General features: G+C 36.4%; 3 protein-coding genes across 3 annotated transcripts; all 3 read right to left on the bottom strand.

Moving 5' to 3' along the window:
- Positions 1 to 17255: 17255 nt before the first annotated feature.
- On the bottom strand, positions 17256 to 58388 carry LOC127225062 (selection and upkeep of intraepithelial T-cells protein 8-like). Its single transcript, XM_051188327.1, has 6 exons — positions 58291 to 58388; positions 57122 to 57202; positions 51706 to 52053; positions 51088 to 51366; positions 49044 to 49151; positions 17256 to 17395 (listed from the first exon to the last, which is right to left on the bottom strand). The coding sequence occupies exons 2-6, from the start codon at positions 57198 to 57200 to the stop codon at positions 17256 to 17258; spliced, it is 954 nt and encodes a 317-aa protein (XP_051044284.1). The 5' UTR covers positions 57201 to 57202; positions 58291 to 58388.
- Positions 58389 to 76081: 17693 nt separating this feature from the next.
- LOC127225061 (selection and upkeep of intraepithelial T-cells protein 1) lies at positions 76082 to 106259 on the bottom strand. The gene is made up of 7 exons (XM_051188326.1): positions 106184 to 106259; positions 90033 to 90380; positions 87649 to 87930; positions 83759 to 83869; positions 81365 to 81472; positions 79111 to 79233; positions 76082 to 76179 (listed from the first exon to the last, which is right to left on the bottom strand). The coding sequence occupies exons 1-7, from the start codon at positions 106257 to 106259 to the stop codon at positions 76082 to 76084; spliced, it is 1146 nt and encodes a 381-aa protein (XP_051044283.1).
- Positions 106260 to 119141: 12882 nt separating this feature from the next.
- Positions 119142 to 130102, bottom strand: LOC127225167 (selection and upkeep of intraepithelial T-cells protein 7). Its single transcript, XM_051188470.1, has 6 exons — positions 129988 to 130102; positions 128359 to 128706; positions 125091 to 125369; positions 123334 to 123441; positions 122639 to 122761; positions 119142 to 119435 (listed from the first exon to the last, which is right to left on the bottom strand). Exons 1-6 carry the CDS (start codon positions 130088 to 130090, stop codon positions 119260 to 119262), a joined length of 1137 nt encoding a protein of 378 aa, XP_051044427.1. The 5' UTR covers positions 130091 to 130102; the 3' UTR covers positions 119142 to 119259.
- Positions 130103 to 130844: the final 742 nt, after the last annotated feature.

The raw sequence follows: 130844 nt of genomic DNA, 5'->3' as shown, positions 1-130844 counted from the left end.
TTATTTTGTACATGAAATAGAATTATATTACTTTCCCTTTCCCCTTACTAATACAGTTTTTTTCACATCACTGCTCTCAAGCCATAGTCTTTATTTCTTTATTATTGTTATCCACACACAAATGTGTACATATGAATATACATATTTACACAAATGTATATATGTATCAACACTATTACATTGAAATATACTGTAACAACTTATAACAAATTAATAAAGAAAATGTATATGTGTATGCACATATATATGTATGTGTGTAGATGTATGCATGTAAAAAAAAAAGACACATTGTAAAAACTCAACAGGAATGTATCACGTGTCCTATCCCTTTCTGACTTGGTTTATTATTTCTAGATATAATAAAGAATTTATTCTTGTTGAGAAGAACATGGGATGGGTACAAGTCTCATTTTATGAGGCTGAAAAATAATGGACATGGGAATATATTTTCTTTAGCTCTAATCAAACCACACTGATATCACTATCCACTAAGATTCAATGTTACAGAGTCATTTTCAATGGATCCATTAGAAAACTTGGGAATTTGGTTCCCTCAGTAGACATTAACTCTCCATCTTCTGAAATCCAAGATCCTTAAATATACTTCTTTGTAAGTCTTTGCCACTTGTTTTAGGAGGACAGTATTCCTCCTAGCAGGCATAAGGAAGAAGAAAAAGTAGAGAAGTTATCTGTAAAGATAAAGCCATAGCCTAAAAACTTACCAAATCCCCCTACATACCTGAATACGAGGATCACAAGTCAGTTCTATTGTCCTTATGAAAGCATAAGTTGAGTCGTCTGAGTTCCTGGTAATGCTCTCGCCATTTTATTGAAGCCATCAAGTATGCCAGAGTTAGATGGAGATCAGGTAAAATAATTATCAACGCCCCCCTCTTCTAACCTGAAAGTCTGGCGCCACGATTCTGCAAGCCTGATACTTAGGTCTCTTTCCCAGGGAAGTTCCTATGGGGCTGGTTTATCAATCCACAAGTGAAATCTTTGTTTAGCTCAGTGACTGCATCTGGTATTACTTAAGTACTAGCAGGACTTGCCTCACCTAGGAAAGCAAAGGAAAACCTGATCCATACCTGTCATATACTGAGTGCCAAGTGGCAAGCTATGATGAATGAACTTTGCATGTTGGATGTATATATAGAAAGGAGAGGGAGCTGTAGAATCACAAATAACTGGCTTTAAGTTCAGATGAAGCATTTCAAGAAACCTCATTCAGTTTACCATAAATGATAATAACCTTGAAGCAAAACAACCAGTTAGTCCAGTTAAGTAAAAGAGGTCAGTAATTTTCCAGGCTGACAGAGTAACTCTATCTCGAAGACATAAGACTAATTCAAAATACTCCTGGAAATTTACAGGGAAATTTACATGGGAAATTTTCATGGGAAAAGGATTATGAACTTCAGAAAGAAATAGGGGAGTTTTTAAAAATTTAGAAATCACATATGACTGATATGTGTTTATATACATGCAGTCATCTTTTAATATATACATGTATGTATTAATATTTAACATACATGCCATAAATAAGTATAGACTAGCTATGAATATGAATGCATATAGAAACTTATGTACATACATACTTATAAAATATTGTAGATAGTCATACCTGTATGTGCTCATACATTTGAAAATAAATTTCGCCAAATATGTTATTATATATCCATAAAATGTCATATAACTCTTGGTAAACTTATTATGCTTGTGTAACTATGTAAGTGATTATAAATATACACAAATAAATATTTAAAATCTATTTTATTAGTGGTTGGAGATTTTTTTTTATTTAATTTTATATAACAAAGTCCAATTAAATGAAATCAAATATTTATACACAATATTTGGGAATTTGGGCGTCGTTCTTTCCAAACTACTTCCTGCTGGTAAGGGGCGCTGTCTGGAGATTATTTTTTTTGTGCAAAGTAGTTTGATCATATTCACCTCTAGTTCTTCCCCTTTATTGCTGGGAAACCAGCATAGGACAAACCCAGACCTCCTAAACATGGGTTTCAATTAAGAGGCCTGGGAAATCTATGAGGCCTCTGGTAGTGGATCAGTATTTATCCCTAGTGTACAAATGGACTTTGGGAACTCATTCCATATAGAGGGATGCTCTCTCATCCTAAACACATCAGGGAGGGCTTAGGCCCTGCTCCAAATAATGTGACAGTCTTTGAAGATCCTCCATGGAAAGTCTCCCCTCCCTGGGGAGCAAAAATGGAGTGGGATAGGGGATTGGTAGGGGGCAAGGGAGGAGGGGATGGAGAGGGAACTGGAATTGACATGTAAAAAAAAAAAAGCTTGTTTCTAATTTAAATAAATAAATAAAAATCTCCCAGTTAATAAAGAAATATCAGGCCCAGACAAATTCAGCATAGAATCCCATCAGGCTTCCAAAGAAGAACTAATATGTGACTATCTCTCAAGCTGTTTTAGAAACAAGGAAATGCCAGCTGGGTGGTGGTGGTCCATGCCTTTAATCCCAGCACTAGAAAGGCAGAGGCAGATGAACCTCTGTGGGTTCAAGGCCAGTCTGGTCTACATTGCTAGTTTCAGGACAGGCTCCAAAGCAATACAAACCCTGTCTCAGAAAAACTAAAAGTAAAACAAACAAACAAACAAAAAGAAACTAGGAAAGGAAGAAACATTTTCAAATTTCCTTTTTGAAAACTTTGTTAGTGTTAACCATACCAGACAAAGATACAGCAAAGAAAAAGATTGGAGTGATAGGGAACTGGGATTGATATAAAAGTAAGATTGTTTCTAAGTTAAATAAAATTTATACAAAAAGAAAATATTTTGTCAATATTTTTTATGAACAGAGTAGGAAAATTATACTTGCAAACTGAATTCATGAACATATTGCGCAGATTATCCATTATAATTGAATACCTTATAATAATTTCCTTCCAACTTCACATATTCTCTCTCTCCTCTTTCTTTCATTGTCTCTCAGTATATTTAGTAATGGCTCTATGTGTAGGGATGCCAGATTATCTCTGAAGCATACAATGCTCCGTTGGGGCCACATTAATAGAGAAATAGCTCTCACCAGCCACTCCTCACACAGTTGCCAACAGCTATTTAATTAAAAGTTGGACTTAAGGAACCCCTAACTCATTCACGGTGAGATTTTGGTTTGTCTATTCTTGTACAGTCTTGTAATACAGTCCCAGAGGGTGTGGTTCTGTGTGTGCAGTGTACTCTATGTATATAAAGTAATTAATTTCTTTGCTAATCTAATCTCTCTGACTCTTGTAGTCTTTTTATATCCTCTTGCATCTTGATCACTGAATGAGTAGTGGGGACAGGAAGTGTGATATAAGTAATTATCCCAAGTGCATGAATGGACTTTGGGTGTCCATTCCCTATGGAGGGATATTCTCTCAGCCTAGATACACACCCAGGGAGGGCCTAGGATCTGCTCCCAATGATGTGACACACTTTGATGCTACCCCATGGGAGGCCTTAACCTCCCTTTAGAGTGAATGGGGGGTGGAACCAGGAGGAGGCTGGTGGGGGGAAAGGGAGGATGTGAGGAAGAAGGAACAGAGATTTGTATGTTAAGTAAGATTGTTTTAAATTTAAATAAAAAATTGTATAAAAACAGTTCAATTTAGTCAATACCTCCTTGGATTATATAAACCTCAACCCTTTTAAATAAAATTCTATTGCAAAATAAGATAAAAAAAATAAATGTCCCATTTAGATCTGAGCACTTTACCATCAGTTATTTTCTTCACCTTGCATGATTTTGGGTATTTGTATTAATCGCCATCTATTGAAAAAAGAAGCTTCTTTGATAAGTGTTGAGCCATGCATACATTTTTATTCCACTAAAATAAAATTATAAAACAGATACATGAATTTCTAAATGCAATAATATACCAAAGATTAATAGAAATGATGTAAATAATTTAAACAGATGCATAAAACCCATGAGATAGAAGCACTGAATTAACATCTATCACTTACAAAAGAGAAAAGAAATTAATTAGTTTCTGGATACATGGGATCTATCAATGTTTAAAAAGGGAAGTAAATAGTTTAAACTTATTTATAACCACCACCAAGATAGAAACAGCAATCCAAGAAAAATTATACCCAGGACCAGAAGGACTTAGCACAGAATTCTACCAGACCTTCATTGAACTAACACCAATACTTCTCCAATTATTATGTAAAACAGGAGAAAGAAAATCAAAATTCTAGAATTACAAAAAATAGGAGAATTATATGTCAATCTCTTTCATTAACACAGATGAAAGTTCTTAGTGAAATATCTGCAATCTGAAGTCAAGAACACATAAGAAACCAATCCATCATAAACAGGTCTGATTTATTTCAGAAATTCAGGAAGATTCAACATGTGTAAATCAATAGATGTAACCCAACATATAAACAGATTGAATGGATAGAAACTAAATGATCATCTCATTAAATGCAGAAAAAACCTTGAACATAATGAAACATCCATTCATGATAAAGGGCCTGGGGAACCAAGAATATAGGGATATAGCATAACATAATAAAGACAATATAGAGCAAGCCAACAGCCAACATCATACTGAAGGTGAAAACACTGATACATTTCACCTAAAACCAGAAAGAAGACAAGGATGCCTATTCTCATAAATAAAAAGGGAGAAAAAAAGACAAAAATTGTAAAAGGAGAAGTCAGATATTACTCAATAATTGACTGTTATAATTAATGAATATAGTAAGAGTAAAAGAACCAGGATACCTACTGTGTGAGAGTGTTTATTATACATGACTGGGAAGCTGCACCCATAAAATAACAAAATGACTGCCTAAATAAGACTGATATAACATGGCAATGAGGATATGGAAAATTTCAAAGGTGCTCATGTTAGATTAATTGCTACAGGCAATCAATGACTAAGATTTACAAAACAAATGCTACTAAAACATTAGTGTGGATGTGATAAAATGGAAACTATTATTCACTGCTAGTGGGAGGACAAACTGGTATGTTCATTGTGGTGATCAGTGTGGATGTTACTCAGGAAGCTAGAAATACATTTGCCAGAAGTTCCAACTGTAGGACTTTTTGGCTTACACCCAAAGAACTTGATATCCTACTAAACAGATACTTTCTCATTAATGTTCTTTGTTGTTCTATCCATGATAGCAAGGAAATAGATGTATACTAGGAGGTGTCCATCAACTGACAAAAGGATAATGAAAATAGAATATTGTTCAGCTGTAATGAAAAGTGATTTTTTTTACTTTGGAGCATTAACCTAAATATTCTTTATCAATAAAAATTCAAGAGTCAGATATTAGGGCGATAATATTATGGATCAGAGAAGCAGAGAAGCTACCAATCCTCTCCTACCTGATCTGTTTCTTCCTCCAAAAGGGCCAATATCCTTCTCTGTCCTGCCTTACTACTTCCTGTCCTATCTGTCTAGAGTCCTCCAAAACCTCTGTGGTTAACTTTGGTTTATTTGTCAGGACACAATTAAAATATCATACATTTCCCATTTGTCTTAAAAGAAAGGAAGATTTTAACCAACAAGTAAAAACCCAGAATCAAATATAGAGGAAAATGCTTAGAAATCAAAGAGAAAGAGCAAGCCATCTCCACATCTTGCCTCCTGAGCATCTCAGCAGACAAGAGAGTGAGTTCCTGTTTCTCCCTGCAAATAAAGTAACTTCTATGTGTTTCATATGGACTTTCTTCAATGTCCATCATTTCTGAAGTAGATTGGTGCTGCCAGGAGCAGACATATCTCACTGTCATCAAAATCTTTTGTTATTAAACCATCTTAAATACCATATTCTGTAGATCTCTGAAGTATTTTAATAACACCTGTATATCTAAAATGTATCTCTATTTGACCTTTAAAACATACATAACATGACTACAAGTTTGATTGTATTAAGTTACTAATAATCTGTATTTCTTTATTATCCTAAATAGTTTTTAATAATAACTTACAAGGCCTCAAAATTTAGATTGCATTTGAAAAAGCTAGATAACAAGAGTAGAAATGTAGGTATGCATGTTTTAACAAAAATAAAGTTGTGTCAATACAAAAAGTATTTTAAACAAGAGTAGATACATATATAATATAATAAAAATATCCTCAAATTTGTATCAATATATAAAAATCCATACCAATGTAAAATATTTCAAATTAATAATTGCTTTTTGGCTTAAATATAGATTCAGGATTCTACCCTTTTATCCTGTCATTCATATACCTCCTTTTTCTTTTTAAAATGAGATTCCTCAATCTAATCTCCTTTTTTTTTTAGCTTTTTCATGACCATCACAAATAACAACTTGTAACCAACCACCATTAATGTTGACAAATATCCATAACATACTGAATTACAAAGATCTCTCCTGATTTGTACTTTCTGTGGTTGAATTTTTTTTGTAAACCTATATTATATCCTAGGTAACTAATAGAACCTCATCTCTGTGTTTTTTCAGAAGCAATGTATAATCCCCAAGAAGGCAATTTTTTCTTTACTTCTTGAAACATTTTGTCCAAGGTATCTGCTTTTGAATCAGCTAGTAAGATATCATTCATAATATGATAAGGTATAGATTGAGGAAACTGATTACAAATTATTTCCAATGACTATTGTGCAAAATATTGACACAAAGTAGGGCTGTTTAACTTTTCTTGTGGAAGGACTTTCTATTGGTATTTTTTTTAACATGCTGAGTACTATTGCAAGTAGTCATTGTACAGGCAAATTTTTCTTTATCCCAGTCTTGCAAATGTATAGTAACAATGTAGTCTTTTTAATCAATCATTGTAAGAGGCCATCATTTAGTTAATAGAGAAGTCAAGACAATTCCAATTTCTAAAGAGCCAAGTAGCTGAATCATCTTAATAATAGCTCTTATATGTCTTACCATTATCATTTTTTTTTTCAGATTCCTTTTTAAGAACATATATAGAAGTATTCCAATGATTGGTCAGTTTTCAATATGTTGGATATTTAGCTACTCCTGTACCACTATTCTAAGCCTATAATTTTTTTCTGATGTCAAAGGCCATTGTTCCACCCAGACAGGGTTGTCAGTTAACCATTTTAAAGGTAGGGCTGTTGGTACCTTTGAAAGATCAGTAGCCATTATACCATATTTATGTACAACCTGAATGCTTGGTGACTGTTCATAATACATTTTAATATTTTCCCAGAAACATACATTGGCTTATGGCTTGTTTCTAAGATTGGAGGGATGATAATCTGAGTATTCAATTGTTGTGGAGTCACAGCCCCATAAATTCTTTGCTATGTTAGCCACATATGGCTTTAATTTTCCTTTCTGTCCTCCTGGCTCATCTTGCATTTTGTTGTACTTGAGATGATGTTGCAATTTTTAAAAACTGAGCATTTAACTCCTTAAGCGTCCAATTTGGATGCCAAGAGCTTGGTGCAATTATTGTTACATCTGTCCCTGTTTCTATGAAACTCCCAATTACAATGCCATTAATTCATATTTATAACTTTGGCCTTGATCATTTGTAGAATTTTGCCAAAATATTTGCTCTATGGTTTCTCATGAAAATTTTGTTTATCTTCTAAAACTGTTCTGTCACTTAGAATGGTGTGGTGTTCCATAAGAAGCATTAAGTCTTTTAATTTCCCTGTGGAGGATTTCCCATATTCTGGCAGAGAATGACTGAACCAAAGTTGATTAGGAGTCCTGTGAGAGGCCCCTATGATGTTTCCTGATGGCAAAGGGTTACATTGCCTGTCCTGTGTCGAGTAGAGCTACATTCATTAGTCCATTGTCAGCATATGGCACACTTTCTACATATTCCAGAAGTCACTTGAGGTCACAAGAGGCGGCTTTCAACCCCCGCCGCAAAGCCAGGGTCAGCAGCTATGCCATGGTTTCATGCCTCCAAAGTTTGGCACCAGCTGAAGTGTAATAGAAATGTTCTTTATCAATAAAAATGTAGGAATCATATATCTGGGTAAGAACATGAAGGATCAGAGAAGCAGAGGAGTCACCAGTCCACTCCTACCTTCTCTGTTCCTTGCTTCAAAAGGGTTGAGATCCCTCTCTTCCCTCCCCACCTTACTACTTCCTGTCTTGTCTGTACATGCTCCTCCAAAACTTCTGTGGTTAATTTGTGCTGGCTGGTGGCTAGCTTCACCCTCTGACTCCAAGGAGGCTTTATTTGTCAGAACACGATCAATCCATCACACGCAGTATTTATTGTAGCTGTTTCTCCTAGCATCCTATCCTACATCCTGTTCTCTCTTTCCACCCCACTTAGCCATAAGGAAGCATACTACTCTAGAAGTGCTGGGGACCAGCTCAAGCAGAGGTCAGGACTTGAGAAGAGTGAATGTAGCAGGCGATGTAAAGAAGTTGACCCAGAGAGCAGTTTGAATCTTTTCCCCAGACTCTAGGAATGTATTATCTGTTACTTTACTTGGGAGACATAGAAGAGAATTAGCTTCTCCAGGGCCACAGGGTTTATTTTTATATCTTACAATAGCAATTACATCAACCTATATTTGCATTTCATAAATATACATGTGACTGTTTACAAATATGAATCAAAACATTCTTGAAAAGTCATAATCATAAAATTCAATTATTATGGATTCTGGGGCAAGTAGACAAAATTTAACCAAGGTGGGGAGGAGAGGCTTTTGATTTTATTTTCATGGTCACCATTCTCAGGCCATTTAGAATCTAAAAAGCTAATTTTTGACTTATAATAAACAAAGCAAAATTTCTTTTTTTGTGGTTGTTTTTTGAGACAGGGTTTCTTGTGGCTTTAGAGCCTGTCCTGAAATTTGCTCTTGTAGATCAGGCTGGTCTCAAACTCATAGAGCTCTGCCTGCCTCTGCCTCCCAAGTGCTGGGATTAAAGGCATGACCTACCACTGTAGAGTTGCAAAGCAAAAATTCTGGTTTTTTTTCTAACAAATCTTTTTTTTTAGTTATTTAAAGTTGAAACAAGCTTGTTTTACATGTCAATCACAGTTCCTGCACCCTCCTGTCCTTAACAAATTATACTATAATCTATTTGAAACCTGTATATCATTTATATATCAAATTTCTGCAATATTTCTATCTTTTTTAGTTTTATATTTTTCTAGTGATTAACTTAAAATAAAATCATATCCTTTTTCTTGATTCTTAATTCTCAAATATGCATTCCATATTTATGAAAGCATTAATACTTCACTACAAAGAAAAAAGAAAATGTTCCCAAACTCATTTGTGGAATTTTTTGTACTTTTACAGTCTTGGCCTTCATCCCAATCTCCAGGGACTAAGTTAGAACATCCTATCCAGCCAATTTGTCATTATGAATACTTACAAGTGTATAGGTTTTATACTACTTTTTTCAATAAGATTATTCATCTCATTTCCTTTCCTAAACTATCTCAGACCATCAATGTTTTGAGGGCAAAAGGAAATAAGTCAGTTAATCCAAAAACCATTATGCAAACAATTTTACCCTTTAAGTAATGAAACTAAAGGAGGAACTTGGGCTGTAACTAGAAACTGGAGCTTTGTCATGCAGTCTCTTTAGCTAAATGGTGAAAGACACCAACATAGAAGCTCCCTAAAATATATACACACACACATATACAAAATGAGTTAAATGGATTGACCATATAAAAGAGCAACAACACCCCTACCCATTCTAGACACCCACAGACTAACAAACAAAAAGCCCAGTACGAGGGATGGATCATTCCTTTTGGAATATTTGGCCGGTGAGTTCCTACACAAACATTTAAATATACTTATTACCCTACAGAATTTAAAACGTAAGGCCTTAAAGCTGAAAATATAATATATTTGGGTTACAGAACACATAAGAAATCAAGAAGTCAAGAAATCAAGGTTCTATGGAATAGAAAGTAATAGAAAATCTTATCCAGCTATAAACCCTCTGAGCACAACTGTGACCAGCTAGGCAATACAATTGTGACATGAATGTCATGTGTTAATACTGGGACAAATAATCATCTATGACAAGACAAGATATAGACCCTAGAAAGATAGTTCTAGTTACTTTGTTAATAAGACATGTTTTTAAACCAACTCCTAATGATTCATCATTATATGCATAAATTTATACATCTCTCTAAGTCATTGGAAAAGCATCTTTTTCCCCATACTTTTAATTTTGTAATTATCATTTAATTACATTTCCCCTCCATTTCCTTTATCCAAAATGTCCCATATACTGTGTCTTCATTCTCCTTCAAATTATTGACCTATTTTTTACAATTTTTTTGATGCATATATGCAAATAGTTGTATGTTCCTATATGTATTACACACACATACATATATATGTGTGTGTGTATATATATGTATATATATATATATACATATATATATATATATATATTCCTAAACATAACCTGTTAAATCTGTATAATACCACCTGTGTGTATGTTATCAGGGTTGACAATTTGGTACTAGCCAATTACCATGCCATTCCCTGGGGAAAGCTACCTTTCCCCTTCCCAGCCTTCTTCAGTTGTTTATAGTCATTTGTGAATGATTGAGGACTCATGGACTTCTCTAAATTCTGGTTTTGTATGTTTGTTGATATCATTTTTATTCTGCTCACATCTTTGAACAACTCACATGGTCAACATGTGCAGTGATGGTGGTGAGATTCTATGGGTGTAGCTTCTGAAATTATTACAATCTCACAGCAAACTCGATGTTCTGGATCTTAACACTCTTTCTGCGCTCTACTTCAAAATGTTGCTTGAGTCTTAGCTGTGGGAGTGTTTTTTTGGTTGTATCCATTCGGTCTGGGTTCCACATACGCATTTTGATTTTTTTTTCCCTGTAATGGTCTCAATCTGTGGAAAAGAGAAATTTCCTTCATTGTGGATGAAGACTACATTTACCTCTTGATAAGAGAACAAGTGTTTGGAGACTGTTTTTAGGGGTTATGCTTCTTTTTTAAATTAGTGGTTGTAGATTTTTCTCTAATAACTGTGACTTCACTAGCACAAAGTAGATAACTCAGTTGCTAGTACCAGGAATAGTCTACGTCTTGTTGTGTGTGCTTTATGTTCAGCTGGAGAGTGACTGACTACCACCAAGGTATGTGTGCTCTACTGTACCATTAGGGTTATGGTGTCATGCTAGTTATTGATGTGGTTCAAAGGTATAATTATGTAGTGTTTTTAGTTGCCTCCCTCCTTTGGAAGTTCGTAAGGGGCCTCACCATACCATGACAGCTTGTCCTCAATGAGGAGACTTTTAGGTTATTTCAAGATCTGGACTCTCAGCCCTGGTCTTGAAGTTCATGACATCTTCATCAATAGAGACTTAATTTCCACTTCTGAGGTAAGTATCTATGGGTGAAAGTATTAAGCTGTTTTGGGATTTTCTTGGATTGCCAAAGCAATATTGAAAGAAGAACTAGAGGAGCTTATTTTACAGTACATAGTGATTATCAGAGACCTAACTTGTCAAAGTATAGAGAATAATAGACTGTTGAATATTCTTCCACAAATGGAACTTTCATATCACACCCACCTTCCAAATGCTTAGTGGTCATTATGAATGAATAAGCAGAAAGATTGTGCCAGTGGTGGTATATCAGTACAAGGATGACTGTTTTCCAGACAAAGTAGGACACTTACAATAATTCATCCCAGTTGAGATAGTATGTGTAAGATCTGTACAAGCTCAAAACTGAAGACATACTAGGATGGAGAGAGGATCTGGGGCACAATATTCTACCCCTAGCCAAGGAGTTAATTGATCACTGCTAAGAGAGGGAGATTTGTTTTTATTAAAGGTTACAGCCCCTGCCCCTAGTAGATGACCATGGTCTAGTGAATGATCTGGCCTCTGTGAGTATATGGGCAGTATCAAGTGTACTTCATAACTGAAAAAAAACCCCACAAAATAGAGGACAAAATGTGTGTGAAGGAACAGAGGATATTGCTAGAAGGAGTAGGGGGGAAGGTATTAATATGATCCAAATATAGTATTAAACATTCTCATTGGGTGGTGAATACTTTTAAACCCAGCACCTGAGAGGCAGAGGCAGAGGCAGGCAGAACTCTATGACACATGGCCTGCCTAATATTCAGAGTGAGTCCAGGACAGCCAGAGATACACAGAGAAACTCTGTCTTGAAAAAACAATAATGAATTCTTGAAGAGCTATAAAAATGAGAAAAATATTGTCATGAGATTTCAAGCAAATGGATGAAATTGTGAAGAATTGTCTTGAGTGAGGTAATCCAGACATAGAAACAGAAGCATTTCATGTTTTCTCTCTTCTGCTGATGTGAGTTTTGACTCCTCAGATATGTATATTTGTTTTGGAAAGTTAGAAAATTTGTAAAGAACCATGGGAAAGTGGAGATCTTTCAAAGGAGAGGGACTGGAACAGTCATATAAAGGGGAATAATGAGCAAACAGGGAGGATTCCACGAATTGGATGGGAGGATTATGTAGAAGAGGGAATGGGGTTAGAGATAACTCACACTAAACAGCTTTAAAAAAGATAGTTGGCTAAATATTCCCCTCTATGGGGAATGGGCTCCTGAAGTTCTTTCATGCCCCATGAATACATCCTGGTTCCACTGTCAGAGGTTCCATAGACTGCCCAGGCCTTCTAACTGAGACCCATGCACAGGGGGTCTGGCTCAGTCCTATGCTGCTTTCCCATCTATCAATCTGGGGGTTCATGAGCTCCATTTTGTTCAGAATATCTGTCTATGTGGGTTTCTGCAGCCTGGTACTGACCCCTTTGTTCATCACTTTTCCCTCTCTGCAATTAGATTCCTGGAGTTTGGATTAATGTTTAGCTGTGGGTATTTGCTTCTGTTTCTATCAGCTACTGGATGAAGGCTCTAGGATGGCATATAAGGTAGGTATCAATCTCATTATCAGGAAAGGGCATTTAAGTTAGCCTCTCTACTATTGCTCAGATTGTTAGTTGGGGTCATCCTTGTAAGTCTATGGATGTTTTCCTATTGCCAGATTTCTCTTAAAACCTAAAGATGGTTCCCTCTATTATGGTATCTCTTTTCTTGCTCTCCTACATTACTCCCCTGACTCAATTATCATGACCACTCATGTACTTCTCTCCACTCCTCTTCTATCCTTCTCTTTCTCCTAACTCCCTTTCCACTCACTGCCCTGTACCAGGCTCCCAATATGCTCAAGAGAACTTGTCCATTTTCTCTGATTTAGGGGACCTTGTGTATGTCTCTTAGGGTTTTCCTCAATCTCTAGCTTCTCTGGTGGTGTGAATCCTTTGCCCCCATCTAAAATCCATATATGAGTGAGTACATAACCTGTTGCTCTTTATGTGACTGGATTACCTCACTCAGGATGGTTTCTAAAAGTTCCATCCATTTGCCTGTGAATTTCAAGATTCCATTTTTTTTTTATTTTCCACTGAGTAGTACTCCATTGTCTAAATGTACCACATCTTCTTAATCAATTCTTCAGTTGAGGGGCATCTAGATTGTTTCCAGGGTTTGCTATTATAAATAAAGCTGCTATGAACATAGTTGAACAGTAGTCTTTGTTGCATGTATGTGGATCATTTGGGTATATGCCTAAGAGTGGAATTGTTGGGTCCTGTGGTAGACTTGATTCCCATTTTCCTGAGGAACTGCCATACTGATTTCCAAAATGGCTGTACAAGTTTGCACTCCCACCAGCAGTGGAGAAGTGTTCCCTCTCTCCACATCCTCTCCAGCATAACCTGTCATTGGTGTTTTTGATTTTAGCCATTCTGACTGGAGTAAGATGGTATCTCAGAGTTGCCTTGATTTACATTTCCCTGATGGCTAAGGATGTTGAGCACTTTCTTAAGTGTCTTTCAGTTATTTTAGATTCTTCTATTGAGAATTCTCTATTAAGTTCTGTCCCTAAATTTAATTTGATTATTTGGTACTTTGGCGGCTAGCTTCTGTTACGAGTATGTTTTCTTGCCTGTCTGGTCCCACTGCTGCGCCAGCCCCAAATAACACACAGGGATGCTGTATTTGGTATAAACATGTTAGCCTGTTACTAGAATTTCATATTGGTTAGCTCTGTCTTAAATATTAACCCATTTCTATTAATCTAAGTATTTCCACATGGTCTTATCTTACCGGAGAGAGGGCCTAAAATTCTACTCTATTGTTCCTACATCTTGAAACTCCTCCTACTTCTTCCCTCCTCCTTGTCTCCTAGTCCAGCCTATCTTGCTTTCCTATTGGCCAACAGTACTTTATTCATTAACCATTAATAGAAACACATTTACAGAATGGCATTTCACATCATCTCCTCTTTTCTGTCTAAAATAAAAAGAAGGGTTTTAACCTTAACATAGCAAAATATATAACAAAACAGTTATCAAATAAGAACCACAGTTAACAATATTTAGTCTGCTACATTTAGCAAGATTTAAAGAAAATATTCTATCATCTATCCTATCTTTGTGAGTTCAAAGTCCTACATGTAACTTTAATCCTAACTAAGAAAAACTATAACGAATTATCTGTCTTCAACTCCTTCAAAGACCACAGAGGGATAATATATGAACTCTAGAAATGACAGAGACATTTTGCCTGATTAGTTACCCAAAGTTCTTCTGTAATTGTCAGTCTATAGACAATAGTGCATGAGACAGACTCTTCAGCAAAGAAGGAAACTTTAAACTGTCCATCTGTATTGGAAGTTTGTCAGTCACTTCTTGTATGTGTGTGTCCTGTAGACTGTCTGGCAGACTCTTCCATGAACCAGGAACCCTATAGCAATGTCCATATTGAATCAGCAGTCACTTTTCTGTGGGTCCTGCATGTTCAGTGTATACAGCATAAAGTCAAACAGTCCAGACAAGAGAAGTATCTTGCCTAAATGGCTAGTCTTACCATATTGAAAGCAAACTCCATTATGAGTTTCTTCTATGTCTATCTTCCTTTTTGATGCAGGTGGTGTTGCCAGGAGCAGTTGTGCCTCACTGTTAAGAAAAATCCTAAACCATTTTAAATGCCATATTCTGTAGGTCTTTGAAAGATTTGAAAAATCCCTACCATCTCAAATATATCTCAAATAAATTTTGAAAACCTAACTAAACTCTAAGTTTTGACTACTGTAGGTAATTATCTGTACTAAATTGTATATCATGAGGACAGTGTATGGAGAGGGAGTTAGGAGAAAGAGAAGGGTTGAAGAGGAGAACATGTTGGACCAGGAAGATTGAGTCAGAGGATGAATAGGCAAGAGCAAGAAAAGAAATACCATAATAGAGGGAGCCATTATAGGTTTGAAGAGAAAACTGACTCTAGAGAAATGTCCAGAGACCTAAAAAATTGACCCCCAACTAACAATCTGAGCTACAGTGGAGAGTCTAACTTAAATGCCCTTCCCCAATAATGAGTTTAATACCAACCTTATATTGATAACTAACTTATATGTCATCCTAGAACCTTCATCTAGTAGCGTTTGGAAACAGAATCAACTACACCCTGAACTGACTCCTAGAATCCAGTTTCAGAGAGGGAGGAATGATAAGCAAAGGGGTCAAGACAAGGCTACAGAAACCCACAGAGACAGCTGACCTGAACAAGGGGGAACTCATGGGCCCCCAGAGTGATAGCTGGCAAACCAGCATTGGACTGATCCAGACCCCCTGAACATGGGTCTCAATTAGAAGGCATGGACAGTCTATGGGATCTCTGACAGTGGAACCAGGATGTATCCCTGGTGAATGAAGGACTTTGGGAGCACATTCCCCTTGGAGGGATACTCCCTTAACCTAGAGATAGGTTGGAGAGCCTAGACCCTCCTCCAAATGACTTGACAGATTTTGATGATCCATCCTGAAAGGCCTCACCTTCCCTTTGGAGTAGGTGGGGAATGAAATGGGAGGGAGATTCGGGGAGCATGGGATGGTGGGAAGGAGAGGGAACTGGGATCAATATGTAAAATAAGGAATACTAATTATAATAATAAAAAGGAAAACAAGAAATGTTCAATTTCCTTGCCATCAGGGAAATTCAAATCAAAACTACTTTCCGATTTCATCTCACACCCTTCAATTACACTTGCCAATAAAAATAAAAATGACATTGCTGGTTAGGATTTGTAGGAGGAGGCACAAACATCCACTGCTAGTGGGAGTTCAAAATTATACAGTTATGGAAGAAATTACTGTAGTAGTTACTTGGAAATGTGAGAATAGTTCTACCTGAATTTCTAGCTCTTCTACTCTTGAGCATATACCCAAAGGATAGAGACACTTGCTCAATCATGTTAATTGCAGTTCTGTTTATAATATTCAGAAATTATAAACAGCATAGATGTTTTTCAATGGGTGAATGAATAAAAAGATTGCACATATATAGGATGGAATGTTATTATTCGGCCACTTAAAATTATAAAGTGAAATTCACAGGTAAATGGATAGAGCTAGAAAAAAAATGAATCTGTGTGAAGTATTCAAGGCCCAGAAAGACAAGTATCTTATGTATTCACTTATATATGGGTGCTAAATTTTAAATACATATAACAATAATGGTTAGGTATAGAGAAAGTGATTAGTGGGGAGGGTTGAATATCCCTAAAAATGGAAAATAAAGTATGTATCTATGGATGGACAGAGGATAGGAGGATAAAAAGAAGAAGGGGAGTGAACAAGGGGCCAAGAGACAGTTAACACTAAGGCTAGTTTGAGTGGTCACATAGAAACAAAATACAGTAGTAGATTACTAAAATTGTTTCATACATATATGAAGATAATCTACTTAAAATCTCCAAGTAATGGGGGAGACAGTAAGGTTTTGCTACAATATTTTACACCTATGTATCATTTTTTGTTTAAGTCTTTTAGATTTCTTCAAGTAATCAGTATTTATTTGTGCTTTGCAAAGATGTCCCTACAAAGTCAAAATTTCATTCTCACAGCCCATTTCATCTCCCCTCATTTTTCTCCTCTACTGTATTCTTGACTCAGATGGATTTTAATATGAATCTGCAACCTGTACCAATTCCTCAGTATGAAAGTGGTACAAAAGTCCTGTGTGTTCTTAGTATGAATACTGAGTCTGATGGCAAGTGTTTGATCTCTTTCCGAAGTATTTTTTCCTAGAAGCTGAAAAAAACACAAGGAAAGACTATTTGCTGATTAGACATAATTATTTGTTCCTCTCACCTGGATACTCTTGTAACTGTCTTCATTTTGTTGTAACGTTCAAACCTTAGGAACAGTTGTTTAAATGCCCTGTTCCTTGTGTTATACCTTGATTTCCTGGTCATGCTTGACGTATTGACTCATAAGGGCAAGTGAGATTTTCATACTCAGTACTACTATCTGAAGGAGGTTGAAGGCAACACAGTGTGCAAACAGAAGTACTTCTGTAGTTCCCATTACACCTGTGATGAGACACAAGTTAATGACTAGTGAAAACACAAATAAGTTGCAGAAATCAAATTCCTCCAGACTTACCTACCACAACTGGCTTCCAAGCAGAATTATGGTTAGCTCTTAATTTCAGACAATGATTAATTTTATTGCAGTCATTTTCCTCCTGATATTTATCACCATGAAATCTGTATTTGCTAAATATAGCAGTTCTAGTTTTAGGAACATTCCATGTAATGATTATATCCATCTAAATGTTTCTTCAACATTGGAGAATCACATCTCATGCCTAATGTTTTTCTTCTGGTTGTAGAAACTATCAGGTCACCTTTCTCTCCAGACAAGGTTATGGAACTGCCAGTCAGACATGTCTCAAAGGTCTTGTAGTGTAAGAGTCTGTTACATTTAGGTATGTTTAGTTACATGAAAAGTTATGAAACAGATTTACCCTTATAATTAAGAGAGTAATCGTGTCTGTGATTTGGAAGAGGACATGAGTTTCTTATAATTATTTATTCTGAATTTTATTCTTATGGAGGATTGATAATTAGAGACTTATTTTTGGGCTTTATGGTTAGTAAAGAGTTAAGTGAAAAATAAATTGTCATATTAAAATGAGAAGGCTTCTTACCAGTTACTCAGTATTTTAGCCTTTGATCCAGCAGTCAAATGTCACAGAGTTTTATTTCTATCATACACACATCAGCTAGATACTAGGTTAATAGAGAAATAGGAAATTTAATGGAAAGTTACAATAACTCTAACCTATATCTTTATCTGACTTGTTCTTTATTTTAGAAATATCAAATTATATGTGATATATCCTTCCTAAATGTTAAATGAGCAAAATAAAATGTTTTCATGTATGTGTATATACATATATATGCGTGTATGTATATATATATGTATATCAGATAATTTCCACAATCTTTTTTAAAAATAAAATTTCATTTTAATTACAAACAATCTTGTTTTACATAACAATCCCATTCCTCTCACCATTCCTCCCCCATTCCACCCTCCATCCACTCCTCAGGGAAGGGAGGGTGGGGACTCCCAATCAAGGATCATCAAATTCTGTCACATCATTTGGGGCAGGACCTAGGCCCTCCCCAATTTATCTAGGCTGAGAGAGTATCCCCCCATAGGTAGTGGGCTCCAGAAGCCCATTTGTGCACTGTGGATAAATACTGGTTCCACTGCCAGAGGTCCCATAGACTGCCCAAACTCCCCAGCTGACACCCAGGATCAGAGGGCCTGGTTCAGTCTTATGGTGGTCCTCTAGCTATCAGTTTGGAGTCTGTTAATTCCCACTTGCTCAGGTTAGCTGTTTCTGTGAGTTTCCCCACAGAAGGGGTCTTAACCCCTTTGCTCATCACTCCTCCCTCTCTACAGTTGGATCCCAGGAGTTTGGCTCAGTGCTTAGTTGTGGATCTGCTTCTGCTTCCGTCAGCTACTGGATGAAGGCTCTAGGATGGCATTTAATGTAGTTATCAGTCTCATTATAGGGGAAGGGCATTTAAAGGTAGCTTCCCCATTCTTGCTTAGATTCTTAGTTGGGGGTCATCATTGTGGATTCTTGGGAATTTCCTTAGTGCTAGATTTCTTGTTCAGCCTATAATGGCTCCCTCTATTAAGGTTATCTCTTTTCTTGCTCTACTTCTCTGTTGTTCCTCATCACAATCATTTTATAAAATTATTACGTGTGTGTGTGTGTGTGTGTGTGTGTGTGTGTGTTTTACCTACACATATAGATGGACCATTTACATTCCTGGTGGAAGGAAGAAGAGATTGTTTGATTTCCTACAAATGGAGGTAAACAAGGTCATAAATCATCATATATTTGCTTGAACTAAACTAAGTAAAAAGTAATTTTACTCAGGCATCTTTCTATTGTTCCCTTTTATATTTTATACATAATGGATGTCATTAAGACATGTATATATTTTGTATTCACCTTCATTGCCCTCTCTTATGCTCTCCATTTTACTTTCATGTCTTTTGAATATGTTTGTTAATCCTTTGTGTTTAATTAGGATATTTTTACAAGACCATGATAAAGGTTTGCTTACAGAACATGACTCACCAGTGGCTACACCACTGAAAGAGCATATCCCACACACCAGCAATTATTAGCTTCCTATAAAGCCTCAGTGGGATGAAGTCTTGAAATTTTTTTCTGTATCTACAATGGCAAATATTGGCACTAAGCCTGTGCAAGTTTTGTGCAGGTATTCACAGTTGCTGTAAGTTAAAATGTTTCCAAGAAAAATTTTAATTTTTTATTCAGAAAGTCAAATTTCAATTTTCTTTAACATTCTAAGAAAACCCAAAAACCAAAAAAAAAATACATTTTGTTTATTTAAATGTGATAACTGTACATTGTATGTGCTAAAGTATGATGTTTCAATTTGTAAACTGTTCAAGTTAGAGCCTATTGCTAATCTCTTCCAGTTCTTTTAAAGACATACTGTAAATTGTTTTTATTTAGTTATTTATTTTGACATTTCTCTTTCTTTATATTTCTGAAGAAAGAAATTGAAGAAGATATCAGAAAATGAAAGTATCTTCAATGGTCTTGGATAGGTAGGATCAACAATATAAAAATGGCAATCCTATCAAAAGCAATCTGCATAGTCAAAACAATCCCCATCAAAATCCCAGCACATCTTCACAGACCTTGAAAGAAAAATACTCAAGTTCATATGAAAAAAAATACAACAGAATAGCTAAAGTAATAATGTACAATAAAGACACTTATGGAGGCATCACCATCACTGACTTCAAACTCTACTATAGAGCTACAGTAATAAAAACAGCTTCGTACTGTAATATAAACAGATGTGTGGATCAATGAAATTGAATCAATTCCCTGATATCAATCTTATGAACACCCAAGTTTTGACAAAGAAGCCAAAATGATGACCGAAAAAGGAAACCTCTTTAACAAATGGTGTTGGTATAACTGTATGTTAACATGTAGATGATTACAAATAAATCCTTATCTGTTGCCAAACACAAAACTCAAATCCAAGTGGATCAAGGACCTCAACATAAATCCAGCTACACTGAACACAAATGAAGAGAAAGTGGGAGGTAGGCTTCAATGATTGGCACAGGAGATCACTTCCTAAATATAACAACTTTATCACAGACATCGAAAGTAATAATAAATGAGTCCTACTGAAACTAAACAGCTTCAGTAAGACAAAGAGCAGCCTACAAAATGGGAAAGATCTTCACCAACCCCACATCGGACAGAGGGCTAATCTCCAAAATATGTCAAGAAACTAGACATCAAAATAAAAATAGCCCAATGAAAAATGAGGTACAAAGCTAAACAGAGAATTCTCACCAGATGAATCTCAAATGGCCAAAAGACTTTTAAGGAAATGCTAAACATCCTTAATCATCAGGGAAATGCAAATCAAAATGACTCTGAGATACCATCTTGTACCTGTCAGAATGGCTAAGATCAAAAATACTGAGGACAGCTTATATTGTAGAATAAGTAGAGTTGGGGAACACTCCTCTACTGTTGGTGGGAGTACAAATTGTGCAGTCATTTTGGAAATCAATATGGCAGTTTCTAAGAAAACTGGGAATAAGTAATTCTCAAGACCTAGTGATACCATTCTTGGGCATTTGCTCAAATGGTGCTCAAATGATGACCACAAGGACATATGCTCAACAATGTTCATAGCAACATTATTCATAATGCCAGAACCTGGAAACAACCTAGAATAGATAAGGAAATGTGATACAATTACACAATGGAATGCTACTCATCAGTAAAAATGATGACCTTATTTTGATTTTTTTTTTTTAAGACAGAGTTTCTCCCTGTATCCCTCACGGTTACTGTTCTGGAACTTTTTCCATAGACCAGATTTGTCACAAACTCTTAGACCCACTTGCCTCTGACTCCCAAATGTTCAGATTAAAGGCATGTGCCACCAGAAGCAAATTGTTTTTTTTTATTATTTAAATTTGAAACAAGCTTATTTTACCTGTCAATCACCTTCGTATCCTCCCATGTTCCCCCCCCTACCAACCCCTAACCTGTCTTCTATCAGCTTCCCAGGGAGGGTGAGGTCTTCCCATGGGAAGTCCCCAAAGTCCCTCATATCATTCGGAGCAGGGCCAGGTCCTCCCCTATGTGTATAGGCTAAGGGAATATCCCTCTATGTGGAATGGGCTCCCAAAGTCCATTCATATACTAGGGATAAATACTGATCCGCTTCCAGAGACCCCATAGACTGGCCAGTCCTCCTACTAACACCACATTCAGGGAATCTGGGTTGATCCTATGCTGGTTTCTTAGCTATCAGACTGGAGTACATGAACTCCCTCTTGTTCAGGTCAGCAGTTTCTGTACATTTCTCCAGCCAGGTCTTGACCCCTGGCTCATCACTTCTCCCTCTCTGCAACTGGATTCCAGGAGTTCTCCTCAATGTTTAGCTGTGGGTGTCTGTTTCTGCTTCCATCAGTTACTAGATGAAGGCTCTAGGATGGTATATACTCTAGTCATCAATCTCATTATCTAGGAAGGGTATTTAAGGTAGCCTCTCCACTATTGCTTAAATTGTTAGTTGGGATCATCCTTGTAGATCTCCGGACAATTCCTTAGTGCCAGCTTTCTCTTAAAATCTATAATGGCTTCCTCTACTATGATATCTCTTTCCTTGCTATCTTCTATTCTTTCCCTAACTTAGTCTTCAAGCTCTGTCATGCCTACCTCTCCCCTCCTCTTCCTCCTAACTCCCTCTCCCCTCCCCCATGCTCCCAATTCACTTGAGAGAACTTGTCCCTTTCACCTTCTCCAGGGGACCATGTATGTCTCTCTCCTAGGGTCCTCCTTGTTTCCTAGCTTAATTGGTGGCGTGGATTGTAGGCTGGTAATCCTTTGCTCTGTATCTGAACACCATATATGAGTGAGTATGTACCATGTTTGTCTCTGTGCGTGGGTTACCTCATTGAGGATGGTTCTAGTTATATCAATTTGCCTGCACATTTCAAGATTCTATTGGATTTTGTTGTTGTTTTTCCCCTGAGTACCACATTTTCTCCATCCATTCTTCAGTTGAGGGGCATTTAGGTTGCTTCGGGTTCTGGCTATTACAAAATTGTTTTGATTTGCATTTCCCTGATGACTAAAGACGTTGAGCACTTTCTTAAGAGTATCTCAGCCATTTTAGATTCCTCTATTGAGAATTGTCTATTTATTTCTGTACCCTACTTTTTAATTGGATTATTTGGTGTTTTGGTATCTGGCTTTTTGAATTCTTTCTATATTTTGGAAATCATCCCTCTGCCAGATGTGGGGCTGGTGAATATCTTTTCCCATTCTGTGGGCTGCCGTTTTGTCTTGTTGATTGCATTATTTGTCTTATAGAATATTTTCAATTTCAGGAGGTTCCATTTATTAATTGTTGATCTCAGTGCCTGTGTTACTGGTTTTATGTTCAGGAAGCCTTCTCCTACACCATTTCATTCAAGGGTACCTTGCACTTTCTCTTCAAAGAGGTTCAGTGTAGCTGGATTTATGTTGAGGTCTTTGATCCATTTGGATTTAAGATTTGTTTTTTTCTTCATTTTTATTATCATTTTTTTCTTTTACATATTAATCCCAGTTCCCTCTCTCCCTCCCTCCCTCTTACCCTCTTTCCCTCCTCACATGCACCCTGACCACCCTCCCCTCCCATCCCACAACCCAATTCCATATGTAGGGCTATGCCATCCAGGTTGGGGTCATGTAAATCTGTCAGGTCATTTGAAGTAGGGACTAGGATGTCTGTCCTATTTCTAGGTTAAGGGAGTATCCCTCCATGGGGGATGTGTCCACAAGGTCCTTTTGTGCACCAGGAATGCATCTTGGATCCACTGTCTGAGGTCCCTTAAACTGCTCAGTCCTTCTAGCTGAGACCCATATTCAGGGGGTCTGAGTCAGTCCCATGCTGGAAGATTTGTGCATGGCAATAGATATGGATCTATCTGCAGTCTTCTACAAGTCAGCATCCAGTTATGCCAGCACCATTTGGTAAATATGGTTTCTCTTTTCCATTGTATAATTTTAGGTCAAATTTAGGTCAAAAATCAGGTGTGTGGGTTAATATCAGGATTTTCAATTCAATTCAATACCAAGTTGTTTTCAGGACTGTAGCTCTATAATAAAACTTGAAGTTAGGGATGATGTTGCCTCCAGAAGTTCCTTTATTATGCAGGGTTGCTTTGGCCATCCTGGGTCTTTGTTTTTTTCCATATAAAGTTGAATATTGTTTTTTTCAAGGTCTGTGAAGACTTGTGCTGGGATTTCGATGGGGATTGGATTGAATCTGTAGATTGCTTTTGACAAAATTGCCATTTTTACTATATTGATCCTACTTATCCAAAAGTATAGCAGATCTTTCTATTTTCTAGTGTCTTCTTTAATTTCTTTTCTTAAAGACTCAAAGTTATTACTATATAGTTACTTCACTTGTTTGGTTAGAGCTACCCCAAGATATTTTATGTTGTTTGTGGCTATTGTCAAAGATGATGTTTCTCTGGTTTCTTTCTCAGCCCCTTTATTGTCTGTATAAAGTAGGGCTACTGATTTTTTTTTTTAAATAATCTTGTATCCTGTCACTTTTCTGAAGATGTTTATCAGCTGTAGTTGTTCCATGGTAGAATTTTTTGGATCACTTATGTAAACTATCATATCATCTGCATACAGTGAGAATTTGACTTCTTCCTTTCCAATTCGTATCCCCTTGCTCTCCTTTTGTTTTGTTATTGCTCTAGCTAGATCTGCAAATACCATATTGAAGACATATGGACAGAGTAGGCAGCATTTTATTGTTCCTGATTTTAGAGGAACTGCATTGTTTTTTCTCCATTTTATTTGATGTTGGCTGTTGGATTACTGTATATTGCCTTTATTATATTTAGGTATATTCCTGTAATCCATGATATCTCCAAGACCTTAATCATGAAGAGGTGTTGGTCTGTATCAAAGGCTTTTTCAACATCTAGTGAGATGATCATGTGTTTTTTTCTTTTTCAGTTTGTTTATATGGTGTTTTACATTGATAGAATTTTTGTATGTTGAACCATCCCTGCATCCCTGGGATGAAGCCATTTTGGTCATGGTGGTTGATTGTTCTGTTCTTTGATTTGATTTGCCAGTATTTTATTGAGTATTTTTACATCAATGTTTATGAGAGATATTGGTTTATAGTTCTCTTTCTTAGTTGTATCTTTGTGTGGCTTGGGTAGTAATGTAATTGTAGCTTTGTAAGAAGAGTTTTGCGATGACCCTTCTGCTTCTATTGTGTGGAACACTTCAAGGAGTATTGGCATTAGCTTTCTTTAAGAGATTTGTTGATTTCTTGTATTTTTTTATTTCTTTAAAGGATTATTTAATTTCCTCTTTTAGGGTCTGTATCATCTTCATGAAGTTGTTTTTAGGGTCCTTTTGTTCTGTTTCATTTGTGTGGAGATGTTCAAGTCTTGCTGATGTGGGGGTCCTAGTCTGGGGGGGTGTCATATTGATCTTTCTGTTGTTGACTATGTACTTATACTGTCCTCTACCCATCTCTTGTTCCAGTGTATACCAGTGGGGTCTGTCCTTCTCTTGGTGGGTACTGGACCAAGGTTCTCTTCTGGCTCTCCTCATACAGTGGGTGGAGGGGGAATAGGTGCTGACAGACTCTAGATGGGTTGGTCAGCTGGGATGGTTTACTTTGTGTGGAGTCCCTATTTCTCAGGAAGCTTGAAGCAGGACGAAGGAAGGTGGGCTCCCTCCTTGGGTGGAAAGCAGGCTGGTAACAGGCCCAAGCTTATCTCCTACTGTGGTTGTAGTTGGAACCAGGATGCTGGAAAACTGTGGGAAAGCCAGTCAACTGGGACAGGACCCCCTGCACACAGACCCCAGTCCTCAGGAGGCTCCAATCAGGGAACTGGAAGGCAGGCTCCCTTCTTGGGCAGAGGCAAGTGAGCAAATTGTTTTAAACCAGAGTTTCCCTACCAGGATATTTCTCCTAGATAATTGCATTTTCATACATTTAAAAAAATCATATCTCCAGGTGGGGTCATGTAAATTTGAAGTCATTTGTCAAGTCATTTGAAGTAAGTGGGGGAATGGGAGAGGAGGGTGGTCAGGGTGCATGTGAGGGGGGGAGAGGGTAAGAGGGAGGAAGGGAGAGGGAACTGGAATTTATATGTAAAATAAAAATTTAAAAAAAGGAAAATAGAAGAGGCTAAATCCTTTGCTAATAAAAGTGTGTGAAAGTCGACAAAAAAAAAAAAAAAGAATAATATCTCTCACACTTCCATCTCCTTTCCATCTCCTTCCCCTTCCCAGATTCTAATGACAATGGTTCTGTTCTCCACAATGATATCAAATTTTACAAATTATTTATTCAAAATAGTATTGTACAACTTCCTTCTCCACTTCCTTCACATTTCTCTCACTTTTCCACTCACAATCCAACAACCTCTACTTTTTTTTAGTATTGTTATACTTACACACACACACACACACACACAGCAATATTACTTTGCAATATATAATAATCATATTATTGTAACAACATCAACCATTAAAAACAGCATATATTTCTGCATATATACATATGTGTGAAATTTGTATACATTCAAAAATATATCTGAACACAGAATTCTGGGTTATTTTCTGTGTGCATATATTTTGTGTGTATGTGGTATTGTAGTGAGATAGTCCTTCTGGCCCCCTCCGACCTCCTTCCACAGGTCCCTTCCGCCCATGGCTCCACCCCCCAATGGGCGTGGTCAGTGCCACAGAAGGACTATCTCACTACATGGTTTCAAGCTGACTACTCTGTATTGAACAACCAGTAAGTGGGCTCATCCACGGAGACACCTGGTGCTGTCATAACTGAATACAGACATGTAAAAGATTGTAGATAGATCCATAACAATCACCATGCACAAAACTTAAGTGTAAATGGATCAAAGACCTCAACATAAATCCAATCACACAGAACCTCTTAGAAGAGAAAGTGAGAGGTACACTTGAATGGATTGGTACAGGAGACCTCTTCCTGAACGTAAAAGCAGTAGCACAGACACTGAGATCAACGATTAATAAATGGGACCTGCTGAAACTTGGAAGCTTCTGTAAGGCAAAGGACACTGTGAACAAGATAAAACAGACTACATGGCAGCCCACAGAATGGGAAAAGATATTCACCAACCCCATTTCTGACAGAGCTAACCAATAAGAAACAATAGTAACAGGCCAACAGTTTTACATCTAATACATACAGCATCTCTGTGTGTTATTTGAGGCTGGTGCAGCTCTAGAACCAGGTTGGTGGGAACACCTACTCGTAAGAAGAAATAATACTCATAGGAATATATTTTCATTAACCATGATTAAATGACATTCCAGTACCTAATGCTAGTTTGCATTAAGATTAATTTATAGAATCATTTTCAACTGATTTATAAGGAAAACTTGGGAGTTTTCTTCCCCCCAGAAGGCACTAACTCCTCATCTTTTTGAACCCCAAGATGTATTAATGTTTAAATATTCCTCTCAAGAGGCACAAGGTAAGAGAAAAATAGCAGATAAAGTATCTGTGAAGGTAGAATCATATCTGAAAAGCTTACTAAATCCCCTTACTTACATGAGTCTAATGATCCCAAGTCAGCTCTATTGTCCTTATGAAAGCATCAGTTGAGTCAAATGAGTTTCTGGTAATACTCCAACAGTTTTCCTGATGCCATCAAGCAAGCCAGAGATATATGGAGATTAGGTAAATAAATATCATCACCTCATCTCCTAACCTGAAATCCTGGTGCTATGATTCTCTAAACATGAGTAGGTCTCTTTCCCAGGAACTTCCTACAAGACAGGTATATCAATCCAAGAAAGAAACAATTGTTCAGTACATCTGATATTTCTCAAGTACTAGCAAGATTCACAACATTCATGGAAGAAGCAAAGCAAAATCTGAACCACACGTATCATATATTGAATGTAGAATGAAAACCTATGGTGAATGTATTTTGAATGCTGGACCTGTACATAATAAGGAGAGGGAGTTGTAGAAGCACAAGTAAGTGGCTTTAATATCAGATAAAGCATTCCATGAAGGCTCATTCAGTTAACAATAAATGCCAATAACCTTGAAGCAAAATTACCAGTTAGTCCAGATAAGCAAAGGAGCATAGTAATTTTCCAGGTTGTCAAGGCAACTCTGTCTTGAAGATATGTAAGAGACAGGTCAATTCAAAATATTTCCAGTAATTAGAAATAACTGCTGGAAGAAAGCATTGTGAGAAACAATGAGAGATGAGCCTCACAGAGAAATAAGGGAAGTTATGAAACTTTAGGAAACATAAATGAAAACTGTATTTGCATATATGTGTAGCCAAGTCTTTTAATATATAGATATATGTATTAATATTTAGCATAGGTGGCAAACTTATATAAGTTAGACTAGCTATGAATATGAATGCATGTAGAAACTTATGTACATATATTTATAAAATATTGAAAATATTTATCCATGTATTCACACATACATATAAAAGTATATTCCAGTGAATATGTAAATATAGCTCCACAAATATGTCATATAAATATGTGTACATTATCATCCATATGTAAGTGACAAATGTCCACATGTAAATGATTTAAAATATATACATACACTAACACACACACACACACACACACACATATATGCATATCATGAAAGTTGTAGTATTCAGATATCAACCCACCAGAGGAATGATTCTCTGATAGAGAAAAATTACATCCAGACAGGACTTATGGGACCACCCACCTGGAAACTGTCGCTCCTATCAATAACTTCCCATTTGCTAAAACAGCTATGGTGTCTCCCTGTTACCTGCACTGTAATGTATAATTTCATAATATATATATATATATATATACATATATACATATATATGTATAATTGTGATGATATATTGTGTATGATTTAATAAACCTTACTTTGGGATCAGAATGCAAAGCTAGCCACACTAGCTAGTCAGAGGCCAGGCAGTGGTGGCACACACAATTAATCAGTAGATAGAGGCAGATGGATCTCTGTGAGTCCAAGAACACCCTGGGCTACACAAGAATAAATCAGTCTAAAAGAGTAACAGAGTTCATGCTTTTAATCCCAGCAGTAGAGAGGTATATAAGGAAGAAGTAAAGAATCTCGTGTGAGATTCAGTATCCAGTCAAAAGAGAAGACAGGTTCTCCATTTCAGCCTTGGTAGAGGTAAGAGCTACTGGCTGGCTACTTTGATTTTCTGAACTTCAGCTTGAACCCCAATATCTGTCTCTCAGTTTTTATTATTTGTGTTACATGTAATTTCATGGTTGCATCTGAAACATATGGGCACATATATCCATGGATGATCAGGGAGATGACTTATGATTTAGCTGTATAATTTTGATGTATAGAAAATATATTAGGATATGATTCATACATTGGCCAATTGTTGAGTTATGGGCCTTACAGATTCATGAAGACTGTAATATACTTAAAAAGCCTGCTTTGTTACTTTTACTCAAACTAACATAAAATAACAAGTCCTTCCATATCTAATACAAGCTACACAAAATTTGCTCATTTTCACCTCAGAGCAAGTTCAAACTAGACTGAGTGTTTCTGTAAATGGGTCATAAGTTAAAACTCTTTACATTATTCAAAGGTCAGAGTCATAGATGTCTAACCAAGGTTATTAGCACAAAGCAACCTGAAAAATCAGGCCAATTCTTTACTTTCCATGTCTGGCTGATAAAGGCTTAATGTCTAGCAGCTTGTCTCACCAGACACTGTGCCCCTGGCCTCTGGACCATCTGACAACAGAAACCTTGAAACATTATGTTGCCATGGTAAACAATTCTGTCCTATGGTTTAGTCAAGAAATGTGCTATGACAAATGAGATGTCATTTTTACAACATTTTTCTTACTGCCTCAAGCCTCCTTTAAAATGTAATTAAGTTAAGTGAACAAAGAAGCAAGAAGGAACAGAGAATTGAAACAATGGAAAACTAGAAAGAATTAGAACTTAGAAAAACATTAGAGGACACAAAAATATAGAATACAACCCTAACAGCACATGTATGAATTCATTCTGTACCACTCAGATAGTAAAACTTTAAGTCCAGTTTTGCCATGCTATGGAGATTTTCTTCAAATTCTATGAGTAGCTTTGAGATCTGTTTGTTTGTTTGTTTTTGTTTTTTTTTCAGGCTACTAATAATTCTTTGAGATTTTTTTATCTTATTCACCCCAGATTCTTCCCAGATTCATTGCCCTTCCCTTACCAATCAACTTTGTGTTGTTTATTTAAAAAACAAAACAAAACATTTTTTTATTGCTTTGATAAAACACCATGATGAAAAACAACATGGTCCTTTGGTTGTTTCAGTTACAGTTCAGGTAACATTCCATTAATGCTGGAAATAAAACCAGGAACAAACTCAGTACAGGAATCTGGAGGCAGGAACTAAAGCAGAAGCCTTGGAGGGAAAACTTCTTCCCCACTTGGTCTTTATGGATTGTGTACCCTGATTCCTTACTACATGCCCAGGGTTGTCACCACCCAGAGTGTTCTCGATTTTCTCACTTCAATAATTAATCAAGACACATTCTTGCCTACAGACCAATCTTATGAACATACTTTTCTCAGGATTCCCTATTCGCTGGTAAGTCTTGGTTTGTGTCAAGTTTGCAAAATCTAACCTACTGCAGTCTGCAGAATTGTGCAGTGAGATAAACCAGAAAGTCAACCCCCCCCCCATAATAATGCATTCTGATGGAGGCAAGCACAAACACAAGATGCTGGGAATACTGCCTTTTGAATAATGGCTGTTCTTGCAGTAAATCACTTGTGAAGCCATAGCACTCTTTTTCTCTAGTGGGACTCATCTCAAAAGATTCAGCAGTGCATTTAATTATTGCACATAATTTTTCCCATGAACTACTATATTGGGTGACTCCCCCCACATACACTGTGGAACCACAGTGAGAAAGTTAGTCACACAATCAAAAGACTTTGTTCTCACAGTAAGAGCTATGCTCCATTCCCTGAGATAAACTTAGAAGCCAGTTCCCTGCATCTTTTTTTCTGTTGGCAGGACATTAGGCCAGAAGAGGAGTTTTCCAATTAGATCACATTTGGGACCTTCAAAGATAGGAGTATGGCATATCTAGGTTTGTTGATCCATAGTCCTTTCAGATAAGGAGCCTGGGTGTCCTGGATTCACCTGCAGCTGATTTAGGAACGTACTCCTGCTTTAACTCTAAAAGACTATTGATACCCTTACCTACGTTCACCCTGGTTTATCGATATTCTGTGTCTTAACCCTGAGAGATAACAGGAAGAGGCAATTAATTAATCACTTAGTGAGCTCCAGAGAAAGGTAATCCTTTTCACTGGGACAGCTTAGGAACAAATACCACTATTTGGCACCAGTGACTGAAAATTGTCAGGCCCTGTCTTCTTCCACAGTTTACATCTGTTGCCCGGATCCCAGGTGCCACAACTCTGGCCTGCAGAGTGTGTCCCTCCCCTCTTTTACATATATCTATCACAAACATCTAGTCTAATTAATCACACTTAGGAATGTAGCACAGGAATTCCCCTTTTCCTTTCTTTTTAGAATTTAGAGCTCCCTAAATCAACTTCACACCTCTTAGTGCTGTCCAGGTGTTTCTCTAGTCATGCCTCCCTGGAGTCGTAAAGAAAAATGCCAGTTTCACTTAGTGCTGCTCTTATTTGTTTTATGACCTGAGAAATTCGAGCCTTGTAACCTTCTTATTACCAGAGAATTTCTGACTGTGTATGTGCATAAACTAGAAACTTTTTTTCTGGTTGTGTATATGTATAAACTGGAAACTTTGTAACACAGGCAGAACAATAACAAATGGATGTGGAAAAGCAAGGCCTGAGAGTTTGTTTTGCCCTCAGCTTTTGAGCCTTTCCCTGGCTGCTTCTTCTTCTCTGAATCCTGAGAGGGCATTGGGTTCCCCCCCCCCCATAAAAAAAGCTCTTGTCACTAACCAATACACCAATAAAAACCAATTTGTGCTATTCAGTGTTTTTGGATGTATCATTTTTCACCTGAGGACAGATGGCTTACTAGGGACTACACACTTAGAGAAGAGTCCCTCTTCCTCTTCCAGCAGCTATCAGATGCCAATGACTCCTCAGCTATGGGGGTCATTTTCATTCTAAACAACTTTCTCCATGTTGGGATTTGGTCTGGCTTAAGCTTGCTTATGTTTGCACATGCTGTTGTGAGCACTGTGAATCTGTACTTGCACTGTTTCCTTTTGTTAATGCAATATCTCTGGTACTTGTACTCTTCCATTTCTTCAAAGATAATCCCTAATCTTTGAGAGGAGGGGGAATGGTATAGATGCCTCATTTAAACTGAACATTCCTCAGTCTCTTATTCTCTACACCTTGGTTAGTTGAGGGTCTATGTGTTAATCACCATCTACTGCAAATCGAAGCTTCTTTCCTGAGGTTTGAGATAAGCGGATAAGCATTGATTTATGATTATATATGTAGGTCATTAAGAGTTAGTTTAGCACTATGGCATTTAACAGGATAATAGCAGTAGGTTGTCTTCTAAGGAATGTGACCCATCTTGTCGAAAGTCCTAAGCCAATAAAGTTGCCCAGAAAAGAAATCCTAGGACCAAACAGATTCAGCACAGAATTCCATCAGTCATCCAAAGAAGAGCTAATATATTTATGACCATCTTTCAAACCATTTTACAAACTGGGAAAGAAGAAACATTTTCAAATTCTAATTTTGGAGCCAGTGTTATTGTGGTAACCATACTAGGAAGAGACATAAAAAATAGAACATAAACCAATATTATTAATGAAAAGAGAGCAAAATTTGTAATACTTTCAAAGTGAATTCAAGGACAAATTACACGGATAATCCTCCATAATCAAATATCTTCTAAAGATTTCCTCCAAAATTCACATATTCTTTTTCTCCTCTCTCTCTCTCTCTCTCTCTCTCTCTCTCTCTCTCTCTTTCTCTCTCTCTTACTCACTGAGTCCATTTAGTGGTGATTATATATGTAGAAATTTGGGATTTTCTACTAAAGCAGGGAATTTCTCTTTGGGGGCCACATTAATAAAGAAAATGGCTCTCATCAGTCACTCCACACACAGGAGCTGTTATTTGCCAATAGCTATTTAATTAAAGGTTGGACTTAAGAAGCCCCAAAGCCATGTGTACTTGAATCTTGGTTGGCTTGATCTTGTACATTATTTGTATATACAGTCCCAAATGGTATGACTTTGTGTGTGAGAGGTACTATATGAATTTAAAGAAGTGTTTTACTTTAATAATAAACTACCTCTGACTCTTATACTCTTACATCTTGATCACTGAGTACTGGGTAGAGAAAATGTGGCATAAATATCCTATTTAGATCTGAGCACTTCATTTTCTTTACATTGCCTGTGTTAATCATCATCTATTGCAAAAATAAGCTTCTCTGATAAGTGGTGAGAGATGCATGAATTTTTATCCCACTAAAATGAAAAGCCTAAAAGATATTTATGAATTTCTAGATGCAATAATCTACCAAAGATGAATAGAGATTATGCAAATAATTTAAACAGATGCATTAAAAACTATGGGATAGAAGCACTGATTTAAAGTCTCTCACCTGGTAATCAGAAAAGAAATCGCCTAATTTTTAATCTACATATTACCTACCAATGTTAAATAAAAAGGAATTAAATAATTAAAACTGATTTGCAGCCATCATAAAGATAGAAGCAACAATCAAACATCCCCCAATTTAAAAAAAAATAATGCAAACTTGGGCCAGAAAGACTTAGCAGAGAATTCTACCAGATCTTCGTTGAACTAACACCAATACCTCTCAAATTATTGTACAAAATAGGAAAGAGAATATCAAAACTCTTTATATGAAAAAGTGTTACCTTAGTGCCTAAACAAGACAAATATCCAACCAAAAAAAGAGTTATAGGTCAATCTCTCTCATGAACAAAGTTATAAAATTCTCAAATATCTGCAATCTGAAGTCAAGTCGGCCTTTTCATTACTTTGGATAAAGTTTTATCCTGTTTATTTTCTCAAAAAACCAACTCTTTGTTACATTGATTCTTTGTAGTATTGTTTTCCAAGTTTCTACTTTATTGATTTCAGGCCTCAATTTGTTAATTTCCTGGCACCTTCTCCACTGGGGGGGTGAGTTTGCTTCTTTTTGTTCTAGAGCTTTCAGTTGTTCTGTTAATTCTCTAATGTGACTATTCTCCAGTTTCTTCATGTGGGCATGAACTTCATGTGCTATGAACTTTCCTCTTAGTACTGCTTCAAAGTGTCCCATAAATCTGGGTATGTTGTGTCTTCATTCTCATTGAATTCTAGGAAGTCTTTAATTTCTTTCTTGACCTAGGAATGGTGCAATTGGGCATTGTTCAATTTCCATGAGTTTGTAGGATTTTTGCAATTTGTGTTGTTGAATTCTAACTTTAAAGCATGGTGGTCTGAAAAGATACAGGGAGTTATTCCAATTTTTTGTATTTAACTAGGTTTACTATATTGCCAAGTATGTGGTCCACCATGGACATATCTATTTTATTACAGAAATTCATGGGAGATTCAATAAGTCGAAACTGAGAGACATAACCCAACATATAAACAAACTAATAGAAACCAAATAATCATCTCATTAAATGCAGAAAAGTCCTCGAACAAAAAAGTCCTGGTGAACCTAGAGAGATACAGAGACATAGCTCAAGATAATAGAGATGATCAACAATAAGTCCATAGCCAATTACAAAATAAATGATGAAAATCTCAATATATCAAAAACAAGACAAGGATGTCCTCTCTCATAACTCCTGTTCATTATAGAACCTGGAGTGTTAGCTACAACAGTAAGATAATAAAGAAGACAAAGACATAAAAATCGTTAAAGGATAAGTCAATACTTAATTTTACCCATAAAAGACACATTAGAAATATGCCAAATTGGAATAAAATCTCGCCACTTTGGCATAATCCAAAATTAACACCAAAAAGTATCATTCCAGTGTACCAATGGCAAATATACTAACACAAATCAGATGAACAATAGTTACAAAAGATATCATGGAAAGAAGCTAAAATTATACAATGTAAAAAAGAAAGCATTTTCAACAAATGGCTAAAGCACAACTGGATTCTGTCATGTAGACGACTGCAGATAGTCCATATCTAAGGACATGGACAAAACGTAAGTCCAAATGGATCAAAGACCTCAATATAAACCCAGCCACACTGAACCTCTTAGAAGAGAAGAGGGAGGTACTCTTGAAAAAATTGGTACAGGAGACCACTTCATGAACATAACACCAGTAGCACAGACACTGAGATTGACAGTTAATAGATGAGACCTCCTAAAAATGAGACACATCTGTAAGGCAAAGGATACAGTCAACAAGACAAAACAGCAGTCCACAGAATGGGAAAAGATTTTCACCAACCCCCACATCTGACAGAGGGCTGATTTCCATGTAACCACAAAGGAATATGTGCCCTACTGTACTGTTAGGGTTACATGCTATGGTGCTTATTGATGTGGTTCATGTAAGTAATATCTATCTAGGAATATTGCCTCCCTCCTTTGGAAGCTTGCATGGAACCTTTTGATACCATGAAAGCTAGTACTCAGGGAGGTGGCTTTCAGGTCAATTCAAGATCAGGACTCTCAGCTCTGGTCCTGAAGTGCGTGGTATCTTCAGCAATAGAGACATACATTTATCTAACTTGGTGGGTAACCAAGGGCAATAGCAATAGTACATTTGGGGAGTCTCTTGGAAATCCCTGGCCAAAAATTGAAAGGAGAGTTAGAGAAGCTTCTGATTATCACAGAGATTCAACTTATCAAAGTACAGAGAAAAAGAGATTGTTTAATATACATCCATGAATGTGACATTCATATCACATTCATCTTACAAAGCTTGGGGTTATTGTGAATGAAGAAGCAGAATGACTGCAAGTTCCAGGACTGGTTTATCAGTACAAGGCAGCATGTTTTCTGGGCAGAGTAAGACAGTTGCAGGTAAGAATTCATAGCAATTGAGATAGCATATATAAGATCTGTATAAGCTCAAATCCGAAAAATGCTAGCATGAAGAGAGGTGCTGAGTTACAAAATTCCATCCCTAGCTAAGGAGGTATGGCAATCGATAGCCCCTGAGATAGGGAGAGTAGGTTTTTTTTAAAGGTGTTGTCCCTGGTAGCTCATCAGGTTACAGTGGAATACTACACTTCAATGGGTCTGTGGGCCATACCAACTATACTTGATAATAATAATAATAATAATAATAATAATAATAATAATAATAATAATAAAGAGGACCCAAAGTTGTGTGTGTGGGAGGGAAAGGGGGGTATCTCTGGAAGAAGTGTGAAGTAAGGATTAATATTATCAAAATACAGGATTAAAATTCTCATTGAGTTGTGTTGGTGTATCTATTTAATCCCAGAACTCAGGAAGCAGAAGCATGCAGACCTTTGTGAGTCCAGGATAGCCTGGTATACAGATGGAGTCCCAGGACAGCCAAGGTTCCCCAGAAAATTCTCTGTTTTAAAAACAAAATAGAAGACAGGAGAGAGAGAGAGAGAGAGAGAGAGAGAGAGAGAGAGAGAGAGAGAGAGAACATAAAAGAAGGAGCCAATATTGGTTTGAAGATAAAATTGAACACAAAGAAAGGTCTAGAGAACTACAAGACTGCTGCCAAATAACAATTTGAGCTTCCATGGAAAGGCTACCATAAATGCCCTTCCTGGGGAGAGCGAGATCAACAACTAACTTATCCATGGAACCCTCAACTAATGCCTGTTGGAAACAGGAGCAAACACCCATACATAAACACTGAGTCGAAGTAGAACTCAGATGCAGATGGAGAGGACAAAACCAGGCAGCAGAAACACATAGAGACAGCTTACCTGAACAAGGAGGAGCTAACAGGCCACCAGACTGATAGCTGGGAAGCCAGCATGGGACTGACTCAAGTCCCCCTGAATATGGGTCTCAGCCAGAAGGAATGAGCAGTCTAAGGGACCTCAGACAGTGGAGCCAGGATGTATCCCTGGTGCACAAAAGGACTTTGTGAACACTTCCCCCATGGAGGGATAACTGCCTTAATCTAGAGACAGGAGAGAAGCCCTAGTCCCTACTTCACATGACCTGTCAGATCTACATGACCCTAACTGGATGGCATTCCCCTACATATGGAATTGGGGTGAGGGGATGGGAGGGGAGGGTGGTTAGAGTGCATGTGAGAGGGAAGAGAAGGTAAAAGGGAGGGAAGGAAGGAGGGAGGAAGGGAGGGAGGGAGAGGGAACTGGGATCGACATGTAAAATAATAAATTAAATTAAAAAAAAATGTTTTGACTCCAAAATTTAAGTTCAAGGACAAGTTACTGGGGAAAAGGATTTCTATTTTTGTTTCCACAGAAAATGAAAAGATGGGGATTCCTTCCAGACTAATGTGGTTTGATCATGCCAGACTGCCTGAAACAGAGTACCAGGTGATCCTACATTCAAAACAGCTGGACAAAGCAGCCTTACAGACTACAGCCAGGATTTCTGAATCTTCTTTGAATCCCCCATGACAGCGCCCCTTACCAGCAGGAAGTAGTTTGGAAAGAACAAAGCCCAAATTCCCAAATATTGTCTATAAATGTTTGTTTTCATTTAAATGGACTTGGTTATATAAAATAAATAATAAAAAGGAAAACAGGAAAAAAAAATACAAAACAAAATTCCCAAAGAGCCAATAAAAATGAGAAGAATAAATTCATGAGATTTGCAAGTAAATGTATAAAATTCCAAATAATTATTTTGAGTGAGCTAATCTAGACACAGAAAACCAAACATTTCATGTTTTCTCTCTCTCTTATGTGGATATGATTTTTGATTCTACAAATATATTTGTTTGTTTTGCAATGTTAATAAATTTGCAATGCACCATGGGAGAGTGGAGATCTTTCAAAGGATAGGAGCTAGAATAGTCATGGAAATGGTAATAATAATGGAACAGGAACATTCCATGGAGTAGGTGATTAAAGGGCTGCATAGAGGATGGAATATGAGGAGGGATAACTAACACTGAAGTCCTTTTGAAAGAGTCATATTGAAACCACTGAGCTAAAAACCCAGCCCTGTAGAAACTTTCTAAAATTATATATATATATATATATATAGTTGCCCTATAATAGGTGGGAAATTCCCCATTTAGACACTTCATAACAGTAAATAAAATACCCAAAACAGGGAATGAGTAACTCTTTTATGAGTTGTTGGCCAATGGGGTTCAACAGACCCCAAAAATTACAGGTTATTGTGAACCCTATGAGACACAATAAGAATAGGACCATCAGAATGTATGTACATTATAAAATTCAATTTATTGAATTGGTTTATGTAATAGAATATAGAGTGACTGATAATCCACTACTTTCTTGATTAATGAATCTGTATGTCATTGCAGTCCCAGTATGGTGTAGAAATTCTGGAAGTTCCGTGGAAAGTTACTGATACTCAGTCTACATTCAAAGGCCAAGGAGGATGGCAGCAATAGCAATGATAGAGACACACTTGCTCAGGAAGAAGCAAAAATAACTAGATAACAATACGTATTTTTTCAGACTTCAAAAGCAACACCCAATTTGAGAGTAGGTCTCCCCACTTTCCCAATTTAAGTTAAATTTCTTTGTAAATGTACAGATGGACCCATTGTTCCCATGCCTCTGGGCAGGAGGAAGTACATCATGGAAATAGTAAATGGTATAGAAAAACCATGCACACAATTGTTAAACAACAAAATAAAGAATTATGATGGGGCCAATTTCCCATTATTCTCTTGAGTGTGTGGCCATAGTTACCCAATTATCACCCACTAGTCATCTTCACTTCTCAAAAGTTTCATTGTCCTTCAATATTATCACACTGGGGACCAAGCTTTTACCACTAGGACCTTTGGAGGGGGGCATATAAAATGTAAACAATGGCAGTGGACATGCTTTTACATCTCTGTCTCTGGCTGTAGACTCTTCTATCATCCTGTTTTCTTAGAATAACTCATTGATGAATCTGGAGCATGAGTCTCTGCTTTCATATGTTCTTTTTTATTCTTTACTGTAAATAGAGGTTAGAATACAAGATATACCATTATCTTTCAAGTTCTCTTATCATCAGAAGCCATAATAGGTAGAATAATATAATAGGTAGGTTAGTCATCTTCATGAACAACATAATTTTGTTTTTGTGATATTACCAACAACTGATATTTGTTGTCTAGGGCATTTATAGAGTTACCTACTGGTATCCATGGAATATTGGTCTCAGGATCCTATTGTTACAATTCCTTTATAGGGAGGGACATAAGCAACATTACTCATTCTCCTAAGGTTCCAAAGTAAACCAAGGCATGTGTACTGGGTGGTTTTGTATGTCAATTTGACACAAGCTACATTAGAGGACGGAGCCTCAGCTGAGGAAGTGCATCCTTGAGATCAAGCTGTAAGGCATTTTCTCATTTTGTGATCACTGGGGGAGGAGCCAGCCCATGAGAGCAGTGCCATCCCTGGGCTGTTGGTCTCAGGCTCTACAAGAAAGGAGGTTGAGCAAGCAATGGGAAGTAAGCCACTAAGTAGCTCCCCTCCATAATCTCTTCATCAGCTCCTGCCTCCAGGATCCTACTCTCTTTGAGTTCCTATCCTGATTTCCTTCAGTGATGAACAATGCTGAAATGGAAGCCTAATAAGCCCTTTCTCCCCAACTTGATTTTGGGCCTTGGTAGTGTCGTTAATATTCCTTCTGAAATTTTACACAGCAATCCTCTACCTTCTGCACTGTTCTTAGCATTCTTTCAAGTTCCACAGAACACCCTACTGAGCTCTTAACACTATATGGTTCTTCTAGACCTAAATCCTTCCACTATCCTCCCAAAACATGATCAGGCCTGTCACTGAAATACCCAACTTCTGAAACACCGATGAAAAATCAAGTAACATATACCTGGAAACACACTGACTCATTATAGCAAAACTATTTTGATGATAAAAATCAGTGTCAATCATATCTAACTTAAAACATATTGTTCTAAATTCTCTGGTAGAAGAAAAATGGAAAACTGAACTTTCTTCACATTTATAGTAAAAGAGTTAAAGAATGTCCTTGGAAGATTGAATTATAATTTTAAATTGATGAACTATATGAATGAGGAAAAAAATGATTGGTGTAGAAAATTATGTCGTCTTTGTATTTTTGGAAAGCTCTAAAAATGTCAAGAAACAAATTGCTACATTCATTGAAGCATGGGATAATAAAATCTGAGCAACACAATTAGGATTCTGTATACTATTAGTAAGAAGACAAAAGCCTACTACTTTAAAATGTCTTCATATTTATTTTTTATTCTATGTATATATATTTGGTCCATGCATGTTTGTGCAACATATAGTAACTATGATAGTCAGAAGAAGGCATCAGATCTCCTGGAACTGGCATTACAGACAGTTGGCAGCTGCAATGTAAATGCTAGGAATCAAACCCAGGTCCTCTGGAACATCAGCCAGCACTCTTATACACTGGACCATCTTTCCAGTCTAAATCTTTTATTTTTTTATTGCAGTCTTGAGGTAGAAACTCAAACAGGAGAAAAACAACTTGATCTCAAAATAGTAATGTATAACACAGTAGCAACTGAGTGTAGGAATTAACTTATTTCCTTGAGTGAACCTTGGCTAGTAATAAATTATAAAGCAGGAACTTCAAGAAAAAAATAATCTGTGTTTTTCTTAATGGAATGACTCTTCTTTGTTTACTTACTTATGTGTGTCCATGATAATGTGACTGTTGTAGCAGTCAAAACTGGCACCAGAAAACCTACCACCATTACCATATCTGCCATCCAGCTATTGTATAACGAAAATAATGGATCTGAAATAGAAACTAAGAAAGTTAAAAAAATTAGAAATTCATAAGGCTGTATATTAGACAAAGAAAGAAAGGATATTAATATCTTTTTATTAGCTCTTAGGATTCTTCAAAGATGAATGTAGTAATAGATGCCTATAATAAGCATTCAGGAGGCTGAGGAAAGAGGATTAATTTCAGCCTCTGTTCATAAGAAATTCTGTATCAGAAAAGAAAGGGAAAAAAGGGAAGGAAAGGAGGAGGATGAAGACAGAAATAATTTAATTGGTAAAGACAATTTTTGCTGCTTAAAAGGGACTGATTCAACCACTTCTCATAACTATATAAAGTAGATATTTTATGTCCTTTTGTATTATCTACTATTGTTAACATTGATGTTGCAATAGATGAAAATTTGGGGGAACCTCAGAATGAGTTGAATAAATTTTGTGTTTAAGAGAGATATAAATAGCCGGGCGTTGGTGGCACAAGCCTTTAATTCCAGCACTCAGGAGGCAAAGGCAGGCAGATCTCTGTTCAAATCTGGTTTGGTCTACAGAGCTAGTTCCAGGACAGGCTCCAAAACAATACAGAGAAACTCTGTCTCGGAAAACCCAGAGCACGCACACGCGCCTGAGAGAGGTTTGAAGGTCATACTGTAAAAAGCAGAATTGGTCTCCAAAACATCCACACCTATCCCCTAAAAGTTTGCAACATGTTTTATTATATGGAAAAGAATTGAAAATTATTTGTGAAGAAAATGAGAAGTTCAGTAGAGAGAATCATAAAAGAATGACAAACAGGAATCCTGCATTGAAGGGAGGAAACCAAAAGGGACATAGAGTACCAACAACAGCAATCGATCAAACAGAGTAACCAATTCTCAAACAAAAAGAGAGCCAGAAAGAGATTATTTGGACTTATCAAAGCAGGAGGAAAAGTGAAACATGAGTGAAAGATGAAAAGAATGAATAAAGCCTATATTGCATGGAGGAAAAAATCAAATGGTTAAGTTTTGCATAATAGTGATTATAGGAGGAAAGGAGAGATTATTTAAAGAAATATTAGATGAAAACTCCACAACTTTAGGAAAACTAGGAGCACCAGGCTACTCAAAGCTCATGAAATTCAATGATGTATAACCAAAGGAATATTTCACTAGGACATACTATATGCAAACTTTCAAAAATAAAAGAACACCTATTCATACATTATTGAAACAATGGAATTTACTAAAATATTTTTAATTCATAAACTGTGAATAACATGAATATATCTAGGGAAAGGCACCAAGACCTTCAGGATGCAGGGAAAACATTTTATGAACCATAGATCTGATAAAGAGTAATAACACAAGACAACACAGACAGACAGACAGACAGACACACACACACACAAACACACACACACACACACACACACACACACACACACACACACTTATGTAAGTAAATAGTAAGAGTTTTCTTATCCATTGTTAGTGATATTCAAAGTGATACAATGATCAGTTGCTTATAAAGGTATTTGAGCACTAACATGATACAGTTCAACTCATTAATCCATCCACAATAGTGACTACAGTAGTCAGTAAACCTGAAAAGCCTTTTATCACCAGGAGGAAATGGCTGAGATAATTTGTATCATGTCTCTGCTCCCTATCTTTTCTGCTGAATCTTCATGTGTTATAATATATAAGCAGCTACTTGAACAAAGATGTTCAGAGTAGTTTGATTTTAGTTGCCTTATATTTTGTCTTTTTGGTGGAAATATAAATGCAAATTGTTTGCCTTTGGTGATAAAAGCATTGGAAAATTAACATCCTGGTTTTATAAATTCTAAGGAAGAATTTTTGTGGGAATCATAGAAGTGTACATGCCTTTTTATTCTATGATCCTAGGCCTATCTAGCAAGAGGATGGAAACTAATACAACAAAGAGAGCCCCTCTGATGACCACCATAACTCTGATATTCTCTTTTGTGGTTTGGAAGAAGGGTGCACATTAGTACATACTCAAAATCATATTTTAGTGTTAATATACTCATCATATATTCTGCTTTTTAATAATGCCCATATTTCATACTTAATAGATCCACAGAAAGATTTGAAAGTTTTAAAATCTCATAAAATTACATGCAAGTGAAATGTCATTTGATGGGAGATGTCATTCCCTAAAAATGTTTCTCTTATTGGTTACTGAATAAAGTCCTGTTGTCCAATAGAAAAGCAAGATAGGTGGGACTAGAAGACAAGGAGGATTTGGGAAGAGGTGAGGGGAGATTCAAAATGTAGGACCAAGAGAACAGAACTCCAGACACTCCAGTAAGATAAGACCACATGGAAACATGTAGATGAATAGAAATGGGTTAATATTTAAGACAGAGATAGCCAATAAGAAATGCTTGTAATAGGCCAACAGCTTTATATCTAATACAGAGTCTGTGGTATTTGGGGCTGGTGCAGCGGTGGGACCAGGCTGGCAGGAAATCCATTCATATCAAAATGGCACCTGCATCATGGGGTACGAGAACTTCCACTTAAAACTTAACAAAAGCTTAAAAGAGGGTTTTAGAAACAAAAGAACATAGACAAGCAAGCCTTCTTAATAACAGCATTTTTCTCATTTGAGATCTGTTTGCTAAATACAAGCAGAGATTTGCGGGGGTCCTTTAAGGGAGATTTCCTGACTCAGCATAACTGCAAAAAACCACAAGGCTTTGAAGAAACCCTGCTAACAACTGAATGGTGTGTACGAGAGCTGGCAATGGCAGAGACCACCATCTCCAAGCCAGCAGCATGCTGCTGGATGGTATCATAGACCAAGGCAATGAGCACAGCTCTCAGTTCTGGTGGTAAATGTCCTCCACCATCTTAGATGGCAGCTAATACAGCTATGGCTTTCATTTTAACAACGTTGTTTAGCAGATAAAAGACTCATGGCCAGAAAAAGATAAAGATTTACAATAAAGACAGATTCAGATTAAGAAAAACTACTAAAGGTTTACAATGTGTTTTAAAATATATGTAGGCATGGGAGAGAAAAAGAAACAGGATAAACTAGTTTAAAAAAAATAAAGAATAGCTGAGGCATTGATGGCACATGCATTTAATTCCAGCACTTGGGAGACAGAGGCAAGAGGATTTCTGTGATTTCAAAGTAAACCTGGTGTACGGGGTGAATTCCAGGGCAGCCAACGTTACACAGAGAGACCCTGTCACAAAAAATGAAAAAACAGAAGTGGAAGAAATAGAGTAGTAAAGAAGCCACATGAAGATGGAAAACACACAAACAGACTGAATATGCTATGGTGTTGTCTTTGAATTGCTCAATTGCTGAGGAAGGAATACTTGCTGCAATACACTTGATTATCAATGCTGCTAAATTAATCCAATTTATATATTTTAAAAATGCTTTGACTCCAGAATTTAAGTCCATGGACAGGTTACTGGGAAAAAGAAATTCTATTTTTGTTTCCATAAAAATGAAAAGCTGTGAATTCCTTCCAGACTAATATGGTTTGATAAAGCAAAACCCCCTGAAGCAATGTCCCAGGTGATGCATAATTCAAAACAGCTGAGAAAAGGCAGACTTGCAGCCCACTACAGCCAAGATTTCTGCATCTTCTTAGGATATCCATGACAGCGAGCCCAAACAGCAGGAAGCAGTTTGGAAAAAATGACACCCAAATTCCCAAATATTGTTTATAAATGCTATATATTCATGATATAACTATGAATACTTTGTTTTGGAATGGATTTTCATTTATTGATACAAATTTAAGGCCAATGTTGTAATATGTATATTTCACCTCTTGTTTAGGTATTGTGTTTATATAGCTCATTTAGAAATGAAATGTATAATGTAGTACATATTATAGATAGTTACATATAATAGTCAAAATGTATAGCTAAGTTAGTTAGGATTTCTAGATATACAGATATATATTTGAGATAAATAGTCATTCTTCAAACCTTTCAAAGACCTACAGAATATGGCATTTAAAATGGTTTAGGGTTTTTCTTAACAATGATGTACAACTGCTTCTGGCTACACCACCTGTGTGAGCAAAGAAGATGGACATCGAAGAAACTCATTATGGAGTTTACTTTCAATATGGCAAAACTAGCCATTTGTGTAAGATACTGCTTTTGTCTGGACTGTTTAACTTTATGCTTTATAAACTGGACATGCAGGACCCACAAGAAAGTGACTCCTGATACAAGATGGACATTGTTACAGGGTTCCTGCTTCATGGAAGAGTCTGCCAGACAATCTGCAGGACACAGAGTAAAAAGACTACAAATTGCCAATGCAAATGAACAGTTTAAAGTTTCCTGCGTTTCTTAGGATTCTGCCCGACACAGTATGGCTTATAGGCTGAAGATGGAACATTACAGAAGAACTTCGGGTGACTGATCAGGTAGTAAGATGTCTCTGTCATTTTTAGAGTTTATATATTAAACTTCTGTGGTCTTTGATGGAGTTGAAGACAAATAGTTATAGTTTTCCTTAGTTAAGTTTAAAGATAAGTTACATATAAGACTTTAGATTCACAAAGATAGGATAGATGATAGAATATTTTCTTTAAATCTTGCTAAATGTTAATGGACTAAACATTGTTAATTGTGGTTCTTATTTGATAACTGTTTTGTTATATATTTTGCTATGTTAAGGTTAAAACCCTTTTTATTTTATACAGAAAAGAGGAGATGATTGTTGTGAGCGTGTATTCCCGCCGGCTTGGTCGCAGGGCTGCGCCAGCCCCAAATAACACACAGAGATGCTGTATTAGATATAAAGCTGTTGACCTGTTACTAGTGTTTCTTCCTGTCTAGCTATGTCTTAAATATTAACCAATTTCTATTATTCAAAGTATTTCCTCATGGTCTTATCTTACCGGAGAGAGGGTACAAAGTTCTTCTCTTTCTGTCCTACATTTTGAATCTTCCTACTACCTCCCCTGAATTCTCCTTGTCTCCTAGTCCCACCTATCTTGATTTCCTATTGGCCAACAGTACTTTATTCATTAACCAATAAGAGAAAAATATTTACAGGATGACATCTCCCATCATCTCTTCTTTTCTGTCTAAGTGGACAACAGCTTTATATCCAAGCATCTCTGTGTGTTATTTGGGACTGACAGGGCTGTGGGACAAGGCTGGCAGGAAAACCACTCATTTATTGAAATGAAACATAAATTTCTTATATTTCATATATTTTCAGTACAGATTTTTAAGATAAAACTAAAAATGTTTGACCCATATTTATATATGTGTATTAATTATTAAAGGGAGAAAAACTAATTAAAATAAATGAGAATTGATCCAGCAATATTTTCTGAAGGTGTGTTTCTTTCTGCTTATGGCAAGGGCAGAAGGATCTGGTCCCCAACACAGCTGAAAGTACTGGCAGATTTAGTTGCTGCCTCCTACACACTCTTTTAGATTACAATTCTTTTAGATTACAGCCAAACCACAGATCCATTCTCCTGGAGATGATGTAAGTTTCACATAACAATTTCAAAGAGATATACATCTAGGAAAACAAGAGAACTAAAGATATACTATCATCATTAATGCTATTTACCTTTGTTCCGTAATTGCACATACTTAAAAAGGATTGTTACAGAGAAGACCATGAACCACAGGAATTGCAAGACCATTGCTATTATGTTTAATTTATGGAAATGTTGCTCACATCCAGATGGACATCCTAGAATAGAGAGAGAGTCAGAATAATTAAAAGGAACTTAGGAGTATGAAACAGTAACTGAAGGATAACAGCATGAAAAGGTGGGCATCATTATTCCTTTCATATTCATGTCTAAATAGAACTAAAGCATCATATTTGTTATGTGACTAGGACATCTCAGTTGGATTTGTAAAACTACCAGAAATAAGTGAAATTTCCTTTTTGAACCCTAGCAACCTAACCTACCACAAAATCAGTTATTGTGGGGATAGGACACAGCTCAGCTTACAGGAGTCCTCATCAGATCCAACCTTGGACAACAGTAGCTCTGAGAAAAGCATTGGCTGAAATGAGGGTATTTAGTGAGATCCATGGTTTCTAAAAACTGAAGTGGCTTGCTCCTTCAGAAATGTCAGTAAACACACCCACACTTTGAGCCTCTAGGATTCTGTTCATAAACTGAACAGATGATACACAAATGTCTCAATAGATTAACAAATATGTATCCACAGGATAATTAATCTTCATATCACCTTCCAGAAAAGGATGAACAAGACTTTAGAAGTAACTAGAAATATGTTTAAACAAGATAGCACAATTATGACTTTTAGTCTCTGGATGACATGGAATCAGAATTTGGTGTGTGTGTGTGTGTGCGCGCGCGCGTGCATGTGTTTTCAGAATCACTATGGGGCATATTGTGTAGAAATTATATGATATCAAAATAGAATAAACCTTTCATAACTACCTTGGAATAGACTGTTTCAGTGACTAGGTTTTCTTCACAGTCTGGAAGATGCAAAGAAGAAACTTGAAACCAAGTTGTTGGGGGATATTTGATCACACTGTGAACCCCAAGTTTGCATTTGCAGTAACTAAATGAAATTAATCTTGTGTCAGGAGGCTGAGTTAGCAACTAGTTGACAGAAGGTGATCATAGAGCCTCATAGGACATCCAGGAGAGGCAGAGAGACACAGGAAGTAGGAGGGAGGGATTTTGAATGACAAGGCTTGTTTGTGTACTTTGGTGGGGCTGAAGGACATACATTTGGGAGATTCCAGCAAGGAGAGAATGTTAATTAGTTTCTGCTCAACCTTTCTGAATTAACAGGTTTTTCACTCCATCTCTTGAATCTTGAGTCTTATTTATAAATAGAACTATAGAGTTTCAGTTAACGCTACCTTTAGCAGCATTGACAGAGCCAGTGCCTGTGAAAAAAGTGATCCCACCAGGATGAAGCCTGAGCAGACAGGCTGGCTGAAATAGCAGTAGATTAAGGCACAGACACTATGCCAAAGTTAAAACAACACCAAGTACCAAAAGTAATATCAAAATAATATGGAATGAAATTTTGAGCCAAATATACATGTAGGCCAATCTTGGCTATATCCCTTATAATCTGTGTAATTCATTATGTTCTCACCCCTAAGATAAGATGACAGTATAAGAACTAAAATTTAGGAATAATTTAGATGAAGTCAATAAATTGATGATCACAATTCTTGGCATAAGGAAGTACCCTCTATATAATTCAATAATTAGGAGCCCATGAATTAGATAAACTAATAGAATGAATAGATTTCAACTTCTCCTTTGAGTCACATTATCTTTGAATCAATGTTAAATTGCAGCCTTCTTTCATTCATTGGATACTATTCTTTGCTTTATTATTTGCTCATCCTCTGAATTCTTGTGTCTCAATATAGTTGCTTTACTTTTCTATAGTAAACAATATGTCTTGTTTTGTCATCGGAGTTGGAAAAGGTCTGTTCTTTTTCTTTAATTTTATGTGTGTAGGTATTTTTCATACATGTATGCCTGTGCATTATTTGTATACATGATATCCATACTGGCTAGAAGATGATATTGGATCTCCTGGAACTGGAGTTATAGACAGTTTTGAGCTGCCATACAGGTACTGGGAATTGAAGTCAGGTCCCCTGGAAGACCTACAAGTGCTCTTAACTATTGAGATATTTCTCCAGCCCCAAAGGTTGTTCTTATACTAGATTCCTATGTCATTACAATTATGGAGTATGGTATATACATTTAGTTTGCATAAAATGAGAGAGAATAATTTGGTTGTAAAGGAGTTATTAATTTATATAAGTACCTCTTCTTCATATTAATTTATTAAAGACTAATGCTTAAGAAACTGCAATTATAAAAGTAATTGAGGGGTTGGAGTGATGGCTCAGAGGGTAAGCATTTGCTGTGCAATAATGAGGATCTGAGTTCCCATCCTAGCACCCACATTTAAAAACAAAAGAAGTTAAGCTTGGCATTTGGCATATGCACCCATAAATTAGTGCTATGTGTGGCAGAAAAGGGGGATCATTTTGTTTTCTCGCTGCCAGCCTAGCTCTATGTTCAATGAGAGACATTCTCTTAAAAGAATAAAACTGAGAATTATAGAGTAGAAAATCCAAAGTTCATCTCTGGTCTATGTGAGTGGAAGCACAAATCCAAGCACCTGAACACACAGATAACACACACACACACACACACACACACACACACACACACACACACACACACACACAGTCCCCATAATTCTGGATTTTGTGGTCACATTAAGTCTATGCTAGAATAAGACTCACATGCCTCAGTCACTCCAAGTTTGAGGTGATAGAAGGTTACTCCACTGTGATGGAAATGGTATTTCTTAAGAAAAGGAAGATAGCCTTTAATTTTCAGTATTTCAATTAGTTCTCCTTTTAGTGTTTATTTTAGTTTTTAGTGTATTGTATTTAAAGGATATAGAAATTAACTGTGGATCAGTAAAAGCTCAGGAAATAGTCATAGTAGCCTTCATCCCCAAAACAAATATTGACTTAGTAATCTCACAGTTGAGAGGTATAAGTCCAACGTCTGTAAAGTAAGAAGTAAGCTGTGCATAAAAGTGGAAAATGGATCTAATTTAATTTTAAGTAAACTCGACTTGTGACTTAAGGCATAAATCTAAAAAAGAATTCTTAATAATTCGATCCTTCTGATCAGTTACCTGATTTTATGAAGATAACAATTAAAATGTATAATAAAAATAAAACGATTGATATTGAGATGAAAATGAAAATTATTTTTTTCATGTTATTCTCATTAAACAGGGCATCTGAAAAAAAAAAAGAAGAGAGCATCTTTAAAATAGACATCAAGGAGCAGCACCCGACCAGGAAGATGCTGGCAGGAGAGCAGGTTTCCCCTCCAGGTTCTGCAATTCTTTGTATACTTTTTCATCTCCCTTCCTTCCTTCTTCCCTATTTTCCTGTCACCCTCCGCCTCCCTCCCCCATCTCTTTCTGTCTCCCTCCCAACCTATCTTTCTCATCCTCAATTCTTTTCATCCTTCCCTGTATCTTTGCTCTCCATTCTTCCTCTTTTTCTCCATTCCTTTCTTTTATCCTTTGTTTCCTGATCCATCCCTCTCTACCTCTCTCACTTTCTTCCTTCTTAACTCTCATTTTCTGTGTCTGACTCAGAACCACACACTAGTAGACTGTGTGGAAACTACAGTCAATTTCTGAATACTAACTTCATCTTGGAGATATAATTCCCACCTCCAAATTCTCCCACATCAATACCTCTCAATACCCATTCAATTTTGTGCCCTTGTTTCCAAAATAAATTATTCAGGTCCAATTTGTATTGCTATGTACTCTCTGAATGTGTGGCCTTCCACTGGATCCTGATTGACCTATCAAGAATAACATTCTGAAAAATGTTAATTCTCCCTTCTCAGCAGTTATTAGTTGCCAGAAGTTCATTAAGTAAAGTAATCTCCCTCTCTCTTTTCTAGGACTTTGTGTGGGTTGAGCTTGTGCATGTCTTGCAGATGTTGCCACAGCCACCTTGAGTTCACATGGCAACTGAAATGTGTACAGCAATTTAACTCAAGAGGCCCACTAGTTTTTTCCCTAAGATAAGCTCACTCCAAAAAAGTTTCCTCTATTGACTGAAAATTCAACTTTCACGATTCTGTTCTAAAACCTTAGAATTATTTTTTAAGTTTGTCTTTCACCATATCTTTAGTGTATCAGTAAGTCCATTCATCTCTACTTTAAAAATATTTGCAGTATCTTACTCACTTTGAAGCGTTTCTTATCATATGACCCAAGCTGAATTCAAATTCTATCATCATCCTGCCTCAGCCTTTCAAGTGCCATCCTGCCTAACTTTTCATTCCTACTCATTCTTGTGAAATCTGATATTCCAAAAGCTGTTGCTAGAGAGCCCTATTTAGTCACAGCAACACATTTGTTTCAGTCAATTTGCTAATTCTCCAGCACACTGCAGAGTTTTCAAAAAAGAGAGAAAACCATACCTTTAGCTAAAGTAGAAAAATATTGCATCAACTAGTGTCTAAAGACACAAACTCTCCCCACCCACACACAGTCTGTTCATATTGGAAACTCAACTTCTGCACATGGGTATTAGTGAAAGATAGCGTTGTTGAACATATGACATTTTCTTGATTTGATTTTCATTCATCTATCATGTCTTCTAGGAGTGAACAATGTGAAAATAATCACATAACCTGCATTTTTATGGCTATTGTCTCTCTCTCTTTCTCTGTCTGACTCTCACTCTTTGGTATACATCGCATTGTCATTACAATTTCTACGTATATATAGAAATTTTAAAATTCTAATTCTAGCACTGAATACTAGGTGACAGTAAACAATATGTTCTAATGACTTAGAATTCATAAAAACACCTACAAAGTATGCTTATATTTTTAAAGAAGAGAATATAGTTCAAAATGATATACCACGTTTATCTTACTGAACTAACATCGTGTTAAACTTGCACACAAAATGAAAATTTATTGAGCTCTCTAGAGCTTTAAGATTTACTTAATTATAAATTTCTACCATTTGCCTTTCTTCTAATATAATACACTTAACATTCATCTTACCAAAACCAGTATCATTTATAAAGAGGCACCCTCAAAGAATGTTCTTTGAGGGTAGTAAGTCTTTTAACATTAATTCATTGACTTATAGTTTATGCTTCCAAGTTGACAATTAACCCCCATGACTGAGTACTCACTTGATAGGATGAGATTTGCTTGCTTCTCTTCACCAGTTAGAGGGTTAATAACACAGCATGTGATACTTTCCTGTGACTGGTTTCTGAAAAGAGTCATGTTTACGTGGAAAAATCTATCTGCATCCTGTGAGTGTGATATTGAAGAATATGGAACTACTTCCCCTTTGCTGTCCCTCCACTCCATTCGGGGTCGTGGGAACCACCCTTCTGAAAAGCACCCCACAATGAATCCACCATAACCAGAACTCTGAACATGGATTCGCATCTTCAATCCTAATGCTGGTGGAGATGACAAGGAGAGAAAAAAATAGTGATTATGCTGAGTTTGGACTGACAGGTTGGGGGAAAAAAGGAGAGTCTCAATAATATGTTCTGCAGTCTAATAATATGGGTGAATCAACTTTCATGTTTTATTTTCAAGTTAGGTTAACTTATTGCTATGTGATGTCTATTTCCTGCGTAGTGTATTTTTGAGAGAAGTGTGACTTTTACTCATTACTTGGCTATTTTAAAAGCATAAAATATGAAAAAGCTGTAACAAATATAAAGACAATTTCCATGTTTTTCAGTTTATTGGGCATAAGGACACTGGTATACTATGTTCTACACACAACTTACCTGCCACACTGAGGTTCACACTGGCCACATAACTGAAGACACTGTCATTAAATGAACACCGATAAGATCCATCATCAGCAATGCTGATATTACGAATTCTGAGGGCCACTTTTCCCTTCCCAATGGCCTCTTTCACAAGCTCTATACGATTCTCATATTCAGGTGCAGCTTCTCCATCTCCTCCACGGCTACCTCTGTATAGGTAAACAGGTTGGGAATGGCCACTCCTGAACCAGCGCACCTCCATATACTCCACACTGCGTGGTGGGGTCACTTGGCAGCTGAGCTCAGCCTGGCCTCCTACTCTAGCCACCAAGTGTTCAGTGGGAGCAGTTACCATCAAATTCTCTATGGAGGAAAATTGAAAATCAAAATAAATCTGAAACTAACAAGACTGCTTCCACACATTGCTTAGAAGAGCATATCAAATCCTGCCCATAAGGCCTAACTGATCTAAATATTCAACAATGATCACATTCATCTTTATCTTTCAATATTTTAAAACCAATGCTAGGTCATTCTTATATTTAAAGAAGAATCTAATGACATAGAATCCAAATAATCTGTCTTTCTACTTAAGAATTGTATTGAAGAATCTGTCAGATATTACTTTATTGGAATTCTGTAATCTATTGACGGATTCTTGTCAGTTTCTGTGATAGTATTTGTGACAAAATATCTAAGAAAAAATTTTAATGAGAAAATATATATTGCTTCATGGTAGAGGAGGCTTCACTTTATGGTAGGTTTTTACCACTGTTTCTCAGTCCTGCTGAAACAGAATGTCAACCTGGAGAATGTGAAACACAGTTGCTTGTCGCCAGAAAGCACAGAGAGTAGAAGAGAAAGGACAAGGTCTTTCCAAAGTGTTCTCCCACTTGTCTAATTCCTCCAAATACACACTTAATTCTCCTTCAATAATCTCACAGTATCATGAATCCATCAAGGTATGAATACATTAATGGAGGCAGAGATTACCAAAGTCTTATCACTTCTCAATGGTTGGATATCACCATTAAATAAACCTTTAACACATGTATGTCATTGAGGAGAAATTTAAAAGACAAATCATAATTAAGGTTTTTATTTATTTACGGTTATTTTATTTATAATCATTTCAGCTTTTATCACAACACCACCTAGGCCCCCTTAGTTTATTGATGAACAGTTTACCATGTTCTTCAGGGCAGTATGGGTAGCTTATGAGAGCCAGGATGAGCAAAATCAATATTATTTTCCAATTAATGGAGAGCTATGTTCTGATCAATGATTATTGCCTCTATCACATAAGCATAGACCAAGAGGTGGTTAGTTATTTCTGAAGCTTCTCCTGAAGTTAAAACCTTATACTTTCCTAACTAAAATTGTTTTTTTTTTTTAAATTTTGGTCATTTTAATTTTTTTTTTTATTTTTGAAAGAGGGCATTCAAAAGCAACTGTGTATAGGGGGGGAATTTGAAATAATGCAAATGCACAGGGAAACAAACAGATTCTATAGTCAGCCAAGGAGAAGTCTTAAGCTTATAAGTGATCACAAGCATAGACTACGAGAAGCAAAATCAAAAGCACTAGAGGAGAAGCAAATCCTGGAGAAGGAAGGAATCATATTTTATAATGCCATCATATTGTTGGAATTAAATGTCTAGTTATCAACAACAAAAATCCTAACACACATGAAGAATCAGGGAATCACAACTAATGCAAAGGAAAAAATAAATCAGAGAGTCTCCCTGGAAAAGATGAGATGATAGCTCTACTAGACAAAGACTTTTCAAGCAATAATCTTAGTATGCTCAAATACCTAAAGGATGAATAAGCCAAGAAAGCATATATAAGCATGCTAGAAATTAAATCTAAAACCTGGAAAAGAAACTTAAATTCAGGAACTGAAGGCCTCCTCTACTTCATGCCACTCTTTTATTCCCTGGTCCAAATGAACAGTGAAAAATGATATAATAGTTTCCATTAATATTTTAATGCTAATGTAGAAACTTCCTTGTGAGAGTTGGAAACAAACTTGAGATCTACTGACAAACAAATAAGAAAAACATGATGTATACATATAATGAAATATTGTCTATAGTTAAAAAATAAAAGAATCCTGCCATATACTACAACATGGGTGCTCTTAAAGAAAATTATTTTAAATGAAATAAGACAGCAAGAAAAAGAAAATATCTGCATGTGTCCAGTCACATATTCTAAGTAGTTAAATCCATAGAACAAGAAAGTAGAATAGTGATAAATTGAGGCATTGTGATGAGGAAATGAGGAAAACACGTTTAATGTAAATAAAAACAAGAATGTAATGGTCCATAAAAGCAACTTGTTAACCAAAGGCTACCATCATTGCCATTCCTTTCCTTGCTATGTAATTCATAATTGATGAATAAATTGCTCTTACTGTTTCAAAAATCCTGTTCTCTATTAGATCAATTAATAAATTTTGGATTATTTTACTATCAACTTTTCTTTCCCTAAATGTATTTAGTTTTGATTATCTGTCTTTGCCATTTTCCTTCCCTCCAATAAACCTTGAACATGTTTTTCAAGACAGAGATACTAATCACAAATACTCTTTTGTTTATGTTTCTCTAAGATAATGTCTGTGTATCCTTTATATTTGAAAGATAATTAATGCATTGTCATATGTAATTCTAAATTCGCATGGGTTTCCCTCTCCATGCTTTAAATATTTTACTTCATCTATTTATTGATTGTATGGTTTTTATAAAATTGGACGTGATTTTCTTTTTTGGGCGTGGACAAATTTCCCCCTTTTCCTTCCATGACTGCTAGCATTTAAAATTTTAATCTTCCATTTCATTATACTTTGAATACTACATGCAGGGGTACATTTTTTGTTTGTTTGTTTGCTTTGGCTCTTACCCTGTTTGGTGTTCTCCAAGGCTGATGAATCTGTCGGGAATTTAAGCCATGGTTGCATTGTATGTATTTCTCTTCCTTTTGCCTTCCTTCTTTGCATTACCAATGCCTAGATACTATAATTTTGAGAATTGTCTGAGTTCTTAGATTTTTCTCTGTAAAAATTTTACTCTTTCTTCTGTGATTAATACTCAAGGTCAGATGTTCTTTTCCAAGTATTGTCCACTCAGCCTACTCATGAACCCATAAAAGAAGAATTCATTATTTCTGCTATGGTATTTTTTATCTATCAGTTTTTTTTGTTACTGTCTCTGAATTTCTAGTTCTGCTATATTATCCATTTGTTCTTACACATTATCAATATTTTTGCTGTTAGATCATTTACAATATTAATTAAGGTTGTATTAAATTTATGACCTGAAAATTACAGGCTGTGTAATTTAACTTGCTCTATCCCTATGGACTCCAGTTTTGATTAATATTGTGTCCAGGAAATTTTGTTGGAAGTCAAATGTACTACAATGAATGTACCCTGATGGTATGTTTCAGTGATGTGATACTATTAATATGTGTAGGGGAGAGATAAGAAGCATTGTGCAAAATTATGTAGACTCAGCTCTTTAGTGAACCTGTGCATTCTTGTTGTGATCTTTCTGTGGGGCTTCTCCATGTCTCTGTCTCATAAGAGAGACTCCTCCTTCTCCCAGGTCATTTTAGTCAGGTCAAGAAATTCAACATGTAATACTGTGGGAAAATAGTTCATTTTGAAGACAGAACTAATTAAGGTGAACATAGTTCAGAATGGTTACTTTCTCCATCACTCTGTTCTCACCATGAGAAACTTGGTAAAAAATTCCTGGAAGTAAAAGGTACCACCCACAACCTACCAATTATGGGGCTTATGTGATGTTTCTGATTCAAACAGTTCTACATCTAGGCTCTAGTAATGCAGTTATTTAAGCTTATATTTTCCTACTTCACAACTTATTTTCTCACATCTTTCTTCTCTTCTCAGAGTTTTTCAACCTGGTAAATGTCTGTTCCTTTCTAGCTTCTACCTTGGGTGAAAATGGTGCACCCAGTAATCTCACACATTTTTTTGAATCTAAGAAGAGTTGATGACATTCACACTTTGATTTTTTAAAGGCTGGTTTAAAGGTGTCCACAAATACCCAGATAAAGAATTAACAGATATTTATTGGGGGAGCACTCACACAATGATGTTAAACAACTGCCATGTTCTTCCTGATCCTGGAGATGCAGCCCTGCCCATCAGGTTGTTCTAACCACAACCCAAGAGATGAAAAATATACAGAGAGTCTGGATACTGTATGTTATTTGTTGTCTTTGAATTGTTTGACTACAAGGTAGGAGCAATAGCTGCTAAAAGACATTTGATCATAAATGCTGCTGAATTAACCAAACATATATATTTTGAAAATGCCTTGACTTTTAGTTTAAGGCTTAGGGCTTTTAATGCCAACGAGACACATATGCTTCTGGCAACACCAATTAGATCAGAGAGGATAATGGGCACCAAAGAAACCAATTATGGAGTTAACCTTCAATGTGACAAGGATAGCCATTTGGACAAGAAACTGTTCTTTCCTGGACTGCTTGGTAGTATGATGTCCAAACTGGACAAGAAGGCTACAAAGAAAAGTGACTGCTGAACTTGCTAAGGGACATGATTTTCCTTTATGGTTCCTGCTTCATCAAAACCCTGCCAGATAGTGGCTGAAGAGGGATACCTGAAAGTTACAGAGATTTTGGGTGTCTGTTCAGGCAGTGAGGATGTCTCTGTCAATTCTAGAGTTTATATATTATCCTTTTGGAGTCTGTGATGGAGCTCAAGACACATATTTATGGTTATGGTTTTACTTAGATATGATAAAAGGTAAGTTAAATATAAAACTTTAGACTCACAAAGATTGCTGATAAAATATTTTCTTTAAATTTTGTCAAATGTTAATGAAGTAAATATTGTAATTATAATGCTTACTTGATACCTCTTATGCTATATATAATTTTACTATGTTAAAGTTAAAACCATCCTTTTTTATTTAGACATGAGGATTGGGGATGTCCTTCTCTATGCTGTGAATATATGAATAAAGCTGTTTTGACCAGTGGACAGGCAGGATTTAGCCAGGCAGGAAATCCAAACAGGGACAGAGAAAGGTAACTGTCAAAGAGGGAGATGTGGTAGAGCTTCCAAGAAAGCAAGAGATCTAGGCATCACAAGCAAGCCAAGACCATGTGGAGATATACAGACTAATAGAAGTTTCCAATAAGAAGCCTGAACAATAGGCTGAACAGTTTGTAACTAATTTGAGCCTCTTAATGTTTATTTGGTACTAAACAGCTGCTGCAGGTCCAGGAAGGACAGAAAATTCCATCCACAGCTATTTTACTTGATATTGCACTGAAGTGATGTTGTTAACCTCCTTCAATATCAAATTGACAATAGAAATCCATTTTGCATCCTTTTCTTAATTACAATGGATAAGAAAAAAGTAAATGTTCTTACCAGAAGTCGATGCTATCACTTGAAAGAAAATTAAGCATATATGATACCCCCCAAAATAGGAGTATGTAAGCTTCATCATATCTGAAAATAGAAAAAGGTAATAATAAGATATGAGGTATAGATTGTCTAGATAAAATTAATTCAGAGTTTTAAAAGGAGACAACCCTAAGGTTCCATTAAGAATAAATCTCCTTAGTATTGGATAAAAAGAGATTGTCCTCTATTCAGAGGAGGACTTACCAGTTCCTTTATCCCTCTAGTTCACACTCTGTGGTTTCTTTGACCTTTTGTCCAAACTTTCTAAGTGAGCAGTAAATGTAGCAGCTGTATTTACCAAACAGTGGAAGAAAAACATTTAAAGTAAATTGATGGATGTAGGGAACAAAACAGCCAGTGTAAAGGTACACATGCCTAAATGTGAGTGAAGCATAACAAATATAATTTCAATCCATGTAACTGAAAAATATATTGCAATGAAACTATGAATGCGCTAATGTAATTTGTTAGCAATTGTATATACTATTTCTAATTAGTGGAACAGTGATGAAACCTGTTAATGAATTTTAATTGTCACTTTTATACTTTAAAATGTAAGAATGTTTTGTGAATATGTTGTTGAAAATTAAAAACAAAGACAAATTTTTACAAAAGAAAAACCTGGATAAGTTGACTTATCAGAGGAAAAAAACATCAAAGCAATTTCTTAAATTGAATTTTTGACACAAGATTGGCCATATGAAGAAACATTAGTTTAGATTAACTAATCTTGCAAAGAGACTGGAGGTTAATCACACAACTGTGAGAAAATTGTGGTTTGTTTGTTTTCTTCTTCCCTCTCCCTCCCTCCCTCTTACACTCTCTCCCCCCTAACATGCACCCTGACCACCCTCCTATCCCCCCCTTTCCACATGTAGGGCTATGCCATCCAGGTGGGGTCATGTAAATCTGTCAAGTCCTGAATCTCAGGACACAAAGGACCCTTGTCAGCATGATGAAACATGAAAGCAAATCACCTCTTTTGAAGGACTTTGCTGCCTTTCAGATTTCTAAGTCCCAACATATAATCACTCTGTAATGAAAAGATTGTCAAGTTGTGAAACTCTAAGTCTGGACTTACAGAGGCAGGAAATACCCTTTCTTCAACCATTGTCCACACCCAGATCACTTACTTGAGCTCCAGAATCTAGAGAGAATTTCTTCCCTGGACCTTCAAATATCCTCGTGCCTTCAGGTTTTCCAGCAAGGTTTTTTCAACATTAGTCTATAACAACTCCATTAGACCAGAGCTTCAACTAGTTTCCTTCAGGCTGACATTTTCTCTTGTCCATATCAATCAGTATTCCTTCAGAGAAAACAGGAAGATTGCTATTTTGTCGAGTATAAAAGCCCATGAGCTCACTCTCATGAGCAGCATACTCTATCACTCAGGAGCTCTCTGCTGTTTTCATTAGGCCTGTTCCAACACGACAGGCTTGGCTCATGATGAAACCTGAGAGAAAACATGTTTCTTCATATAGTTTCACCAGAATATTCATTAAAAATCATGCTAATGCTAGAAATATCAAGGGGATATTTTGATTGTAACAACAATATTGTATTCTGTATATTACCATTAAAAATAGCACTTACTTTTTTTACAAAGCTTTTTTGAATATTTTTAAACATCTAGATATCAGTTATGTTTTCCCCTGAAATATCTACTAAATTTAGTCATGTGGAGGACCCAGGATAAAAGAAGCACTTGGAAAATAATTGTTAGAAGATTTTTCTTATAAAATAAATTAGGAAACATTAAATTAAGAAGAACCTGGTCAAGACTTGTGCAGCATCTCTCTAAATTGTCGATAGGAAAATTTTAGTAATTACCTTGTATCAGAGGACATGGACCACTAAAACCACAAAATGTAGATAGAAAATTATGGAAGACAAAACTATAATCTTTATTTTTGATAATTCTCTCTATATTTGAAATACAAAAAAGAGAATTATTCACTCCATCCCTCAAAATTCTACCAGAATAGCAAAATGGTACCATGCAAGAACTCTTTCTACTGCCATACCACTTGGAATTTATCAAACTAAATTACTCTGGGATTAGAATAATGAGTTTCACAAGGACATACAATGTCTCATTTCTCCTCCACATGAATTTTAGAATTACTTAACAGTTTCCAATAGTTGGGACTTTAAATAAAAGACAAATGATATTTTGAGACTTTAAATCCAATATTATTCAATTTATTTAGGTCACCCTTTTCATATTTACAGACTGTTGGGTTGTCACTGTGAAATTTCCATTCTGTAAATCACACAATTAAAAAAAAAGTCTAACTAAAGTTTCTGAGAATTAGGTTCTGAAGTATAAAATGAGATGCAGGAGCTTTACTGAGGTCATGTGCACAATTTAAAGACCCATGGCCAAATGGAAGACATACTGTTTAGAAGGAGAAATCTGGGATTGAATAGAGATTGATCTTTCAAGGAACTAGGTAGAGCCTGTAGAGTCACATCTTTAAACATTCACAAAGGATCATCATTAGTTCAGAAGAAGATGTACAAAGACAATCTTCCTCTGTTGAGTAATATTCCCAGAAATGGTTTAACTGAGAAATTGTAACTACTAATTCTCCCAGTCATTAAGAGAATGGTTCTTCAGTCTACAGCAGTACTTTCTTCAGACTTCCAGCTCCTGAATAATGACATAGAAACTTACTAAGTATGAAAGCATGACCTTATCTTAGGCTTGTTCCCAACTAGCTCTTATAACTCAAATTACCCCATTTATATTAATCTATGTTCAGTCATGTGACTAGTTACATCTCCTCAGTACTATATGTCTGACTTCCTCCATATCTTGTTGGCAAATCTCAGCCTCTCTGATTTCTTCCCAGAGTCCTATCTCTGTCCAGAAGTACTGCCTACCTTCTCCCACCTAGCTATTTAGTGTTCAGCTCTTTATTAAACCAGTCAGAAGGTGGCTTGTCAGATGAGGTTAAACAGAGACACATCTTCACAGTGAACAAAAGGTTACCCCCACAACATCAGTCATATAGGGAAATTTGGTTGCTCACAAGAGCATCTGCTCTGTGACACCCAATGCACTGTTTAATCTACACACACTGTAGCGGAGGGTTATCTTGTAGACTAGAGGTTAAGTTCCCAGTGGCATCATCTCTATAATTAATCCTCAGTCTATAATTAATCCTTACCAACGTTCTTCCACCACATAGATGAATTCTTCTCAGCAACAACTATTTCTGTCACAAAAGCTCTGTAAGTCTGTGTAGCTCAATAGAAGTGATACCCCAGATCTTTGTTCCTGTAATGCCCAAGACCATAATCACTATAGCCTTCTTAAGCTAAGGGTGATATATTTGTCATTTTACACTATGTTTGGCCAAAGAACTAGAAAAGCAAGCTTATGGAGTTCGTGGAAGGATTAATGATTCCGAATGAAAGACAGTTAAATGCTGTGCATATCTAAAAATTAATTCAGTCATACACATTATATAGTACACAAATCATTCAGTATCATGAGAATCCTCAGTGGACCATCTGAGTGTTTAACTGAGTAAATTATTTACTATTTATCTGAAATGATCAACTGTTGAAAATATTGAAAAGATTCAGTTTTATTCATAAAACATCTCTATTCAAAAAAAGCTTACAGCAGAAAAACATGCAGTGAATGGGGGTTTGGAAACTGACTTAGTCTCCCGAGTAGTGTTTTCATAGCAAAAGAATCTGTGTTTCCTTTATGTCTCAAACACATCAGTATTCATGGGAAGCACATATTTCCAGGAAACCACAGATTTGCTCAAGAAGAAGGTCTTACACTGAGCTGCTCATATACAACCAGACTTAATCTTTAAATTCTGCTACTGATCACTGCAAGGCTCTATTGAAGTCAATTGCACACTCTAACCACACTTCTCACTATTAAGCAATGCACACAGCCTGGTACGTATTGCTCTAATACAAGTAGGAGTCTCATGGTTTCAGCACATCATACATCCTTAGTTAATGGATTCTATATCACTACCCTAGGGTCAATTGCTGTGCAGAAAATTATGCAATGACTCCTTATCAGATCAAATCAACCCATGCCACAAATACATCTCTCTCTCCCCCCATTATGTTATTTAACACTATCTCTACCTCCTCCTAAGATAAGTACAAATTACTTCTACAAATATACTGACAGCTTTCCTCACTTATAATTTGCTTGGTATGAGATATCAAAAAGGTGGAATTCCTGATTACACAAACAACGAATAAACAAAGAACATCATATAAACAAACAACTGAAAAAAATTAACAAAACTTTCTTTCAGATTTTAGAAAAAAAAAAGAAAAAAAAAATCAAGAGCTGACCTATGGATTCCTTAGCTGGCTTTGGACTTGGAGTGTGGTTTTCTTCTTCTCTAAACCCATGGATACTTGTTAAAAGAAAATTTAATATCTCTGTCTTACAATAGAAGAGCCATGTGGTATGAGATAAAAGCAAACCAAAATTAAGGCACTAACATTTAATATGTTAAGTTTTCTACGATGAACTGTGATCATTCCTGACAGTAACCTTTGATGATAGGGCCCTGAAAAGATGGATTAACCTGGATTGTGGTAAAGTCAGTAAACTGACAAACACCACCCAAACAGAAGTTTTGGACTACAAAGTGCTCAGGAAAACTTCAAAATGACTGTCTAAGATGGTCCAGCTTCAGAGACCACTCCAGCCTGGCCTTCATTTAAGCTCCACACTATTCCATTATGTAGAGACTGGACAACAAATGATACAGCTGACTTTTCCAGGAGCTGCCCATTTTTTCCTCAAGATGCCCTGAAGATGCCACTGCTACCAGAAAACAGGAAGGAATTTTATGAATACAACATCCCCACCAGCAGAGGAGGAAAGTTCCCCTCTCTCCACTATAATCTGTCATTGGTGTTTTTGATTTTAGCCATTCTGACAGGTGTAAAATGGTATCTCATATTTATCTTTATTTGCATTACCCTGATGGCTAAGGATGGCTAAGGACTTTCTTAAATGTCTTTCAGCCATTTTGGATTCCTTTATTGACAATTCAGTTCTGTACCCCAATTTTAATTGGATTATTTGGTGGTTTGATGACTAGTTTCTTGAGTTCTTTGTATATTTGGAGATCAGCCCTCCATCAGATGTGGGGTTGATGAAGATCTTTTCCCACTCTATGAGGGGCCATTTTGTCTTGTTGACTATGTCTTTTGCCTTACTGAAGCTTCTCAGTTTCAGGAGGTCCCATTTATTAATTGTTGATCTCTGTGTCTATGCCATTGGTGTTATGTTCAGGAAGCAGTCACCTGTAGAATTTCATTCAAGGGTATCTCCCACTTTCTCTTCTAAGAGGTTAAGTGTGGCTGGGTTCATGTTGAGGTCTTTGATCCATTTGACTTACGTTTTGTGCAAGGCACACCAGCATCCAGTTATGCCAGCACAATTTGTTGAAGACAAAGCTTGCCACTGTATAATGTTAGATGTTTTGTCAAAAAATCAGGTGTTCATAGGTGTGTGGGTTAACACTGGGATTTTCAATTTGATTCAATTGGTCTACCTATCTGTTTTTTTGTACCAATAATAAGTTGTTTTCAGGACTTTAGCTCTATATTAGAGCTTGATATCATGGATGGTGATGCCTCCAGAAGATTCTTTATTGTCCAGGGTTGTTTTGGCTATCTTGGGTCTTTTGTTTTTCCATATATAGTTGAGTATTGTCTTTTCAAAGTCTGTGAAGAACTGTGCTGGGATTTTGATGCAGATTGCATTGAATCTGCAGATTGCTTTTGGCAAGATTGCCATTTTTACTATGTTTATCCTACCTGTCCAAGTGCATGGGAAATTTTTACATTTTCTGTTATCTTCTTTAATTTATTTCTTCAAAGAAGCAAAAAGAAGCAAAAACCTTGCTATATAGGTTATAGGTCTTTTACGTGTTTGGTTAGTGTTACCCACAATATTTTATGTTGTTGGTGGCTATTGTAAAGTGTGATGTGTCTCTGATTTTTTTTGTCAGCCTCTTTATCATCTGTATATAGTAGGGCTACTGATTTTGTTGAGTTAAGTTTGGTTGTTCCTCAGGAAAATGGGAATCAGTCTGCTATAGGATCTAGCAATTGAACTCTTAGGTATATACCCCAAATATGCACACATCCATGCAACAATGACATCTGTTCAACTATGTTCATAACAACATTATTATATTAGCTAGAACCTGGAAACAACCTAGATGGCCCTCAACTGAATAATGGATATAGAAAATATGGTACATTTACACAACGGAATACTACTCAGCTGAAATAAAAGAAGGAATCTTGAAATTTGCAGGCAAATGGAACAAGGAAGTAGAAGAAACCATCCTGAGTGAAGTAACCCAGTACAAAAAGATGAGCATGGTATGTACTCACTTTGGACCTTTAATAACAATGTTACAGTTTAGTATCACTTGGCTGAAACAAAGGATGTATCTTCTCAACTCAACTCTCCTGTGTTGCAAGAGACAGAAAAGAATCTCCTTTACTCAGTTCCAGTTGTCCTTATCAATTAGTGAAAGGGAAAATATGACTCATACGGAAACACTCTAGGTATTAATTTCATATTATTTCCTTCATTATTAATTCACACAAGGAGTACAAAGATAATGACTGGGTTGCTTCTATTGGTGGTAGGGACTCAGTACATATTGTAAAATTGTTATACCAGCACATATGTGTAGTAATATGTAACTAAAACCTTTGTGTCTGGTCTTAAGAGAAATGTTTCAGCTAAGCCTTTGCTGTGCTTTTGTTAATCAGTAGAGACCTAAAAATTGTTTTGATACTGTTTAAACCTTGAAGAAATGTTTCTCTGGAGAGTCTGCACTGGATGCTACTTGAGACCTTGCAGCTGTACCTGTCTTGGTCCTAAGACAGTCCCAGCAGCCCTGGAGTTCTTAAGTTTGAGATCTGGAGTTTTTACATTTGCTAATCAAAAGGGATTGAGATTTGTGTGGGTTGCCTTTTCTCATTGCAGCAAGAGCAAGCTGACTCTGGTTATTGGAACCTTTCCCAGACCCAATTAACCTAGTGTATGTTTAAATAAAGTTACTGGAGTGAGCCAGCTGGGTGTCACTCTTTTCCAAGAAGGGTGTATCCCTTAGCTCCTTCAGAAAATGAAGGTCTAGCATCTTAATGAGCTTCTCTCTCTCTACTGTGGCACATGACCCAACACCAAGCAATCTGCATTTGGTATTAGTGTTTGTTTCATCTAATGATGGCATCTTTCTCAAAAATGGCATATAATTTTTAGAGTTGAACTCTCCCCACAACCCAGTGTATGATCCTTTATGTCCCACCAAAGGAAACTCAGGGTTTTCTTCTGGGGGAGGATCTGGAGGACAGCAGTCCTCTTCAGGTCATTCAGCAAGCAAAAGCTGTTAATACCTTTTTGAAAGGGAGTTGCAGGGGAGGAATCAGCAGCCTAAATGCAGATAGTCATACTCATGTTCACATCTGGCCCAGGAGCCTTTTCGCTGGGGGATATAGCTGACACTGTTTGCAATTACATCTGTTGTAGTTAGAATTTATAGAAAACATCTTACACAAAATTACTCTTCTGCATTCTGCCTCATTTTGTGCAGTGCATTCTGACTCAGTACATTCCTATTCCTAGACCTCCCTGGTATATCTTCCTGCCCATGAGATGAGTAAGATTTCTTTCACCTGAGCTACATGCCACCTGACCTTTACTCAAGTGTCTTTCCACAGGGGTAAAATGGAACACCAGAGTGCCAGCATAGTACTTCTCAACCTCACTTCACTGCAGTAAATGTATAAGGATTTGACAGGTACCCTCTCACTTTTCTGTCTTGATTTGACAACTCAATACCAGACAGTTTTCAGAAGAAAGTTTACAGACAGCTAAGACACAATAGATCATTCTTGGACTGTGGAACAAGAGAACTTAAACAAGAAATGATTTCCCTGTATTGATCAAAATTGCTCACAGTGATTTTACATTGTATTCAGAGATAAAATCTTACCTGCAATGCAGAGTATCCATTGGATCGATATAGATCTATGCTTTTTTAACAGATAACACCAGGTTTATGGGTGATTAATAGATCCCAAGAATCATTTATTAAATCATTTTGTCTTGGTTTACTAGTTCTATAACTCCTTCCACTTTCAGCAGAAATGTGTATTTTCACAATAAATTAATGGTGTTTAACTTTGGGTTTTATTTAGGGTATTTTTAAAGATATGTGGCTTCAATAAATGTATGTTCATGCTTGTTCCTGATCTAGCTACAATGGTTACTTACATGCAACTTAAACATAAAATATTATATCTGTTACAATGGGAAAATAATTATGTGAAAAATTAAAAAGTGTGTTACATGTGCATAGTTTTCTGTGTATGTATGTGTACATGTATGTTGGTGCCCATGTGCCACAACACAGGTAGGGGGTTAAGAAGACAACTTTGGGAGTCTGTTATTTCTTTCTACCATGTGTATTCTAAGGATTGAACTCAGTTTGTCAGGTTTGGAAACAAGCACCTGTATCTGCTGAGTGTTTTTTTCTTCCTTCAGAATAGTTTCCAAAATATTTTAATTTTCATGATTTTTAAAAATTTATCTGTGTCTATTTGCATGACTGTCAGATGTGTTTGAGTGCTCAATATGGACAGAAGAGAGATCACCTGAAGTTGGAGTCACAGGTTGTTGTAAATCACCCAAAGTAGGTGCTAAGATTCAGACTCAGGTTCTCTGGAAGAGAAGCAAATGTTCCTAAAAATTGAACCAACACTCCAGAACGAAGATAAAATTTTAGATTGACATTGGGAACCTGTTGTATCCTTTAATATTTACATTATAAATCTTTTATTTGAATTTAATAAAAAATACCTGTTAGTATTTTATTTCATAATTACTGTAGACTCTAATGCTAATAACCTTTTGATGTATTTCCCTAATGGATGTTCTCCATTTCCTCAAATAATACATGATTTTTGGCCTCTAAAAGTATCCAAAAATCTTGGCAAAAGGTGCAGAAGCATGCCTAAGACAAGTCCTCTGCTTAGAAACTTCAGTTGAGTTTTCTTCTGCAAAGTGGTTATTCGTTATGACCTGTCTTGATATTCAGCCACATAAGCTCAAATGGATGCAGAATCCAATACATCCATAAAAATGATTACTTAAGTATCCTGATATCTGTGGCCAGGAAGAAATGTGAGCAGCATAGTGATGAGTTTGCACATTCAGAATTACTTCAGGGTATACCTCTGACAACTAAATCAAAAAATAAACGAAGTATAGAAATTTAACCCTGAGTTACTTACCTGTTGCTTAAGTTTCTGTGGTTTGGGTAAGGGTCCCCCAAAAGTGCATGAATGAAGGCTTGATCACTAGCACCGTTGGGAGTCAAATCTTTAGAAGGTACATCCCCATGAAAGAAAATAATTATCATAGATAGATCCTCAGTGGTTTGTGTGAATTCTGTCTTTTTTTTATTTATTCATTTGCATAGTACTTCCATGAATGAGTAGGTTTCTCTTCAATAGGATACTACTAGTAGGTGCTGCTTTGACAACAGGTAAAATAGCAATGTGGCCACATAGTCATGCATTGAGGCTTTATTTTATTTGTTTGTTTATTTGTTTATTTATTTATTTATTTTAGAGTCAATCTTATTTTATATATCAATCCCAGTTCCCTCTCCCTCCCATCTTCCCATGCCCCACACCAGTCTAGGCCCTCCTCCATGTATCTGGACTGAGAGAGTATCCTCCATGGAGAATGTATTCCCAAAGTCCATTTGTGTACTAGGGATAAATACTAATTCCACCTTCAGAGGCCTTTTAAAACTGAATCAAAATAAATTTTTCTCCCAATACTGCTGTCTGGCTTATGTAAGGCAATGCTAATATAACTAGTGCAGTTATATTATACTCTATGTTATTACAGAACTAATGGGGTTCTGCATACTAAAACTGGGACTTAGCCTGTATCCTTTCTCACATCTGCATGCAGTGAGAAATACAAATGGTTGCCATTACTGAATTAAATAAAATAATTAAAAATCACAAACACTGTCATACTTACATTGGTTGTGGATCCCAAGTTCAGTTCTTTTCTGAAAAAAAATTCTTTATGTGTATGTATGTTTGTCTATGTCTGTATGTGGATACACCATGTATGGACAAAGCCTAAAGAAGACAGAAGAGTGCACTGAATCTCCTGGAACTGGAGTTAACACATAGCTGTGAACCACCTTACATCTATGTTAGGAAGTGGACTTGGGTCCTCCAGAAAATTAGTAAGTGCTTTTTTAAAATTATTTAATTTATTATTTTACATGTCAATCCCAGTTCTCTCTCCTTCCTTCCCCTCCCTCCCTCCCTTTTATGCTCTCTGCCCTGATGGGAGATGCCATTATGTATATAAGTTTCTCATACTGGTTAATGAATAATGGCACTGTTGGCCAATAGAAAAGGAAGATGGGAGGGACTAGGAGACAAGGAGGAAAGAGGAAGTGGTAAGGAGGAGTCAAGATGTAGAGTCTGGAGAGAACAGAACCGCCATTCCTCCGCTCTCGGTAAGACCACATGGAAATACATAGAAATGGGTTAATACTTAAGTCAGAGCTAGCCAATAAGAAACAAGTAACTGGCCAACAGTATCATATCAAATGCAGAGTCTCTGTGCCTTATTTGGGGCTGGCACTGCGGCGGGACAAGACCAGGCAGCGGGCTGAAAAACCTTACTCCTTACAATGCCCCATCACATTCACCCTGACCACCATCCCCTCCCATCCCCCCACCCCAATTCCACATGTAGGGCAATGCCATCTAGGTGGGGTCATTTACATCTGTCAAGTTATTTGAAGTAGGGACTAGGACTTCTCTCCTGTCTCTATGTTAAGGCAGTATCCCTCCATGGGGGATGTGTTCGCAAGGTCCTTTTGTGCACCAGGGTTACATCCTGGCTCCACTGTCTGAGGTCCCTTAGACTGCTCAATCCTTCTGGCTGAGACCCATATTCAGGGGGGCCTGAGTCAGTCCCATGCTGGATTCCCAGCTATCAGTCTGAGGGCCCGTTAGCTCCTCCTTGTTCAGGTCAGCTGTCTCTATGTGTTTCTGCAACATGGTCTTGTCCTCTCCATCTGAATCTAGGTTGTAGTTCGACTCAGTGTTTAGGTATGGGTGTTTGCTTCTGTTTCTAACAGGTATTAGATGAGGGCTCCATGGGTAAGTTAGTTGTTGATCTCACTATCCAGGAAGGGCATTTATGGTAGCCTTTCCACAGATGTTCAAATTGTTAGTTGGCGGCAGTCTTGTAGGTCTCTAGACCTTTCTTTGTGTTCAGTTTTCTCTTCAAGCCAATATTGGCTCCTCCCTCTTTTATATTCTCTCTCTCTCTCTCTCTCTCTCTCTCTCTCTCTCTCGTCTTCTATTCCTACCCTGACTCAATCTTCCTACTCACATGTGTTTTCATTTCCTCCCCCTCGTTTTTTCCTACTTCTCTCTTCATTCACTGCCCCACTTACCCTGTGCTCTGGGGGACTTGTTCCTTCCCCCTTCTGTGAGGGACTTTATGTGAATCTTTAAAAATACACCTTGTATCTTAGTTCCTCTGGTGCTGTGAATTATAGGCTGGTGATCCTTTGCTCTAGGTCTAAAATCCATATATGAGTGAGTACATACTATGTTCCTCTTTTTTTGTGATGGGGTTACCTTATTCAGGATGTTAACCACCAAACTAAATCCTAAGTTCTAAACGACTCCTTATAAAGTCAGGGGTCATTCAAGAAATTAAATGCATGACAGAAAATCATACATTTCCCTTCTTTTAGGTTCTAGATTTTTTTTCGAGTGTGCACAAAATCCTTTATTAACATTGATTTGAATATTTAATTAACCAAATCAAGCTTCTAGTATTTATCTATGCTTTAAAATTTTAACACTATTTTCTTTTATATTTATTTATTTATTTATTTATTATAACCAAGTCCATTTAAATGAAAACAAACATTTATAGACAATATTTGGGAATTTGGGCTTTGTTCTTTCCAAACTACTTCCTGCTGGTAAGGGGCGCTTGTCATGGGGGATTCGAAGAAGATGCAGAAATCCTGGCTGTAGTCTGCAAGGCTGCTTTGTCCAGCTGTTTTGAATGTAGGATCACTTGGTACTCTGTTTCAGTTGGTCTGGCATGATCAAACCACATTAGTCTGGAAGGAATCCACATCTTTTCATTTTCTGTGGAAACAAAAATAGAAATCCTTTTCCCGAGTAACTTGTCCTTGAACTTAAATTTTGTAGTCAGAGCATTTTTTTTTTAATTTATTATTTTACATGTCGATCCCAGTTTCCTCTCCCTCCCTGCGTCCCTTCCTCCCTCCCTTCCTCCTTCCTACCCTCTCTTCCCTCTCACATGCACCCTAACCACCCTCTCCTTCCATTCCCCCACCCCAATCTTGCATAGGTTCTAGATTTTTATGGATTAAATATAAGAAAAGTCTGTTTATGCTTATTGTTAATGTGACTACTGAATTTTGTTTTACAACATAGCACGCTAATAATTATACATGATAGGCCCTGTCAGGTAACTTTCATTATCTCATTTTAAAGTCCTCTGTATTTTGTCTTTATTGTATAATTCATAAGATAACTTTGGGTAAATGATAATATGAAGCTATATAATATGAAGCCATATTGCCTTTCAGAGAGTGCGTTGTTGTAAGTAGATATCAAATGTTTTGGACTTGATCGCCAGAGGGTGGCTCTATGTGGTAAGAAATAGAAGTTTGGCTAGATTTTAACCTAGAAAGAGGAAATGGGCCACTGCGGACATGTTATAAAGGGCCTTATTTTTTGCCAGTACCTTCTTGTTTTTCTTTGTGTGCTTGTTTGTTTGTTTTATTTTGTTTTGTTTTTCTATCATGATATGAGCAAACTCCTATTACAAACTTTTGGAAGCAAGATGCTCTCTGTTAAATACATAAAACCAAACATCCATGGTCAGAAAATGTTGAAGGTAGGCATAAAATATTCCACTCTTAATTTATTTTTATCAGGTACTTGGTTACAATTTGAGAAAAGTAAATAATGCAATAGATTTTGATGAATTTTTATTTTCCTATTCTAATACTTTTTGGGAATATTCTCTGCCAACAGATTCATGGAAATAAAATGAAAAGAAATAAAGTTTAATCTGTGCTGTGAACTGAGGGAAACAGATATTGTTGAAACTAAACTACTTGTGGCAACAAAATAGTATAACATGTTGCATTTCATATATATATATATATATATATATATATATATATGAAATCTCATAATAAAGTGATAGGATACTAACTACATTGTTACTTTTAACTCTCTTGTGGAAATCAAACCAAGTGTAGACAAACAGAAAGTATCTTCAGTAATATGCTTCACTTAACTTCTTGCAATAAACATGAACTCTATTTTAAATACTTTTTTATATATCAAACATATCTGGGTGGTGGTAAATTACAACTTTAATCCCAATATTTGGAAGGCAGAGTCAGGAATATCTCTGAGTTCCAGGCCAGCCTGGTCTATAGAGCAAGTTGCAGGACAGCCAGGCCTACATCTACACAGAGAAACTCTTGTCTTGAAAAATCAACATATTTCCAGGGAGATGGTGGGGAAAATGGGAGGATAGAGGGAGATGGAACTGGGACTACTATGTAAAGTAAGATTGTTTTTAATTTAAATTAAAAAATTAAAAAAAGCAAAAATACCAAGATATTGCCATTTATTGCAGAATAAAATATTAGCTATACCTCCCAGGCGATCTGTCTTTCCCCCTCTTCTCTCCTTTTTTTCCTCTGACATCATTCCCTCTCAGGCAAATAGAGCAACAGCAAAAGACATAGCAATATGAGAATATAAAATGAAATCTTTATAAATATTTTATTTAAGAACCATGCTATCTGCATTTCGTATGTAAGTGCAATTCTTAGAAACGAAATCTAATAATATAGTACTTATTTTGCTTTTGTTTTACTTTCTACACATGACAAACAGCCCACATCTTTCTGTTTTTGGATTCACCTATTTTATGTTAATGAAAAGATTTAATTCATTTTTTTGCATAATTAATGATTTGCTATGTATACTCACCATATTTCCCATACTCATCTGCTAATGGATTTCCAAACTGATTCTACATCTTTACTATTTGAATAATTGTTAACAAGTTGCATGTGCAGGTATATCTTGTTATGGAACAGAATCGCTGAAGCAGAATGGTAATTACATGCTAATAATTTCCTGAGAAGTATAGATGGAGAAATTAATAGGGCCTCCTTAAATAAGAGAAGCAAGTCTGCAAAGGTAGAAAACTTGGACTTCAGGTAAATGTTAGACATGTATCTTTAATTCTGAAAATTTAAAACCTTGTCTGGAAGAATATAGATGGGATAGACTAATCTCAACAGCATTGTCATATTAATAAAAATTAGAAGTATAATAACTTGCAGACCATCACATGATAATACAGAAGAATACCTGTAGAAGACTGTTATCTAATTGGAGACAGAAAGGAGGTGGACCTGGATAGGAGGAGAAATAAGAAGGAACTGAGAGAAGTGGAGAGAGGAAAAACTGTAATCAGGGTATAATATTGGAGGAAAATTTATTTTTGATAAGAGGGAAAATTATGTTTTGAGAGATAAATGGACTAAGAAGATGAGCAGAGAGAAGGCAGATTCCAGGAGCATCTGTGTATTTGTGCATCAAGCTCTGAACACTCTGGGGTGCCTTTGCCCCCCACCTAAGACCTGTTCACTCAAAGGGTAGTCTTGATAATGCAGTGTTGACTTCTTTTGGGAAGCGTTGCTTATTGACAGAGAAAGAATTTCAGTCACTCAATGTCATTCAGCTCAAAATGATTTTTATATTCCCATGGCCTGTTCAAGATGAGTTCAACCCTGAGCACAGAAAGATACACTACAGGCTCAAGAGAAAAGTGGAGGCATTCCATGCCAAGCATTTGACACTTCAAGGAAAATCTCACTTTGTCATCTTCTATGATGACTTTTCACTTCTATGACTAGACTTTTCACTTCTAAGTCCTGGTAAATAAAAGGTTAGCAACATACATTTCTTGTCCTCCTTTATTTTTCATTGTTGATAAGAAAGTAGAACTAAAACACTTTGAATTATTTTTTAAAAGAAAACTAAATGCTTTAAAAGGAATTATAATGGATGTCTACATAACAGCTTCAGAAACTACATGTACCAAGTATTATAACTGGACCAGACAATGAAGGAGAACTATAAGAATGATAATACAGACAACTCAGAGGTAGAGTAGAAACTGGTATTTCATTTATCGTAGACACATTAATACATATTCAAATGATTTCAATTTTATTTATAGGTAGATAAGAGAAATGTTTTCATGCTAGTATAACACCATGATGTATTTTTATTCATTAAACATGTCAGATAAAAACTAATAGAGAAAAGAAAAATAGTACATAAATTATGACAGAATGGTCAGTCAATATATTATTGAGTCTTTGTTGTTCAAAACACCTTTTAAAATATTGATGAATTTTATAGCGAGGCTGACTCCATCCCCATGCTGTTTCAAAAGGAGCAACAATAATCATGGATGTAGCAAAATGTAGAAGTCTTTGTGTATATGGGCTAGATGGCTGTAACTGGTGCATATGGTAGTTATATTTTCAGTGTGGACAGTCTCAAGAAACCACATTGCATAGCTTTTATCTTTTTATTATTCTTTTTTATTGAAATTAGGAACAATCTTATTTTATATATCAATCCCAGTTCCTTCTCCCTCCCATTCTTCCGTGTCTCACACTGACCTCCATCCCATCCCTCTTCTGCTCCATAGAAAAGATGAGGCCTTCTGTGGGGGATCATCAAAGTCTATCATATCATTTAGGGCAGAGCCAATCCCCCTTCCATGTGTCTAGGCTAAGAGAGTATCCCTCTATGGGAAGTGGGCTCCCAATGTCCATCCGTACACTCGGTATAAATGTTGTTCCATTACCAGGAGCCCGATAGACTGCTCAGGCCTCCTAATTGTCACCCATATGCAGGGGGCCTGGTTCCATCCCATTCCAGTTTCCAAGATATCAGTCTGGGGTCCATGAACTCCCCGCTGTCCAGGTCAGCTGTTTCTGTGGATTTCCCCAACAAGGTCCTAACCCCTTTGCTTGTCACTCCTCCCTCTCTCCAACTGGATTCCAGGAATTTGGCTCAGTGCTTAGCTATGGGTCTCTGCTTCTTTAAAATATTGTGTTTAAATTTTTTTTATATTTATGTCTCCTCTGAGCATTATAGATTTGAGAATAATTTTCTCATTTTTATCAAAAAAAGATCTGTATAGATTTATGAGATACATTTTTGTAATTTGGTGTCTGTATAAAGTATCTAATAATTAAACCAGGGTAATTAACTTTTATGCCTTTTTATCCAGTAATAGTTTTATGTACTGAGGAGTTTGGATTCTTCTATAAGCATTTCAAAATGTAACAGAGGGATTTCCATATGGAATTTATGTGTTTGTATGTGTATGGGAAGGTGGTTGGTGTGTGTGTGGGTGTGTGTGTAGTCCAGGCCCATTAGCACAAGCCTATAATCATGGTGTAGGAGAAGTGGAGACAGAAAGATACTTGTGGTTTTCTGGGCACAGACCCTGCTGTAGAATAATCCCTTTGTACATAGTGAAGATTTGTCACTCAGATTGGTTTAATAAAAAGCTGACTGGCTAGTAGTTAGACAGAGAGTAAAGGTGGGACAGTCAGACACAGAAGGCTAGAAAAAAAGAAGGCAGAGTCAGAGATAGTCACAAGACAGAGGGAGAGTAAATAAAACATTCTGGAGAGGTAAATTCCATGAGCCCTGGGACAGCTCCTAGATTAATAGAAATGGGTCAATTTAAGCTGGTAATAAGCCTGAGCTACTGACCAAGATCTTTAATTAATATTAATTGGTAATTTGGGAATGGGCTGATAGGACATAAAAACTCTTCCTACAAGACCCTGTTTGAAAATATAAGGTAGAGAAGGATTAAGGAAGACACTTGATATTGACATCTTATGTCCACAAATGTGTTGGTATATACATAACACACACACACATGTATGTATATTCTTAGTTTCCACTACAGCAGCAGTCCACCTCTGTCAAAGCAGTTACATCATCACCTGTCACAAGGTGCCTTTCCACCCTCAGCTGTGTGACATGTGCACCCTTTAAAAATGCCTGCCTGGCACAGTTTGCTTTTTTTAACCTTTCTTATCTCTCATCTCTCTTGCCTCTCCTCTTTGTCTCTTGTTTCCTCACTCGACTCTTCTTTTCTCTTCTTGCTTGTCTTCTTTGTCTTGCCTGTCTGCTGATGGGAGATGTCATTCTGTAAAAATGTTTCTCATACTGGATAATGAATAAAGCACTGTTGGTCAATAGGAAAGCAAGATAGGAGGGCCTAGGAGACAAGGAGGAAGGAGGAAGTAGTAAGGAGGAGTGAAGATGGAGAGTCTGGAGAAAGCAGAATGCCGGCCGGCTCCCCAGTAAGAGAAGACCACGTGGAAATACTAGATTAACAGAAATGGGTTAATAATTAAGACAGAGCTAGCCGATAAGAAACTAGTAACGGGCCAACAGAATTATATCAAATACAGAGTCTCAGTGTGTTAATTGGGGCTGGCGCGGTGGTGGGACAAGACTGGCGGCGGGAGGAAAAAAACATACTCCTTACAGTCTGTTGCTCTCAAGTCCCCACTTTGATGTGGCCTTTTAAATTTTTGCTATCATATTCTCTCAATAACCTCTTGCACTACCTCTGTTGTGCATGTTTTTGCACAGGTACTGCCAAAAGATACCCACTATTATCTTTCCTGATTTTTATCCTTTCACATATAGCACAGCGTAACAGGTAGATACCTTCTCCTGCTATTGAAGAAGCAAAGATAATCCATTTACTCTATCATTAGGGTGCTTTTTGAACTTGTCCTTAAAGTTTCTTAGTGATCTTAGTTCCATTTCACTCTTGTCAGAGATCTTGTCTTGATGCACTCAGGGAAATATGCTGAATTTATCTTTCTCTTTGGAAATAGTTTTGTTTAAACTACATATTTATTACCATGTTTTATTGGACATAAACACATTACTTTATTAATTATTAATTATGTTAAATTATTTCTATTTTTAGGTAATCATATTTGTTTGCTATGGGAAGTATTGCTTTCATTTTCGCTGTTTCTACTACTCTTATTTTGACCATATTTCCATCTTTGTATTTGAGTTAAAATGATCTCCACAAGACCTAACAAACAGTGGAATGCAAATTTGAATGGCAAGTATTTCTTCTCCATCTACAAACATCTGGACATGTCTAAAATGTAGAACCATATTTTTCCCCAGGATCAAACTTAATGATTTTCTATAGTCTCTGTAACCACAATTCTGGGTGAGAAATCTGATCCTATTTTTAGCCCCTTAACTTTTGTAGGTAACTTGTCAAGGTTACTAAAATTAAGAATAGTTGAGAACACATGTGATAACATACTGATGTCCTTTAAGATGTTGGAGATATTTTACAAAGGCAAAAGTAACAACTTTGATTTGTTCATTAACTTGAGTTCCCTGGTTTAAATCAATGAGAAAAAAAAATACCACTAGGGAGGAATCTGAAAGAAAATGAGCATCTTAGAAAAGAGCTTGACTGAATTGAATGGATTAGAATATTTCTCTTATTTATATGTTTGTTTGGGTTTTTTCTCTCATATATTACAACTTGACTTTAGTCTACCTTTCCTCCACTCCTTATCAGTTCCCCTGCCACCTCCCTTCTCAACTAGACCATTCCTCTTCCTTCCCCCCCCAAAAAGAGCATTGATAACAATAGAAAATATAAAATAAAATAAGACTAGACACAAACCCTCATGTCAAGGCTGGATGAGACAATCCAGTAGGAGTAAGAGTGTCCCAATAGCTGTCAAAAGAATCAGAGACAAAACCTAATACCACTGTTAGGAGACCTACAAGAACACCAAGGTATACAAAAATAGTGTACATGCAGAGCACTTAGCTCACATCCATACATGCTCCTTCATGATTGTTTCTTCAAGTCTTAGTGAGCTACTATGAGTACTTCTTAGTTGATTCTATGAGCCATGTCCTCCTGGTGTCTCTGAACTCTCTGGCTCCTACAATTTCTGAGATCTTCATATTGTTTAGCAGTGAGCCTCTGCATCTGCTCCCATCAGTTGCTGTGCTACCACATTGAGATGTTTGTTTCTTTGTAGATGGCCTATGAGTATAGCAGAATATCATTAAGAATCATTTCATTGACTTTTTCTTTTATTTTTGCCAATTTGCTTTGGTTCTATCCTAGGTCTCTTGTCAATCCAGTCTCTGGTTCTTGGTTCTCCAGGCTTTATCAGATATGGGTTCCCTCTTGGGCATGGGCCTCAAGTTGGTCTAGTCATTGGCTGGCCACTCCAACAAGATCTGTATTACCTTTACCCCAGCATATTTTGAAGATAGGACAGATAATTGGTCAAAGTTTTTGTGTCTGGCTTATGTCCTATTCTTACCACTGGAAGTTTTGCCTACCTGATATCCCCCATTACTATTGGTCTTTACTAAGTTGACCCTTACCAATTCCAGGGAGTTTCCATTGCACTAGGTTTCCTTATCACTCCACAAATGCCCCTAAATCCCATCCTTCTCTCCAAGTACTCTCTCCCTCCATACCGCATCCTTCCTGTTCCTGTTCTCACCAGCCCTCAGCTCACAGGCAAACTCTATGTTTGACCATCCCAAGGAGACACCTGCATCCCAATTTGAGTGCCCTTTGTACTGGAGTAAAAAGTGTATTGAGAAAAGGAGCCATAAATATTTGCTGTGTGGCTGTGTCTGCCTCTTTCTGAATTATCAGGATTAAGGTAGCAATGAATTTCCATGGGTTATACTTTACTAAGAAAATGATATTACAAGATAAAATAGGTGCTTATATGAAAGACATCATAAATTTCACACAGCATGTGTACTTTAAAATATTTCTTAAAACTTCCTACATACCTTTATACATCCTCTCGTGTTATAATTTCCAAAAGGGAGAATTATAGAATTATCATTATCAACCTTTCAACATAGGAGAACAAAACTGTTTCAGCAAAAGGGTACAGAGAGTTCCGTTACTTACAGAACCCCAGGGTTTACTCCAATATTCCAATACAAACCTTGTAAAACTGAGAAAAATGACATAACACTAGAGCAGAGTGTCATGGACCTGTACTTTCAATACTTGAGAAGCTGTTGCAGGAGGGTTGCACAAATTACAGGCCAATTTGGATAATCGAGTAAGTCACATATTAGTCTGGATTATGTAGAATTACCATACCTCAAGAGTATAAAAATTAGACGTACACATATTTGGAGACATTGTATTTTTTTAAAGTTGATCTGGTTATTGCTCCTGGATGACTTTTGCTCAAAATTTTAGAGCTAATTGAAGGTATTTGAGTCAGCAGTGATTTTTAATCAATTTCAATTTTTGCTTGTCTCTTCATTAACATTTTGTAACAAAATTATTTATTAATAATTTGAGATACATTAGAATAGAATAAAAGCAATTTATAGAACTGTATTTTCTAAGTTCATTGCAATGTGTAATCTTTAGTTGAAATTGATTAATATATTGCATTAACTCTGTTTTCTCAGAATTCTAGATAAACAAAAAACAATCGATGAAATATCTAAATGGATAAATCAACTGTGTTATTGTTCTCCATAGATACCAAGAATCAATATTAATAGCACTGTTGTCATAGGTAGCTGAGAAGAGGATTTGTCTTTCTTCCTGTGGTCTCTTTTATTGTGAGAACACCTCAAGTCCTCATTGACTCTCCTCTGTTGTATTACATTGTGTCAATAGGTAAATGTGATTTGAGCTAGATTAGTTATAGATTAGCTATAGATTTTTTACAGTTTTTCCTTATTATTAACCCATTTTTCTTAATGCAAAATAATGAGTTACTTTCCTAGCAGAATTTGAGTACAGGAATGCTAATTTGAATTATAATGGCTCATATGACACTTGCATTGGTACATCTCAACTGCTGAGATTTGCTAAGTACTGCTGGGGCTTGGCAAATATCCCCATTATGGCTCGCCCAAATCCACATCAGCAACTTCAACAAAAATCCTATAGAAAACCAAGTCTACAGATGCAAATATGAAAATATAGACCATCATTTTGGGGAGATTAATCTATAGGTCTATTTTGTTTAATAATTTCTATGGTTCATCCATAAGAACTCATCATAGCTCACTGGCAATAAAAATTACAATTTAATTAATAATGTGCAAAATTTTAATGTAATGCTTTAGGGTTGTAAGCTATAGGTAGATCAAATAAACAGGTGTTGAAAATGTTTATTCTTGCTTACTTTTTGATAGCTCCGTCTGTTTGCATAAAAACAATGAATTGCACAAGAAAAGCAGGGCATTTAGCTTTGGGCATAAGTTGAGGAATATTTCTAAGATGTGATGTGAGACTGGAAATTTTCTTGGTTTATTCCTTGTGAAGACTTACATGTTTCTCATAGATGAATTTATGGCATTACATTATCATCTTAAAACTGGAGATGAAATGAGAGGAAGTCATGCAAGACTTCAGAGAATGGATGAAATATAGCAGTCCTTACACCATTCTCTGATACATTTATCACAAGTGTACAGTCAGATATGGAGGCTATCTTAGCATTTAAGGTACCAGCATTCAAAAGTATAACTATATTCCCCTGATATAGAGCACACATGCTTTCTGTGCTGCAAAAAAAAAAAAAAAAAAAAAAAAAAAAAAAAAGAGCTAAGGTACTGTGATCAGGAATTTCAAATTTTTTGATATCTGACTTCACACAGAAACACATTCTATGAATTGTTGCACTTTTTATTTCATTTACCTTTCAATTTGAAGTATACATAGGAAATGAGCATGGTGGCAGATACCATCAGTGCACAAAGGATGACGCTTATATCTTCTAACCACAATGTATCCAATTCAAAATGTGCATCTGAAATAGGAACTGGGGAGAGTTGCAAAAATTAGAATCAAATATGCATCTGAAGCAAGAATTGGGGAGAGTTGCAACAGAGAAAATAGAGCTGGACTACAGAATAGGGTTCTATTGCTCTGTGCCTTCTGAAGGAAAAAGTGTGGGAGAGAAGGCTATAGGATACATGGTTGGTGCTGAAGATGGGTTCTTTGGGCATGAAGTTGTGAGGAAAGAGAATCTGATTCTCCTATCATCAGCATCGTGATATTTTGGTTTTCCAGAGTTTGGAGCCTTGTGTGCTTTCTCCAGTGCAGAGTATGCTCAGATTTCTGTGGCTTGCAGCATATGCAATGCAGTGGGTACTGTGCCGTTAGGCTTTGTAAACGTGTCAGAAGCAAAGTTCATTGGGAAAGAATGAACCTAAATTGAGAAAAAAAAAATGTGTCTATTATATTAGACTGTAGGCAATTCTGTGGGATCATTTCTTATTAATGATTTCTATGGGAGGGTATAGTCCACTGGGAGCAGTGCCACCTCTTGAAATTATGCACTTGGTTGGTACAAGAAAGCAGGCTAAAAAATACTTGCAAACTAATCCCATAAGCAACATTCCGCCATAGTCTCTACTTCAGTTCTTGCTTTCAGGTTCCTGCCTTGAGTTCCTGACCTAACATAACTTCTATCAGTGGTGGATGGTAACATGAGAGTTGCAAGATGTGATAAACCCACTGGCTGTTCTTTTGTGATGTTTTAGACAGCAACAGAAATCAAACTAGGATAAAAACTGTTATATGAGTAGACACTAAAATAGAAGAGTTTTCACAACTCCGAGAAGTCACACACACTAGAAATTCATATCCTATCCTTATTTTCTTCTACCTGCCTTTCCATGTTCAGTCCTAGCTGGGAACCATACCAAGATACTTTCTTGAAATAAATTTACACAGTCTCACTTGATTCACAAGAACCACATCATGATTACAAGTGGATCACAGTCACACCAATCTCTCCAGTCAATAATAATCAACACTAAATCATGTAAGGCTGGCCTATCTACTCCTCCTAAATGACCTAAAACCAACCAAGATTTGGCAAAAACAAAAGCAGAACCAAATTTTATTCATAGAACATAGGTAAGCTATGATCTTATATCAGATACATAGCCATTAAAAGAAATCCATGTGTTTATGTCCAGCCACATAAATGAAACAAATTTTATGAAAAAATGAAGACAATATTCCTCTTGATAAAGTCTACCAATTCTATAGAAGACTACTATAGACAAGTTCTATGCCCTCCAAATGAGAATCGCCTACATGGAAACTAAGAACCTATATTTTAAAGAATAATCATAAATAAGATCAAAGAATTCAATAACTCCAAAGGGAATACAAGAAAACAACCTATTAAAGGACAGAAACAAACTTTCAATTGAAGTGCAAGAAAATTAAGAATAAATAAATAAAATTAAGAATATAACAGAATTTTGAAGGTCAAATTCCATAAAGAGATGGAAATCCTGAGAAAAATTCAAGTGAAAGGTTTACCAAGAGTCTGAATCAAATAGAAATCAGAAGGTCAGGACTTCAAGGTAAAGCAGAAGAATTGGACCAGTCAGTGAAAGACAACTGTGGTGGATTAAATGAAAATACCCACAAAGAGAGTGGCACTCTTAGGAAGTGTGGTGTTGTTGAAGTAAGTGAAGCCTTTTTTGGAGGAAGTGTGTCATTGTGGAGGCAGGTTTTGGGTTCTCATATATGTTCAATATACTTCCCAGTGTTTCAGACCACTTCCTGTTGCCTATGAGATAAGATGTACCACACTTGGCTAGTTCTTCAGCACCATGTCTGTCTTCACACCATCATGTTGTACCATGAATATAATGAACTAAACATCTGAAAACCACCCCAACTAAATGACTTTTTATCTTTATAAGAATTACCATGTCTTATTATCTTCACCTTGCTTATACTGCTTCCAATACACTGGTGAAACTGAGGAGGATGCAAAGAAAAATGTAGAGAAGGTAAGATAGTTCAGGAGCCTATTAATCTTGCAATCCAAACAAGCATCATTCTTCCTTAGATAAATGTCTTGTCAGTGACTAGGCATTTGGTAAAGGGGTATTACTAAAAGTTTCCATATACCTGATGGTACTTACCTCTTTCTTTCTTATACAACCACACCAGGACACCTATGACAATCAACACTGAAAGAATCATTATTGATATGCTTATCGAGAAAGAAGAAGTCCACGTGCAAAAGCCACCTAAAGAAATAAAGTTATAATTGCTGGTTATTGTGTAAAAGTTCCTTGTGTTTGTAAAGCATATCAAGAAAGCATTATTTATAATCTAATGTCATCTATCTGTGTATATCAAACACAACATGGCATAGAAGATCAGAGAGCTGATGGTGATATGAGGAATGGGCAGAATAATTTATGGGACAGAAACAGTTCAGGACTGTTAGAATAACAGCTCATGCTGTTATTCCCTCTTGTCATTCAGCCTGTGATATGACAATTCTCAGTGTAATATTAATGCCACCCGCCTGGAAATGATCCATTCAACACCTTGTATGCAAAAGTTAGTAAAATGTTAGTAGTTCAGAGTGCTCCAGTAAGAAGCAGTTGAATGAAAGGAGAAGATTTTTATAGTATAGCTCTATTTAGAAATATTTTTAATATAAATCTTTCAAGAGCTATTTAGAAAATTGCATTTAATGTTTGGTGGCTGAATAATTGTGAGACACAAAGAAGCACTTACACATTTTTAAATGTGGGTTCTTTTGAGATAATATAATTACTTGATTTTCCTCTTCCTTAGTCTCCCTCTAAACTTTCCCATATTACCCTTCTCCCATTGATCTCTTTAAGATACATGGCCTATTTTTCAATTGTTTTTACATACATATATATGCATATGCCATAAGAGCCCTTAGTGGTAATGAACAACTCTCTAACAGAACTTAAGACCTGCTTAACAAGAGAGAATTGTGTCTGGTCCTGGAATCCTACTCAACCATCCAGGACTAATGAAATCATAGACCTCTGAGAGAACCTGAAATCAAAACCTACCTAATATCTAACTACATTATACACATCTTTCCTTATACTTACACTTTTAAAGAATGTGGTAACAGACTGGGGATATAGCCCAGTTAATATAAATAAAAGCCTGGGATCCATTCCTAGCAGTGCTTAAAATCACACTTGCAGCACATATCTATAATCTTAGTGTTAGGAAGGTGGAAGGAAACAACTTCAACGTTATCCTCAAGAATAATAAATTTGTGGTCAATCTTGGCCACATGGCTTTCAGGCACACCTCCCTACAACCCTTAGATGCAGTGGTAGAAAATGAAAGATACTTGAGTATATAAGCAAGCTCAGGCTAGAATACAAGTTTAAATGTCAGCAGGAAATTTATGGACTACAGGAAAGTTTAGGACCACTAAGACTGAAATCCTTACCTGATGGCTAAACTACTTATTGGAATAGATCTAGGATGCCTAATTGTGCTCTTCCAAAAGAAATCTATATTTGAGGCTCTTTTAAATTGAGACCCTCAAATCCAAGACAGATTTTTTTATGATATAAATGTAGCAATCTTTCTATTATCATCTCCTGAGTTTAGTACAATTGAGAATGAATGAAAAATTTGTCTTCTATTGTAAGTCATCAGATGTCCCAATTAGTAACCCTCCTGTGGTGATGCATTGTTTATGATTTAATAAAGCTTACCTGAGGATGAGAATGCAAGCCAACCACACTAGCCATAGAAGTTGGCATTGGTGGCACATAACTTTAATCCCAGGACTCAGGAGACAGAGGCAGATAGATCTCTGTGAGTTCAAGGCCACCCAGGGCTACATGAGTGTGAGTCAGTCCAAAAGAGTAACAGAGGTCATGCCTATAATCACAATCGAGGTTGGTATATAAGTCAGAAGCAAAGAGTCTCATACAAGATTTAGTTTCCTGGCATAGGGAAGATGAGTTCTCTATTTTAGCCTTGATAGAGTTAAAAGCTACTGACTGATTGCTTTGTTTTTCTGACCTACAGCTTGAACACCAATATCTGTCTTTAGGATTTTAGTATTCATGCTACACCTTCTCTCTGTGATCTATTCTCCTTTTGCTTTGAAAGGTTATCTCTGTTTAGTCATTTTACCATGTACATTTGAGAACATCACTGTTACCCCTGACATGATCATTGTATCCCCAAAGAAGTGAAGTGACAAACCCATGAGAATGGCATTACATTTTAAAAAGTTCTCCAGGTTGGTTTGGGTCTCTAACATAATATGTCAACAAAATTCCAACAAGATTGAGGTCCTAGGACTCCAAATTTTACAAACAGCATTGCCAACAGTTTCAGCAGAAAGATACGACAATCTAGGAATAAGGAATAACTGAGACACATATCTAACTGATGACACAAGGCACATTAGAGCATTCTAAACAGAAAGGCTTAGGAATCGATGTTCCTTCAGCTTTAGCACCACCCCCCAACACTTTCCCTTTTTGCATGTCTCATCTTTCAAACATACTTACTTTGATTTCTAATATGCGTTTGGCAACTGGAAACCAGTATTGAGAATAGCATCACAAATAATATCATACTCAGAATCATTTTCCACTTCCTGTTCCATGAAAAAAATTCATCTGAAATAAATGGTCACAAATCTTAGAAAGTAGAAAATTTCAAGAGTTTGGACTCATCCCATAACAAATGATGACACCTACAAGGTATGTTTCTATTAAGTTCTCATATTGCTGTCATATTTGTTGTAATGCACTTTGGAGAAAATTATTGTGGGCTCAATTAAAAGCATGGCAGGTCTGAAATAAAGCTAAGCCAGGTATGAATGTAAAGTTAAATGAGAGTAATTTTCCTATATTCCCTCCACTCACTCTCAGGAACTTCTTTAGTGAAAAGGAAGAGGCAAAGCTAAGTCCTCCTTTCCTCTGCCTATGACTGAAATATATGGTTTCCAAGAACTATGATTATGTAATTCCTAACTCCATCCTACTGTTCTTTTTTTAAGTTTCTAAACTGTGTCCAGCACAGAATTCATATATGGATGGATGACCTTGAAGTCCTGATTCTTCTGTCTCTATCTCCCTAGTGCTAGGGTTAATAGAGTACAATAAACCTTATGTATGTGATGCAAGGGATTGAAGCCATTGCTTTGTGCATTTTAGGCAAATACTCGATCAACTGTGCTACACCTATAGCATTCAAACATGTTTTTAAAAATCATCTTTATATGGAAGATATGATTCATAAAATATGCATTTTATGATTTACCTAAGTTCTAAATAAATAACAAGTGGCTCCTATTTTATTTCTGTTGTTTATATATGCATGTGTTGTACATACATTATATATGTGTGTGATTTATACATGTTTCTATACACATAGATTGTCATATAGATGTATGTTGTAAGAGTATGTGGGTACACACACACACACACACACACACATATATATATGTATATATATATATATATGTGTCTGTATGTATACACAAATGCTATTAACTCTGGAATGAGGATAGATTATTGAAATTTTGTTTATAACTTAGAATTATTTATCTTCCTGTTTCTGACACTTTCTTATTGAAGATTTCATTGAATAAGAAAATAAACTTGAGTGAAAAATAAATGCAGAGATATTTTGAAGAAACTAAATTGTCTAAAGTGTTGTCCCTATATAATTCTCTTGAGTTTTCATTATGCCTCTCTTCATCTCATTCTTACATTGGTATCATGATCACATATAAAAAACTGACATATGCATGATTATTTGCCAGTTTATAAGGCAAACTGTAAGTTTTATTTCAATTCACTTATTTCAATTGGTTTTGTTTGAAAATAATAGCATTAAGAAATATTTGAAACAGTTTACACATATCATTATATACAACCAACAAAGATTTACTTTTATGCTTTTGAGACATAGGTAGGTGAGGAATAATAATATAAGTAAGTTATACAGTATGTTAAAAGGAAATCATTCCTTAAAAATAAGAAATGGTGAAATAACAGAATACCAGGTGTTTAGAGGGTAGAGATGATACACTTTTAGGTGTTTTTGTCTATGTAGTTTTAAGACAGTCGATAGTTGAGCAGAAGACAGTTAAAAGAAATAAGGGAGGGAGTACAATTTATAGCATGCTAACAATAAAAGACATCCAGAGTGAAGATCTGAGAGCAGGAGTTAGTCTTCAGTCTTTATGGATGAAAAGAAGCAGAGTTTGTGTGAGTAGATCGGTGTGGAAAATTGAAGATCACAGAAGATTAGAACAGATTAGGTAATAGGCAAATACAACACAGAACATTGTGAGACATTTTATTCTGGAAAAAAAATGGGGGAATTATTCAAGAACTTGAACAGAGAGTAATGCTTCATGGTTGATTATATAAAATCATGGGCAAAAATAGCAGTGGGAAATTTGAGGATCCTATTGCTAAAACTGAGCATGGGTGATAGAGTCTTGAAACTGAATGGCAGGGGTATCAGTGGGCAAAAGTGATGATGAATAACACACTCGTCAACCTGACTCCACTTTTTTCCTCTGGCCTTTTTTATGAATTTCTCTATCTCTCAACATATTTTAAACTCCAGGAGCATAGGTCTGACAAACACCCTGCACCATGAAGAGATTTCTCTCTAGCCCTTGAAAGCAACAACTTTCTTGGCAGTATTACCATGGTGTCTTCCTCAAAAACACACTCAACTCTTTCATTTATGTATTCTCTTTTATATAATCTGATAGCAGCTGATGCTATTAGTGAGATGCAATCAGATTTCTATTTGACTCCACAAAGCTTAAATTTCTATATCATATATTACCATCAACAGCTTTTTCTAAATTTTATTCAGCTTATAAATTTATATAAACATATATATATATACATACATATATTTATACACACACACTATATATATATATATAGTGTGTGTGTGTGTGTGTGTATGTGTGTGTGTGTATATGTGGGTGTGTGCTCATGTATGTGCATCAGGAAGTCAGAGGACTACTGTGTGAGTGGGTTCTTTCTTTCTACCACTTGTGAATCCCTTGGATCAAACACAATTCACTCATCAAGATCTCGTTCTGTTTTTCATTTGAAATATAGGACTGACTCTAAACTGTTGGATCCAAGAATCAAATTTATGCTTTGGTATTACAGTAACAATGAGACTGTAAATATATTTTAAAGATATCTACCTCCATACAGAAAGAAGTCAAGAATTATTTGAAGGATTTTGATTAGAGAAGCTGAATATATGATGTATAATTTTGAAGGCAATGAATTAATCAAGCTTCCTCCATGTTGACTAACTTGTATAGTACAGGAAGCTTCTACAAAGGTGACTGGGAGAAAAGACACCAATGGTCCTTCCCTGTGCTTAATTCTGCATAATATAATACTAACGAACCTACTGGGGCAATAGTGGCACAACTATAATAGGGTAACTGTTTTTCTGATCTTGTTCCACAGGAGGGAATTTCTTCCCTAATTACACAATTTTGGTCAAAAGCTCCTGACTCAGAAACTCATAAGGACTAGTGTAGAATATGTTCTTGTTATTTTTCTTAGTGTTTGTGTTGACTGTCTTCTAAATAATTTATTTACACTCACAAACCTAGACTCTTCACAATCTTGGTCAGAGAAGCTTTATTTGCAATGGCATATAGACAATTATCAAAATTCTGAGAATAAGAAACTGGGTACTCAGTCCCTAAACATGACACCTATATTGTTCCACTGTCATTAAGGTTCTGTGAACATTTGAGAAGTGACGGTAGAAAGAGTCTAAGAGCCAAATGATGGGGAACAGTACTCTGAAATGAACTGAGGAACAATTACAGTAGATAGTTTCTGAGAGAAGGTAATTCATTATCTGTCTAGGATGTAGCCACTTAGAAGTTTCACATGGTTCCGTGGATGCCCCCACAGTCATTCACAGATGGGAAAGCACTAAATGGACATAGTGGGTTATCAATTACAAAAAAAAAAAAAAGATATGGAGTCCAAATATGTTGGTGTTGAGGAGGATAAAGGGGTAGCTGAAAGGAGATAGATATGGTCACGTATCACTGTGTGTGTGTGTGTGTGTGTGTGTGTGTGTGTGTATGTATGTGTGTGTGTATGTGGTGTGTATGTATGTATGTATGTATGTATGTATGTATGTATGTATGTAAAATGTCCCCAAATAAAGTTTTGAAACTTCCATAGAACTCTAATAGGCAAATTGAAATAAAAGAATGTGGAAAAGACAGTAATCAAGATAAAATAATATGATGGATAAAACTAAAATAAACTAGTGCTTTGGATTGGAAACCAACTCAAGAAGGAAAGTGAATCATTTATTCTGTTTAGCTTTAAATCATCTGACATAGCTGATACTGAAGAACAAATACTTAAGACTTTACCTGATATGGAAATACTTGTCCTTTGCTTTTGGCCTGTCAGAGGATTCTGAAGGCAGCAAATGACTCTCTGGGAGAAACTGTCATTAATGAGAAGAATCATCTTTACATTGAATAGTTTGCCTTCATCCTGAGAATGAGATTTTGATGCAGCTGGAATGACCTCTCCTCTGCTGTCCTTCCATTCCATGAGAGGCTGTGGAAACCAACCTCCAGAGTTGCACTCCACTATTAAACCTTTGGTATTAGGAGGATGCACATGAATCTGTACCTGCAAGCCCACAGCTGGATGGGAACACCGAAATAAAACAACATTTTAGTGAATAAAATGGGAAATAGAACAGAAAAATAAAATTACTAAAGCCTGAAGAGTTAAGGAATCTGATTGCATGAGTTTCAAAAATAGGAAAGGACCTGATATACAATCACAGTACACCACTAGCAACATGTTCTGTATGAAAAGGTACATGTTATATAAATACAGGTGATTGTTTAATTTATCTACTGATTCACAAAAAAAAATATTACTTCTTACTAACTTCAGACTGGTTTGGGACATTGAAATACAGTAATAAGCAAAAATCAATATTTATTTCCTCATAGAAACTGTGGCTTAAAATAGTTTTCAGTGGTCAACACTTAGCCATTGTTGAGCCCAATTACAAATGATGAAGTCAACAATATTATAAATACAATTCTGAATTTTAAATTGCAGCTTCGATTTCATGTTCTATGAATTCAGTTGATATTTAAATACAAACTATTTCATACCGCATAAATAATACTTCAGTTTTTTCAAAATACTCTTCATACTAATTTAAATCAAGTTAATGTCTTTGAAAGTATTAGTACACTAAGGACGCATTGGTGGTTCAATGGTAGAAAGTATTAGTACATTATCTGGGACATAAGACTTGCCTAAAGTGTGAAGAAGGAAGAATTGTGATTTAACCTACCTGCACCCCCCCCCACAAACAACTCTGTCTACAAAACCTTTCTAATACAACAGAATTATTTTATATACTTTCTGTCTGACCCAGTCCTACTTTCTGCATGTGATGACTAAACCCCTAAACTGTGTCATGTGCTATATCAGAAAAGAATGATTGATTTTAGGTTCTTAACTTAAATATATATATATATATATATATATATATATATATATATATATATATGCAATCTTTCTTTTTCTTTAGTTATTCCTTCCTCCCTTTCTTTCTCAAACAGGGTCTCACTGTGGAATCCTGAAATGGTTGCAATTCTTTATAGAGACATGGCTAGTCTAGAACTCTGTGAAAACCAGGCTGGCCTTGAACTCATGGAGATCTGCCTGTCTCTGCCTCCCAAATACAGGCACTAAAGACCTGTGTCAGCACACCTGACTTTAAAATATAAATTAGTTACATTACATTCCTCAGGTCAGCTCTTAACTATTGGGTTTAGAGAAAATATGAGGCTCACAAATATTAGCTACCTATTATCTTAGAGTCCAAAAACATATGCTCAGAATACAGATCACTTCATTTTTCCTCATTCCTCACTTTCCTGCCATTATTTTTTCATTCTTAATAGTTTACAGGATAAGAAGACAACCTTAAATATATTATACTTGCAGACACTGACGAGTCAGGAATGTTAGCCTTACACTAAGTAGTCAATGGAGAATTGGGAATTAAAATTGCCACAAAGATGTACGAGCATGTTTATCCCTCCAGGCTTGTCCCACTGCTGTGCCGTGTCAGCCCCAAATAATAGAGACGCTGTATTAGATATAAAGATGTTAGCCTGTTACTAGCATTTCTTATTGGCTAGCTCTGTCTTAAATATTAACCAGTTTCTATATTAATCTAAATATTTCCACATGGTCTTATTTTACTGGAGAGAGGTCCCCGTAGTCTTCTCTCTAGTCCTACATCTTGAATCTCCTCCCTACTTCTTCCTCTCTCCTCTTAGTCTCCTAACCCCGCCTATTTTGCTTTCCTATTGGCCAACAGTGCTTCATTAACCAATAAGAGAAATATATTTACAGAATGACATCTTTCATCACAAAGAAAATTATTTTAAAGTTTAAATCACTGGTGAAAATCACATTTTATTAAAATGCTGTTAGAAATTATTGAAAGAATAAGACAAACTTAAAACTGCTTGGTAAAAATGTTAGAAATCTGGCAATTTGTGTAAACCTAAAACAGAATTTAGTGTTAAGACTTGATGTGTATACTGCCATAATATTATGTTTGATTTGAGTTAAAAAAAAATTATAAAACTGATCTTGGTAATCAAACAATGTAATATAGACCAAGAAACACTGAACATTTCCTTAAGCTTCAAACGCTGATGTATTGAGAATGTGAATTCATAGAAACCTCAGAAAGACCCACGCCTACCTGTGACCCTGACCTCTGTGACATGCTCTTCATAAAAATTGCGGTGTTTGAAGACACAGTGAAATGGCCCATCATCATCAATGGTCACATTGAAGATCCTGAGGGTCACTCTTCCTTCTCCAATGTCATCTTTCAGGAGTTCTGTCCGCTCCACGTACTGGGAGATAGTTTCTCCATACATGTCTTTGCCATCCCTGTACAGGTACACTGGCTGTGTATAATGGTACCGGAACCAGCGAATCTCCATGTGCTGTGCATGTTGTGATGGGGACACCTGACAACTGAGTTCAAGGTTTTCACCCAATGGAGCCAAGACTGGCCCCTCCAAGCCAGTCACTGTGAATTTCTCTGGGAAGGTAAAGAAGAACCTAAAATAGTTGTGACAGGACATAATTTTATTTAAAAATGCCCCTCCCCTTTTCCCTTTATGTCTCCCCCCCCCAACACCTCTGCCTATCTCTGCCTATTTCTCTTCAACACACAATGGGAAAAAATAATCCCTTTATTACTAGTTACTTCACCCCAAAGATACTTTAATTTAAAATTTAACAAATTGATTTAATATTTTATGTTCTTCATAATAAACTGTTGTATAAATTTATGCTTCTTTTCTAGTAAAGTTACACAGAGCTTCTTGAATTGCATTATTTTTATCATTTTTCATTTCTCTGTAATTATTACTCATTGAATATTTATTCATCTCCCTCCTTCATTCATTATAATCTCTTAGTATATAACCCTTTTGTTTGTCTTCAGAATCATCAGCAAGATATGTTAAAGTGCCATAGTCTACCTCTGTAAGAATTCCCCAGTTAAAACATATCTTTATTGGTTTTTTGTTTTCCTTTTGATACAAAGTGGTTACATTAGATTCTCTTTCAGTTTAAAGATTCATAAATTGTCAACTTTGACATTGAGTCCCTAACTGGAATAAACTGTGGGAATAGGAGACATTTTGTAGAGTTCATTTCAGTTCTGTTATAATTACTAATGTAAGAAGAAAAACAAAGTTGATTATCTTTTTTTAATTTTTGGTTCTTTCATGGCAAAGTTTAATTAAGCTCTTACAGAGGGGACCAACAGAAAGACAAAACTGTTTTTCACAGGGTGTCTGAATTATAGTCACAAAGGAGTAGTTTACTTCAAGTGTTAAACTGTACAGACAGTGGGTTATAATCATGTAATCTTCTTACATTTTATCCCCACAAAGTTGATTATCTTAGTATTATGATTTTTCAATACTAAAATTGCTTAAATTTCAATCATTTCTATTTCTTTTCTGAGTATCTCAAGATTATGAAATCAATTTAAGTGTTTATGTTTTGAAGCTAAACAATCTCAATTGCTAATATATAATTGACAAGTTGGTATTAAAATAATTAAATATTTTTTCATAAAGAATAAATGAGGATCTTAAATGTTTATTTTATTAAAAAATTGGCAGTATTCTCTGTTTCAATTTTATGGAATAATTTGAGGAGTATTTGTATTCACTCTTTTGAAAGTCTGGTAAAATTCTATGCTCAAACCATCTGACCCTGGGCTTTTTTTAGTTGGGGTATTTTAATGGCTACTTGTATTCCTTAGGTGTTATAGGTATGATTAAATTATTTATATCTGATTTTAATTTAATCTTAGTAAGTGGTATCTATCAAGAAATTTGTGCTTCAGTTTTTAGATTTTTCCAATTTTGAAAAGTACAGGTGATGAGAGATGTCATTCTGTAAATATGTTTCTCTTATTGGTTAATGAATAAAGCACTGTTGGCCAATAGGAAAGCAAGATAGGCAGGACTAGGAGTCAAGGAGGAGAGGGGAAGTAGTAGGGAGGAGTTTCAAAATGTAGGACCAACAGGGCACTTGTAGCATTCCTGGGTCAAGGAAGAAATAAAGAAATTAAAAACTTCCTAGATTTCAGTGAGAATGAAGACAGAACATACCCAAACTTATGAGACAATTTGAAAGCAGTGCTAAGAGGAAAGTTCACAGCACTAAGTTCCCACATTGAAGAAACTGGAGATTAGTTATATAAAAGAATTAACATCACACTTCAAAGCTCTAGAACAAAATGAAGCAAACTCACCCTGGATGAGCAAATGCCATGGAAATCAAATTGAGGGCTGAAATCAATAAAGTAGAAACCAGGAAAATAATACAAAGAATAAATATAACAAACAGTTGGTTCTTCCAGATAATCAACAAGATAGAAAAATCTTTATCCAAACTAACCAAAAGGCAGAGAATAAACATGCAAATTAACAAAATCAGAAATGAAAAGAGGAACAAAACAATGGACACTGAGGAAATCCAGAGAAACTTCAGGTCATACTTTGAAAATGTGAACTCCAAAAAAATTGAAAATCTAAAAGAAATGAACAGTTTTCTGAATAGATATCACATACCAAAAACATACCAAAAATTAAATTAAGAACAGATAAGAATTTTGAATAAACCTATAACCCTGAATGAAATAGAAGCTGTAATTGAAGCTGTCATCAAAATTCTCCCAACCAAAAAAAAAAAAAAAAAGCACAGGGCCAGATGGTTTAAGTGCAGAATTCTACCAAAAATTCAAAGAACAGAAAATATCAATATTCCTCAAAGTTTCCACAAAAGTAGAGGGGTCATTGCCAAACTTTTTTTTTTAAACTAGGCTACAATTACCCAATTACCATAGTGCCCAAGCAACACAAAGACACAACTAAGAAAGAGCACTACAGGCAAATATCCCTCATGAACAGAATTGATGCAAAAATACTCAATAACATACTGGCAAATTGAATCCAAGAACGCATCAGAGAAATCATCCACCATGACCAAGTAGGCTTCATCCTGGAGATTCAGGGATGGTTCAACATATAAAAATCCGTCAATGTACTCCACAATATAAACAAACTGGAAAAGAAAAACTACATGATAATTTCACCAGATGCTGAAAAAGCCTTTGACAAAATCCAATACCACTTCATGATAAACGTCTTGGAGAGATGAGGGATATTATGAACATACCTAAGCATAATAAAGGCTATATAGAGCAAACCAAGAGCCAAAATCAAACTAAATGGAGAGAAACTCAATGAGATTCCTCTAAAATCAAGAAAAAGACAAGGCTGTCCACTCTTGCCTTATTTCCTTAATATTGAACTTGAAGTTCTAGCTAGAGCAATAAGAAAACAAACGGAAATCAAGGAGAAACAAATTGGAAAGAAAGCACATGGAACTAGGAAGATTGAGTCCGGGGAGGAATAGAGGAGAGGGAAAGAGAGACAGAGACAGAGAGAGAAGAGAACATAAAAGAGGGAGCCATTATAGGTTTGAAGAGAAAACTGAATCTAAAGAAATGTCCAGATACCTACAAGACTGACCCCAACTAACAATGAGATTGCCGGCTCACTTATACACCATCATGGAGCCCCCAACTAGGAGCTTATGGAAACAAAAGCAGACACCCACAACTAAACACTGAGCTGAACTAGAATCCAGACGCAGAGAAGGGGGACAAGACCAGGCTATAGAAACACATAGAGACAGCTGACCTAAACAAGGAGGAGCTAATGGGTCCCCACACTGATAGCTGGGAATGCAGCATGGGATTGACTCAGACCCCCTGAATATGGGTCTCAGCTAGAAGGCCTGAGCAGTCTAAGGGACCTCAGTGGAACCAGGATGTATCCCTGATGTACAAAAAAACTTTAGGGGCACATTCCCCATGGAGGGATATTCCCTTAACCTAGATGCAGGAGAGAAGGCCTAGTCCCTACTTCAAATGACTTGACAGATTCAGATGACCCCTCCTGGAAGGCATCACCCTACATGTGGAGTGGGGGATGGAAGGGTGGTGGGGGCATGGGAGGGTGGAAGAGAGGGAAAGAAGGAGGGAGGGAGGAGGGAGGGAGAGGGACCTGGGATTGATATGTAAAATAAAAATAAAATATAAAATTAAAAAACAATAAAAACTTGGCCGACAGAAAAAAAAAAGGAAGGAAGCACAGAGAGACTTCGGATACTGTATGCTATTCTGTTGTGTTTATATTGTTTTACTGCTGAGGAAATAGCAATAACTTTTAAAAAGAAATGCTGCTAGATTAATCCAATTTATATATTTTAAAAATGCTTTGACTTCAAAATTTAAGTCCAAAGACAGATTACTGGGGGGAAAGGATTTCTATTTTTGTTTTCACAGAAAATAAAAAACTCTGTTTTCCTTCCAGACTAACATGGTTTGATCAAGAAAGACCCCCAGAAATAGTGTTCCAGATGATCCAACATTCAAAACAGCTGGGACAAGGCAGCCCCATGATAGTGGCCCCTACCAGCAGGAAGCAGTTTAGACAGAAGACACCCGAATTCCCAAATATTGTTTATAAATATTTGTTTTTCATCTAAAAGGGGTTGGTTATAAATGGTTAGTGATCACAAGCAATCTCTTTTTAAAGGCAAAAAAAGGGGGGGAATATAGTATAAAAATGTATACTTTGTTTTTAAATAGATTTTCATTTATTGATACAAATTTAAGGTAGATTTTGTGATATGTATATTTCTCCTCTTGTTTAGGTATTGTGTTTATATAGCTCATTTAGTACAGATTTTAGATAGTTATCTATAACAGTCAAAACGTATAGTTAAGTTAATTAGGATTTCTAGATATACAGAGATGTATTTGAGATGAATAGGTATTCTTCAAATGTTTCAAAGACCTACAGAATAAGGCATTTAAAATGGTTTAGGGTTTTTCTTGACAGTGAGACCTACCTGCTCCTGGCAACACCACCTGTGTCAGAAAGGAAGTTGAACATTAAAGAAACTTGTGAAGTTTACTCCCAGTATGGCAAAACAAGAAACTGCTCTTGACTATACTGTTTGACTTTATGCTACATAAATTGGACATTCAGGACCCACAGAAAAATGACTGCTGAAACAAGATAGACATTGCTACAGGGTCCCTGTTTCATGGAAGAAGAGTCTGCCAGACATTCTGTAGGACACAGAGAAAAGTGACTGACAAACTGCCAATACAGATGGACAGTTTAAAGTTTCCTGCTTTGTTGAGGAGTCTGCCAGACACACTATGGCCTATAGGTTGAAGATGGAACATTACAGAAGAACTTCGTGTGACTGACCAGAGAGTGAGATGCCTCTGTCATTTCTAGAGTTATATATTATCCTTCTGTGGTCTTTGATGGAGTTGAAGACAGTTAGTTATGGTTATAGTTTTCCTTAAGTAGGATTAAAGATAAGTTACATATAGGACATTAGACTCACAAAGATAGGATAGATGATAAAATATTTTCTTTAAATCTTGCTAAATGCTAATGGACTAAATATTGTTAACTATGGTTCTTATTGGATAACAGTTTTGTTATATATTTTGCTATGTTAAAGTTAAAACCCTTCTTTCTATTTTAGACAGAAAAGAGATGATCAGAGATGTCATTCTGTAAATATGTTTCTCTTATTGGTTAAAGAATAAGCACTTTGACCAAGAGGAAAGCAAGATAGGCAGGACTGGGAGACAAGGAGGTTTCCAGAACAGAGAGGAAGAGATTCATCATGGAGGATGGAGAGAGTAGAACTCTGAGCACTCTCTCTGAGCTTCACCTAGTAGCTGATGGAAGAAGAAGCAGATATCCAAGTAAACACTGAGCTGAACTCCTAGGATGCAGCTGCAAACAGGAATTAGTGATGGGCAAAGGGGTCAAGACCAAGCTAGAGAAACCCACAGAAACTGCTGATCTGAACAAGGGGAGATCATGGACTCCAGCCTGATAGCTGAGAAACCAGCACCAGTTCATCCAGATCCACTGAATGTGGGTGTTAGTTGGAAGGACTAGCCTCTGGAAATGGATCAGTATTTATCCCCAGTACATGAATGGACTTTGGGAACCCATTCCACATAGAGGAATACTCTCTCAGCCTAGAAACACAGGGGAGGGCCTCAGCCCTGCTCCAAATGATATGACAGACTTTGAAGACTCTCCAGGAAAGGCCTCACCCTCCCTGGAGAGCAGAAAAGAGATAGGAGAGGTGTTGGTTGGAGGAACAGGAGAGGACAGGAGGGTGCTGGAACTGGGAACAAGCTTGTTTCAAATTTAAATAAAAACAATAAAATAAAAAAAAAGAAAAAGAAAAAAGCTCTTCCCAGAATTCACTCTGCCAGAGAAACTAGGAAACAAGAGAGATCTAAGAGGTTCATTCACAGTAGGGAAAAGGAACAAGATTTCCTGAGCATATTGGAAGTTGGGATGCAGTGAGTTGAGAGGGAGCAAGGAGAAAGAGAAGGGGAGGAGAGGAAAGCACCTCAAACTAGGAAGATTCAGGCAGGGGAGAAATAAATGAGAGAGAGAGAGAGAGAGAGAGAGAGAGAGAGAGAGAGAGAGACCATAAAAGAGGGAGCCATTATAGGTTTGAAGAGAAGACTGACTCTAGGGAAATGTCCAGAGACCTATAAGACTGATCCCAACTAACAATTTGTGCAGTGGTGGAAAGGCTACCATAAATGCCCTTCTCGGATAATGAGATTGATTAACTTTTCTACCATCGTAGAGACCTCATCTAGTAGCTGATAGAAACAGAAGCAGACATCCAACAGCTAAACACTGAGCCACACTGGAATCCAGATGCAGAGAAGAAGGACAAGACCAGGCTACAGAAACCCACAGAGACAGCTGACCTTAACAAGGAGGAGCAAAGGGACCCCCAGACTGGAAACTGGGAAACCAGCATTGGATTGACTCAGACCCCCTGAACATGGGTTTCAGTTAGAAGGCCTGGGCAGCCTAAGAGGCCTCTGACAGTGGAACCAGGATATATCCCTGGTGCACAAAAGGACTTTTGGAGCACATTCCCCATGGAGGGATACTTCCTTAACCTAGAGGCAGGAGGGAAGTCCTACTCCCTACTCCAAATTTCTTGTCAGATTTTTTTGACCCCTCTGGAAGGCACCACCCTCCCTGTGGAGTAGGGGATGATGATGGGATGGGAGGGTGCTTGGGGGCATGGAGGAAGGGAGAGAGAGGGAGAGAGAGAAGGGGATAGGGAACTGGAATAAGAGCAAAAAATTTTAAAACAAAAAATAATAAATAAAATAAAAACAAAAACAAAAATCTACAGATTCAATGCAATCCCCATCAAAACCCTAGTACAATTCTTCAAAGACCTTGAAAATCAATACTCAACTTTATATGAAACAACAAAAGGCCCAAATCAACCTTGTACAGTAAGGAAACTTCTGAAGGCATCACCATCCCTAACTCCAAGCTCTATTATCAATTATAGAGCTATAGTCCTGAAATATGCTTGGTATTGGTGCAAAAATAGACTGGTAGACCAAAGGAATCTAATTGAAAACCTTGATATTAACCCACATACCTATGAACACCTGATTTTTGACAAAGAAGCTAAAACTATACAATGGAAAAAAGAAAGCATCTTCAACAAATGGTGCTGCCATAACTGGATGTTGACTTGTAGAAGACTGCATATCTATTGCCATGTATAAAACTTAAGTCCAAGTAGATCAAAGACGTCAACATAAATCCAGCCACACTAAACTGCTTAGAAGAGAACATGGGAGGTACCCTTGAAGGAATTGATTTAGGAGACCACTTCCTGAACATAACACCAGTAGCACAGACACTGAGATCAACAGTTAATAAATAGGACCTCCTGAAATTGAAAAGCTTCTGTAAAGCAAAGGACACAGTCAACAACACAAAACGACAGTCTGCAGAATGGGCAAAGATAGTCACCAACCCCACCTCTGGCATAGGGCTGATTTCCAAAATATACAAAGAACTCAAGAAGCTAGTTGCTAAAACACTAAAGTAATCCAATTAAAAAGTAGGGTATAGAACTAAATAGAGAATTTTCAATAGAGGAATCTAAAATGGCTGAAAGACGCTTTAAAAAGTGCTCAACATCCTTACTCATCAGGGAAATGCAAATCAAAACAACTCTGAGATACCATCTTACTCCTGCCAGAATGTCTAAAATCAAAAACACCAAAGACAGTTTATATTTGAGAGGATGTGGAGAAAGGGGTATACTCCTCCACCTCTGGTGGGCATGCAAACTTGTACAGCCACTTTGGAAATAATTATGGCATTCCTCAGGAAAATGGGAATCAGTCTACCTCAAGATCCAGTAATTCCACTATCAGGCATATACCCGAAAGATGCACATTCATACAACTAGGACATGTGTTCAACTATGTTCATAGGAGCGCTATTTGTAATAGCCAGAACCTGGAAGCAAACTAAGTGCCCCTCAACTGAAGAATGGATGAAGAAAATATGGTACATTTACACAATGGAGTACTACTCAGAAGAAAAAAAAATAATGGAACCTTGACATGGATAGGCAAATGGATAGAACTAGAAGAAACCATCCTCAGTGAGGTAACACTCACAAAAAGAAAAACACAGTATATACTCACTCATATATGCTTTTTTAGACTTAAAGCAAAGGATTACCAGCTTACCATCCATTCCACCAGAAAAGCTAGGAAACAAGGAGCACCTCCAGAGAGACATATATGGTCTCCTGGAGACAGGGAAAGGGACAAGATCTCCCAAACAAATTGAGAGAATGGGGGGAGGGGAGAGGGAATTAGGAGGAAGAGTAGGGGAGAGGTGGGCATGAGGGAGCAGGAAGATTGAGTCAAGGAAGGAATAGAGGAGAGCAAGAAAAAAGATACCATAATAGGAGGAGCCATTATAGGTTTTTGTTTTACTGATTTTTAAATTTTACTTTTTTAATTTTTTAAAGGTAGGTTTTCTTTGTATCCTGATACATTATAAAGCATTTATCTTTATTACAAAGATGGTAATTTTTAATTTTCTCTCATTAGTTGAGTATAAATGCCAAATGTTATTAGTGATATCAGCAAACAAAAGAAGGCTGTAGCCAACTGCGACTCAATTATTGCTGATCCTTGTGTCTAAGTAGTTTTTTTTTTAATGACACATCTATAAAAGGGGGTATCACTGGATATCTTAAAGAAAAACTTAGAAATGCATAGCTATAGGATTTTATCTTTAGTAAGATAATATTCAAGTTCATGTATTCAACAAGCCAAATGGGAAAGTAAAATATGCTTTAATAAGAGATGTATTGTGAATAAAGCCAACATGTCTACCCTACCTTGAACGCGGTTATGGAGGGAGGTTAAACTGCTAACAGCTCACTGTAACTGCATATATTTCTTCATGTATTATTTGTTTATAATGGGGGACAAAACAGATTTACAATGCCCTGGGAGTCATACATTGAAATACTCATGAAGACCAGGAAGGCAATAGCAAATCAATAGAGAAGACTTTGATCCCTGTCAGAATTGAATTACAAGGTAGTGGGGTTAAGTCACCTAAACATTTTATTTTAGAAGAGGTCAGCCACAAATGCTCAACAGATATACATACAGAAGTATATGTAGACAGAAATTATACGTTTTTTAACAAAGGCAAATTGCATATTTTAGGAAACCCTTTTTAATGTTGAAATTAAATAGATTAGAGTTTCATCCGGCCCTACAACTTACTAACTGAAAAATCTTGGGTGACTTACTTTCCCCGGTCATTTTCCTTATCTGTAATTTGGAGCTAATGATATTCTCACACCTTTAGGAGGCAGATTTAATAGTAAATGGCAAGTTCAGCATAATGCAGAGTAAATGTTGATGTTCAGTGGCTGTTGAACTTGAGGGATGTGAAGTGGGGATTGGCTACAGAGGGCAACCAGAGAGCCCTTTGGGGTTGTGAAAATGTTGTCTTGGTTTAGTATTGGCTGCAGCACTCTATGTACCTGTCAGAGCATACCAATAGTCCTCTTGAAGCCATGAAGCTTTTTCAGATAAATTCTTTTAACACAGCTGATTTCTTACAAGTGACTGACCCTTTCTTCTACTTAAGGGGAGGAGGTGGGAGAGGGAGGGAGAAGAAGGGAGGGGAAGAGAGGGGAGGGGAGGGAAGAGGAGAGAAGGGAAGAGGAAGGAGGGGAATTATTCACTGAGAAATGCAAAGCCAAGTTAGAGGATACCACTTTATACCCAGTAGGATGACTTTGAAAAGGCAGATGAGGGATTGACAAGGTGGCTCAGGGGATAAAAGCACTTGTTTTGCAAGCTTAAGGACCTAAGTTTAAGTTTCTGCAACCCACATAAAAAGCCAGGCAAAGGTGTGCTTGTAGGTCACCCAGCATTGAGGGGTAGAAACAGGCAGATAGTGAAACCTCTGAGCTACCCAGCTAAAATGTTAATCCTCCATTTCAGTGGGAAACCCGACTTGGTGCAGCAAAGGGCAGCATATGGCCATGGGCACACACACTGACACAGTCCTGTACATGAAGCACACACATGCTCACAAAGGTGATGACCACAAGGACCAGAAAAGATGTAAAGATACTGAACCTTCATCCTTGCCTGATAGGAATGTAAACCACTTGAAAGACAGTTTGGTCATACCTCAGAACAGTAAACTCTAGGTTACCATATACCCTCCAATTGTATTTTCTGTGTAGGCATTGGAGAGTTGTGAACACTCCCTCACAAAAAGTGGAAGCTGCACCTGGCACTAGGGAAATGTCCAGAGATCTATAAGAATGACCCCAACTAACAATCTAAGCAATATTAGAGAGGCTACCTTAAATGCCCCTCCCTGATAATTAGATTGTTTGACTACTTTATATGCCATCTTAGAGCATGCATCTAGTAACTGATAGAAGCCGAAACCAACACCCACAGCTAAACACTGAGCTGAATTCCTGCAATCCAGTTGCAGAGAGGGAAGGGTGATGAGCAAAGAGATCAGGACCAGGCTGGAGAAACCCACAGAAACTGCTGATCTGAACCAGGGGGGGGACCTCTTGGACTCCAGTCTGACAGCTGGGAAACCAGCATAGGACCGACCAAGACTCCCTGAATGTGGGTGTTATTTAGGAGGACAGGGCTATGGGGCCTCTGGTAATGAATCAGTATTTATCCCCAGTATGCGAATGGACTTTGGGAGCCCATTCCACATAGAAGGATACTCCCTCAGCCTCAACACATGGAGAAGGGCCAAGGCCCTGCTCTAAATGATAGGACAGACTTGGAAGACTCCCCATGGAAATCTGCACCCTGAAGAGCAGAAAGGGGATTGGATGGGAGTTGGTGGAGGGGGAGGGGAAGGATAGGAGGGTACAGGAACTAGTATTGACATGTAAAACAAGCTTGTTTCAAATTTAAATTTAAAAAAAAAAAAACCCAACTCTTTGTTTCTTTGTATTGTTCTTTTTGTTTCAATTTGTTGATTTCAACCCTTAGTTTATTTCTTGCCATCTACTCCTCTTTGATATGATTGCTTCTTTTTCTTCTTGAGCTTTTAGGAATGTTGTTGATTCACTTGTATGAGATTTCTCCAGTGAGATTTCTCTGTGTGGACATGTAGTGCAATGGACTTTCCACTGCTTTTATTGGGTCCCATAAGATTGAATTCTAGAAAGTCATTGATTCTTTTCTTTATTTCTTCCTTGACTCAGTGGTAACTTAGGTAAGATTTATTCAATTTCCATGAGTTTGTAGGTTTTATGTAGTTTGTGATGTTGGTGAACTCCAGCTTTAACCCATAGTAATCTGATAATATAGAGGGGGTTATTCCAATTCTTTTCTGTGTTTTGAGACTTAACTCTTTGACCAATTCATTTTTTGATTTTGTAGAAGGTTTTATGAGGTGCTGAAAAGAAAGTATATTCTTTTGTGTTAGTGTGAAATGTTCTCCAGATATCTGTTAGATCCATTTGAATCATAAGATCTGTTAGATCTTTTATTTCTGTTTAATTACTGTCTGGATATCCTGTCTGTTGGTGAGGGTGAAGCATTGAAATCTCTCACTATTAATGTGTATGGTTCAATATTTGATTTAAGCTTTAGCAATGTTTTATTACAAATGTAGGTGGCTTTGTATTTGAGGCATAGATTTCATAATTGAGACACCATCTTGGTGGATTTTTCCTTTGATAAGTACAAAACTTCCTTCTCCATCTCTTTTGATTAATTTTGGATTGAAGTCTATTTTATTATCATGGATGTAGATAACTTCCTTGAGATGAAGTTGTTTTTTTGTATCTTCAGTAGAGAGGAATATGTGGACAGACATTGTTTAAATTTGACTTTGTCATGAAGTGTCTTGTTTTCTTCACTTATGATGATTTCAGTTTTGCTGGGTATAGTAGTCTAGGATAAGCTTTATGGTTTCTTAGAGTTTACATATCCAGCCCCTCCTGGCTTTTACAGTCTCCATTGAGAAGTCAGGTGTAACTTTAATGAGTAAACATTTATATGTACTTGGCTAGTAGCAAACCAGCAGTCAATATCAAATTAAATGTGTGTGTGTGTGTGTGTGTGTGTGTGTGTGTGTGTGTGTGTGTGTGTTTTAATCCTCTGGCAGATTTATAGTTGATGAAAATTCTCTGCTACTACATTGCTTCCTTTTCAATCACTTGATTCTAGCCTTGGGTGCATGGAAGCTTTTTATTATTATTTCCATTTTCCTAACACAATTTCTAGCTGTACACTAAATACACATGCTTATACCCAGAGGTAAATGCAGTCCTTACCCCATATTGATGAAACTTTTTATTGTAGAAGACATAGACCATTACAGAAATCCATGGCTGGTCAAAATGTATAAAATTACTGACTATGGGGAACTCAGCCAATTCTCAACACACCTCATGCAAATAAGTCTCAGGGAACATCTATTTAAAGAGGAAATAAAGATTTTAAGACAGTTACAGTCAGGTTGGAGGGCTCTGAGTAAAACATCTCTCCACAGCCTCTCAGCTTGTATCCAGTTTTCCAGACAGATTAATTACAGGGACAAAGCCTTACTTAGCCACCTATATGCTTAAGGCAAGCAACTAAAGACAAATTTTGTATACTAAGGTATACTAAACAGTCAGACATCCCTCAAGTGCTCAGAGAGCTAGAGAATATGGCATTTAAAATGTTTCATTGAAAAGCTTTTATAACAGAGAGACAGGTCAGCTGCTGGCACTACCCATTTCATCCAAGAAGACTGGTGGCAATACTAGCCACTGAGCAATCCTGCCTTTCATCTCAACTGCTATAAAGGGCTCTAAGGACTGCAGACAAGAAGGCAGTGGAATCGACTTTCTCCACATTGTTCCCCTCCTTCTCTTGCTCTTGCTCTGCTCCTTTCTCTCTCTTCTCTTGCCTTGCTCTCTCTTCCCCCCTCCCTTTTTCTCCTCCCTACCAATAAACTCCATGTGGGTGCTGAGTCTTGTGCTTGTGCTTCTTAGGCAATACTTGTAGCAAAAGAACAACAAATGGGACCAGTAAATTCGCTGTGAGGTTATATCTAATAGATAAGAAAATTACACTCATGAAATATCAACAACATAACTACCTAAACAAGATTTGAACAATCACTACACCAGTTGACATGCCAACGTAGATAGGGGAAATCTCACCCTTAGATGAAGAGCTATGAGCAATTAATGATGACTGAGAGAAGAAAAACTAGTCTTCCCCAGAGATACTCCTGCCTTTTAGGTAATCCAAAACCAAGTAGCTAACTCTAAAAGCATATACATATGATCAACACTAAATGGACTAAGTAGGTTATATTCATATACTTAGTTGTGTGTGGATGTGAGAGTGTGAAATAATGTTAAAGAAAAGAGGCCAAGAAAATTGAGAGAGAGAGTGAGGGAGAAGGACATAGGACAGGTTGGAGGGAAAACAGAAGTAAATGATGAAATTATATAGTTAATTAAAAATCTGCTTCCGTGGGATATGTTTTATTTATTTGTTATCTGTTATTTATTTATTTATGTTTTTAAGACACAGTTTTTCAGTGTAGATCTAGCTGTTCTGGAACTTGCTTTGTAGACCAGGTAGCCTCAAACAAACAGAGATCTGCTTGCCTCTCCTTCCTTGGTGCTGAGATTAAAGGAGTGTGCGACTGGCATCGATATACTTTAAACAATTAGATATTCCTAACTTTAGCTTGTTGCTAGGCAACTTTAGCATCAATGGGTCTTAGTCTTGAAGTAAACAAGGTAGGATCAACAAACAGTTCATCAGGACCTAGGAGCAAAGGAACATTACTCCATTACTCCAATTTAAACTTAAGTTTTTGCTAATTATAATCTACCCTATGATGATTTAATTCTAATAAATGCACCATAATAAGGATAGATAACTAGGGCAAAACTATACACTTGAAATATATAGTTGGATAATTTGGCAACTATATGTATTTGGTACACAATTTTCCTGAAAACCCAAATATTCTCAGAAAAATGTTTATAAAACATTTTTGATGATGCAACCAAAAATAGATATAATGAGAAAGAGAGATAAACATGAATTCTGGTGGATAGGGAGGTGATCAAAACTTATTGTATGAATATCTTAATAAAAATTTAAAAATTAAATGTTAAAAGGGAGAAAATGAAATAGGATAGAGATTTTAGGGAAATTTTATTATCAAGAAAATAATAAAACATCAAAGCAAAAAAGTCTACAGATCCCAAATATATTTAGCAATGATTTGAATTTGATTAAGACAGAAACACTTGGATAACATAGAACAGAGAAAGAAATTGATTCTTAAAAGTTGTTTAAAAGTAAGGAAGAGAAGACTAGAAATGCAAAGGAAATAGAAAATAAATGTACTTCAGAAAAAATGAAGGTTTTTAATTATAGTTGGCATTATTGATTAATTCAAAAGGAAAAATGTAATCACAGAGACTTTAATTTCTTATCTGAAGATGTTTAAAAAGCAATACTGCCAGTTGTGAGACCTACCTGACAAGCTCATGAACATGATCAGTAAAGATATAAAATGACAAAGTGCAGAATAATATTTCTAATACCATAATAAAATAGCAAAATAAAAACATGCACCATCAACTCTATTCACAGAAATGCATTTATAGTTGTATCCACAGTTATGCTCAAGACTAAGTGAAAACACATTTGTGGCAACCTAGCCAAATGTGAGCCCCAATTCAATATGATTCAGTAAGAATTGTCACACTTAATGTGCAGCTTGTACTAGAACATCTTACATTTCTGTGTCATTTATTGTCTCCCACTTTTCTTTTAGGTGCCCCAAAGAGTCTATATATTAACTACACAAATGTCCTTACAAATTCAAATGTGTCATTGATCAAGGATTCAACTTTCCTCATCATATTGTATGTGATAACTCACAAATCCCTATATAGTGCCACATACTGAACCATTTCTTCAGTATAAAAGTGGCATATAAGTCATGTTTGCTCAATATGAATAATGGGTCCTAAGGTGCAAGTTTTTAATATTCTTCACTTGTATTTTTTTCCCAAGAACCTGAAACGAATCTAAGTAAAATAAGATCTACTGGTTGAGAATGAGTAATTTCTAACCCTGTGGTTACTGTGTCTGAATGAAAATGGCCCCATACTGGTAGAATTGTGTGGGAAGAATTAGCAGGTGTGGCGGTTAAAGCAAGTATGTTAGTGGAGGTGTCTTTGAGACCCAGTGTGCCAGTGCTTAAAAGATATGAGTTCTCAATAGTTATAGCCATCAGACCTTTGTTCACCATTATTGACTCTAACCATCTGAAAAGCACAGCCCAATGAAATGTTTTCTTTTTTTAGGTTGCATTAGTAGTGGTATTTTATGGCAGGGATAGAAAAGTAACACAGTTATCTAGAACTGCAGGGATAAATGATGGGGGATGCCATTGTGTATATATGTTTCTCATATTGGTTAATGAATAAAGCACTGTTGGCCAATAGGAAAGGAGATAGGAGGGACTAGGAGGCAAGGAGGAAAGAGGAAGTAGTAAGGAGGAGTCAAGATGGAGAGTCTGGAGAGAGCAGAATGCCGGCTGGCTCCCCGGTAAGAGAAATACATAGATCAGCAGAAATGGGTTAATACTTAAGACAGAGCTAGCCGATAAGAAACTAGTACCTGGCCAACAGCATCATATCAAATACAGAGTCTCTGTGTGTTAATTGTGGCTGGCGCAGCAGCGGGAGAAGACCAGTGGCGGGAGGAAAAACCGTCCCCCTTAGAGATAAATGTTCTTAAAATCTTTCTATTTACTATTCCTGACACACTTAATATCACAAAAGCTATAAGAGTGAGTAATGGATTTATACCTGAGCTTGGTGTGATCATCTGAAGAAGGAACATGACAATACAATGTCCATAAAAACATAATCCTTTGGATACCATTGCACCTATAAAAAGAAGAAGGCAAGTTACAAAGAGGGAAAACATTAATAAGAATTTGTAAAAGTGAAATAAATACGGAGGAGATAAGAGTAAATAGATTTATCACTATACGGAAATATATTTGTAAGCTTCTAGCATTCTTCATCCTTTCTGACAGACCTAGAAAATGGATATAAGAAATAGAGGAAATTCAAAGCTTAGAATAAGCATTTCAAAAGATCTTTGGAGAAATAGGCTGTCTCTATCATAGCTCTGAAGAAATTCTTCATATTCTTTACTATGGGAGCTATTGGTAATGTTTTAATCCAGGTTCTGATTTAAAGGGATGCAGAGTTGGAGCAATTTAAATATCCATTGTGGAAAATCTTAATCTAAGTTAAGGACAGGGAAGAGCAACCTGATATTCAAAATCCCAGGGTAAGGACAACTTGTCATAGATGACAGAACATTGCATGGGGTCACTAGCATGGATTTCCTGACAGTGGGAAAATTCCTCTGCAACTAAAGAGCCTCTTGGTTATCTGGTACCATCTATCTAGATCTATTGGTCACTTTCCTCATTACCAAATACCTGAAAAGAATCAAATTAAGGGAAGAATATCTTGTGTTTCCTTACAGTTTAAGAAGGGATACAACATGTTTGGAAAGACATGGTAGCCACCGTGTAAAGCAGCATTGAGACTAAAATCAGGAAACAGAGAGAAGAAAGAGATGAGGCCAATCTATCAAATTAAAAAGCCTGTTTCCAGATGACAACCCATCAAAGTTCATCTCCTTAAGTTTTTACAACTTTCCAAAATAACGCTACCATTTGATAATGAAGTATTCAAACATGTGACCCTATGGAGATAGACTGTAAATATTGCTGATCAAGGTCAACTTGACAGAATATAGCAATACCTAGAAGATAGATACATGAGGGAGATTCTATACCAGAGCAATGTAGTAAGAAGACCCAGCCTACTGTGTACAATAGTATTCTGCAGGATGAGGCCCTGAAATAAATATAAAAGAGAAAAACTCAGCAGAAAAATGTCCTTCATCTCTGTTTCTTGGGTAGTGACCAGCTATCTGACACATATTTTTGCCAACATTACTTTTTTGCCATAATCTTTTAATTTTAAGCTGATAAGAAACCAACATTCCTGAAGTTGCTTTCTTACCTAGCAAAATGTGACAACAATAAAAAGCATAACTAATAGAGGGACATTTCAGATTCAATCCACAGCATTTCATGTATGCCCTCATAGGCTCATATTCATCTCATAATACTGATGCATTAATTCCAAATGAAGAATTTATCACAGTCTCTAATGATTTTAATGTTTTTCAAAAGCTGAAAGTCTCTTCTGAGACTCACAGTGTAATCTCTTAACTGGACCACTCAAAAATCCAACAACAAATTGCATACTTCCAATACAAAATGTCATAGAACAAACATTTCAATCCCAAAAGTGAAAATCAATAGGACAGAAAAATTAGAAAAAAAATGTAAGACTAAAACCCACCAGAGCAAACACTAAGCACTACAGTTCCACACCTGGAATAATTATCTGTGCTCCAAAGGTAACCTTTTTCCTCAAGCTCTGCTGCCTGTAATACATGTAGCCTTTGTCTGGGGTCAGCCATATTCTGTGTCTACAGATTTCATAAATTAATGACTTCTGGGACTGGCATCTGCAACTTCCTGAGGTTTCCATTGAAACATAAGTTTTCCTTCATTGTTTCATATAATGTTCTCTTGGAGTTTCCAACCAGGAATTTCAATCCAGGCATGTAGGGTCTCAGTGAGTTTTTGGAACTTTCATACATACTTCTATGACTCCTCCTAAAAGTATGTTGCATGCTTTCAAATATGGTACCATGTAGGTGATTTTGCCAAGTTCTGTTGACATATTAAAACCACAGTAAAAGAAATAGTAACTAATCCTCAACATATAGATAAATTATCATTGGATCTGGCTTCCATGACTATAGTTCTTTGCAAGCATTGATAGACATGTCGTTTCATCCCTACATTATTTCATGTGTACATATTTCTGACAAACTAATTCGTTTTGCAACAAAGTAAATACCTAACACAATCAAAAATATTATATTCTCTTAACCTACAATGCACAGCTAACTTATAACAACTCTATGACATATGAGATATGTTTTAAATTAGGGGCTGATTTGGCACAGTTATTTTAAGCAAAGCAGCAGTCTAAATTTCAGGACTGAAATATGTCCAAACCACCATCTATAAGGCTTATGATATCTTATAGGACTGGAGGTTTGCCATTGGTGATGGTGGAAACTTTCGTGCACTGGTGGAGAAGTCTGAGTTGTGCACTAGACCAAAGACAAGTTTTGACTGTGATGAATAATGTCTTTATTCATAGTGCCTATCTATAACTTTCTTTTATGTCTTTGTTTTAAGCAAAATCATAGTACATCTAAAATATCCTTCTTGGGTTTTGAAGATAGCTGAGATATTCTCATGGTTTCATCTCAAAAGATATGGATTTTGTAAGTGCTTTATCAAAATTCAGTCATTGTACATTTTGTATAATACAGTATATCTATTATACCCGGGCTATTAATATGGCATCTCCTTATATATGCAATTACATTGTGTTTTCCTTAAAGTCTTCTTTCCAATACTTTAAAATCATCATGGATATCTCATTATAAGGTATTTCTCTTTTTTTGTTATTTGTAATGAGCTATAATGTACAAACAGTATTCTAGTTGACAAGAATATTAAGGACTGAGATCTATTCTGAGAAATATCAATAGGAATATCTTTCTTTATTCCTTATTAAAACACACTCCAGAAAGTGATCCTATTTTTTGTTGAGAGTTGGTGTTGCTAGACTGAATTTCAGCTATCGCTTAAAGGAAACTTGAGAAAAGCTTCTCCCCTCTGGGTGGCTATTACTCAATACTACTAACTCCGTATATGTTGCTATTCTTTTTGTATAGGTCAAGTGACAAGAAATGTAGTGACAGAGAGGCCCCCATAAAGCACATGGAGAAAGGACAAAAGAAAAGATCATCTATGTAAAGAAAAACCTGTCTTAGAATCTGACTAATTATTCTCACTTACTTGACTCAGGTGATCCTGGATCAGCTCCCTTTTGTTTCTGTAGAGCTGGTCCCAATTGGATCACCCAGATATCTAACAGTGCATCACTGATTGTTCTGTAGCCAGGGCAGTGTACAACATAGGCAGAATAAAGCCAGGAGAAATCATTGCCAAAGCTTCTTCTTTGCCTATACACTCTGGATATATGATACTCTGACCCAATATTTATATTACTTTCAAAGGGAAATTTCCAGTAGACTGATGGCATCAATATGTAAATGAAAGCTCAGTTCTGGCACTTGGTATTACTCAAGTTCTAACATGACTCTCCTTGCTGTGGGAAGAGGCAAAACAAAATTGCATTAATGCCATGCAATTAATAGTGCAGTCAAGAACTGAGATAATTTAATTTGTATGCCTGTGTCTGAATTTAGAAAGGGAAAGGAGACTAAATAAATGCTCTCAGCTAGGTTATACATTCAAGGGATATTTGAGAGCTTGTGACTATTTCAAAGAGTCTTGAAACAAAATTACCCATAAGCCAAATTAAGCAAAGAAATACAGCAAGTATAGATTGCAAGCAAAGTGATCTTGAGAATATTAACTGGATATTTCACATAAAGTTCTCCACTGTTCATTGAATGGAAGATAGGATAGGAAGGAATGGTTAAGAGTTGAGCTGCAGAAAGAAGCAAATATGAAATAAATAATGATAGTTTAAGAAGCATGACTTCTAGTTAAGTTAATGTTTATAATTATGTACTTGAACCTAGCATAACATATAAATGTACACATTTATATTACATATACTATAAGTATATAACTTTATAATAATTACATCTAAATATATATAAGTATATGAATGTATACAAACATAATAAAATTGCACATATTTTTGTATGTATCCTAAGATACACACAGGTGTATATAAAATGAATGTGCTACTTTTCCCTGGACTCTATATTCCAGCCTAAAACTTTAGCAGATGTCTTCTGCTGTACCAGGGACATGATGGAGCTGGGGACTCAAGAATGCCCTTTTCTGGGCCCCATACTCAGGTCTACAACTCTGGCAGCCTTACTGCAGGCCCAGCAGGACCTAGGAACCCCATGTAAGACACCATCCACCACATACTAATACTCCTTAAAGCCTACCTAACCACCCCATACTATACCTCTTCCCCTGGGCTTAATATTCCATCCAATAACTAATGCAGAAGACTCTGCTATAACAAAGTCTAAACCAGTTATAAGGAACCAAGGTAAAAACACTGCCTACAGCCAACTAACACTCCGTAAGTCTAGTTGAACAGCCCACAACCTTGACAGAAAACTTTTGCTGTATTGGGGGCCATACCATACTAGAAATCCCAGAGGCCAAGCAATTATTCAAAAATCTCAGAGGCTACATAAGTAATTGGAATCACAGAGCAAATGATAGCAGCCAAATACTCAGATTTGGCCATCTTGCAGACCCCGCCAAACAGTGGAAACGCCATACTACATTGAAAGGCTAACTCATAAGTCATGAAACTCTGGTCCACTAAGGCCAGACCAGAGAGGAAACAGAAACCAAGAAAAAAAAAAAAAAACAAAACAAAACAAAAAAAAAAAAAAAAAAAAAAAAAAAACACCCACCTAACAAAGAAAATTCATGAATCAATAACTAAACCAACAATCCTCCCAAACCCATATACCTAAATGCCAGTATAAGAAACACAATCAATAACAGAAAGGGCAATATGGTACCACCATGGCCCTGCTATTCTGTAACAGCAAGACCTGAACATTCCAACACATCTGAAATACACAAAGAAAATTATCTCAAAGCCATCAACTTTGTGAAGATTATAGAGTTCCTTAAAGAGAAAATGAAAAATACCTTAAAGAAATTGAGAAAAAGACAAACAAAATATTGAAGGAAATCAAGAAAGCAAAAAAAAAAAAAACTGTTCAAGAAATTGTTGTACAATAATCCTGTTTTATAAAGATTTGTCACTCAAATATGTTTAATTAAACACCTATTGGCCATTAGCCAGGCTGGAAGTAAAGGCAGAGTAACCAAACCAAGATGATGGAAAGAAGAAGATGCCAGTCAGATGCAGAGAAAGCAAGATAGGCATGCCATGCTGAGAAAAGTGAGGGTTAGCTTAAAATGTCAGAGCTCGTTAATAATAAGCCAGAGCTATTGGTTGAACATTTATAAGAAATATTAAGACTCTGTCTGGTAAATTGGGAAGCAGATGCTGGGTATTTGTGTCTGAGCATCTCCTAGACAGGAAACTTCTGCCTACAAGATATAAACATGGAAATAGAAGAAATAAAGAAAACACAAATGGAGGGAATTATGGAAATAGAAAAATCTGGGTAAATGAACAGGAACTACAGATGCAAGTATCATGAACAGAACATAAGAGATAGAAGAATCTCAAGCATTGCTCAAAGAAAATGTTAAATCTAAAAAATTCCTAACACAAAAATTTCAAGAAATCTGGGACACTATTAAAAGATCAAACCTGAGAATAATAGGAATAAAAGAAGGAGAAGAATCCCAGCACGAAGACCCAGAAAATATATTCAACAAAACTATAGAAGAAAATGTTCTCACCTAAATAAGGACATACCAATAAAGGTAAAAGATGCACACTGAACACCAAATACACTGGACCAGAAAAAGTTCCCTCACCACATAAAAATGAAAAAAAAAACACATATATAGAACAAAGAAAGGATATTAAAAGCTATAAAGAAAAAAAATGCCAAGTAACACAGGAATACCTATAAGAATTACACCCAACTTCTCAGTGGAGACACTACAAACAAGAAGGGCCTGGACAGATATCTTGCAATCTCTAAGAGACCATGGGTGCCAGTTGAGACTACTATACCCAGCAAAACTTTCATTCACTATACATGGAGAAAAGCAGATATTCCATGACAAAGTCAAAATTAAACAATATCTATCAATAAATACATCCATATAGAAGGAGGAAAACCACAAACAACAGGTATTAACTGCACCCATGGAAATATAGAAAATAAATAACACCACAGCAGCAAAACTGAAAGAAGGAAAACACACCAAAATAGACATCTTTATTTTTTCTTTTAATAATTTTCTTATTTAAATTTGAAACAAGCTTGGCCCAGATTTAAGAAATGTCTCTTGACTTTAAGTAATCCAATCAAGAATAATCTCTCAGCCCACTGATGGTGGCACACACCTTTATCCCATCAATCAGGATGCAGATGCAGGCAGATCTCTGTGATTTCAAGACTAGCCTGGTCTACAGACTGAATTTCAGGACAGCCAAGGCATTTTACACACACACACACACACACACACACACACACACACACACACACTGTTTTGAAGAAAAAAGAATAATCCCTCCATGGTGTGCCCCACTACTGACTAGGTTTTAATTAATTACAGATGCAGTCAAGTTGACAAACAAGAGTAGCCATCTAACTTACTGGCATGCTCATATTTGCTTCTGAGCCTTACTGTAAATATTTCTTCAGATAGGTATTACCTACAATATTGCTTAAATAGCATAAGCCTTAAGATTTTCTAACCCAGATAAGCTCACCCATCACTTTTTAAAAATTTATTTTTTCTTATTTTTTTTATTGCACATCACTCCTTTATTGTACTGATCTGGAAAGATTTAGTAGTTACGCCCAAACAAATTCTGAACCCACATGGTAGGGCCAAGCAGCTGGAACATGATTCAGACAGTGAAAGACAAAATCTGGACATGATCAAGAGGCACTTCATCCCATTTCCCTCTCCTTCCCTTTCTTCCACCCTCCCATGTCCCCTGACCACCCTCCCATCCCACCACCTCCCAATCCACATGTAGGGTAATGCCTTCCTGGAGAGGTCATCTAAATCTGTCAAGTCATTTGGAGTAGGGACTAGGTCCTCCCTCCTGTCTCTAGGTTAAGGGAGCATCCCTCCATGGGGAATGTGCTCCCAAAGTTCTTTTGTGCACCAGGGATACATCTTGATTCCACCTTCTGAGGTCCCTTAGACTGCCCAGGACTTCTAACAGAGACCCATGTTCAGGGGGTCTGAGTTGGTCCAATGATGGATTCCCAGCTCCTTCTTGTTCAGGTCAGCTGTCTCTGTGGGTTTATGTAGCCTAGTCTTGTCCACACTCTCTGCATTTGGATTCCAGTTAGGCTTTGTGTTTAGCTGTTGGATGTCTGCTTCTGTTTCCATCAGCTGCTAGATAAAGACTCTATGTTGGTGAATAAGTTAGTCATCAATCTCATTATCAGGGAAGGACATTTATGGTAGCCTTTCCACTGTTGCTCAAATTGTTAGTTGGGGTCAGTCTTGTGGGTTACCCCATTCAGGATGGTTTCTTCAAGTTCCATCCATTTGCCTGGAAATTTCAAAATTCTATTGCTTTTTACCTCTAAGTAGTACTCCTTTGTGTAAATGTACCACATTTCCTTTATCTATTCTTCTGTTGAGGAGCATCTAAGATACTTCCAGGTTCTTGCTATTACAAATAATGCTGCTATTAACACAGTTGAACAGCTGTCTTTGTTGCATGGATGTGGATCATGTGGGTATATGCCTAAGAGTGAGATTGCCAGGTACTGTGGTAGACTGATTCCCGTTTTCCTGAGGAACCACCACACTGATCTCCAAAATGGCTGTACATGTTTGCACTCCCACCAGCAGTGGAAGAGTGTTCCCCTTTCTCCACATCCTCTCCAGCATAAGTTGTCATTGGTGTTCCTAATTTTAGCCATTCTGGCAGGAGTAAGATTGTTTTTCAGAGTTGTTTTTATTTGCATTTCTCTGATAACTAAGAATGTTGAGCACTTTCTTAAGTGTCTTTTGGCCATTTTGATTTCCTCTATTGAGAACTCTCTCTTCAGTTCTGTATCTCACTTTTTAATAGGGTTTTTTGGTGTTTTGGTGACTAGTTTCTTGAATTCTTTGCATATTTTTGAGATCAGCCCTCTGTCAGATGTAGGGTTAGTGAAGATCTTTTCCCAGTCTGTGAGCTGCCATTTGGTCTTGTCAATTGTGTCCTTTGCCTTACAGAAGCATCTCAGTTTGAGGAGGTTATCGCGGTTAAATAAGGATCAGGATAAACAAATAGGCCGAATAGATGTTTATTCAGGGAGAAATAACTTACAACCTAGACAGATGAACACCAGGAAATTCAACCCGATCCTCTCCTGTCCGAGTCATGCCAACAAGAGAGCTTCTCCCAGCTCCGACTTTCTTCCACAGGTCACTTCAGCCCATGGCTCCACCCCCAATGGGCGTGGTCAGTGCCACAGAAGGACTATCTCACTACAGGAGGTCTCATTTATTAATTGTCGAACTTGACAGGTAGACCAATGGAATCGGATCAAAAAGCCTGATATTAATCCACACACCTATGAACACTTGAGTTTTGACAAAACAGCTAAAAGTATACAATGGGAGGAGGAAAGTATCTTAAACAAATGGTGCTGACGCAACTGGATGATAGTGTGTAGAAGAATGAAGATAGACCCATGTATATCGCCATGCACAAAACTCAAGTCCAAATGGTTCAAGGACCTGAACATATATCCAGCCACACTGAATCTGTTAGAAGAGAAATTGGGAGGTACCCTTGAACCAATTGGTACAGGAGACCGCTTCCTGAACAAAACTCTGGTAGCACAGACACCGAGATCATCCATCACTTTTAAATGTGGCCTTTCACAGGGTCTCAAGACTTGAACAAAATGCAATTGATTATAGATAGGCAGCTCACAAATCAGTTTTTCTAAAGAAACTTCATTTCCATCTGAAATTCAATAAGCATTGACTTTAGTATTCTCATTCCTATAAATATAACCAGAATCACCTGAAAGCTTTGCTTCATGCTTTCATATATTTATCTAGATGGCTTAATAATCTTTTCTTAATTCTATCCTAAATCTGATTCCAAAGACTCTACCACATTTGTAAGTATATAGTAATGACAAAAATGTCTTATCTTTTTATGAAGGCTATATTAAGCAGCTATCTAATTCTATAACAAATATATAAGTTAATAAACTTTAAAAGAGGCAAGGTTTATTTTGGCTGCTAATTTGTGAGATATCAAGTTATTATAAGTAAACATGTAGATTTTAGGGCTATTTCACAGAGGCAGCACAATATGATTGGAACAAATAGCAAAGTCACTTACCCTGGCTGAGAAATAAGAGAAAAAGGGGAAAGAACCACTTCTTCTGAGGGCATATACACAGTAGTGTAGTACAATGAACTTTCATCTTCGCTGGAAAGTTTAAAGATTTCAGTGCCCTGCCCCCAATAACACCAGGCTATGAATCTTGTAACCCTTTACTATATGGATTTGGGAATGTACTTTGAACTAAAACAATAACAGGTAGTATAATTTTACATGTCTTTTGATTAGCACATGTCTTTTTAATTATGAAATTTTATTCATTGCTCCTTTATTTTCATGACAGATTTCATGAATAATTAAAGCATGGATATATATTTTGTTGATTGTATCTGTATCTCTAATTTTTGTCTTATTTTTAGGTATTCTTTAAATCAGAGACTGGATTAGAGTAGTGGCTCTCAATATTCCTAATGCTATGACCCCTTAATATAGTTCCTCATATTGTGGTAACTCCCAACCATAAAATTATTTCCAATTTCTATTTCATAACTGTAATTTTCCTATGGTTATGCAAATATCTGATATGCATATGGTATTAGGTGACCACTGTGGAAGTGTCGTTTAATCCTAAGGGGATCATGATTCACAGATTGAGAACCTCTGGATTAGATATTTAATCAGGCTTCAATTTTAAATTATTTATTTAGGCTCTCTCTGTCTCTCTGTGTGTGTGTGTGTGTGTGCGTGTATGTGTGTGTGTGTGTGTGTGTGTGTGTGTGTGTGCGTGTGTTTGTGATGCACACCATAGTACACATGTGGAGGTAATAGAACAACTTGAGGGAGTTAGTTGTCTCCTTCTACCATGTGTGTTACAGGGAAAAACCTCAGTTCTATAGGTAAAAGGGGGATTATGGTATAGATATGAATACTTTGTTTTGGAATGGATTTTCATTTATTGATACAATTTAAGGTCAATTTTGTGATATGTATATTTCTCCTCTTGTTTAGGTATTGTGTTTATATAGCTCATTTAAAAATGTAATGTAATTTAATACAGATTTTAGATAGTTACCTATAATAGTCAAAACTTATAGCTAGGTGAGTTAGGTTTTCTAGATATGCAGAGATGTATTTGAGATAGATAGGCATTCTTCAAACCTTTCAAAGACCTACAGAATATGGCATTTAAAATGGTTTAGGGTTTTTATTGACAATGAGACATAATTGTTCCTGGCAACACCACCTGTGTCAAAAAGGAAGATGGGCATCAAAAAAACACGTATGAAGTTTGCTTTCAAAAGAACAAGACTAACCATTTGGACAAGATACTGCTCTTGTCTGGACTTTGTTTGACTTTGTGATGTATAAACTGGACATACAGGACCCACAAAAAAGTGACTACTGATTCAAGATGGACATTGCTACAGAGTTTCTGCTTCATGGAAGAGTCTGCCAGACATTCTACAGGACACAGAAAAAAGTGACTAACAAACTGCCAATACAAAAAGACAGTTTAAAGTTTCCTGCTTTGCTGAAGAGTCTGCCAAACACATTATGGCCTATGGGCTAAAGATGAAAGATTACAAAAGAACTTCAGGTGACCAGGCAGTGAGATGTCTCTGTCATTTCTAGAGTTTATATATTATCCTTCTGTGGTCTTTGATGGAGTTAAAGACAAATAGTTATGGTTATAGTTTTCCTTAGTTAGGTTTAAAGATAAGTTACATATAGGACTTTAGATTCACAAATATAGGATAGATGATAGAATAGTTTCTTTTAATCTTGCTAAATGTTAATGGACTAAATATTGTTAACTGTGATTCTTACTTGATAACTGTTGTGTTATATATTTTGCTATGTTATGGTTAAAACTCTTCTTTTTATTTAGACAGAAAAGAGGAGATGATGGGAGATGCCATTATGTATATATGCTTCTCATACTGTTGACCAATAGGAAAGCAAGATAGGAGGGACTAGGAGACAAGGAGAAAAGAGGAAGTAGTAAGAGGGGAGCCAAGATGGAGAGTCGGGAGAAAGCATTATGCCAGCAGGCTCCCTGGTAAGAAAAATACATAGATCAGCAGAAATGGGTTAATAATTAAGATAGAGCTAGCCGATAAGAAACAAGTAACCGGGCCAACAGAATTATATCTAATACAGAGTCTCAGTGTATTAATTGGGGCTGGTGCGGCAGCGGGACAAGACCAGCGGCGGCAGACAGAAAAACCGTACACCTTACAACTTACTTAATGTCATACTGATTTAGGAACATTCTATCAAGAAATCAGAAGGTATTAATCATGGCTTTATTAGTTACCACCTTAGTACAAAACAGATTGCATTCCATTTATACCGGAAATAATTATCAAGAATAAGACTGTTTGAGCTCCTAGTTAATACTTCTGACAAGATACTCTGTATGAAAACTGTGAAATAATTTCAAGGATTGTATGGAAATATCAGTAAGAATAACCTCCACAATCTCATATATTTGAACATTTGGTATTTTGTTGGTGAAACTGTTTTCAAAAGTAGGAGGTACAGACTTGTGGGAGGAGGTGTCACTGGAGATTGGTTTTGAGCTTTCAGAAACACAAAATAGGCCCAGGTCATTCAGTCTGTTTGATGTCACCCTCCTTCCCTCCTGCCCTTCTCCCTTCCATATCTCCTTCCCTCCCACTTGCCCTTCTTCCCTTAAACTTATAGATAAGATGTAAGCTCTTGGTTACTGCTCCAGAACCATGTTTACCTGCTTCTTGAGTTGTTTTCTGTATGATGGTTATAGACTGACCCTCTAAACTCTTTCTTCTATAAGTTACCTTGGTCATGATATCTCTTCTCAGCAACATGAACCAGTTTTTAAGGAGTGAGTGTACAAAGAATAGCCAAGGAGGATTAAAACATAATTTTAGGTAGCTGGAGCATATAAGAGCAGTGTAAAATGATCTGTGTCACAGGATGTACTAGGAGAGACCTTATCCGCATAGACACACTAGAAGATGCTGATATAAACACTCAGCAGAAAAACTGACTTATGTGTTGAAAGAGAAGAATTAAAAACCACCTCAGACGCACAGTAACAACTTCATGGGTTACTTTTGAAAAGACAGCATAAAAGAAGTTCTCTGTGATGGCACAATTACAATAAAAGATAAATAAGCTAATCATGGAAGAGAAAATTGAAAATTTCCCTCAGATTTCTAATGTATTAATTAAATAAATCCATGTACTACATATGTCTTCTTTATCTTTAGGAGTAGGCAGAACTCTAGATAATAGTGATTCATAAATTAGGGTCTTATATTAAGATTACATTAAATCTGTAAATTAAATTAGAACCAGTAGGATATATCAGTCATGATTTTTCTCACATATTTTTCTCTTTTTATAAGACTTTGTAAAAATTTTTGAGATTATAATTTAATTACTATATTTTTTAAAATTTCCTTTAAATCTCTACAAACATGCTCCCTGCTCTCATTCAAATTCATGGCTTCTTTTTTAATAGTTTTTATTGCATGCATATATATATATATATATATATATATATATATATATATATATTTGTATATTTGTAAATGTCTTTTTGCATACATTAACAAGTATAACCAAAATATATAATCTTAACTATAACCTGTTCAGTTCATATAAAGTGACTTATAAGTGCTTTCAGGGCTAATGATTTGCCACTGGACAATCAATTTATAGCTCTTCCCTGTGGAAAACACCTCTTCTGCTTCCAGCTTTCCATAGTTGCCTACAGTTCTTTGTGTAGGGTTGAGGTCTCATGGGCATTATCTCATGCAGTTAAACATTCTGAGTTTTCTTCTCCATTGATGGAAACCTCCAAGTTCTTTGAATAATAATATAATGATTGGTAGGAAGAAAAATATCACCAGGAAAAATATCACAGTTAACAATTCTGTTATCCAGGAGTTGTATAAGGGAAACTGAGGATCTGAAATAGAAACTAGAAAAAGTGAAAAAATTAGGAAACTAGTAATATTGTGTACTACAGGATCAATTTTTAAAAATAACACTTAATATTCCTTTACATGTTAAAAAATGTCTCCATTTAGGGTTGAGAACTGTGATGCACACCTGTAATACCAGCATTTAGGTGTGGCAGTGTATTATTTATGATTTATTAAAGCTTGACTGAGGATTCAGAAAAGCAAAGTCAGCCTCAAGCTATAAAGATCAGGTAGTAGTGATACACACCTTTAATCCCAGCAGCCAGAAGCTAGGAGGTGGTGGTATACACCTTTAATCTAGGATCAGGATTAAGAGATAGACCAATCTCCATGAGTTCAAGGCCACCCAGGTCAGAACAAGAATGAAAATCAGTCTAAAAGAGAATTATAGCTCACACATTTAATCCCAACATTAAGGAAATATATAAGACAGAAGCAAGGTCTCAGAAGGCATTCATTCTCCTGCCACACTGATGATGGGACCATTCATTTTCCAGCCATGTTGAGGAGATGTTACAGTCCAAGGCTTGGTTAGAGCTCTTGGAGACAGGATCAGCCCATTCAGCCTGAGATAGACGTAAGAAGCTATTGGCCAACAGTTTTGATTTTCTGATCTCCAACATGAAGTTTGAATCACAATATCCGTCATTGGTTCATTTTTTATAAGGGTTACATTTAGGAGGTTGGCAGACCCACAAAACCATATCAGTATGATCTCTTAAGCAATATCTGATCAATTAGAATAACAATTAACATGTTAGTATGGTTCACAGAAATCTTACAAGGTCCTACCCCTACATGAATAATTACAAATAATTGTGGCTATTGACAAGAAAAAAATTGGACTTCTTTAGGGATGAGTCCACTGGTAAGTTATTAAGTCCCAAATAGTTAGCTATAAATACATATACATAAGAGCAATACTAAATGGACTCAACAGGTAGTATTTATGTATTATATTTATATTCTCATATAGAACAGTAAATAATAAAAAGGGATCATAAAATTGAGATGTAGGGTTGCTGCAAGAGAATATGAAGGTGAAGAAAGAATAGAAATGAGGTAATTATAGTAGTCATGTATAGAACACTGAAGAAAGTGACTTAAATTTATAAATAAATGAACAAATGAATAAATAAATAAAACAATTCCAAAGTAACTATAGCACCACAAGAGATTCCTAAGTACACCAAAGGATCTTGTACATGAAATTCAAAGTTGGAGACATTACATTTCAAACTACATAATTTTTTCAGTATTAAAGACTGAATGCAGAGTCTTATACTTACTAGGCTAACTCTATACCACTAGGCTAAATCGTCCACTCCCCAATTCTATTATAAAGATTCAGTCATGAAAACAGTATATGTAATGCTAACATAAAAACAGTTATAATCATCAATGGAACAGAAGAGAGAGCCTAGAAACACACTTGTGTATTTGTAGTCAGTTGAAGTTGACAAGGGGACCACATCTATACAATGAAAACAGAATAGTCTCCTTAATGAATGGTGCTGGGGAAACTAGGTATCCACATGTAAAGGAATAATGAGAGATCTCTGTATTACACTATATGCCAAAACTATTGAATTAATAGATTAAACATGTAAAGCTAAGGCTTGAAACCATAAGTTGTATAAAAGAAAACATAAGGGGATTAGTTGGCATTAACCTTGGCAATGATTTCTTGAACACAACACCAAAGACAGATACAAAAGAAGCAAAACTAGGAGAAACTACTGGAAGCCAATTTGCACAGCAAAAGAAACAAACCATAGTGAAAAGACAACTACCAAAAAGAGAGAAGAGGAGAGAAATTATTTGTAATCCATATATATAGTCAAAGATTAACCCATATGAAACACACAATTCAATAGCAAGTGCTCCCTTGTCCATTGTCAATGGTACATAAATTGATGCATCTTAGTTGTTTCTTACAGGGTTCTATATATACTCAACATATAATCCAGTTCAATTTACAGTTATCATTTCAAAGAAATTCTAATATCCCTGTATGGTATAAAGATTTTAGGAAAAAAAAACTCTTTGTAATCAGTGATAATTTAGAGCCTAAGATCATCTGTATTCTGGTTTTGTTGCTCCTCATATTTTCTCCTACAGGATCCTTAGGAGTGAGAAGAAGCACAGGTTAAATGAAGTTATCCAGAGGAGATTGGGTTTTGGTGGGTTTTTGTTTGTTTGTTTGTTTGTTTTTTGTTTTTCTCAACTTGGATCTCTGTGTTTACATTTTGAATGTCAATGTACTTATTTTCATTGGACAATAATTAACAGTACTTCTTTCATCACCTGGTTTTATAAATCCCAAAGCAGAATGTTGTGATTTTTGATGTAAATGCTTGGAATACCTGACTATACATATTCTTTTCCGAGGCCTGTCTAGGAAGATGACGGGAAATACAGGAATAAAGAAAGCCCCATTGGGGTCCCTATAACTATAAAATTCTCGCTTATGGTTGGGAAGTAATGCTAAAAAAAAAATGTTTCTGTGCTTTGATTAGTGATAACCTCCTCTACATGCATTTCTCTATAAGCCTCTAAAATATGGATAATTGACAAAGCATCAAAAACAATTAGTATAATAACATCAATCATTAATTTACTTTTAAATAATGCCCATATCTTAGCATAGATGTATCCATAGAAGGATTTCAAAGTTTCATGAATCTCCTAAAATTACATACATACATATATATATATATATATATATATATATATGTATGTATATATATTTCACGTTATCATAATAATTTCTATTGCTGGAAATCAGTCAGGAAAGTTAATATCTATCAAGTTTTCTGTGTAGACTGGGGCCCAACACAGTGAAACTTGACTTGGTCTCATAAATTCATGAACTCATACTGACAATTAAGTGACCACAGAAAAGACATAAAAGTTAGTCACTGGATTTGAGCATTATATTATGGACATTTTTTTCTCCTTGTAGTAGAAGGAATGGGAGAATCTTATGTCCAGCACAGCTGAAAATGCTGTGGATTCACTTAGAGCAGCCCTGGCTCTTGACATCCACAATTTTAATGCCAGAAAGTAGTCCTCTGAGCTGTCACCTAAACCACAGGTTCTCTAGGTTATGATGAAATTCTCACATAAATCTCAAGGAAACTATTTGTTGGAAAATTAGACAACTAAGAAATATTTCACAGCCACTTAACCCATTTACCTCTCTTCCGGAGTGGTAGATATACAGCAAAGAGTACTGCAGTACAGATTAAGAAACTCAGTATTTGAATAGGCTCCGAGATACATACACTGTGACACTTTTCTTGACATGCAGATGAAGACTCTAAAACAGATAAGGGTAGGATGGAGAAAGAGGAACACATGATTATATAATACCAGACTACAGACAATTCTATAGGCAAGCAAGAGATGCTGTCTCATTCCTTCTTGACCTAGTAGAGATCCATCTAAAAGTTTGGTTTGTAACTAGTGGAAATACAGAATAAGATAGAATTATTGCACTTGTAGGCCTGGACTTGAACCAGCACAAATTGAGTCTATTCTGTTTTGAGCTGAAGTGCTTCTTTAAAATGGAATTATTCTTTTAATTTTCAGGGTTTGATTTTTCATTTACTTTATTACTTCATTGTGTATTCCTTTAGCGATGATTATGGGAATTGAAAGATCATAAGTCATGTAAGTAGACACAATTCCTAAGAAAAACCATGTCTTTGGAATCTCAAATTTATCAGTGTGTAGTTCAAAATTTTTAAGATGAAAACTAGTCATGAGTCTGTTTGTGGGAACCATGGAATTGGAAGATCAATGTCATCCAGCTTTATCTGAACACTCACATAACTTAAAATCAACTTTCTTAAAAATATCTTAATTATTCTATGTTCGTCTTATCATTACCTCGTCTTATACAAGAGCAGCTGGTGTATATCACAAATACAAAGAGTATTATACATGCAATGGAAATTAAAAGGTTCATCCAAATGTGGTCTTGATTAAAGAGGTCATCTAAAAGAAAGGACAGAATGTTTTTAAAACATAATGAATACCACAAATAGCTTTATTGGTTTTGAAAATTTTTGATCCTAAACACATTTCTTCTTGTTAAAGTCCTGGAATCTAATGTCTAAGGTGTGGCCATTATACAATTCTCCTACATCAGGAGCAAAAAAAAAAAAAAAAAAAAAAAAGTCTCCATTCACACTCATTTCTATTCAAAAACAAAAACAAAAAACTACCCCCGTTTTCAGAAACAATTGGGAAATCTCATCACAATTAATAGAATTTCTCCCTTTCTCGGTTCTCTCTCTCTCTCTCTCTCTCTCTCTCTCTCTCTCTCTCTCTCTCTCTCTCTGTGTGTGTGTGTGTGTATTCCAACAGGATTTCACTCTATAGCTTAGACTGTACTCAAATTCTCAGCACATGTCATTACATCAGCCTTCAGTGATTATTCATGTGTGCTTTCCACAATTACACAAATTTTTTTCTACAGATTCGCACATAGTCATAGAAAACTTTATTTTTCCATTTATTTTCCATCTTCTAAGAGTAAAAGAGGTGACATAGAGAGAGGACCATTGCTCTCAGGATAGAAAATGATTCCATGAAGTGAGATCTAAGTTACATATTCCCAATACAGACATCCTTCTCCTACAATTATCATTAAAACAGTCTTGTTAGCTAAAGCTAATTTTTCTATACACAAGACACAAGCTTTTCCTGATTTGTCTTTGACATTCATCCATTACACCTCCTAAAACCTAGCAAAGCAAGACAAGTAGTCTGGGCTTTAGATATACTTGTTTCTTATTACTGATCTGAGTGGCTTTTGTCAACTATTATTCAGTACTATACACAAATGGCACAACACTTCTAAATACTACATGAGACTAATAAAAGTTTGCATAAAACTCATTTAGGATTCATGAAAAAATAAATTTGGGCACCAAGCAGAGTGGAGCAACCTTTAATCCTAGCATTCCAGAAGAGCCCTGAGGATATAAATACATTGGAGGCGACCCTGTTCAACTTAGCAAGTTCCAAGCCAGCCATGGCTACATGATAATACTTTGTCTCAAATCAAAAATAAACATACAAAGAACAATAAAAGTTTAAGACTATGTAGGTAAAACTGCTTGCCATGTAAACTTGAAGATCCAAGTTCAATACTTGGAACCCACTGTGGAAGAAGAAAACTCACAAAAGGAAGTGGTCCACTGACATTTATATACACACAATGGTATATGTTCACATTCACACAGGCACACAAACACACACACACACACACACACACCAATAAATGAAATAAAATTTAAAAACATGGTATTGTTGGCTATATATTCATTTCCTAGATACATATTTATAACCTAGGTTAAAAAAACATTGGTTATAAAATCAACAGCATTCATATATTCAACAGCATTCAAAATATGTATCCTATTAAACTTACAGAAGAATATTATATCTAATAAAATAATATTAAATTCAATAAAGCTGCAATATATGTGTTTATTACAGATTGCCATTGTTCACTTGCCTTCAAATACTCTCATTATAGTAAAAGGGAACTCCAGCATAATAAGCCTTTTAAATATTAATCAACTCCCTATTTTTGCATTTATGTTTTCAGATGAACTGCCAAACTTGATAATACTCACTCGCTAGGATGATACTTGTTTGCTTCTCTTCACCTGTTAAAGGGTTGAAAATCCAGCACATGATACTGCCCTGTGACCTATTTGTGAGAAGAGTCGTCTTTAAGTGGAAAAATTTAGCTTCATCCTGTGAATATGATTTTGATGACAGTGGAAGTGCTTTCCCCCTGCTGTCTCTCCACTCCATTTGGGGCTGAGGGAACCACCCTGCTGATTTACATTCTACAATGACTCCATCAGCACTAGGAGCTTGAACATGGATCTGTGTCTCCAATCCAACTGCTGGAGGAACCAAGAAAAAAGAATTAGGATATTGTCTTGAGGTTTACTTGACTAGTTCAAACAGTAGAAATGTGATAGTTTCTTCTATATCAGAAGATGTATGAATCACATTTGATTAACATGTAGGCCTAACCAGTTAGTATTTGTTATCTATCCACTTCAGAGTATATTTTTGAGGGAGCTGCATTATTTTTAATCATAACTTGAGTATTTTAATATTTTCTAGAAGAAATCATCTTCAACAAATGGATCTGAGAAAACTGCATGCTCACATGTTGAAGTATGAAATTTGACCAGCATCTGCTGGGCAGTGATGGCACACATTTTTAATCTTAGCACTTGGTAGGCAGAGGCAGGCAGATCTCTGGGTTTGAGTCCATCCTGATCTACAGAGTGAGTTCCCAGACAGCCAGGGCTATGCAGAGAAACCCTGTCTCAAAAAACAAAAAAACAAAACAAAACAAAAACAGAAAGGAAGGAAGGAAGGAAGGAAGGAGGAATCTGACCAGTATCTATCACCTTGCACAAAAACTAACTCCAAATCAACCAAAGACATAAACATGAAACATAAAACTAGAAGAAAATATAGGGCAGTTTGCTACAAACTATATGTTTAGAAAATTCTTCCTTAATAGTACTCCATTTGACCAAGGATTAAAGTTAACAACTGATAAGTGGGAATTTATAAAACAAAAAATGATTCTGCACAGATAAAGAAAAAACATCAACCAGATGAAGAGAAAGGAGGGGAGATGATTTGAGCAGCTATATATATGACAAGAGATTAACACCCAAATTGAATAAAACACACACACACACACACACACACACACACACACACACAAAGAAAGAAAAATATGAAACAACCCATTCAAAACAATGAGTCTGGGACCTGAACAAAAGTTCTCAAAAGAAAAAAAATAAATAAATGGCAAGTAATACCTCAAAAAGTGTTCATCATCCCTAGCAATTTAGGAAAAGCAAATCAAAACACCTCTAAGATTTCATCTTACTCCAGGTAAATGGCAAAGATTAACAAGAAAAAAAAAACTAAAAACCAATGCGGAAAGGGGTGTGAGGAAAAGAGGAAAAGGAAACCCTCATTCATTGCTTGTGGGATTGAAACTGGTACAACCATTTTGTAAATCAGTGTGGAGAAAGCTCAAAACGTAAAAGTAAATCTACCCTATTTCCAAGGTTTATCACTCCTTAGTACTTGTCCAACATACTTGACATCCTAACCCATACATACTTGCTCAGCTGTGCATATTGCTGCTCTCTTCATAATAGATAGCAAATAGAAACAATCTAAATGTCCTTCAACATATTGAATGAATAATAAAAATGTGGCACAAATATATTGTGAGATAATAGCTAGCTGTAAAGAAAATAAAATAATGAACTTTTTATGTGAATTGATAGAATAGAAAAGGTCATATTGTGTGAGGTACACCAAACCCAGAAGGACAAATGTCACCTGTTTTCTTTCATCAGGGGCTCCTAGCTTCAGATTTTTCCAAACATATCCTGAAATAATTGCGGAGATCAGAAAAGTAAAATCAGGCTATTGCTGATGGATGGGGGAATGGGAGGGTGGTGGAACAATAGATAAGGAAAAACCAGTGTGCAGGCGCTCAGGTTGTAAAAATGGGGAAAGAGGACCATGGTTGGTCCCAGAAGTGGAAGGTAAGTTCCCTAATGCTATAGACACCATGCACTTCAGATACAGGAACCAAAAGACCTTCAGCTGTATCTAACCCGAAAACCTCCCCGACACTAGCTTTCATGGTACTAGAAGCTTCCAAAGGAGGGAAGTAAATAACTGCCCTACTCAACTACAATGCCTTTAAACCATGAATGACCAGCACGACAAAATAACCCTAAGGATGCAGTGGTGGCATATATACCTTGGTGGTAACCTAATGCTCTCTAAGTGGTCTTAACACCCACTCAACCAGAAGTAAACCATCCTTGGTCTTGGAAAGCTAGACAACTACCCATGGTTAGTGATATTGGACCTAGGGATCGTCAAGAAGAACCGACAACTGCAACTTTCCTAAACCAACCTGCCTAACTACATTCTAAATACTTGTCCTTTTATCCACAGATAGGTGTAATCTTCACCCCTCATTAAAGAAACTTCTCTTTACAACAGAGACCATTACAGAAAATCAGAGTTTGGAGCCCAGTCCCAAAAAACACATCTACAAAACAGCTCTCATAACCTAAGGTTCAGGGGACACTGCAGAAGAGGGGAGAGACAAAATATAAAAGCCAGAGGATAAGGAAGTTTGATGTGAGACTGCATCTCCTAGTAATATAAGAAGCTGCAACCATTAAGTCTCACTAGCATGACTGCCTGAATATGAGCTGAACAAAGACAAGAACAACAGACATGCCAAAGTGGCCTAGTGGGAAGGGGATGAAAGCCCAAATGTCCTAAGCCATTCACAAAGACAACTAAGGAATGTGGAGAGCTGGAGAAATAGTCTTCCCATTGAAGAACACACCAATTGCTTACCCAATACCAAATGGTCAGTCCTGAAAACAAACATGTGATATATATATATATATGTGTGTGTGTGTGTGTGTGTGTGAGAGAGAGAGAGAGAGAGAGAGAGAGAGAGACAATACTAAATGTAAAAGGACACCATTAATTTGAAAAACATTATGAGAGGTTTATTGGAGAGTTTGGAGGGAAAAAGAGATGAAGAAAGTTATGTAATTGTACAATAATAGCAACAAAAGAAATATTTTAAAAGAAATGTTGTATTTTTGGAGCTAGTCAATGACAGTGGTTAGTATATATGGATGCCTCAACATTTGATGTTATCTTAAAATGAAATAATATTTATTTTAAATAAATAATAAAACTTTAATACTTAAAAACTTAAAATATGAAAAAAACACATAAAAAAAAACAATTTCCCTGTTTTTCAATTTATTGGGCACAAGGACACTGGTATACTATGTTCCATACACAACTTACCTGCCACACTGAGGTTCACGCTGGCCACATAACTGAAGGCACTGTCATTAAATAAACACCGGTAAGGCCCATCATCAGCAATGCTGATATTACGAATTCTGAGGGTCACATTTCCCTTCCCAATGGCCTCTTTCACAAATTCTATACGATTCTCATATTCAGGTGCAGCTTCTCCGTCTGCTCCACGGCTACCTCTGTATAGGTAAACAGGTTGGGGATGGCCACTCCTGAACCAGCGCACCTCCATATACTCCACACTGCGTGGTGGGGTCACTTGGCAGCTGAGCTCAGCCTGGCCTCCTACTCTAGCTAACACTTGTCTTTTGTGAGTGGGTACCATCAGTTTCGCTGTGGAAGAACAAAGAATACCAAAGTAAGACTGAAGCCAAACTATCTCTGTCCTGTCTCTTAACTTTGTTTTAAGAAACATACTGCCCATCACACCTAGCTGATCCAAATGTTTGGCTCTGTCTATACTCCCTGTAGTCCATCAATGTTTTATTTTTTGAAAACCAAATATTTTCATTGTATTTTTTTAAAAATATATTTGGGAAGATTCCAGAGCAGGAAGATTTGTTTCTGTACTTAAAATATAGACATATGGAGGAAGCATCATCTGGTGCAACTAGTTTGGAACTTCACAGGGCCTCAGAATTAGTCAATTGCTGGGAACTGTGATGGATTCCCTCAAAGCAAAACTTAAAATGAAAGGTTTATTTTGGCTTCTGGTCTCCTTGTCATCTCACTTTTATGGAGCTACAATGACTCTGAATTTCAGCGTGTTGGAGTTTCAGTGTTTTACTTGTTATAACAATGAAGTGATGACTTTCTCCTCCTTCAGTGCAGGATGAGTCCCTGGAAATGTATCTTAGATTCCATTCACAGCCAAAACTAATTAGAAAATAATTAATGAGTCATCTTCAAGTCCCTTCCTCCATCTGATATAGTGTTAAGCTCTGCCTTCATCAAAGAAGTTCCATGTTTCAGGGGAGGCTGCTAATCCAGAAACACGTAACTGTCAAGGATTCTGAGAATAAGTGATAGTGAGTGATCAGCCCTACATGGGACATCTATATCATCCACTTCAAGTTTCTGGGAACACTGAAGCAGAGGATATATAAAGAATAAAGAGCCAGGGCATGAGGAGATATGCAGGAAACAAAATCCTTATTATTATGACAGATGCTTGCACTCATGCCAGTGTGGCATTGGTCATTGACACAAGTGCTCTACATGATCAAATCCATCAACGTTTCATCTTGAGAGGGAGCATTCAGGAGTCCCTACCCATGTCTGAGAGTCTGTTGGCACTCAATGGTTTCTGAAGGAGGAGCTATTGTTTTGTTTTTAGTGGTGTAGCAGAGATAAGTTGTCTGTGTCCTAGTAAATAACCTTCTGCCCAATCTTCTGCAGGAAATTCTAATTACACTCAAAGGGCCATACACAAAAAGAGGGTGGAAGATGGAGTGGGACTTGTTTTGAAGAAGGAAGGTTTCATCAGGTAAAGGAATGTGTGCAAACAGGGAATGAGGTGAACATAACAAGTTCACTATACACATGTATGAAATGGCCAAAAGAATTTTGAAAAGGTTTTAATAGGAAAAGGTAAATTAAAATAAATACACTTGCCTGAAGACATCATCACTTGCAGAAAAAGACAGTATCCAGAGAGGTAAGAGACCTTAAGCTTCATCATATCTGGAAATGAGACTAGAAAGTGGTCATAGACCATGAGACATGAGGCATAGATTGACTAGACAGATATTATTGATAACTGTAAAAAAAAATAAAACAAGCTTAATACTTTTCCTTTTATGGAGTAAATCTTGCCAGTGCTTGATAGAATGTCTATGTTCTTGAACGTGTTCTCGTCAGGAGAGATCGTCTTTATCCCATTGGCTCAAACACTTGTATTTCATCATGTTCTATAACTTCAGTATATCTAGTCAGATCATAGACCCTATGGAATACCAACTCTATCACATTGCTAAATTGACACAATATTGAATTGACTCTTAGTGACTTTGTTTTCTCATCTCCCATTCAGCATCTCAGAAGCTTATATTTTCTGTAGTGATTAACACAGATAACTACAATTAGTGAAGGTGAAGAAAATAAGAGACTGAAAAAATGATTAGAGCTAAATAAATATTCCTCACTTCTCTTAGCCCCATGGCTTAGAGACCATTGTTAAAAAGGGCCAGAAACAGTAAAAGAACCAGAAGTGGTGGATGACTATAAGGAAATACCTTTTGGATACCCTTCTGGATATGCACCTAATACAGCATGTATAAAACCCAACCCATGCCAAACTAGAAGGAGGCTGGGCCCACAAACCCACCCCTGAGCATGGAGCAATCAACAATTAGTAGCCTCTTTGAAAAGAAGGGTTACATTTGTCAGAGTATAAGCATTTGAAAGTTGACCACACTCCATGGGAAGACTACAATTCCAAGAATATCTGGGAACATAAAATTGGTCTTGAA

Source organism: Phodopus roborovskii, unplaced genomic scaffold, assembly GCF_943737965.1.
Source record: "Phodopus roborovskii unplaced genomic scaffold, PHOROB, whole genome shotgun sequence".
Lineage (NCBI taxonomy): Eukaryota > Metazoa > Chordata > Mammalia > Rodentia > Cricetidae > Phodopus > Phodopus roborovskii.
Note: the sequence above shows the minus strand (reverse complement) of the source record. Positions and strands in the feature narration are given on the sequence as shown.

Excerpts from the sequence above, each read along its gene's own strand:
- LOC127225062 (XM_051188327.1), bottom strand. The coding sequence starts at position 57,200 with ATGATGAAGCTTACATACTCCTATTTTGGGGGGTATCATATATGCTTA. Across the intron at positions 51,367-51,705 it reads TGTGAACCTCAGTGTGGCAG|CATTAGGATTGAAGATGCGA; the intron begins GTAAGTTGTGTG and ends CATCTCCACCAG. Across the intron at positions 49,152-51,087 it reads AGCAAATCTCATCCTATCAA|ATGCCCTGTTTAATGAGAAT; the intron begins GTGAGTACTCAG and ends TTTTTTTTTCAG.
- LOC127225061 (XM_051188326.1), bottom strand. The coding sequence starts at position 106,259 with ATGGTATCCAAAGGATTATGTTTTTATGGACATTGTATTGTCATGTTC. Across the intron at positions 83,870-87,648 it reads GACAAGTATTTCCATATCAG|ATGAATTTTTTTCATGGAAC; the intron begins GTAAAGTCTTAA and ends CATTTATTTCAG. Across the intron at positions 76,180-79,110 it reads TGTATACTTCAAATTGAAAG|GTCTCCTAACAGTGGTATTA; the intron begins GTAAATGAAATA and ends GTGTTCTTGTAG.
- LOC127225167 (XM_051188470.1), bottom strand. The coding sequence starts at position 130,090 with ATGGTCTATGACCACTTTCTAGTCTCATTTCCAGATATGATGAAGCTT. Across the intron at positions 128,707-129,987 it reads GCAAGTGATGATGTCTTCAG|CGAAACTGATGGTACCCACT; the intron begins GCAAGTGTATTT and ends GTTCTTCCACAG. Across the intron at positions 119,436-122,638 it reads TCTACCACTCCGGAAGAGAG|TTTCTATTTCAGATCCTCAG; the intron begins GTAAATGGGTTA and ends CACTTTTTCTAG.